Here is a 144,179-nt window from a genome sequence, read left to right on the forward strand (position 1 = left end):
ATGGATATATATACAATTGTGTGTGTGTATTTATGTATTGCGTCTATGGTTTTTGGCTTTGTGGATGGTACAAAGATTTTGCAAAAGATAAAGAGTTGATGCGTGGAAGGGACTTTGTGTGAGTGGATTGGTTCAAAATGTGTTTTTAGAACCAACAAACAAGATTTATTTTTTTATTTTTTAATTGATTAAACAATACATTTATACATAGAAGTATATATATATATATATATATAAACATAATTTCAATAGGCATTGATATTCTCTTCAAAGTTGAAATATAATAAGAAAACTATGTTGAATATAGTAAAATTCAATAAGAGTCAAATATATATATATATGTATAGAGAGAGAGAGAGAGAGAGAGAGAGATGTTGAGGAAGAAATAGATACATTTTTCGTACTAATTCTATCATTAAAAAAATTAATTGTATTTATTTACTTTATTTTAAAAAATCCTCTACATAGCATCTTGAATCAGAGTGAAAACATAACGGAGGTTTGTTTTTTTAGCAAGTTATACAGAAACTAATAGAATTGATTGTGTTGTATCAGGCCTTGATTTATAGATACGTGGTTTAAAGAATATGTTTACAAATTTCATGCGTAGTTCACAAAAGATCAACATACTTTACTGTTTTTCTCTTTTATTAGTATTGCATTTGTATGAATAATTTATACTCATTTGGGAAAGTTTAATGGCATCAACAAGAGTTGCTACAACAGTCTTTGTAATTATTTTTTAAATATTGTGAAAAAAAATACGTAAAGGAATTGCTAATAGAATTTCACAAGGAAAAAAGAAAGAATTATGGTTAAAAACTATACTGATTTTTTAAGAAAACTGATCTATACACTGTACTGAGTACAGATTTTTAGATATAAATCACTAATGAAAATTTCATAAAAGTTATTTAACAAAACAATTTATATTCATTTGGGTTTTCAACAAGAGCCATATATACATATAGTTTTTATTTTTATATATAAACCTCAAAAGCACAGCAACAGTAATGCCCCATATCTGAGATTATATTTATTTTTAAATCTGTTTTTCTAAAGAAAAAATTATCAACACACATATATATTTTCAACAAAATCTCATACATGATTTTTCTCTATATATGATTTCTAGAATTTAGAAGAATACGTTACAAAAACCTCCAAATAACTAAATAATTTAAGACAATGTGCGACAACAGCTCTTAGCATCTTCAAAACAACTCAAAACGTGAGTCCAAATTTCTTTTTCTTTAAAGGCTCATTTTCCTTTACACGCTCTTTTCGTTTCAACACTCGCGAATTTGATGCAGTATGCCCCCTGGCTCTTCCAACCCTGCGCGAGTGTGGCTTGGAGAGTTCCAAGCCTAGCCCTTCCAAGCCTCGAGAATTCCAGACCTAAAAGGGCAGAAACAACAAAACCGAGGCTGCTCAGCCGGAAGAACTCTCTCAAATTTCAGTCGTCCTCGAACCCCTCAGCAAGCGGCCGGCTCTCTGCTGGTGTCTGTCTCGGGCGGTTTTGCGATCAATCTCTCAGGTGCCTACTCGCCTCCTGTTCTTGAATCTTCTTGCAGTACTGTATTAGTTACGTGCTATCTTCTGTAGTTACGAACAAAAGTTTCTATACCTTTTTTTTGGTTAAAGGAGCGCATTACAGGAACAAAATCTCTTGTGAGCACTGAATTGTTGAACACGTTGCTTGTACAAGGGCCGAATATGTCTCGTAGTCGTGGTTTCGCTCACTTCCTGAATGAAATTTGTTTTTGTACAGAATGGCGATGCCAATGAAACCTGGAAAGGTCGGAGTGGAAGAGGCCGTTGAGACCGTCCACCGTATTCGGATCACTCTTTCCTCCAAAAACGTGAAGAACCTCGAGAAGGGTGAGTTTTCTTGTGCTGAAGTAATCTTACGCTACCCCTCGCAGTTGTTGGTGTTATACTATGTACTGGCGCAATTTTGTCTGGGTTATGGTGAGATTGGCAACTTAATTCGATGTTTAGGGTTTATTGAAGGGTACTCTAGGGCGGAGGGCATCGATTTCCTTCAGAAGGTTGTGGGTTTTCTCTTTCTTTTTTCAGACTGTGTTTCTGACGTTGTGTTTGGATATAGTGTGCGCCGACTTAATCAAGGGTGCTAAGGACAAGAGGCTCAAAGTGAAGGGACCAGTGCGTATGCCTACCAAGGTTTTGCACATCACCACCAGGAAGTCTCCTTGTGGAGAAGGTATGTTGATGAATTCAGTAATTGTCCATTCTCGCTGTTTTGAATGGTATGCAGTCGCGTGTCACTCTCTGTGAAGCCGTTCATACTCTAAGATGTGTAACTCTGGGAGACCCATGCCCACATACCAACGGTCTTGTAATATTATTTCTAATTCCTCTGGCGCACCCATATCTTAATTACTTTCCACATCAACCAATCACACTTTTTCCACCGCAGCGCTGGCTATTATCATCGTTCGGAGTAGTATGGCTGGGGTGCTAAGGATTTTGTCAGTTCACTAACCCCTCTAGGATGTTAACATGTGAGTGATATTAGACTAGTATGCCATGTTCTATTACCACCGACCTAATATTTCCATCTGCGTCGTTGATGTGGGAGTAAGACAATAGTCGCTTGGCACACCATCAGAAGTAGGATAAATCAGGAAAAGGTTGCTTTCGTCTGGTCTACGAAGAAATGTAGGTACTTTTGAAGCTGTAATTCAAATCTTGCTGTGTGTCGTACTGAAAGACCCGTTTGTTGAGCAGGTACCAACACCTGGGACAGGTTTGAATTGCGCGTGCACAAGCGTGTGATCGATCTCCACAGCCCTTCGGAAGTGGTTAAGCAGATCACTTCTATCACTATTGAGCCTGGTGTTGAGGTTGAGGTTACCATCGCTGATGTTTAATTCAGCGTCACATTGTACTTCTTCTGGTGCTATGAGCATTATAATATAGCATCCTTCTTCTCACATTGCCTGTTAATTGAGATTAACCTCTGGTAGTATCGTAGGATTTACTCTCTCCCTTGTCCTGAGATTAATGGTGAATGTGTTGATGTATGTTTCTCACTGCTATTTTCTACATAGATTGAAATAGTATTGTCTTTTGTGAGATTGTCATTCTTTCGTTTGACTACTGTGTAAGAACTTTACCCAGACGGTCTGTTTTGTGCTGGGCAGAGCTGCGAGTTTCCACAGGTTGAAAATTGTGCGAGTTAGATTAAGTTTGAATGGGATGGCGTCTCCACTGTCATTATTCACATTTCAGTCTGATTTTGGTAGTGGTAGATTCGTTCAATTAATATTGATGGAGTCGCCTCCTTCGCAGATATAAGTCACCTTCCGACACATTCGTCCAGAATATGCACCTCAATGCATGTCAATAGAATACTTGCAGTGGTCAGAAATACACTTTACTACACTGCTTTTTGTGTAATCAATCTGACGTTTTTTCCTCAGTGAGAAAGTGTAGTGGCAGCTAGCACTCGGCGCTTGTAAAGTCACATGTCCCAGCGCTTCTTCATTCTGTCTTGAAGTTGCATGTTATCATGATGTTGAGAAACGGGACTAATTCTGAATGGTTGTAGTTCCATCATTTTCATGTACGTTAACCATGTATGATATCTGTGGAGAATGATTGACTGAATGTTAAATGGAGAGAGAGCTCTTCTCTCTAACCACAATTGCACAACGTTCAACATTCAAACTTATTGATGTGCGAAGTTCCCCAATACACAGTGCCCGATAAACAGTGCCCGATACACAGAAATGGACCCAATACCCAGGTGCACACGTCGTAGTGCCATGAATTATGTACACACACATGCGTTCCGGAAGGATGTTTCAATTTCATTTCGAAATATTTAGTTTAAATCATTATGATGCGATTGATCACTCAGCATCTGGTTTTTCAATTCCCATCAATCCCTTGCGGAGAAGATCCATGGGAGAAGGCAAATTACCGGAGGAAGCGCAGGATCGCTGAGTCCAGCAATGCGATTGAATAGGTTTGCAACTCCATTTCTAGATGGTTCCATTTCAGTCAGATCTTCAAAGCTTTAAATCCATACGTATTATTCAGTTGGAATTTCGGCATTGAGCTAAGGGGTGGTACAATAGATTTCAAAACATTATCTTGGGAACAAAACAGAAGGTACAGTTAAAAGAATATCCTTGAATACTTAAACATAGTGAATTATTTTGCAAGGTGGCGTAAGACATAGGAAAGTGCCTCATGCGTTATAGGAAAGTTGGAAGCAAGGTACAAACATTGTTGATTATTTGTGGAACAAGATTGGGAAAGGTTGTAAACATTCGACATTTTAAAATTAAACTTATGCCAAAGTTGAGTAAAACTAGGGGATAACTGCAGTTATTCCACGGAAATTTTTGGTAACAGCAACAACAAAATAATCCTCGGATAGATCAGAAGCATCATGGCTTCCACTGCAGAAGCCATCTAATCCCAAGTAGCACCAACAACTGTTTGAAAAACAACAAAATCTCACCTCATTTCTTGCGATTCACGACAGAACAAAATGTATTGCAACAAAGACTACAATCAATAGAAACGAAAACAAATTAGGAGTTCGAGACTTGGTTTATTGCAGTTCCAGATTGAAACAAATAATAGTCCATTCGTATTAGCAAAACATGGTTACTAGCCCACCAGATTGTTGTTTAAAGGACACCAACTCACAGACATGCAGATAAAGACAAATACAGGACGATTTGCTACCTCCAATCTTTCCACCACAATGCATCTGTCTCCTCATTTTTGGTCAGATTCACGATATTGTGTTACACAAGAGGGTTCTTATCATAGACGACCTGAATCCAAGTAGCAGCGATCGGAGATGCACCTGAAGACATGAAGCGGTTCTCATTTCATTTCAACATTGAGAACTGTGCCACATCTCTGTGGGGTTTTGGCTTTGTTCCCTACAGTTCAGGAAGATGAGAAGCTCGATCTTAGACACGGGAATCGCCGAAGTGGATACAGGAAGGAATGTGGAAGAAGTGGGGTTTTAGAAGACGTTCTTCGGCACACCTGTTAGTCTCCAACCTGTTCTACAGTAGAATCTGTTGTTTTCACTTCGCCGTTCATACACTGGAGAAGAGTGTATCTAGTTTGCAACAGCTGTATTGATCCTGGTCTAAGAAGGAACTGAGGACATGCGTCGTTGATTCTCCGAAGAAATTCCCAAACTTGGCGACGTAGAATCTCGGATTGCATCTCCATTACTCCGGTCAAATGGCTCCACTTGATATGACATCATCATTCAATTCCAGTTCCGTAGTGCCGAGCCATATTGCCATGATTTGAACAGTTTCTATCCTGTCATAGTGACTGTTGTCCTCTATGTAATCTTCACTAGGGGAAGTTGATTTTCTTTTCTGAATTATGTGAAAGTGTCCTTACTTTGTCGTGTGAAAAGCCATCAATAAACTGCATCTTTGTGTTGACCTTGTTGTCTTCGTGCAGATCCAATCCCACATCCAATTTTGGTTCCAATTACGACGGATATATTTTAGATGATCAAGCCGAATCTAATTCAGCATTCCTTTTGTCAATACCAGGACTGGTTATAAAAAAAAATAAAAATATGCTTCATGTTCCGGTGTAACGTAAGATAGAAACGAGTAAGATTAGGAAGTCGATATGCTTGATGGGGGTGTAACATTTGGTAAAAGGAGATGACTTTCTGTAGTTGACGCTCAAATCAGGTTCAATTCTCTGCTACATTATTCAGAATCAACTTCACGATTCGAGAGAGGGAACCTGCACATGGTCAATAAATCCTTCTGCTCTACCTGCAAGATTTTAACAAGACTTTTGACTGGTTCATGAATCCGCTGTCAGGTGACTGATGTATTGCATGCAAATTTAGAGCTCTGATTTCGAATGAGCACCAAGCACAGCGACTGACGTCAGGTGTGTGCAATCGTCATGGTGTGACATAGTCAATCCCGAATCCAAGTTCCGGAACAAGGAACATCGAATGCAGGTGCGATGGGTACGGTTCCTTCCTTAAATTGGGTGGAGTTAAAATGAACCCTGCAAGTAACGCCCAACTTGCTCGTATCCACTTGCATTCCAGTATCGAAGGATAAAAAATCTCTGGCAGAAGAATGGTTAACAGATCCCAGGGTGATGCAACGCAGGCGGAATCTTAATTCTATTTCTTTATTTGGAACTCACGATTCTGAATCTACTATGCTTTGCCGAATGAAGGAAAAAAATATGCTCTGTTTCGACACACTGAGCCATCCCGGTTTCATTGTCGAGATAGTTCACCATCTGAGAGGTGAAACGGACCAGATGTAAGAGTATCTCATCCTAGAGACGAATATCGAACTGGTATGTTGCAGAATTGGACACGGAATAATCTTCGATATGGACAATTATGGGAGGGGGCTGTAGTAAAGTGAAGAGGATTTGTTGACTGCTGCTTCGGAGCTTGCGTCTAGAACTGAAATTGGTCAAAGTGGAAGGGGAGCATAAATCTCTTGCCATGTCCCACCTGGTTTACTTGCACAGCGTGGGTGATACTCGTGAGGAGATCAGTTTGTGTGTAATCCGGGGAGGTGGGGGAGAGGGGGAGGGAGAGGATGAGAGAGAGCCCCACAGTCTGGGATGCGGCTCGAATCGGGGCAGAAAGAAAGGGGAAAGTAAGATGCCTGCGCAATTGTTAATTTGCACGGAATGAATGCAATTGGCAAGATAACTCTACGGATGGGCTGCAAGGTTCCCGCCGACTTTCTCGTCTAGGGATATTGCGCGCTGTGCGCGCGAAGATTCCAACTCCGTAACATTGTCACTATTCTTTTTTGCTGCGGCCAACAAGTTGTAGAATGGCATGCAGGCTAGCCACATTCATTTTGTGCTGCAATTCTAAGAAATAGTTCGTTGCCTATGGAGCGCTGAGAAAAGACCTGGTCGTCTGGCATTATGTCGAACGCAGGAAGGGAGGAGATCCGTCGTTTTATGAGCACCTGTGACGAGATTGCTAAAAATATCCCTCGCTGCTAGCTTTCCAATTAAGCGTTCGTCCCGAGAAGATTCAGCTGCACTTGTGTATAAATTAGCGACGCCAACAGTGTTTAAGGAAGTGTGTCTTCTCCATTCCAGCAGGGTTGCTCCAGGCCGCCGGAAAGCACATCCCTGAGCAGGAGGAAGGGGGGAAAGAGGTTTGTGGAGATGGCGTCGACTGGATGTCCAGCGAATTTACCAGGTCTGGAGTACTACACCTTTGCCAACGGTGTGTGTTCCAGACAAGACAGTTATTTCGGAGGGAAGCCCTTGCTCTCCCAGGGGATCGGCTATGCCGTTGTTTTGGGCTTTGGTGCTCTCTTCGCATTGGTCACGTCTTTCCTGGTGAGTCGTCGAATTCCACGTCGAATTCAACGATTATGATGAAGGATGAGAGGAAGAAGAAAAAGTTGTAGTTTTCTCTCTCGATCATATTGTTAGAGAGGTGTTTCTGCATGTAATCTTAGTTCTGTGGATTGTCTTAAATGCAGGTGTGGCTGGAGCAGCGCTACATCTTCTCTCGGCATAATTCCGAGTGGTTCAACACCGCGGGACGAAACATCAAAACTGGGCTGATCGCCAGCGTCATTGTTTCTCAGGTAGGCCAAAGTTTCGCAACATTAGTCGGTATTAACTTCAAAATCGTTGACGAGGATTCAGAAGTTTTAGAAACGTTGGCTGACAGACATGACCCTGGTTGTGGTTGTTTCGCAGTGGACATGGGCTGCAACGATTCTCCAGAGTTCCAATGTGGCCTGGCAGTATGGAGTAAGCGGTCCCTTCTGGTATGCAAGTGGCGCCACCGTGCAGGTGTTGCTGTTCGGCGTCTTGGCTATTGAAATCAAGCGAAAAGCGCCCGGCGCGCATACCATCTGCGAAATTATTCGGGCCAGATGGGGTACGGCCACGCATATAGTTTTCCTCTGCTTCTGCTTCGCCACCAACATCATCGTGACCGCCATGCTTCTTCTGGGAGGGTCGGCTGTGGTTAACGCGTTGACAGGCATGAACTTGTACGCCGCAAGTTTCCTCATCCCCTTGGGAGTGGTCGTGTATACCTTGCACGGAGGTCTCAAGGCCACCTTTCTGGCTAGTTATCTGCACTCAGTTATTGGTAAGGTCACCCGTTCGTCACTAATCCCCCGTTTCTAGCAAAATTGTCTTTCATCCCCGCCCACGTGATCATCAACTTGGGGTTGTAACAGGGTTTTTTGTGGATTGTGGTCGATTGCAGTGCACGCCGTGCTCGTGGTGTTCGTCTTCTTGGTCTACGTTACGAGCGAGAAGCTTGGAAGCCCCAAGGATGTGTACGCGAAGCTTCACAGTGTAGTGGCAATTCAAGACTGCACGGCACCCCTCAATCACAATACCCAAGCATGTGGGCCGGTGAAAGGCAACAACGGAGGCTCGTACCTTACCATGCTCAGCACTGGGGGCCTGGTCTTTGGTATCATCAACATAGTTGGCAACTTCGGCACCGTGTTTGTAGACAATGTAAACGATCTCTCTCAGAAAGGCGTCATTTCTCTATCACATTTTCTACAACGGCGAGAGGCTCCACGTCGTACTTGAGGTTAAACGAGTTTTGGATGGTGTGATGCAGGGCTACTGGATGAGCGCTATCGCTGCAAGACCTTCCTCGACGCACAAGGGCTACTTGCTGGGAGGACTCGTTTGGTTTGCGGTGCCGTTCTCTCTGGCCACATCGTTGGGTCTTGGATCACTTGCGCTAGGTCTTCCCCTTACCGCCGATGAAGCTAACCATGGCCTCGTACCCCCTGCAACAGCCACTGCTCTCTTGGGGAAGAGCGGCGCCATCCTTCTTCTTACCATGCTTTTCATGTAAGTGCAGCTTATGTTGCTCCTCGTCATGGCGCCCCTTCGTGTTAATTTTACGTAAGAAATATTCTGACGTATACAATTTTGTCCGTAAATGCAGGGCGGTGACGTCCGCAGGATCGTCGGAGCTGATCGCATTTTCCTCGCTCTGCACGTATGATATCTACCGCACCTACGTCAACCCCAAGGCCACCGGCAAGCAGATTCTCTGGGTGTCAAGATTGATCGTGTTGTTATTCGGGTGTTTCATGGGCGTGTTGGCCGTAGTGCTGAACAAGGCGGGTGTGTCCTTGGGCTGGATGTACTTGGCCATGGGTGTCTTCATCGGGTCTGCTGTCATCCCCGTGGCCTTCTTGCTCCTGTGGAGAAAAGCGAACGCCAAGGGCGCCATTTGTGGCTCCATCATTGGAATGCTCGCGGGGGTGATCACATGGCTCGTAGTGACCGCAGTCATGTACAAGCGCGTCAACCTGGACACCACGGGTCGAAACGCCCCCATGCTCGCCGGGAACTTGGTGTCCATTCTCATCGGAGGCGCTGTTCACGCCGTTATGAGCTTCGTAGCGCCGCAAAACTACAACTGGGACACCACCAAGCACATCACCATGGTGGAGCTCGACGCGTCGGACGTGCCCGATGAGGAGTACAGCGAGGCTAAGCTGAAGCACGCCCGCGCATGGATCATCAAATGGGGGGTCGGCTTCACCATCCTCATCGTCATCATCTGGCCCATCTTCGCATTGCCAGCGAAGGTCTTCTCCGAGGGCTACTTCACTTTCTGGGCGGCTATCGCCATCATCTGGGGAACTGTGGGCTCAGCCGTGATCATCTTCCTGCCCCTATACGAGAGCTGGGATACCATCTCCTTCATTGTCATGGGGATGTTCACCAGCGATATCATGTACGAGAGGCTAGACGACATCAGCAGCCGCCTCCGCGCGATCATGACCTCCATGCCGGAGGCTGAGCGCCTCTACTTGCTCGAAAAGGAGAAACACAAGATAGAAGAGGCCAACGAATCCATCATGGCCAAGGAAAAGGAGTTGAATGACGGGTAGTCTCCTCTCCCCTCCCTGGTTCCGTCCGTGCCGTATGCTCCAGCTCCTCTCCACCGCAACTGATTGCTCAAGCCTGCAGGAGCTGCCTGAGCTGCACAGATGTTGTCAGTTAGATCCCGAGCTCTTGAAGTCCATGGCCCTTCCATCCTTCAATTACTGATTGAATGTGTGCTTTCACGATGGGACCCAATTCCTCTTTTTCTCGCATTCTCTGCATTGCTTGTTTCTGTGTGAGGCGCCGCGCGCGTCGCGAGTGGAGCGCGCAGGATTACGAGGAAAGCGTTGGCCTAATTCCCACTTGGCTTCTGCTTCTTGCTTGTTTAGCTTGTACATTAGACGTCTAATGGTGACTTTTGTTGCAATTCAAGCTCTCTGCGTGGGTACAATCGCACCAATATTGTGAATGAATTCTTCAAAATGTAGATTCAATAAAGTAAAAACAAAACAAAAAAGTGATTGATGTAGATTTGCCCACTTAATTGCATAGAAGAAGGTGACAATGTGGGAGATTGTTGTAAAGTTTGAACAATTGTGATGTTCTTTGTTGGACAAGGATTGAATATCAAAATCAGACTCGGTTAGAAACAACATGCATTCACAATCAAAAAATTACATAAAAAGAACATTGGTTGTGAATGCATGTTCTTTTTATATATGATGTTTTAGTAATTCTTTTTTTCTTTTAAAAATTATGTTTCCATTTATAAAATAAATAAGTAAATAAAATTTTAATTTTAATATATTTTTAAAAATATATATAAATCTTTTGTCTTTTTAAAGTTTTACTTGTGAATTTTGCTAGTTCAAAAATAAAATTGATGATTTATTGCTTGACAAACTTATACATATTATGGATGAAGACTAAAGCATAAAAATTCTTAAATTGTAAGATTTTCCTTAGGATTCAAAATTACTTTGTTAGTCTGTACAATATATACATATACACTTTAAAAAGATAAAACAACTTCATATTGATTCAAATCTTAAAATACAAGTTAAACATATCTAAAGTTCTCTTCATGCTTATTTGTGTTAAATTAGTAATATATTTTTTTAGTTCATATTTTTCTAACTGAAAATTAAAATATTTTCGTAATGAACATACATTATTTTAAAAGAAAATTTACAATAAATCGTTAAAATTTGAGTAGAAATGATTTTCATTCAAAACTTCAAATCTTTTAGATCAAATATATTCTTTTATCAAAAAATAATATAGTAAAGAAATATATTGAAAATATTTATTTAATTTTATTTAAACAATTTTTATTTATGTTTAAAATAGCTACAAATCAATACTTTTGATGTACTTCTATTTGCCAATGAAGATTCTAAGTTTCTATTATAATAGCCTAGATTTTAGAAATAAGTTCAAAAAATAATAGATTTATTTTTTCTATTTGTTTTTTTTAATATTTTTGTAGCATTATTATTTATAGATGGATAGATATTGGAAATGCTTATTATCATTCTAATTAGACAAAAGTAAAATTTTATTTTTATTGATTATATATATATATATATATATATATATATATATATATATAATGTTGGTTATGTCTAGTTATTAATTACAAATTATAAATTTAATAGTATTTTTCTACACCAATATATTGAATACATAATACATTGTGTTGTTTCAAATCCATATAGATTATGCTTACACTAATCTATTTGTAAAAATGATTATGCATATCCAAAGTGTATGTAGCAATATTGGAAAATGTGCCACAAATTACAAATTAAAACCAAAATAGAGTTGTTGCCTATTATAATTAGAAAGTAGATGGAAAAATTAGACACATATACCACCAAAATAAAAAAAAATTAGAAGTAACTCTAAAAATGATATTAGACAAATTCTAAGCTAATTAGACCTCCTCTCCTTGTTCCATGTGCCATAGTTGAAGCCTCTTTAATGATGGTATATTCAACCAATATCATCTTAATGTAGCATATTGATAGTGTTCATTAAAATTACTTCTAAAAATTTATTAACTTCCCTTGGATTTACTCTTATATTATAGACATAGCTATGTTCTAATAAGATCTTCTCAATGTTGGAAAATACTAAGGTTATTGAATATTATTGGCATAATACATTGAAACAATTTTGCTTTCTTATTACATACTTCTATCTACAATTCAAAATCAACTATTTTGACTATAGATTAGATATCATGTTTAATAGAAGTTTGTAAGACTAGTAGTTGTTTATACAAAAGAAAATAAGAAAAAAAATGTTTCCAAAATAACATACTTATTGAAGTAGTATTCTATAGTCAACAAAAATTATTTGCAAATTTCAATCTCTATGATGTCCTTTTTGCAAACCATGTTTCTTAAAGGTCCTCCTAACATCATATATTATGTGTTTTGTTAATCCATTTTTCCTAGGATTAATGAAACACATTCCTGAAAAAATTCTATTATATACTTAACATCTAAAAATAATATATTGTATATATCTTTCCATATCAAGCGACCAATATTGGCATTACAAAAAACTACAAGTTTTTTTTAATTCCAAAATATTTTAATTCCTCTAGGATGTAAAGTACCAACTTTTTATGTTCTTATGATCTTAGAACTACATAAATAATTCTATCCAACTCTTTTCAAGATAAATGAGTCCCCTTCCATTCAAACCTTATAGTTTTATATTTATAAAAGGTATAGGATCCTATATCTCTTTTAAAAATCACATCAAGTAATAATTTATTTTTTGTTTTTTAAAATAATTTAATACTAATTCATTCTTGAAAATATCTTTGATGCCTCTAATTTCTTTTCTTACTTCAATATTATTAAAAAGCACTTTTTAATGAGTTTCTATTTAATACTAATAAATTAAGATATGTTGATGCATGCCATAGTAACACTTCTTTCTCATACTTTCCATCTTGTTACCTATCTCTTATAGAATCTTTTTGGCTTGAAGAAAAATTTCTATTTAATCCATCAACATTTGTATTTATTAATCTTGTATTATGCACTATCTTAAAGTTATATTTTTAAAGCATCTATGTCCATCTTATAAGTTTTAAGTCAATTTATCATATTCTATAAGCCATTGTAGTAGTTGGTAGTCAATTAATAAGAAAAGTTCTATGCTATATAAATAACATCAAAAGCGTGTAATTACTTAAATGGTAACTATGAATTATTATCTATATAAATTATATTATTTTTTATATTTTTGTTTAATCCACTAGCATAAGCTACTACAAATTCTTTGTCTTTACTATTCATTTGAATAAAAACATATCTAATGCATAAAGTACTTAAATTGGTATATAATAAATATAGCCTCTCTAAAATAGACCTCTATAGAATTAGTACATTTAAGAAATATAGTCTTATGTTCAATAAATGTTGCTTCTTGTTTATTATTTAAGATCCACTTTTTATCATTTATAATAAGTATATTTGAAGATTTAGCTATATGGCTAAAATCTATAATAAAATTTCTATAATAATTAATTAATTCAAGTAAATCCTTAATTGGTTCAAATCCTTAGATTTTTTAATACTTGCCAAAGTCTTTATTTTGATTTTTAGTATATGTAACTTCCTTAGATGAATCATATGTTATATCTATTCTATCTGTGAACTAAAGAAAATATACTTGTTTATATGTAACTTTAGTTTATCATTTATCAAGTACTCTAATACCATAATAAGATGTCTTTGATGCTCCTATCTATTATTATTGAAGAGAAGAATATCATCTATGCAATCTTATAAGCACTTTATTTATTAACTTTTTTAACTCATCAAGCACATTCTTTGGTTTAAATAATTGAAACTTTAATTGATAAAATCTATTCTTTTTAAATTCATCAATTCTTTAAAATATTAACTTATATTTTTGTTTTCTTTTTTTTACTGATAGTTGGTGATATTTAGATCTTAAATCTAAAGCACTAAAGACTTAAATATGTCTAATAGTGTCATTTTTTTTTTTTTTTAAAAGCATGGCATATCTATCTAACTTTGTTATTTTTTTAATAGGCCAATAGTAACCATACATCTACTTCTTTATTCAATTATCAAAGATATTTATTTGAAAAAGGTATCATTATAGTGAATGCATATTTTCCATTAAAATATTCTACCAATTCGACATCTAAATTTTTTTTTATTTGAATTTTTATCAACACTTTTTTTGCTCTATTATACCTATAAGGTTTACAAAAGAAGAACATCATCTACTAAGATAATTTGTATTTCAAATCTCTTAAGAATCTCTAAATTTTTAAATCCAAAAGCAAAGTAATTATCATAGACATACACAACTATCTAACTTAGAAGAATAAAGTAGAAGGTAAATATAGGTAGATTTAATTATACCTTGTAGAGAAGCTTTTCAAAAGCTTCATAGATGCAAATTTGACTTTATATGTGTCTAAAAGTGATTGATAGGTTGGAAACTTAGCAAACAAGTTGGCCATGTATTGCACATGTTGGCGACTTGTGGTACAAGTTGGTAATGTGGTAAGAAAACTTGTCTTACAAGTTAGACATATGTTGGAGGTCCTATAGAATATTGTCACATAGCTTTTAGTTAGATAGTATGTATAGAGGCAAGAATGAAGCCTTCTTCACTCTTATCAATATATTTTTTATTTTTAGTCTTCTTATCTTTAGCAATAGTCATTTTGATTTTAATATTATATTATCTTTGAATAATTTTCTATAGTTTCTTTAATAATATAAGAATGTATTGATCTTTTGATTGATTTTAAATTAATGTCCTTGACATAATTTTTGGATATAATTATGAAATCCTTAAAGAGTATATAGAGACAATCTTTGAATTTCTTTGAGTATTGATGTTCTTCTTACATTTTTGCTCTTCGTTCAAGCCCCACATTTGATTCTCAATTCTTTGGTATGAATGGTGGCTTCTCTTTTTAGAAGCCAATAGCACTCTTTGTGATTTCTATATAATTCTATTAGGCACAAAGCCTTCTTTCTTTGTGCTAAAATATGTCCAAAAACTTCCTTTTCTTCAATAAGAATTTTACATTATTTATTGACCTAGTAATTTTAAAGAAAAATAATATCTCTATATATTTTTTAAGAATTTTATAATTATTTAAAGATGATGCAAAATACCTTTCAAGTAGTTTTTTTATATCCTATAATTTCTAAAGATATAATGGTTATTATTGTTTGCCTCCAATTATCTCAACATTCATCCCAAATTAAAATAGACTTTGCATTATAATCTATATTTTTAAGAATGATAGTATAGATGACTTAATAGTTTGTAAATTTTGTTGCTTACTCAAAGCAACAATAATTATCTATGTTAAATAATTTAAATCTACTAAATCTCTAATCAATCTCATTTTTTTATATAGAAAGATAAAATGATCAAAAAATTATATAAGATTAGTAAAAAATCCTATGGCACACTTCCACTCATCTATATCAGGTACATCAACGATATATTTTGCATCAATTTTGTCTAAAATAGTACAAGGTCTAACTTCTCAAAATACATATAATTTGATAAAACTCACAAATATACAAAATATTGCCTATGGCTCTATAGCTATGCTGACGACAACATAAGGCAGTTAATTATGTGACTTATAATCACAAGGTTGTTTCTAAGGATTTAAAATATTCTACAAAAATAAATAAAATGGTTCTTTTGAATATCTATAAGCAACTTGTAAAACAATTGGATGAACCAAATTAATCCACCATTAGCAAGCTTCATGAGCTTGTGACTTTATTTATACTACATCAATAAGTATTAATATATTCAAAATAAAAAGTATATTTTTGGTATCTATTAAAGTCTCTTTTTAGACTATAAAATAACATACATATTTTTAATTATATAACTTGGCTTGTATTATTTTATAACTTAAAGAATATAAAAAATTCAACAACTTCTTGAAATAAAAGACTTTTCTTATCTTAAGTTTTATTTTTGTTTCTCCTATTAAAGATGACTTAATAAGGCCTCCTAGAAATAATTAAATTTACTAGGCCATGTACTGTAAGTTGAGATTTATCAATCAAAGACGTAGCTTGTATCATTGTAATGAAAGAATTTATAATTGTCTTTTGTAGTAATAAATTTTTAAAAAATCTTTATAAGGTTCATATTATATTTAATAGCCATTTTCTTAGCCATTAGCTCTTTATTAACATATGAATATTTATAAACCTTGATACATGCTTGCAAAATGGCTACTAATTTAGTGTCAATACTACCAAATAAACTCAATAAATAAATATCTTTCTTAGGACATTGCCAAGTAATTGATATTATTGCAATTAAATAAGGTTTAAAAATATTATAATTACCTTCAACCTCTTTGAGTGGTAAAACTTTATTTTTCCATACATTTGCCAATATATCCGCATCTTATTAAAATAATTTTTCTTTTGATTTTTACATTGATATTATCATGTATATTTTAGCATTTTAATTTTTAATTCTTAATTTCTTAATTTTTTTTGTAACCAACTTCTATAGAGGCTATAAAATATGATGGAAGCTCTTTTTGAATAGTCCTTTTATCTAAAAAATCATAAATTAGTTCCATTATAACATATTCAATATAATGTCTACATTCATCATATATAAATTGTGGATGCAAAGCACCTTGTCATTTATCACAATCTTGCTATTCAAGCCTATATAAAGTTATTTCATCCCAAAAATCTATTTTAAATCTATATAATATAAGAATATATCACCTATAAATATTTCATATAATGTGCCATAAATAATAATTGACTGAATTTTAATTATGGTTATATCTATAATATTTTTAGATTGTAATGTAATTAAAAATGGATGGATAATAATACTACTATCTTTTTTTGATCCACTAATAGATGAATTATTAATAAAAGAATAAGGTCTTAATATATTTTTGTATAAATCTTAAATTTTATTAATAATCTTAAATAAAACTAATAGTTCGGCTCTAAAGTTTAATAAAATCCTTCTAGTATAAAAACCTTACTTCCAAATCTTATAATTTATAACAAACTATGAATATTACCCACCACAAAAACTATTGGCTTAAAAAAAGACATCTCACTAGTTGATCTGTATAGTATAGTTTGAATTTGTATTATTATTGCATAAAGATTGATTCCTTTAGATAATTCATTCTTTAGGTCACCTTCTTTAAATTCCCTTATTTTTTATTGCTATTATAGATTAGCTTTATTTAGCCTCATATATTAATAGTATTCTCTAATATTTTAATTACATCAAATTCAAGTATAATTAGTAATTTTTCTAACTTTGTTAAAACTACCAACCTATTAAATCATCTTTATTTATTTTTTTCAAATTCATAAGATTAATTTCATAGATGGCTACCTAATTTATTGATTACAATAGCATTTTCTTAGCCTTGAGATATTTTAGGCATTTTTTTTCTTAATTAAATGACAACCATAGTCAATACAAATCAAGACCGCAAGTATTTGTAATAAATATAAAGACAAAATGAAATTGAACCTGGCAATATCAATATATTCAATTTTCCTTTCAAATATAGTTAATTTTGTATAAAAATCTCACATTTCCTTGTAAGCTTACAAAAAAAGATAAAACAAGAAAAGAATAAATAATCAATAGGTTCTTTTTTATTTGATTTTTTTTCCAAATTCACATTTCATTACATGGATATAGATTTGCCATAGTTTGAACCTACTCATCCACCTTCCAATTACAAACTATAAATAATCAATCTACCTTTAGAATTTAAAATTAAAAAATCTAACTCTAGAATTTAGAAATCTATATAACTCCAACAATAGTCAGATTTGAAATAAAAGCAAGTACAATTTATAGAGATTGAACAAAAGAATGGACATCAATTGATAAAAAAAAACATCTATTACCATTGATAAGTGTAATGTACTAGTGTAGTACTATCATAAATCATGCAATACTTCTATTTGCTAGCTTGCTTGCTCAATTATCTTTTTTTTAATTACAAAATTTTAAAAAAATCCACAAGAAATTCTTTGATTAATTTTTTTTTGACAATTGTTACCAATTATTCCTTTCTTTGATGACTTTGTATCATTTACCGATTGCATCCATATATATACAAAGACTACATAAACCATAGTTATGATGGTCTAATCCTACACTAAAATATAAATTCTAGCAATAAGATTGTAATTTTTTTGTGTATCAAATACATGGCCCTTCAATTACTAATATATTGCTACTTTCTTCTACAACAAAAGCACCAATTTAAGTTTTATTACAATATTCTTAAAGCCTCTACATCAAAAAAAAAGTCTTATATCTATAGAAAAAATCACTATAAAGGCAATAGTTGAATATAACAAAAAATGATGTCTTCTTCTTAGAAATATAAATTATTACAAAGTCCTACTTTGTAGCAAAATTCCAATACCATATTTTGTAGTAATACTTAAATCAATGTTCCACAAATGCAATAGGCTCTTGTCATGATAAATAGTCTATTGTAAAGTATTGATGCAGAATATTCAACTACATACCTTTTAAAGTCCTTATATCATACCTATTGCAGTACCAATTATTATAGAAAATTAGTGTTATCCAGTGTTGTATCAATTCAAATACCTTGTATAATAATATTTAATTATATTACTAATTCATTTATACTTATACATAAAGTGGATCTTTTTTAAATAATTTATTATAGAAAAAATAATAAAAAGAAGATAATAACTCTATAACAAATATACAAATCAAGTCATGTATTAGTACTATAAAAAGATACTACTTTGCAATGAAAGAAACCCAAAATAAACCAAATCTTCTTTTGAAGACTTAGTTTTAAAAAGATGAGTCCTTTTAGAATTATGGAGTATTTAACACAAGAAGATTTAAATGAAAAGTCATGTACTTCAAAGACTCCCTTTTATGACTCTTTATGCGACTTAGAACCTAAATCTAATACTTATAATAGTACTATATTCTATAATATATCTTCATAATAGATGATTACATTCTTGAAAATATTTAAAGTTACCAAAAGTGAATAAAATTCACTACAACACTTTCAAATAAAAAGATAGAAGAGCCATGAATAATACTTTTAGAAAAAATTTAATGACATAAGACAAAAAGCATTTAAATATATATATATATATATATATATATATTGCATCTTCAACATATCAAGATTAAATGTGATCTTTGATTAACCAAACTCATATTATTTGCATATCTTTACTAAGTGACTATTGATCCTAGCAAATAATAAAGAAGATATGTTTTTATTTCAACTTACAAAGCTATTAAGTTGCAACAAGATATCTTATAGTATTTATTAGAAATATTTTTAATAAAACTATATATAATGTTTATGTAACCTTGTTTCTAATATTTATTAATATGATTAAAAAGAAGTGTGTAATAAAAGAACAACAATCTCTTACATTCTTGCAAATCTCTATCTTCTTATACTATATGATTGACTATTTTGTCAAGTAGCAACAAATATTTTTAAAAAAACCACAATCACAAAATACGAATCATAAAACAATCAACATATCAATCTCTTAAGTAAGTTTTTTTTAAATAAATAATCACAAATTAGAAAAAATATGCTTATTAAACCACAAAAAAAAATATAAAATTAAAATTAAAAATATATAATAGAACTAATTTTAACCCAAATAATATTATGGATTTTCTTCCAAACTATGGAAGCAAAAAAAACTAGCACTAAAACAAAATAAGAACCTTGAATCAAGAAAGATTGTCAATAAAAATAATAATTCATGTTGCAATAAATAATTATACGAAATTTAAGTAATTGATATAAAAGATTATGGCTTTGATATAAGATGTGGTCTAAAGTCAGATTATATGTTATGTTGGTTTCAAATGTTCCAACTTGAAAGTATTACAAATTAATGTAAGAATGGCAATTTAAAAATGACAACTATTGTTATAAGAAACAAAATTGTAATGACTAGCATAGATACATGTAAATTAAAATATTTCAAGTTATAGAAATTAATTGCATCTAATTTTGAAATAAAAACTATATTAAGTTATTAAAAGTATTGAATGTTGTGTTGCATATTGAATTTTATAAAAAAATATTGGATAAAATATAAAACGGTGATAAAATTAAATAATATTAATTTTAAATATAATTCTTTTAATAAAGTATGTAGCTCTATAGATCCAAATGCAAAGTGCAAAAATAAATTATTATTATTCCAACCAAAATAAATATAATATGAAACAATATACTTATTGATATATATAAAAATATAAGTAGGCACCATAAACATGTACCTAAACGAGTTAAATGAATATTTGATTAAAACCAAAGCACTAACTTAAGTGAGTGGTTAAACATAACTATGGTATGCTCTATTGTCTGCATTATTTATCTACTTATTTTTAAAAAAAATAAAATTTTTAAGTCTATCTCATCATTTAATTTCAATGACAAAAATCAAAATTAATTAGTGTTTTTATATTTTTAATAGATTAATAAACAATGAAAGAAAATTATAAAATAAAAGTGTAGGTTTTTTGGAAAAATTTCTCAATTTAAGATTCTAAATTATCTAATTTTAAATTTTTTCTGCTATAAAATTAAACTTCATGTTATGTAATATCTAAAAATTTATTAATCTTATTAAAGTTTTATAATCACATGGCTATGTTTAAATAATTAGGCGTAGATAAGGTATTTTATTACTCCAAGAATATAAACAGTGTAAAAAAGAATTTAGAACTTTGAAAAAAACACAACTTTGACTAGTAAACAAATCTTTTATGTTAGACGTATTTTTAAGACATATTCTAGACTAAAATAGAGTAAGACAAAGAGGGTATCTATACTTATTTTTCTACACATAAAACAAATTATAGACAATATAGAAATATTTATGAACAATTTTGCATTATGAATTAATTTTAAGAACGTCTTACACAATCAATTAGAAATAGATAATATTTATGCATCTAAAAAATATGAAAATAATAATTATAAAAAGTTTAACAAGTAGTACATCAAATATAAATGTTTAAGTATTTTTTAAAAGAGCTTCTACAAAGCTTTACCACTTTGGCATTTAAATACAAGAACAACAATTAAGAGCGAATAAGAAAAAGAAAAAAAAAAAATCTCTCTAAAAATTAATCAAAAGAAGACATCTATAAATATATATATATATATATATATATATATTAAATATTTATAGTGTATTCTTTCTAAAATTGATCAAAATAATACGTTTTGGATTTAAGTTAATATTAAATTAAATTAGAGCACCTTATACATTAGTATAAATATGATGTTAATGACCATATCTAAAAGTTATTTAAGAATCTAACAAATGAATTATAATTAGTTTTTTATTTTTTTATCAACAACATGTATCAATACTAAGTGTTAACCTTTTGAAAACAAGATGGTACAACATAAAAATAAAAATAAAAATATATTTTTTTGAAAATTTTTACAACTAGAAATTTTTGAAAAATAAATCAAGATAGATCAATAGATTTTTCTTCAAGAATCTCATATTGAAAATCTTCTAAATAAATGTCAAAGATTGTCTTATAATATTTACATTATTAGAATCAGATTATAGATATCTAAAAATAATATTTTTATTCCTATTTAAATAGATAATAAGATATAATATGTATGGTACTAAGACCTTTGAAGATAGTCTCATTTGCTTGAAAACATTTCTTCATGTTCTGCACACAAGCAATCACTTTTGAGGAAGCTTGTCCAAAGAAAATTGGATCAAGTGGATTCCCTTGCCAAGAATCCACAATCCAATCCCCAAATTTGATGCCCTCTAATAAATTTGTCTACATGTGAAGCAAACACAAATGAAAAAACGAATCCACATGAAAACGCCACGTCATCACTATCCCTCCGCCCACACGTGGACCTTTCGACGCTTTTCCTTTTTCCTTTTTTATCTTGGTTCCCAAGTCATCATCCATGTAATACATTCATCCATATCGTACAGTCCAGGAGTCCACTCGTACACCCCGAAACCCCGTGCTAGGGTTTTGCCTCTACCCGCTCTCTTCCCTCAGGACGCCACGTCGAACCAATCGCAAGTTGCAAGGGACGGGCCGGGATTGCGCACCCTTTTTGTCCTTTCGCCCGGCCCACTCTGCCTGATGCTGGCTCGGACTCCACACAAATCTACCTCTCCCGACTAATCTACAGGGAGGGTGGAGCATCGAGCCTGGGGTTGGGGGAGGGAGCGAGGGAAGGAGGACCCGAGCCTGTGCTACGACATCAGGGATCCTGCTGGTGTGGGATTCTGCCCTTTATTGCCCCCGAAATTAGGATTTGGGTGAGCTAGTTCTTCTGACTTTATCATTTTCCGAAGTGGCAGTACTTGGGAACTTTAGTCACATGAGAGTGGGCCGAACCCTTGCTCTTTCAACACAAGCGGGTGAAACACTCTTCGGTTCTAGGACCTACGTCCCTGTCCCCCTTGTGAGGATTTTGCATAACTACATCCACTTCACATTGGATTTGTGCGGTAGAATTCTTGAGTATTGAAGGGAGCAGCTGTCTGTGTGGAGTCACGAGATGGAGAAACAGTCTATTTTTTTAAAGAGTTTTTGTCGGTTTTGTCAACACATCATGAAACTCATTTCCAAAGGTTGAAAAGTTGAGCTTCACGTGTTTTATATAAATCACGGCGAAGCTAAACATGGCAGTGTCTAAGCATTTAGCGTGTGTATCTCTTGTTCCACGTAGGCTTTGAGGGTCCAGTCTTTCGGTCTATGCACGTGGGATCCTATGACCGAGAAAGCCAAAAGTATCTCCCTCGCACTTTTTGTTTTGTAATTAGGGGGGATCTTTTCCACTGGAGAAAGATCCCTGTCATGGTCTTGGGTCCCCCGTTAGTTAACTGATAGTAGGCATCGGATTATGCGGGTTGTGGTGTCGCCCAGCTATAGGTGGTGGACTTGCGTGGTTTTAGGGTGCCAAGGTTTATCCGTAAGCTGGCACTGCCTTCGCAGGTTGTGTGGGAAGGGGGGGGAGAGTGAAGTTTCTCATTGGTCAATGGTCCAGGTTGTGCTGCCTTTCGACATGATAGGCCACAAACATATTGTGTGTTTACAGGTCCACAGCAGTTAATAGGTGGCTGGCACGAGTTGTGCACCAATCCTGTCAATTCAATCTAATTGTGTGATTTTCTACACTAGAAAAAAGAGGGCAAATGATATAGGAAAAAGTTAGCTTTACATCACACCATTGGTGATTGTCATATTTGTGATAGGCATCTAACTTTTATGGTGGCTCCTTACACAGTGAGTTCTTTCCAAGTAAAAAATCAAACAAATTTGTTTCCATTTGTTGTTTGAATTATATGCTAGTTTTCTCTCACCATAATATACAGATAAAGCCATCCATGATGGAATAAATATGGGATTAAAAACAAAGCTTGATATCAAGTACTTGCCTCAGAGCTTCAAATGAGGTTCTCTGTATCTGCAAAAAATGTGTTCCATGTGTTTGTCCTAATAGAACATTGATATTCCCAAATTGAACAATCAACTTTCAGCCCATTTCATTATAATATTATAATTATAGTGAATCCCAGTAGATTGGGAGCCCTGTTTACACTCATGGAAGATTTTAATCAAGGTCAAAGCCTATATATATATATATATACATATACACATACATACCACATGCAAAAGTGTGTGTGTGTGTGTGTCAAGCAAGTGCCATGCTTTGCATGGACCACACATATCTCCACACAAGCACATCTCAGAATTAATTTTAAAAACAACAAAGAAGAGGCTTTGTGGTTGCATTAGGGGGGAGGGGGGGGGGGTAGAGTTTAAGACAATTTCAACTGCACAAGGATGATAGACTTGCCCAAGTTGATTTTTTACAAACTTAAATGAAGTTGAAGGGTAGCTTGTGGGACATGGCTTTGAGACCCAAACCAATATTAGGGTTTGCCACCCCACTGGAGGAGAATCAGGGGTCTCATGTGTTGGACATAGTCTCAACTTGTTCAGGGGATTGTTCAGTGTTTGGTGATTCCCATGATGTCCCTGAGCAACTTTCACCCATGCACAAAGAAAATCAAAGAATAAGGGAATTTCCACACTTGTTAAAATTGATGGAAAAAAAACAAAAAAGAAAAGAAAAACAAACAAACAAGGCATTTCTCACTAAAGATGCTAAATGCTTGATTCAAAACTGTCTAAAGTCCAAGTGCAAGCAATTGGACTAATAAGTACAACTTGAACTCAACACAGGCAAGAATCATATCAGAAATTCTAAACAAAACTCTCTCTTTACAAATAGACAGCAAGCCATATTGTTGTCATCAAGATGAAGCTTCATCTTCCTTTCTAGAAAGTATGAGCATGTCAATTAGCATGTATGCACACTGGTTACAGAGAAGGAGATAAATGAACCTCACCACATGACAGGAGAAATACGGACCTGAAAGCCCAGCGTGGACGTGCCTAGTATAATAATAGTAATAAGATTGGGGGGTTCGGGGGGCCTGGAGGATGGAAGTGGTTATGGGGCGCCAGGTGGTGGTGGTGGTGAGATTCCGGCCAAGGGAATTCAGAAAGGGGGGGGACTACAGTTTCAGACGCTGTGGCTAATCGTCACGTGCCTGGCGTGGGAGAGGTGAAGGCTTGCCTCGCCTATTGGACAAAAAGTAGGTCGCCCTCAGGAACTGCCTGGGCGTGCTCACCCTCCCCTCTGGGGCCAGACGCATATGCTACTCACCAGGACGAGACGCTCGCCTGGAACAATCCACTCTCTTAGCATAACAGCGTTTTATTTGGAAGCCGTGATCCGGTGGTCGCCGCATCGGAGTCTGTTGTGGTCCCCAGGCAGCTTAGTAATCCCAACCTAATTCCCCTCCCACGTTGGAGTCTTTTCTTTGGCACTCTTAGGGCTCATTCATGCGCTTTCTTCTTTTGCCCAGCTGGGGTCGGAGGACTAACACCTCTGGAAAGGAGAAGAAGGAGGAGGAGGTGGCTTTTGGGAGGTTGGCGTCGAGGATGTGGATGGAGTGCTCGTGGGTGGGTTGGAGATGGCTGGAGCTGGATTGGAAGGAGTGGTGCGTAGCTCGTGATGCTATTCCATGCGCATTTGGGGATGTTTGGTCGTGCTTGCAGGACAAGCTTTAGATGTGTGTTGCATCGATCGTGTGTGAGTGGTCGCGTGGGAGACGGAGAGTTTGTGCTGTGTGATGTGCTGTATGGTGAAAACATCGGAACTAGTAGACTGCGTTGGTGATGGGCCTCACTTTGTTGGGAAGCACGTGTAGTCGAGGCCATCGCCGCTGCGTGGTGTAAAAAGTGATATAGCTGACGAAACAAGCTGTTGTGCAATCGTGAGCAGTCCTGCTGCGCCACAAGAGTCCAACCAGTGCAGGATTTGATGGGTGCGTAGTTTGTAGTCCCGTGTTAGATGCTCATTTGTCTATAGATTGGTGGTGCAAATGTCCTCGCAAATGGAGTTCGCTCGTAGGTTGTCTGTGAATGCTTGTGAATGGCAGAAAGCGGTAGGTCCATTGAGTTTCTTTCTGTGGTGAAAAGTAGATTCCCTCGTCGTGTAAGAAGGGACACAGAGGTGTGCGTATTGGTATTTCAATCTGAAAGAGTCTATGCGGTGTGCTTGCTGGAGTTTTTTTTTTTTTTTTTTTTTTTTTTTTTTTTGATCAGTGTTTATAATTAAGATTCTGTGTTCTTTGAGCCAAGTTAACAACCCCAAGGGCTGCTTTATCCCCTGTGACTTCTATAGAGCGTGTCGAGGTTTCGCTTCCACAACACAGCAATACTGATTCGACAGAACTCGCACTAGCTGACTAAGCTCCGAACTGATGAGCCCTGCCTGGAGATGTCGTTTTGCAGTTAAGAATACATGTTAGTTCGACGACTGTCATCTGTTATTCGTTCTAGATAACAACACGTAGCAATCCTGTAGCAACTCGAGAAAACAGTCTGAAACCCATGCAAAACGATGCAGATGCAAGGAAACATAATGCAAAATAAACATTGTTTACTAGGCTCGAAAAAGTGATTGTGATCGTCAGCCGTCATGCTTAATTTCTTGGGTTTTGCATTCTTCTGGGTAGAAGCAGAGACCCTGCTTGCTCTCTTCGCTTCCCACACAATTGCCCCTGGATTTCGATCCTTCGATTCAACTCGACAGGGCCTGCGGTTCTTTGTGGTTTTGGTGCAGCTTTGATGTTGCGTCTTGAGAACATTCATATCATCCTTCATTCGGGCTGCATCCAAGGCGTAGGCCGTCTGCCAGGCTTTCCATTCGAGCAGTGAAAGTTGTTGGTGGTTGATTGAGGTGCTGGAGCGTGTGTTGGTCCGTTGCATGATGTGCGTGGGCATAATTTCTGACGCTCCGATCCGTGGATTGAATTTGCGTGCAGATGTCATCACCGAAGTGGTGGTCTTGGAGGTGAGCGCTACGGGAGGTCGCGGTCGCTGGGGTTTGGGGAGCGGGGGGTGGAGCAGTCATGGGTGGCAGTGCGGAGGATGGGTACGCATCGGGAAGCAATGAGGCGAAGGCAGGGGGATCATGGGGTGTGGCTCCCCCTATCATGCACAGCTGGTGCCTGCAGCCCGATCAGCCAGGCAGTGCGTCGGAGTGCCCCTGGAACGACATACGCGACAGCGGGTCCCGGCTGGGGAACGACGCGGACGACGACTGTGGGTTTGATCTGAATCTGGGTCTGTCGTTGGGAGGAGGAGGGGGAGGGGGAGGCAGCAAGAGCAGCAAACTGAAGAGCAAGGAGAAGGAGAGGGAGGTTCTTCTGGACAGAGACGCATTCCGGGAGAAGGAGGGGTCGCAGGAGCATGGGCAGCGGAGGGATGACGGGGTGGCGAAGGAGGCGTCGCACGGCTGTGGGATGATGTTCAAGGTGTTGAAGACGGATCAAGACGGAGCGAGCCAGGCATTCTGGCAGGATGCGGATCGATCAGGGAGCGATGCGAAGGAGAAGGGTGTGGGCGGGGGTTTTGCTGGTCGGCAAGGTCCGTCGGGAGCGCAGGCAGGAGAGGCGAATTGGCGGGGTGGAGAGAGTTCGGTGGCGGAGGACTCGAAGATGTTCGAGCAGTACATGTGGCAGGTGCTTCAGGGGACATCGGGGCAGGGGGAGCATCAGCGCGGGGATGGGAGTCCGCAAGATGAACCGAGGTTGATGAAGGAGCTGCAGGGTCTTACCCCTCAGGCGGTGGCGACTGCAGCGGTGTGGGCGCGCATGGTGGCGCAAGGTGGGTTCCCAATGCAGCAGCTGCTGGAGGCAATGAAAGATGGCGTGGATCCGGCGACGCGGGAAGGGGGGTTTCAGCGGTCGCTGTCGATGAAGTCGTATTCGTCCGCTCCACAGTCGGAGGTGGTGGGAGCTCCGTCTCCCACAATGTCGCAGCAGACGGCAGGCGCGAATGGTGATTTGGAGAGGAGCGATTCAGACGTGAGCAAGAACATGCACATGGACCAGCAGCAGCGGCATGTGGCGATGATTCAGCAGCAGGAGCTGGCGGAGCAGCTGCGGAAGAAAGAGCTGCAGACGCAGAAGCGGCAGGAGGCCCGGCGGAAGAGGAAAGCGCTGCTGGAGGAGGCGAAGTCGAGGAAGACGAAGAAGGAGGAGGAGAGGGCGGGAACAGGGACAGGCGGGAGCAATGGAAAGTGTGGGGTGGAGGGTCCTCCCGGCGGGTTGAGGAGGACGAGTTCGCTGCAGCCATCGTGCGCGATGAGCAAGGAGAACTCGGTGTCGTCCCCGGCGGAGAGCCAGGACGCATCGCAGCATGGCGGCGAGGGTGGTGGGTTGACGGCATTCCGGAGACCGGGAAGCAGTTCGTGGATGCATCACAATTGGGAAGGCAGTCCTGGGATGGGAGGCGCGGGCGCGGCGAAGGCCAAGGTAGAGTCGATGCACGGAGTGGGAGGTGGGGACGGGAGGACGGAGTCGGGCGAGCAGGCGTCGGAAAGCCGGCGTGGTGTGGAGAAGGCGAGGGACAGGGGTGCAAAAGAGAGCAGCAGCGGGAGCGGAATGCACATGGAGGCGGTGAACGAGAATCGGAAGGGTGGGTGTGGGTCGCCGGGTGTGGTTCCGATGGAGAAGATGGACGTGGATGCGAGCGGTGAGGGGAGGCATGCAGGAAGCGCGAGCAGGCAGGAGATGGATCCTGCAGCAAGGGCGATGGGCAACGGGCAGATGGATCCGGGATGGATTCAGAGGACGATGGGGGTGCAGATGAGCGGTTATCAGTTGGCAGCGATGATGGAGAGCAAACGGGAGAATGCAGCGAAGATGATGTCGAGCTTTGGGGGGATGGCGAGAAGAGGCGACGGAGGGGCAGACAGGGCGGGTGGGGGTGCGGGTGCGGGTGCGAGTGGGTCGGGAGAGGCGGAGAGGAGTGCGAAGAAGAGCCGGGGATCGAACCAGACGAGCTCCGGTGGGACGGAGAGCTCGGACGGGAAGGACGAGAAGACGAACAATGGGGCGAGGATGGAGCAGGGTGATGCCGAAGCGCTGTCGAGCCCGGCGGGGGCGAACGGGGCCGTGGAGAGTCGAAGCAATCCGGCGAACGGCGTGATGGGGCCGGATCGCAGTGCGATGGCAATGATGAGCATGCCGTTCCCAGCGGGCGGAGGATTTCCAATGATGCCAGGGCCATTTCCGTTTCCGATGCCGGTGGCGAGCGGAGGTGGTGCGGGCGGAGTGCCGTTCAGCATGCCGTTCCCGTTTCCGTACGTGATGCAGTTCGGGGCGGTTCCAGCAAACCCAGGGGACGGGAACCAAGAGCAACGAGCGCACGGTGTGATGGCGAGTCCGTTTCAGGTGGCATTGCCTCCTGGGTATCCAGCGTTTCAGATCCAGACGGCGGAAGGGGGCGCAGGATGGGCGGGTGCGGTGGTGCGGCCGCACGTCAGTCCCCCCGAATCTCCACCTCGGAGCGGAGCAGGGAAGAGTGGGCAGGCGGGATCGGTGCGGGAGGACGAGAGACGCGGCGGTCGAGGTAGGCAAAGGGGGTGGGAGTGGGGCAGCGTTGCGATGGGGTGTGGGTGGTAGCAGCAGCAGCGGGGGATGCGTTGGGATGGGAATGGACGGAAGAGTCGAGAGGTGGTGTCCGCTGTCATTGATTGCGAATGCGTGGATGCGGATGGGGGAGGAGCAGTGAGGGGATGTGGATGGGGGAGGAGCAGTGAGGGGATGTGGATGGGAAGGAGGTCCAGGGGGAGTCGGGATATGCAGTTCCTGGGTGCGGGGGGCTTGGGAGTGAGTGGTGCTTTGGTGGGCGTTGTTGGGATTGGAGGGTAACACGTTGGACGTGGGGGTTGTGCGCGCAGGTGCTGGCAAAGGCAACGAACACGGTCGCAGTCGAAACGCTTCGCCAGGTGGGGAGTGTGATCCACAGGGGTTGGTGAAGGCGAGCTCGATGGGCAGTGGGGCGTTCAACAGGCTGCGCACGAGCGCGGGTGCGAGTTCGTCGCCGCTGGGACCTCAGTCGGCGATGTCTCGGTCAAAGTCGGATGCGGTGGGATTGAGAAGGGAGGGGATGGTGGGGAGTGCATTTGCAAGCCTGGGGGCGGAGTCGCACGCAGGCGGGAGCGGCGGACAGGGCAGCGGGCAGGGCATGCAAAGTGGTGGGTCGAAAGGGAGTTCAGGAGTTGGGACCCCGGGTCGCGGCGAGGGTGGCGGATGTCGGGGAGCGGCGGGCGCAGGGGACGAGGGTGGCGGGTGTGGCGCGGGGTCGGGTAGTGCAGAGCAGGCGGAGGGGGCTGCGGTGGAGAGTGCGTCCGCAGGCGACGAGGATGTGAAGCGACCGCAGTCGAGCGGGGTGTGGAGGCAGGGGTCGTCGGCGAGCTTGGAGGGGGTGGGGGGGCACGAGGCGTCGAGTCTGCGGCCGGGGATCGCCGCGGGGCAACAGTTCGGGGGCACGGGGTCCCCGCCAGACCTGCCGTGGGTGACGTGCAACGGGACGATATCGGGCGTGCTGTACAGAGTGGAGAAGGGGCAAGTGCGGATCGTGTGCGCTTGCCACGGGCGGCACATGACGCCTGCGGAGTTCGTGCAGCATGCGGGATGCGGGGAGATACAGAACCCGGAGAAGGCCATCGTGGTGGCGCCGACGGTGCTGTCACAACAGGCGGCCTCAGCGCAGGCGTAGGGTGTAGGCGGGGGCGGGGGCGGGGGCGGGGGGAGGAGGGGCTGGAGTCGTGGATTTGCGAGGAGGAGGGTGGCAGAGCGGATTTGTCTGTATAGTATCTGACAGGCCTCGGAGGGAGGAGTGGGGAGGTGGAATGAGGACCCTGGAGCGGGGCAGCGGGCTCGCAGGGCACGTCTCCCTGGTTTGTGAGGAGCTGAGCTGAGCTGAGCTGAGCTGAGTGTAGATAGTTGTCTGCCCGGGACGTAGCGAAAGGTAGGAAAGGACGGTTGGCGCAGTGCAGGATGTATAATAGCCGGCAAGTCTGTGAGTTGGGGTGGTGCGGGTCGCGGGGTGGGCATGTGCTGTGCTGGCGTTGTACCCCTTGAAGGGAGGAGCGTGCGCATCGTTTGGTGACAAGCAAGTGCTGGTGCGAAGGATGAGTGGGTGATGGGGCGGTGGTTTGGGGGGACGACAGAGGCAGTAACATTCATGTCCAAGAGCCGGAAGAGGGAGTTTTGCAGCAGAGTGGGGAGGTGGCGAGACAGAGGCGGGGAAGGTGGATGGAGGCGTGCGACGTGGGAGTGGAGGTGATGGTGGAGCGTGGTGGGGATGGATGTGTGTAATGTGGCGTGTCTGTTCCGGCGGTGATCGCTGTGGTCAGGCGATGCATGCATGCATGCACTTATGTTGTCGTGAGTGTGGTGTCGGTGACGGTGTCGGAAGGTTTTCATGCAGGATTGTATGGAGTTGGTCCTCCTCTTTTTTATTTATATATTTTTGGCTTGGAGCACGTCTGGACTAATGTTTTTTGATAAAGTGTGGGATTTGTGGATAGCCGGGTGTTGGAATGAGGAACATGAATGTATGCGAGTGAAATGGGCATGTGTGGGGAGCACGGTTGAGTACATGGAGCTTGTGAATGTGTTGTTAGAGGGAAGTATTGTGGGTGCAGGTGACGAGCAAATGAGATCCTGTGGTGCCGTTTGGGTGGTGGTATCGTTTGTTTTCATTTGGGGTGGTTGTTGGTGAGCATGGTGAGTGTGTTTGAAAAGAGTCGTAAGTGAAATGAATGGAAGGTGGCGAGAGATTCTGAAATGTAGGGGTGGTGGATGAAGTTGGTGTGAATCGCATATATCACAGTCTGTGCTATGTTTGTATTATGAGGAGTTTGGATGGATGGGTGGATGGATCAGACAGTGGCGATTGCAGCCGTGGACTGGGCATGTGGGAGGATTATTGATAGAGGTTATTGCGAATCCAATTGGAGAAACCACGCTAATTTAGAAGTTTTTGGTGTGTGAGTTTTATATTCTTTTTAATTCATTGTTTATAATTTACGGTGTACGAGGTGATGAAGGGAGAAGTGTAGATCAAAGGTTGAGTGGTTGTAGGCAAGATAAAATAGGTAGTTCAGTGAAGAGGATGGTGAAGGGTGAGTTTTAGTGACTTAATCAGTCAAAATAATCTGTTTATGATTTGTTGACTATTAAGGAAGTATAAAGTACCAGTCGGGCTTATCTTGTCACGTGTTCAACTTGGAGAAGTTGTGAAATCTGATTTTATTTATTTATTTATTTATTTATTTTCCCTCCTGCTTTTTAACATAACAGGAGTAAATCTTTAGCAAGTTTAGGCATTTTAGCTATATTAAGTTTGTACAGGAAGGTTTTGCATTGGTACTCCATTTGGAACAATTTTTGAAACTCTTGAATTTATCATATCACTAGCCAATGGCAATGGTTTAGTGTTAGTGCAAAGTATCTAGTTTGATTTTTTATTATCATTGTTCTCTACAAGTGATGAGATTTTGTTGGAATTTAATGTAATTTGATTAAAATAAGAGTTTTGATAAGTTTGTGATAATGGACTAAGAATTGGTTGGTTGAAATCCTTTGTGGATGATGACTTCCTACATGGTATTCTGTTGTGCTTTTGATGTAAGGATATTTTTGCCAAACTTGAATCTTCTATGTGATTTTGGATAAAGTTAAATCTTCCATGTTTCTAAGGTTGTAATGCACTTCAATGGCTTTCTATATGCTCTAGTATCTAACATTGTTTTGGTGTAAGATAAGGTATTTTATTTTGTTTTTAGAAGTTGATAATGTGAGGTTGATTTATAAAGATAGGGTTCTTACATATTAAATTAGAATTGAACAATTTGTAGAGGAGGTTTGGTTAAACTAGTGTTTTGTTATAAATTTCTAAATTTGTTTGATTTTTTTGCCTTGAAATATTGTTGTTCATGAGGTTATTGCTTAGTTTGTAGAGATAACAAGTTTTGAGCATATTTTGGTGGAAAACAATTGCAATCTAAGAGTTTCTATGTGTTGAAACAAACACATTTTCATAGGTGATGGGCATTGATAATGGACACAATTATATTTATGAAGGCCAAGAACATGCTCATACTCTCAATCACACAAAAAACCACTTGTGCATGTTAGATTTGTAACTTAGATTGCATCATGTCATTGTAATCCAAGTGTGAACATAATTTGAGGTAATTCATTTTGGTCCACATCTTTTTCAATCTAACTTGCACTGCTGGAATTGTAATTTGGTAGCTAATGGTAGAGTTACTGTTTTCCTACTCAGTTTTGGCAGTCACTGTAGAAGTGATCGCTTACAAGCTTGCCCACAAACCAAGCCGATGACCTCAAGCCTAATTTCAGTCACTTAGCATCACCTATTGTAAAAATGAATACTGAATAACAAACCACACATTTTAAGATTATGCATGAGATGCACGCTCGCAGACAGAAATCAAGCTCCGTGTCAAGCTACAATGGCAACATGACACTCGCTGACTGAACAAAAACAATAATCGCTATTGCGCATATATTGAATTACCTACATGGACCTCGTGGGTGGAGCATACAGGAATAAGAACACCATGACTGCGCTGCTTTGAGTCATCATGATTGCTACCATGATGGATGCATCTTGTATTCAAGTTTCAAGAAATTCACAACCAGAATACTGGTGAAACCTACACATGTTGGGACACTACACTTCTACATTCCTTACAAGTAGTTTAACTTCCTTCGCCGACCATTTTCAAACTTTATCCGAAACCTGACAGTGAAAAAGCTAACTTAAGGGTAAATGATTCAAGAGCAGTAACAGCAGACTAGCCATATAAGTATGTACATGGCCAGCTCTCCAAGATCATGATCCTGGAACTTAGATCACTTCCATAACTTCTTCAGGGACATGTTCTTATCTGTTTCCTTCTTCATCACCTTAGCCACAGCCATCTCGAAGTCCTCTTGTGTCACATGTACACGCCGTTCACGTAGAGCAAACATGCCAGCCTCTGTGCATACAGCCTGATTGAAGCAATAAAAAATTAGTATAAACGAACAGCCAAAATTTTAAATAACATAATACAAAAGCCTCTAGCAGCTTCCTTCGTATCACTACCAGAAATAAACCCTAGATACTGTAGGTTTGTAGCTACCTTGAGCTCAGCCCCTGATGCACCTCCCATCTTCTCAGCAATTTTCTTCAAATCAATACCTCGCATGAGGTTCATCTTTCTTGAATGAATTTTGAGAATATCCAATCGAGACTGCACACCAGATTAACCATAAAGATAAGCTCACACAATAACAGGGAAAATCAAAAGCAAAAAAACTAAACTAAGATTATACACTTTTGAGTACCTCTTCGGTTGGATTGGGGAACTCAATTTTCCGGTCAATTCGTCCGGGTCGCAAGAGAGCTTGATCTAGAATATCAATTCGATTCGTAGCCATCAACACCTGCATAAGTCCCAAGATAGGTAGTTGATAATCAGTTGAAAGTCAACCAGCAACACGAAGGCAATTTTCAGAACATGTGATTGTTTATTTACTCACCCAAACAAAAACAGTGTCGGTAGGATTCATCCTCACAAAGTACAAACACAACATGACACAGCTCGGTCGAACAAAAGTCGATTACAATGTAATTGATAGAAATAATTTACCTTGATCTTGTTAGATGCTTCAAATCCATCCAGTTGATTCAACAACTCCAACATTGTCCGTTGGACTTCACTATCTCCATTACCATTCCCAGACTCGACACGAGCTGAACCAATGCTATCAATTTCATCCATGAAAATGATGGATGGTGCATGTTCCCTGTAGAAGCAGAGATGTGTATCAGAATCTTCGACACGCCAATCACAGCGGTTCAAAGTACGAAGTATCCAAACCTAGAAAAGAAATCACATGCAGTCCATTCGTCAACAACAATGGCAACCACCATAATGAAGGATTCAGTGTAGCAAGCACCACTGCAAGACTGCTTACCTAGCCATGACAAACAGCTCACGCACCATGCGAGAACCTTCTCCAATGTACTTCTGCACAAGCTCAGATCCTGAAACTCGAATGAAAGTGCAGTCTGTGTGATGTGCTACAGCCCGGGCGAGCAGAGTCTTTCCAGTACCAGGAGGTCCATACAACAGAACACCCTGTAGAACCAATTCGTGTCAGTAATTTTTTCAAATAATTTAACTCAGAGGTGAATTTGCAACACACATGACACCAGAAAGAGCGGTAAACAAATTACGACTATAACTAGAGTCTTCCACATAACTAGAGACTACAACACGTACTTTTGGCTGAGCGATTCCCAAACTCTCAAAAAGCTCCGGATGTTTGATCGGGAGCTCTATGACCTGTCAACAATCCAAGAATGTTCAAAGAGGCGTTTCATTAGAAAGTCATCAATCATGGATCGCCTGCATTCTTAAGTTACTCGCACAAAGCAGCTTCCAGAATATTTGTGCACACGTAAAAGAAATTACGGAACAAATCATTTACACTAGACCCACCTCTTTAATTTCCTTAATCTGCTGATCAAGACCTCCAATCATATCGTAAGTAGAATCCGGAACTTTCTCAACTTTCATGAGATTGACCAAAGGGTCCACCTTGCTGGGGAGAATTAGGTGCAAAACGTAACTGTCATTCCGAAGCGCGACTCTGGTAGATGGAGTAATTTTATTGATATCGATGCTCTTGTCAAGATCTACCACATACTTGCCCTCCGGATGCACCTGCACCGACAGTGAAACACAACCATGCATGCCTCAACTGCTTGAAATGCTGACCCTATTATCACAAATGTGCACATAGCAACAGGAAAACCCTTTCCGGCCCGCTTCGAATCCAAAATAGAGTATAATTCAACAGACAAGAGCTTCGATTTCCCACGCAAACCCTATCAACGCCTCACCAGTATACCAAATAGTACGTAATTGATAACCGCTTCAAACTTATTCCCCAGGAGAAAGATCAACGCTAAAAACGAAGCAAAATCAAAATTAGGGTTTCCAAAGAATGCAAAACCCACCTTCACGAGAACCTTCGTCTTCCCCATGACCTTAACGACTTCTCCGACATAAGAACCGGGCTCTTGCAATAGTTGCAGCTCTTCTCTCAACATCCGCACTGAGTGTGCACAACCAGAACTCAAGTCAATGACAAACAGATGATCCACTAGCCTACCACTGTAAAACGAATGTCGTCTGAAAATAGCAAACGTACCATCTGGCTTTGAAAATTCACACGTTTCTTCCAATCAAGACTACAAAACCCATCACATAAAACAGTCACCCCAACACACAAAGCGATTGAAAACTCTGATGATTGGAGTGAACACGAACCTTTAGAATTGAGATCATTTCGCTGCGCCTCAAGTCGATGAAGATTATGGGTCTTCACTCGCAATTGAAGAAGCAGATCATGTATATGCGAGAGATAGTAGTGTCGCAATCCCTCACCAGACCTAGCAGGCCTGTTTGGTGCCTCCTCTGCTCGCCCCATCGACTTACTGCTTCAATTCACAAATCCTGACAAAACCCAGCTCCCAAAAACTCTGTAGAACCAGATCAATGCCAATCGGAAACAAGCAACAATCACGCCAGGCAAAACGGGAAGAATAGCAATGAAGCAGAGGATGTTGCCCCTAGGGTTTGCAAGGCGATGAGTGACCCTCAACTTTCCTCTGGACCCCCGGTCACTGGTCACCGTGCACATAGATGATTAGCACAAGCGGTGGTCATTTTTCGTTTGAAATCTCTTCTCATCCATCCATTCGTACTAAACAAAATTTGCGAGCTACCCACCGCACTGACGGGCAGCCTAGTGCAGGGTTAGAAATATCTCCTTGCTTCTCTGTTGTGCTTCCATTAGAGTATTTCAATGCTCTACAAAAGTTTTTGACTTTCGGCGTTGGGAAAATAAAAATAATAGTTAAAAATTATTTAAACTACATTTTTGATAACTCCATCAATATCCAAAATGACGTTATTGGTACAACAAAACAAAAAATGTGATCACTTCAATTTTATATTTTATTTTATTTTAGATCATAGTACTTTTGTGTATACAGGTATATACAGTAATTTTATTTACAAGAAAAAATTTCAAAATATAAATTTAATTAAAAATAAAGTTGGAGTGCATAAATAATATAGTCCATACAGAATATTTTATTGCTATGCAATGAAATTCCAATAACTCTCATATCTAGGATTATAACCTTTATCATTAGAATTTGCAAAATGATTGGTCAATTTACTAAGTGTTTAAATAAATTGCAGTCTAATCGGTTTAATACAATAACCAACTTTGAGATAACCTTACCTGCCTGTGCAATAAAAATTGTAGAAATTGACAATAGGATTAAGACCATATATATATATATATATATATATAAACATATATATAATTAAAGCTATAAAAAACCTTTCTAAGTATAACTATAAATAACTTAAATATTTTCCGAGATTAGGGTCTTTCAATATAAGTACTGCATAATAAAGAATACTATTATTTGGAGTCTTTTTAAATGTGAAATAACAACAATAAAATTCTATCTAAATCTTTCCACACAATCAATGATGTCGAAGATAAACACATTGATTTAAATTATTAATAGCAACAAATACAGGACATTATAATGTACTCGTAAAAAGACCTAAAATTACAATGTATAAATTACATTTAAATTAAATTGAGTTAGTACTTAAAAATACATGAATGAAAATATTTATTCACACACAATGTACAATAATTTAATGTCATGTTAGATTTATATCAGAAGAAAATATAGCTATTTGATATCTTTGATATTAGTTGTTTCATGATTATTATTAGTATTTTTGCAAATATCTACACAATATCAAATTTTTTTTGGATTCTTTTAGTTAATATTATCTAAGAAAATCAGTAAAAAGTATTATTTACTATAAAATAAAAGTAGTACCTAACTAACTAACTATATATATATGAAAATTTTGTAAAAAAATAATAAAACTTGTATTCATTTCATTGTTTAATATTATGGATCTCTATCAATCTTGTGAAATTTATATTGTTTGATAGGTTAGTTCAAAAAACAAACTTGCTAAATGAATTCTTTATAAAGAATATAAAAAAGACTAAAATAACAACCCACTGAAGTAGTTTAAGATGCAATTGATCTTATGAGAGAAAACTTTATTGTTTCAATGGAGTTATAATATTCTAAGGCATATATATATATATATATATATATATATATATACTTATGCATATCAATATGTTTATTTGCATTAATACAATAAAAATATTTTAGACAATCAGGCATTATTGTCTTGTACAATAAGAAATTAAAGACAAAATAGTATGTATTATGAAATATTAGAATATGACAAAAAAAAAAAAGAACAAATCATCTTATTATAGAAGTATATTAGCACATAATAAAACACATTATAGAGTCTTTTTAATTCTTAATTACAATAACACATATCTAAGCATAAATTATTTTAAAAAATTATTTATAATAATCAAACAAAGTTAACTAAAATCTCTTTGTCTCTTTTTTCATAATTATTAAAAATAAAAAATTATTGATTAAAAAATAATAAATATTTATGATAAATTTTATATTAATATTGATTGGATTTTTATTATAAATATCTATTTGTGTGAAGAAGGTGAGCCTCTTTATGAGAATATGGAATCCTTGATTATAAGTGGATTGTAAAAATGATAATATTGTTCCAAATGAATTCAAATATAAAAGGGTAGTTCAAAGGCTAAGTATAAATTTTAGATTAATTCCTGTTTTGTGCCAAGATGCATCCAACTCCTAACTCTAATATCAAATCCAAACCTCCTCTCACTAAAATACCTATAAATTACTTATTACTAATGTAATCTAAAAAATATTTAAGTCATTAGGCTTAATTTAAGCTACAAGCTCCAAAATGTCATAGTCGACAAACAAATTTCAAAGAAATTGAGAGCCAAATCAAAGAAAAAGTTGGCTGCTTCTTATAGTTGCAGCCCTCAAAATCTTCATCTACAACTTAGCTTGAATCTTCTTTAATAATGATCTTTTTCTAGCATGCAATAGCTTATTGAGAAGCTAACAATAAGAACTAGATTTTCTCAAAATTTCAATACAAAAAGATAAAAATGTAATAGATGGGATGGAAAAATCCAAACTTGTCTTGAATCATACCGCTCAAAAATTCTAGCAATCTTCTATTCTACAAATTTGTATAGATCTCCTTTGTCTAAGCTCTTCTTTTTATGTACTAATACTTATTAAAAAACTAACAACAAGATCTAACTTCTTTTAAAATCTCATTACAAAAAGATAAAAATGTAATAGATGGCATAGAAAAATCCAAACCATTCATGAATTTCTTTACTTCAAAATTCTAACAATTCCCCTCTCACATGACACTAGTTCAAGGAAAGCCTATTTGATATAAAAAATCTCTATCCTAACTTTCTCCCAATATGTATCTTAAACTACTGTAGAACCGGATATATATCCTAAAAGATAATATCTTTATAGCTTAAATAATCTATTCAAGACAACAATCTCATATTCTAAATTCTATTCAAATTTGTAAATATATTAGCATTATAATCCTTGTTTCTTACAAACAAAACTAATCATCCTCCAAAAATCTTTGATATACTTAAATTTAGTGTATCAAGATATTGGCTCCCTCTAAACCAACATATATTATAATATATTCTAAAGAATTAGACGACAATACCTCCATCATCAAAATAAGAGTCATTATAAGTCTTATCACCTTTGAATTATTAATCAAAATATTAAAGTTTAAAAGTCTTTAAATTTTCTATATAATTCATTCTATCTTACCACTATTGTATTACATGTTGTCTTGTTTAAAAATACATTAGGCACCTAGTTGTAGAAGGTAAAGTTATATTTTATAAATATCTAAGAAATCCTAATAGATTTTACTCATATAAAAAGAATGCAATTCAAATTTCAATTCAAAAGTACTTAAAGCCAATACAAAGTGTTCAAAAATATTCTTCTTAGTAACCTCATTTATACGCAAATTCCAATTATTTTATTACTTTATAATTAGGCTATTTTGATTTTTCTTTATAAGCCCTAAACATAGTAAGTGAGCTTTAACAAGCTATAACTTTTAATTTGACTGTCTACTAGATATAAAATTTTGGAAATAAATACTATTATAAATCTTTTATATGCTTAAAAAAATTTAATCTAATCCAACTTATAGATTGTGAGAAAACGTCCAAAAAACTACATTAATGTTACTCAGCTACCAACTTAAAGCTAATATAGATGTTCCAATAGCAATTTCTCTTTCTTACCTTCCACATAATTGGAGAATTCTTTTGTTACCAAAACTAAATACTTTATGCTCTTAAGCCCCATTGGCATGGAAATCAAATCAATTATCTATTAAAAATGAATGGCAAGTGGATAAGTAGGGCATAAACCATCTCTATATCTTACCTTGGATTACAATTGATATTCTTTACAAGAGCTTATAAATTCTTCAATATTCTTATATAAGTCCTTCCACCAATAGTATTCTTTGATCTTAGTGTAGGTAGTCCAAACTCCTCTATGTCCAACTTATAATGTATCATTGATCTCACTTAATATATTGTGTTTGATTTTCAAATCATCCACCACTCTCAATAATATACTATCTTTTTTTTTAGCATCTACTATAAAAATCTATAAAATAAAAGATATTTGTAATATTAATATCTAATATCTTTAAAGATCTTATCAAATCAATCCTCTTGCTTCTTCATTGTACTCAAATACAAGCCAATGTCTCTGAACCTCCTTTCATATAAACCAATTTTGAAGAATACAACCTCATCATCTTGATTTCTTCTACTTGTGGCAAATACAAAGTCTTAGGCTAAGTCTTCATCTTCTTCTTATGCAAGCATTTCCTTTTCTTTTGATTACCTAATCTTAGACATTATATCTGCCATCAAGTTTTTTTTTTCTATGACGTACACCAAAATAGGATTTAGAGACTTAATAAAAGTAATATATTAAAGCATGGTAATAACCAATGTAGTAAAATTAAAAACCATTCCAAGAAAAGGCAAAAAATTAATCTCTAATATCACATGAGTACCTATTAAGTAATTCTTCTCAACCTTCAATGTAATAAGAGCATCCCAAAGTTCTCTTTTCTCTTGTAAATAAGTTCTTTACATCTCAGTGAAAATCCTTGCTATAAACTTAATTGTAAAATTCTTATCTTTTTTATTATCTTCTCTAATAGTACATCCAATGACTATAGAACTTGTGTCAATTGTTACTATTACCAATCTTCCATAATTATAGTCCTTTTCCCTTAACACTAGTCGTGATTTCAAAACCACCTTTAATCCATCCATGGCCAATTCTTGCTCCTCACCTCATGCATTTTTTTTTTTTTTTTTTTTTTTTTTTTTTTTTAATAATAGATATAAAGATTCTATAATATAAGAATAATAGAGAATTCATATATAATAAAATATACAAGCATGTAAAAATCTTTTCACTTTGGTGGTGCTGCTACATGCTTTCATTTTTGTTATAGTATTTATTTTATCTAAGTTTGATTTTCTTCCATAGCTATTGTATAAATAATAAACCACCATAATTTCTTTAAATCTAAATGTGGACTTTTTAAAGAATAAAGTGAGATTTACCTCCTTAAGTCTCTTCAAAATATGCTCCACATCTTTAATATATTCTTGTATAAATTTATGGCATTCATCATCTTGTAAAGTCAAAGTCTTAGTCTCCTCCTTATAATCCTTGATTGGAACATCATCGAAAAAGGATATTATCTTCTTTTGTATAAATTCCTTCAAAAATTTGGTTCATTCCATTTAAAATTTGAACTACCAAATTAATTGCATCTTGTGACAAAGTACATACATGCATTAGATTTAAAGAAGTCTTTATAATCTTTAGGTTCCTATTTTCTTTGACTAATTAAAATTGAATATAATCTAAGTATAAATTCCTATTAGAATAAATATCATGCTTTGCAAAAGCTTTTGTTACTTCATTGTCATAGATATATATCTATTGTAATTATTATCTAGGTAATATGAATAAGTAGAAGTAGATAAAAGTAGATTAATTTCATAATATCTTCTAAAAAAGCTTTTTAGAAGCTTTTTAGACATTATTTTGACTTTATATGTGTTTATAGTTGATTGATAGGTTAGAAACTTAGTCAACAAGCTAATTACATGCCACATATATTGGTAGCTTATAGAACAAACTAATTATGTGGTGTCTATATAAAAAACTTGTTTTGCAAGTTATGATATATGTCACGTAAAATTAACACGTTTATGGAAGTCCTATAGAATGTTGCCATATAGATCCTAAGTAGATAATATATATATATAGAACAAAGAGTAAAGCCTTATTTACTCTTGTCTATTCCTTTTTTGCTTCTACTCTAGTTTTAAGAGTTTTTAGTTTTTTTTTATCTTTTAGCAATATCCATTCCAATTTTTTTTAATACATATACTTTTTTATGTTTATTTTTTTATATTTCTTTGAGAGAGTCTCACTTGTTTATTTTCTTTTATTGAGATATTGTCTTTGATAAATTGATAAGAATATATGTACATATCAATCTTTGTCTTTTTTTTTATTAAGAGAAGATTACTTCTTTCTCTTGATAAGACTTAAGTATATTAAGAGTTTCAAATTACTCTCTTTTAAATTGATAATTGTTTTAGTATTTTTTCTTTATTTTCAAGTTTTTCTTCTATTTTTTTTGAGCAATATTATACATCTTCCTTTCTTTAAGTGTTATCATAACAAAGCTTCTTGAAATAAAGAGTATAATGATATAAATGTAAGAGCAATTGAGGGAGTCAATGCTTATAATGCATCATTTCAATTTATTGCCATAGGGAGCAATAAGAATGGCAGAGAACAAATATATAGAAATGATTGGAGTTGCTTCAATATCTACACCAAATCATATATCTTTTCCTATGGTAGAATATCCTTCTAATGTTAGAAAACCAAAGATTATATTGTCCAAGAAATTTGATGGCATAAGATCCAAGTTTTGAAGATTTATTAATCAAGTATAATTTGTGATTGAACTTCAATCCTAAAGCTATTCAATTTTAAGATTACAAGCTAGATTTATTGGTACATTCTTTTTAGGTTTAGCATTATTATGGTTTTTATCTTTTTTTGAACAATAAGATCTAATATTACATAATTTGGAGACTTTTTTGGTAGAATTTTATACTTTATATAAAAAATATGATGTAATTTGTATTTCAATTAATAAAATATTATCATAGATATATATATGTAAGCTAGTAATTACATATATAAATAAGTAGAAGTAAATAAAAATAAGTAAAAATAAATTAATTCTATAATATCTTCTATAAAAGCTTCTTAGAAGCTTGATAGATATTGCTTTGACTTTAAAGGTGACTTTAATTGACTTTTTGGATTAGAAACGTGGTCAACAAGTTGGCCATGTACCACACATGTTGTTAACTTAAAGATCAAGCTAACTATGTATTCCACATGTAGAAAAACTTACCTTATAAGTCAAGGCATGTATCCTACAGAGTCAACACATATTGGAGGTCCTATAGAAGATCGCCATGTAGTCCTTAGTTAGATAATATATATAGAGATAATAGTAAAGCCTTCTTCACCCTTATCAACTACTTTCTTACTTCTAGTCTAGTTTCAAGGGTCTTTAGTTTTTCTTGTCTTTTGACAATAGCTATTTCAATTTTTTTCTTAATATATATTTAATCATTTTTATTTTGTCATCTTTCTTTGAAAAAAGTCTCACTTCTTTATTTATTTTTATCAAATTTTTGTCTTTGACAGATTGACAAGAATATACTTACAACATCGGAGCTTTATTTAATCTTGATTAAGAATAGATTACCTCTTTCTCTTGATAAAAAATAAGCGTATTAGAAGTTGCGGATTACCCTCTTCTAAACTGATATTATTTTTAGTATTTTTTTTGTTCTTCAGTCATCTGTTCTATTTATCTTAAGTGATATTAAACATCTTCTCTTTTCTACGTGTTATCATAAGAGAACTTGCTGAAATGAAGAGTGCAATGGTATAAATGCAAGAGCAATTGAGGGAGTTGATACTTGCGATACATCAACTCAATTTATCACTACAAGGAGCAACAAGATTGGTAAGAAAAGAAGATATAGAAATGATTGGAGCTGCTTCAACATCTGCACCAAATCATGTCCCTTCTTCTATAATAGAATACCCTTTCAGTATTAGAGAACCAAGAATTATCCTACACAAGAAGTTTGATGGCACCAAATCAAAGTTTAGAGGTTTTATCAATCAGGTACAACTTATGATTGAACTTCAATTCCAAAGCTATCCAACTCCAGGATTGCAAGTTAGATTCATTGATATGCTTCTTCTAAGTTCAGTATTATCATGATTTTCATCTTTTCTTGAACGACAAGATCAAATATTGGATAATCTAGATACTTTTTTGGTAGAGTTTTGATCCATGTATGGAAAACATGATGCAATTTGTGTTGCAACCAACAAAATTTGTATTTTATGATAAGGCAATCGATCAGTAATGTTGTATGCTTCATAATTTTAACAACTTGCAATTAATATCAAGTGGGATGTTGTTGCACTTATTAGCCAATTTTTCTATTGATTATAATATGAAGTAAAAAAATTAATGCTCAACTTACTGCATCCTCAAACATTGAATTAAGCAATTGACTTTGCTATGAAGTACGACAATCATCTTTTTGAATTTCGATATAAGAACTGTACAAGTAGACCTCAATGTTACTATAATCCAATGGCAACACCAATTTCTCTTCAACACATACATTCGGAAGTAGAGGATATGTAAATTGATGCAGTATGTTTCAAACCTCTTACTAAGCAAGAAAAGACTTGTCGTTGTCAAGAAGGATTGTGCTTATATTATGGAGGACCTAAGCAGAGTGCTCAACATTGTCCAAAGAAATGACGCAACCATAAAATGAGGAATATGGCTATCAAAAAAGATAATATGTCAAAAAACGAGTTTCTCCAGCTACAATAGGGATCGTGCGGTTGGAACCTTATATAACACCTAGTGAAGCTCCTATTTTCTCCTCAAAACCCTCTTTTTGTTTTATAATAAATATTATTTTAGGACCTAAATATGACAAAGCCTCTGTCTTATTAGATTCAGGAGCCTCAGCATGTTTCTTAGATGAAGAATTTGCTGAAAGACATAACATACTTTTAGTGAAGAAAACTAAACGTGTTCATGTAGAACTCATAGATGGTCATCTGTTATCTTCATGACATGTTACTCATGAAACCCTTCCTATAGAAGTAGCAACTAATGGTCATAGTAGCTTTGTAATATTTAATATCATTAGATCTCCCTCTAATCTAGTCATCTTAAGTTTATCATGGCTAGAAAAATATAATTCTAAAATAGATTGAACTTCTCGTAGTCTTGACTTTTTTGAAAGTATAATTAAGATAGTAATTAATCAAGTAAAAAGTCATAAGTCTAGTACAATTAAATCTATATTTATAAGTAGAAGATCTTTTTTGTATGCAATAAAAGAAGGATTACCTTGTGTCATTTATGTTGCACATGTTTTTACTAGTGGAAAGACTTCAAGTCACATTCCAAGCCAATATCAAGATTTTTAAGATGTATTTGAGAAAAAAAATGTAGATACTATTCCGAAACATCGTTCCTATGATTGCTCAATTGACCTTCAAGAATGAGCACAACTGCTATTTGGATCAATCTACAGTTTATCACAAAATGAGTTGATTGAACTCAAGGAGTATATTGAAGAAAATCTGGCCAAGAATTTCATACGCCATTCCAAATCTCCAACATGAGCTTCAATTTTATTTGTAAAGAAAAAAGATAGATCATTGCGGATGTGTGTTGATTATTGAGGATTCAAAAAAATCACCATTAAGAACAAGTATCTGCTACCTTTGATATCTAGACTCCTTGATCAGTTGAATCAAATTAAGATCTATACAAAAATAGATCTACAAAGAGCATACAATCAGGTACGTATCAAAGAAAGAGATGAATGGAAGACTACGTTTCAAACAAGGTATGGATATTTTGAATACAATGTCATGCCTTTTGGACTTACAAATGCACGAACAACATTCCAACATTTAATAAATGATGTCTTTTGGGAGTTTTTAGATGATTTTTTTGTGTATTACATAAACAACATCTTATTCTATTCTAAGAACACAGAAGAACATTAACTTCATCTTTGTCATATGTTACAAAAACTAAGAGATGCGAGATTCTATGCCAAGATAGAAAAGTGTGTATTCTATATTATTCTAGTCGACTTTTTAGGATACATCATTACAAATGATGGATTTATGATGGATTCTAAGAAAGTTCAAACTATTATGGATTAGAAGATTTCAAAAACGGTAAGAGATGTCCAATGCTTTTTGAGATTTATTAACTACTATTGGATCTTCATCAAAGACTTCTCTCAAATTGCAGCTCCATTTATACATTTGACTTGTAAAGACAAACTTCAATGGAATTAAGAAAAAAAAGTAGCATTTGAAGCTTTAAAGACAACCTTTATTTTTGCACCAATCTTATATTGCATCAATTTTTCTAAACCATTTTTTATGGAAAAAATTACATCAGACTTTGCCTTAGATGTCATATTGTCAAAAATGAGAACAGATGATAAACTTCACCGAATAGCTTTTCATTCTAGAAAATTATCAATGGGCAAGTTCAACTACAAGATCCATGACAAAGAACTTCTTACAATCGTGGATTTATTTGAAGAATGGCACCATTATCTAGAAGGTGCTCCTAGCCTAGTTACCATATATATGGATCACAAGAACTTTGAATATTTTATGTCAGCACATGTTTTGAATTGTCGCTAAGCCCGTTGGAGTGTATCTTTATCAAGATTCAAATTCAAGATCACTTATCAATCAAAAAAAAAAAAAGATTTATCAGATGCACTCTCTAGACGATCTTACCTTGCACCAAAGGAAGGAGATGCTCTTTTAGATCAACAATGGATAATTTTCTTGAAGCTAGAGCATCTTCATTTTTGAGCAATGAAATCAACACTAACTGTTGATTCAACTTTCATTAAGCAAGTTCAGTCAAATATATCTTCTAATCCTCTTATTTGTGATATTAAAGGAAATCCTTCAAAGTCTCATGATATTTCCAAGTTTGAATTCAAGAACAATCTATTATATTTTGAAGGACGCTTATATGTTCTAGAAGGTGAAGCTCGATTACGTGTTCTTCAAGCTTATCATGACTTTCTAGCAGCATGACATTTTGGATACAATAAAACTTTGGAACTAATATCCAAGGATTTTTGGTGGCCTCAAATATGGAAAGCTGTCAAAGATTTTGTACAATCTTGTCATATTTGCTCAAGATAAAAAATTCCTGGTCATCGACCTTACAGACTTTTACAGCTATTACTTATTTCAAAATAACCATGGTCTTCTGTTTCTATGGATTTCATTATGGATCTTCCAATCTCAAGTTCTTATGACTCTATATTCATGATAATAGATCGTTTTACCAAGATGGCATATTTTGTACCATGTACAAAATCCATCACAAGTGAAGAAACAACTAAGCTTTTCATTGACAATATCTATTGCTATCATGGATTACCCAAGGATATTCTATCAGATAGGAGAACTTAGTTTGTATCAAGATTTTAGTGGACTCTTTTCAAGATTCTAAAAGTCGATATAAAACTAGCTTCAACATTCCATCTTCAAACTAATGGATAAATAGAGCGTATTAATCAACTTTTAAAGGAGTATTTAAGATGTTTCATCAACTACTAACAAGATGATTGAACAATTCTTTTGCCATTGGTAAAGTTTGCTTACAATAACACGATACATTCTTCTATAAAACAAACACCTTTCTTTATCAATTATGGTTATCATCCATGACTTGATACTTTTGACTTTTCAAAAGTTGATAATCGTACGACAAAAGATTTGGCAATTCATTTGTCAAAGCTACATACAACAATAAATGCACAGTTAAAAGAAGCTCAAGAACAACAAAAGATCAATGTGAATGTCTATTGAAAGGAACAACTACCATTCTACATGGGTGACAAGGTATGGTTACTTCATCACAATATCAAGACCACTCATCCTTGTGACAAGTTGGACTATCGAAGGCTTGAACCATTTTTTATTTCTGCACAAATCAATCTAGTTGCATATCGTTTACACCTACTGGAGTCAATGAAAATCCATCCAGTATTCCACGTGTCTCTTCTTGAACCATACAAGATGGTGGACATACCAAGAAGAAGACAATCTCCACCTCCTCTTATAGAAGTAGATAATAATTAAGAGTTCGAAGTAGAAGAAGTCTTAGATTCAAGGCGATGCCAAAATAAATTAGAATATCTTGTCTATTGACATAGATATGATATTAATAAATATACATGAGAGCAAGTAAAGAATCTTGCAAATGCAATAAAGGCGGTGGAGGCTTTTCATCGATAAAATCTATCAAAATCAAGATGAAAACCTTCCTTATAAAAGAAACAAAATCTAGGCAAGATAATATTCTACTTTTAATCTTTGTTTGTAGCTTCTTTGTAGTTGTGATGCTGAGGAGATGGAGAACCAACAACCAGCGGATTTGACTCAAGAGCCTTCGTTTGCTGACTTGCTAGACGAGACATTATAATTATCATAACCTCTAAGACGACACAATCAAGATGAAGATCCTCAAGAATGACATGTTCTTCCTTGAATAGATGGCAAGATACAATGTATTTGGTATCACGATCTTGGAAGGGACTCCTGATATTTGGTGATTTTATTAGAAGTAGAAACAACTTCTGACAATGTTTTAAATGTTTTATTTGAAGGAAGTTATAAAGGCCTCAACAACGATGAAATAATTAAGTGGTCTTCTTGCACTGATATAGAACTATTAAGGGTTGAGAGCCCCTATCAATTATCTTCAAAGAGAACAAAGATCAGAGTATGTGGCAAATACAATTCGTTGCATCATAGATTTCTTCAACATATGATGACTGCTCCTCGTGGAACTCGTTCCTAGAAGAGAAGGGAGTAATGTCACGGATATATGCATGTAAGCCAGTAATTATATGTATAAATAGATAGAAGTAAGTAAAAGTAGGTAAAATTAAGTTTAAGTTAATTCTATAATATTTGCTATGGAAGCTTCCTAAAAGCTTTATAGACATTTTTTTGACTTTATAGGTGACTTTAATTGACTTTTTGGATTAGAAACATGGTCAACAAGTTGGCCATGTGCCACACATGTTGTTAGCTTGAAGATCAAGCTAACTATGTAGTCTACACGTAGAAAAACTTACCTTGTAAGTCAAGGCATGTGTCCTACAAAGTCAACACATATTGGAGGTCCTATAGAAGATCGCCACATAGCTCCTAGTTAGATAGTATATATAGAGACAAGAGTGAAGCCTTCTTCACTCTTGTCAATTACTTTCTTGCTTCTAGTCTAATTTCAAGGGTCTCTAGTTTTCTTGTCTTTTGGCAATAGCAATTCCAATTTCTTTCTTAATATATATATTTAGTCATTTTTATTTTATCATCTTTTTTAAAAAAAAGTTTTACTAGTTTATTTATTTTTATCAAGTTCTTGTCTTTAACAAATATGTATTTTATGACAAGACAATCAATCAATAACGTTATATGCTTCATAGTTTTGATAACTTGGAATTGATATCAATTGGGATGATTTTGTACTTGTTAGTCAAAATCTCTACAAATTATAATATGATGTATAAAAATTGATACTCAACTTACTTGTTCCTCAAACATTTAGTCAAGAAATTGACTTTGTTGTGAAGTGTGACAATTAACTTTTTAAATTTTGACCTAAGAATCGCACAAGTGCACCTCAATATTACTATAATTCAATGATAATGTCAATGTCTTTTCAACATACACATTTACAAGTAGAGGATATGCAAATTGATGCAGTATATTTCAAATCTCTTATTGAGTAAGAAAAAATGTGTCATCATCAAAAATGATTGTAATTATCTTATGGAGAATCAAAGCAAATTTTTCAATATTGTATCAAAAAATTGATGCAACATAAAATAAAGAGTATGGTTGTCAAAGAAAATAGTATGTCATAATATGAGTTTATATAGCTATAATAGGAACCGTTGTCATGATGTAACACAATTAATAGGTGAAAGAGTGTAGAGATTATTATAATTTAGGAGATTTTAGTTCAAAGTATTAGAAAAAATTATCTTAGAAATATAGTTAATAGTCAAAGGGGTAGAAAAATTAAAGGGTACCAATGTTGCCTTTTAGAAAGGTGACTTCTACTTACTTTGTAGTACCATAAGTAAGGCAAATCAAAGTAGATTGGAAAAATAAATGATGTAGGAATCTTTAGAAGAAAGTTAAGAGTAAATTCTAGAAAAAATTACTTAGAAAAACTAAATATTGATATCCGGAGAGGGCCGATTATGAACCAGGGTCGAAATCAGATCCTAGGGCACAAAACCGAGTCTCGACAACGACTCTGGGGTTCTTTTGGAGATCAAAGAATGAGATTTGATAGCAGACTAAATAAGTTTTCTATGAACATTGATTTTGGGTGATTTGAAGTTGATATGACTTTGTAAGAGCTTTGCAAAGTTGAGGTTTGTTTCGGATGACTTGGGTTTTATGAAATAAAATAGAGTTTACGTTTTGGATGATTTCAAGAGTTTTGTAATAGATCTATGGGTGAAATTTTGTGGATTTTTGGTTATAGTTGTGTTTAATATGTATTGTGAATTTGAGCTTGATCTAACGGTTGAATTGAGGTTTATTGAGGTTTAAGTGGGTCAAGGTCTCAAAAAGTAGAATTTTAGGTCTAGTGGAATTTTTTGAGATTTCTTGCAATCTATTAGTTGGATTGGAGTGAAACTTGTGTAAGAGGATATTAGACTTGTTTTTCTATGCGTATGAGAATTTTGAGATCAATCGAAAGGTGCAAAAGAGAGATATTGGCTCTGGAAGATTGGCATTAAGATTGGAGAAGGAGGCCAGCCAATACCCGAGCATATTTTTGAGGATATCGTCAATTTGGTAACTCCGATCCATATCAAATTTTTTGTGTTTATTTTGAACTTATTTTTTTAGAAGTATGTAAATTTTTAGTTAAGATCAACGGTTTATTCATTAGTTATTGAGATTTAAATCTGTTATAGGAATTATTAGGATTTGGATTAGGGTTTGATTTAGGGTTTGGTTTAGGGTTTGGTTTAGGGTTTAGGGTTTGGGTTAGGGTTTGATTTAGGGTTTAGGATTTGGATAGGGTTTGGTTTAGGGTTTAGGATTTGGATTAGGATTTGGTTTAGGATTTAGGATTTGGTTAGGGATTAAGATTTGATTAGGATTTGGTTTAGGATTTAGGGTTTGAATTAGGGTTTGGTTAGGAGTTAATATTTTATTAGGGTTTGATTTAGAATTTAGGGTTTTATTTAGGGTTTAGGATTTGAATTAGGATTTGATTAGGGATTAAGGTTTGATTAGGGTTTGATTTAGGATTTAGGATTTGTCTAGGGTTTGATTAAGGTTGGATTAGGATTAGGATTTGGTTAGAATTTAAGGTTCTATTAGATTTTTGTTAGGGTTTGACTAAGTTTTCTTTAATATTCTTTTATATTTCTTTAGGATTTTCTTATGTTTCTTTTATAACTTCAATAAAATTTAATTGAGTTTGTTTAATATTTGATTATGATTGTTAACGTTTAATTGTAAATTCTCTATAATCCTATTGGATTATTAGGACCTTTTGTTGCTATTTTCTTTTACCTTCCACAGCCAGGTGCTCGGTGCATTCTCAAGCAAGACTTCACGTAATACAACACCGTGCTAATGGAATCTTGTACAACACCCAGTGAAGGTCTTATTCTCTCCTCAAAACCCTCTTCTTGTTTTATAATAAATATTATTTTAGAACTTAAACATCACAAAGCTTGTACCTTGTTAGATTTAAGAGCTTCAACATGTTTTTGAGATGAAGAATTTACTAAAAGACATAACATATCTTTAGTGAAGAAAATTAAACATGCTCATATAGAAGTCATAGATGGCCATTCATTGTCTTTAAGAAATGTTATTCATGAAACCTTTTCTATAGAAGTAAAAACTAATGTTGATAGTGGCTTTGTAATATTTAATATCATTAGATCTCTCTCTAATCTAATTATTTTAGGTTTATTATAGTTAAAAAAATATAATTCAAAAATAAATTGAATTTCTTATAGTTTTGACTTTTTTAAAAGTATAACTAAGAGTATAATTAATCAAGTAAAAAGTCATAAGCTTAGTACAATTAATCTTATATTTATAGGTATAAGAGTTTTTTTGCATGCTGCAAAAGAAGGATTATCTTGTATTATTTATGCTCTACATATTTCTAATGGTAAAAAGACTTCAAGTAGCATTTCAAGCCAATATCTAGATTTTCAAGATGTATTTGAAAATAAGAATGCAGATACTCTATCAAAACATCATTCCTACGATTACTCAATTGTCCTTCAAGAATGTCCTAATTCGCCATTTGGATTAATTTACAATTCATCAAAAAATAAGTTGGATGAAATCAAGGAGTATATTGAAGAAAATTTGGCCAAAAACTTCATATGGTATTTTAAATCTCTAGCAGCAACTCCAATTTTATTTGTAAAGAAAAAAAGATGGATTATTGTGAATGTGTGTCAATTATCAAGAACTCAATAAAATCACCATCAAGAATAGGTATTCACTACCTTTGATATATAGACTTCTTAATTAGTTAAATCAAGCTAAGATCTATACAAAAAAAGATCTACAAGAAGCATACAATTTGGTATGTATCAAAGAAGGAGATAAATGGAAGATTGCATTTTAAATAAGGTATGGACATTTTGATTACAATGTTATGCTTTTTGGACTTACAAATGTAGAAAGAGCTTTTCAACATCTAATGAATGATTTTTTTTGAGAATTTTTAGATGAATTTGATATCTATTACCTAGATGACATCTTAATCTATTTTAAGAATATAAAAAATATAAAATTTATATTTTTTGAATGTTACAAAAACTAAGAGTTGTGAGATTCTATACCAAGATAGAAAAGTGTGTATTCTATACTACTCAAGTTGATTTTTTAGAATACATCATTTCAAATGATGGACTTATGATGGATTCCAAGAAAGTTCAAATCATTATAGATTGAAAGATTTTAAAAATAATAAGAGATGTCCAATATTTTTTAGAATTTGCCAATTAAAATAAAATCTTTACTAAAATTTTTTCTTAAGTTATACCTCCATTTACTTGCTTCACTTGTAAAGACAAACTTCAATGGAATCAAAAAGCAGAAGTAGGATTTGAAGCTTTAACATCAATCTTTATTTTTGCATCAATCTTATATTGCATTGATTTTTCTAAGCTATTTTTTATAGAAACATATGCATCAAAATTTGCTTTGAGTATTGTATTATTACAAATGAAAACAAATGATAAATTTCACTCAATAGCTTTTCATTTAAGAAATTTTTTAGTAGCCTTGATGAACTACAAGATTTACTATAAAGAACTTTTTGCAATTGTAGATTTGTTTCAAAAATGGTATCATTATCTAAAAGGCCCTTCTAATCTAATTATTATTTATACTGACCATAAGAATCTTGAATATATTTTTATTAAGATTTGATTTTAAGATCATTTATTGATTCTAAAAATAATAAGGTTTTTCAAATGTCCTTTCTAGATGTTTTTATTTTGTACCAAAAGAAAGAAATGCATCTTTTAATCAACAAAGAATGATTTTCTTGAAGCCAAAGCATTTTTATCTTTGAGCAATAAAATCAACATTGATAGTTGATTCAATCCTTGTCAAACAAATTCAATAAAATATGTCTTTTGACCCTCTTGTTCATGATATTAAGAACCCTACTTCTAAGCTTCAGTAGCTTCTAAGTTTGAGTTCAAAAACAATCTATTCTATTTCAAAGGATGCTTATATATTTTAGAAGAAGAAGCACGTTTACATATTCTTCAAGCATGTCATGACTTTCTAATGGCCGGACATTTTTGATACAATAAGACTTTGAAAATTATATCTAAAGATTTTTGGTGGCCACAAATGTAGAAGATAATGAAAGGCTTTGTTCAATCATATGGCATTTGTTCAAAATCAAAAACTCTTCATTATTAATCCTATAGACTTCTTCAAAAATTACCCATTCTAGAATAATTAAGGTCTTCTATTTTTATAGATTTTATCATAAATCCTCCAATCTCAAATTCTTATGATTCTATATTTCTAATAGTAGATTGTTTTATCAAGATGGCATATTTTGTATCATGTACAATAACTATCACAAGTGAAGAAATAGCTAAGCTTTTCCTTGACAATATCTATTGTTATTATAGATTACTTAAAGATATTATATTGGATAGGAGAACTTAATTTGTATCAAGATTTTGGAAAATACTTTTAAGATTCTAAAAGTAGATATAAAATTATCTTTGACTTTTCATCTTCAAATTGATAGACAAATAAAGCGTGTAAAATAATTTTTGGAGCAATATTTGAGGTGTACCATCAATTATCAACAAGATGATTGGATAATACTTTTACTATTGGCAAAGTTTGCTTATAATGACACAACATATTCTTCTACGTAAAAAATATATTTCTTTGCTAATTATGATTATCATCCATAACTTGATGCTTTTGAATTTTCAAAAGTTGATACTTTTGTAGCAAAAGATTTGGCAAATTATTTATTTGAGCTATATACAACAATGAAGGTACGACTAAAAGAAACTTAAGAATAACAAAAGAGTAATGAAAATGCTTATTGCAAGGAACAACTTCATTTCCATATTGGTGATAAGGTATGATTACTTTGTTGTAATATTAGAACTATTTATCTTTGTAATAAGTTGGATTATCATAGACTTAAACTATTTCCTATTTGTGAATAAGTCAATCCAATTTCTTATTGATTACATCTAATGGAGTCTATGAAAATCCATCCTGTATTTCATGTGTCTCTTTTAGAGCCATATAAGATAATGAATATTTCAAAAAAAAATAAAAAATAAAAAATAAAAAATACCACCGCATCTTATAATAGTAGATAATAATCAAAAATTTGAGTTAGAAGAAGTTTTAAACTCAAAGTAATGCCAACATAGGTTGAAATATCTTATTCATTTCTATGGATAGAATATTAGTAAACACACATAGAAGCCAGCTTACAAATACAACAGAGAAGGTCAAAAAATTTTATGAGTGTAAATTTCACTTCTCAATCTCAATTATAAGATGGCCTTAATTAAGAGTTTTTTGTAATTGGTGGTGTGAAGTGAAGTATGCAATTGGCAAAAAACCAAAGAAGAACAACTATAATATAAGTAAAAGAAATGAAATCAAGTAATTACAACATCCAAAACTAAGTCACAGTTTGTTCATTGTATTTTCATCCAATAAAAAGTAAAAGGAAAAAATAAAATATATATATATATATATATATATATATATATAGATAGATAATTTTATTATCTTTCCAATGACATAAGAAACATATAAATCCGAATTACTATAAGTAAGTTATGAAGTTTTAAAGATAAGAAGTAAATAATTCAAAAGTGAAGTGAAAATATTTTACTTCAAGGATAACTCGCTTATAGATCAAGGGTTGGAGCCTCACCAAGGCTCACATGTAATGTATAAGGGTGTCTAAAATTGGCCATGAGACCTTAGTCTTATCATCATAACTACCTTCAAGGTGCAACAATCCATATGGGACTTATGCACCCCCCTTCCTACAAGGACTATACTAGTTGTTGGTCCTCCTATTTTCTACTAGAAGGACCAACATTTTTGCATTTTTGACCTAATCATGGTGTTCAAAAAAATCTAAGTAGCCTATGAATCTTTTGTGGCCTTCAATTCTTGCTCCATTTCTTCATAAAGGCTCCTAAAGTAGTAAAATTTATTTTTACCAAGATCTTGAAAATTACTCTAAAAATTCCTAAAAAATACTATATAAATTCTTAATAAATTTTAAAAAATTCTATATTTTTTCTATAAGGCTACATTTTTTTACCTTGGTGATTTTTGATAATAATAAAAATTAATTTAAATCCACTATAAATCTTGTGTTTTATATCAATAACTAAAATGATATGAGGTTCTTTCTCATGCTTCTTCTAACTACTAACATTTATATTTTTTATAAGTATTACATATAGATAAAAGACCAATATAAATATTTGTTTAAATAAATAATCCTTAATATTCAAAAATCAATTAAAATTCTAAACTAACAAAGATAATTACCTTTAAGACTTACTGAGACTCCATTTCGACCACTAATATTCTAATTTTCTATTTTTTTAAGGATTTCTACACTATTCATTATATATTGTGATTTAAATCATTCTAAATGCATATTTTTATTCTAAAACAATAAGTAAGTGAATTTGATGACTCATACATGGCAACCATCTGAGACGACTTGCAAAGGAGATGAACCTAGAATTGACCTTCTAAAATACTATTGAATAAAAAGAAGAATTTTCTACAAAAGATTTTTAACAACTATCCAAGATAAGAATGAGTGTTTTGCTTCTAATCTAAAGGAGTGAAAATAGGTTTTGTTCTATAGATCTAAACAAAGAAGACAAAAAAAATTAAATCTAACCAAAGATTTAATGATTATATATATATATATATATATATATATATAAAATCAAAGCTAAGAAATAAAAAAAAGTGATATTTTTAGATTCTTCTTTAATATGAGAGGATTTTACTATCAACCTTCTAAAGCCTATATATCTGTTGTGTGTCAAGGTTGGTCATTCCTTGCACTAACACGAGCTCATTGGGATAGCCCATTTTTTCCAACCAGATTTGAATTCAAGACACTCACTTGACAACCTTTCACCTCACCAATCTTTTTATGCCCTTTGAATATTTACTAAGACATATTTTCATAATTCTTAATTATATATATATATATATATATATATATATATATATATATTTTATCAAAGTCTCATCAAATACTCGCCTCCTTTAGTTAAAATATCTCTAATTGTTGGATGAAGGAACTAAATTAAAAGAAGAGAAGACAAATGAATATGACTATAGCTTATCTTGAACTCCAATGTTTTAGCTTCTAAATTCCATCCGGTTTTGATAATTTGCCTCTTAAGGGATTGAATAAGGGTGAATTTGAAGATGAACCATTTGAATTTGTGTATGATAAAAATTACACTCTATATTCTTTATATCTATTTTCAGATGTTCTAATAGGAAAATCTTTCCCATTGAATGTTTGTAGTAAAATTAAATTATTTAAAAAGACTTCTTTAACTAAGTAGAGACCTTACCATATGGCATCAAATTTTCTTGAAAAATCTAATCTCCTAGCATCTTATAAGAGAACTAACATGCTAGGCTTAAGGATTTTAATTTTATATCGCTTATCAAAGGTAATTTTTCTTATTCTTTATATAGCCTTGATTAATTGGAATCTCATTTTAATGGATTTTGAATCTTCATTTTTTGAAGTTATATCTATTAATTTGTAATCAAAGCTAAATACATGAGATTTTTCTATGGATTCTCTATACTAATCGTTTGGTATTTGTGGATAGATAGTTATATTATTTCCAACCATAAGACCACTAGAAGTTTGTTTAAATTGTGCATGGAGATTAAGGTCAAATTCTTCAATTACGTCTTTTAATTCTTAGCTTTCAGTGCCATCAAAGTTTACTCCAAAGATGTCTTCAATTTTTAAGTCATCCACTAAGGTTGCTAAATCAACTTCTACTTAGTTGTTTTATCAAGTGGCAAAATTATCTATGAAGTTAACAATTACGACTCCATCTCTACTTGAAGTAGGATGAATTTTTAACCATTAGATGAATTTTCTATTATCTTTCCAATCATATAGTCCTAGGCCCATACAACTTAATAGAATAGTTTGAACTATATTAAAATAAATCAATTCTTTTTTCTATAAATTAGTAAATTTTATTTTATTTATTTTTTAATTCTTTTTGTGGTTGTGGATTTAGAATCTCATCTTTTGAAGAGTGAAACGAAGTTTCGTCCAACAATAATCCTTGGGATTGAATGAAGATTTTTGTGAGATTTTTTTGCGGACCATAAATAATATGAGATTTTTTATGACTCCAATCAATCTTAGCATTTGCTGCCCTTAACTATGGTCTACCTAAAAGCAATGGATATGAATTTTTGCTAGGATGCATGTATATAATATGGAATGTGAGAGAATACTCTTCATCCCTTGTCATGATTCTACAACCACTAATTTGTCCCAAAGGAGTGTCTTTGCTTTGATTAGCCATGTTGATCATATAATGAGAGGGTTGAGTGATATTAAGTTATAATTTTACCATAGTTCTTATTGGCATAATATTTAATCAACTACCTCCATCTACAATGGTTTAAGGTATGATTTTATCTACTATGGATACTTCTAATTCAATTGCCTTGACCTCTTGTACCACTTGAATCGTTCTAAGGTGGGCTTGAATTTTTTCCTTGGACCATTGGCATTTCTTAATAGGTAAGCTTATTTTAGATACTTTTTTTATTATTAAAAAAACCTCCAATAATTAAGAAATAGTTATGTCAGCCTTGATTTTGTTCAAGTCTTCTCATAAGTCATAAGACTCTCTTTGATCATTTCTTTTTAGAAAAAATAAGATACCACCTTCTGGTTCAAGGATCCTGAGACTTTCTCACTCTTTTGTAGAGAGAAATTCCTCTACAAGGATTTTTTTCTTTTCTTATCTTAGTTTTTTAGTTGATAGTGGATTTTAAATTACAAGATTTTTTTTTTTATTTCCTCACATTATCCATTGCCTCTCTTGTAACTTTGTTTAAATCAAAAAAGTGATGAAAGTCTTCTAAATTATTTTTACTATCTATTGAGGTAGAAAAGGCAGGACTAGTATACCTAGACCTTGTTATAACTGCCAATGCTAGCATATTAGGAAGTCCTTTATCCTTATTAGGTGCTCCTTCATAAGAGATGTAATCTGTGTGAGAAGATGGCAGTTGGTCTCTAAAGATTTGAGAACTTTTCTCCTTAGTTGATATTTCCAAATACCTTATATCTTATAAATTTCTTCCATTATTCTATTGGCCATTTTGAGATTGATCCACGTTTAATGAAATAAATCCTCTTTGTATATTTAAACTTAAGAAAAGGTGTTGGCTTTGTCGATTATTATTATAATTATAAAATATATTAGAAGGCCTTAAAGTATTATCTATATTTGGATTTTTTGCCCCTTTCAAATGATCTTGGGCTTGTTGTTGATAATTTCTTTATAGAAATTTTAAAGAAACGACCTTGTCAAGTTGCCTACATATATTTTTAAGATGGTTCTTCCTACAATTTCCACATACTACTCTATTCTCTATCCAACAACTACCTCGTCAATGTCTTTTTTCATAAAGGTGGAGCACCTTGTGTTGTTTTTGTTGTAGGTTTTTAAAACTTTTGTTGGAATTTTTTAAAGGTTGGAATTAAGAATTAGAACCTATCATACCTTAATTTCTATAAAATAGAGCATATAATTGTAGCCTTCCCTGATTTTGTTGGTGATTTTGCTAGTTTGAGCAAAATTGACTTGGATGCCATTATTGGCCACATTGAATGCACCAAAGCCCTAAGGTGTCATGGACATACATTGGAAGATTCTTCGAATATTCTTCTAGAATATTCTCTAAAGATTCTCTAAAGATTCCTTTAGAAGGTTTTAGAAGATTCTTAGAATATTCCCTAAAGATTCTCTTAAAAGGTTCTAGAATATTCTTAGAAGGTTCTAGAATATTCTGATAGATTCTAGGAAGTTGCTCGAGAAGTTTCCTAATTAGTAGAAGTTGTTGGAGAAGCGTCCTAGTTAGCGGAAGTAGCTCGAGAAGCTTCCTATTCAGTAGTATATATAGGAGTCGAGGCTGAAGGGTTCTTCAATCTCGACAACACATCTCTTGGAGTTCTAGCTCACCCTTCTGGTGTTGTTCTTGTACTCATCTGTTTAATCTAGTTCTGTCACTTCTTCTTGAACTTCTTGTTAGATTTCAAGTCTGTATTTTGTGTCCGTGACAGTTTGTCGAGACTGCATTTTCACTAGTATCAGAGCTAGTTCCTTCTTGTTAGAGAGTGGATTACCCATCTTCTTGAAGGTGTGCTAGTGTTTTAGAGGTTGCGGATTACCCTCTTCTAAACTGATATCTCTTCTTTCTCAATATTGGAGCGTTATTCTTCTTGGAGAGAGTGGATTACCCCTCATCTTGGAGTCTTAAGGCGTTTAAGAGGTTGTGGAGTACTCTCTTCTGAACCAATATTGTCCTCTTGTCAAAACTCTTTTTTCTTCTTTCTGAAGGTTAGCCGAAGGTTAAGACGATAAAATGGCTGAAAGTTTGGAATCCAAACTAGACGCCATCATAAATGCTCTTGCCTCGTTGTCACATAGGACAACAGAGATCGAAGGAGTCATGGTAGGACTCCATAACAATGGAGCATCTGGGATTGCGCCATCTAAAGCATATCAGCCTCAAACTTCTACGCCAGAAGAAGCAGTTCTACCTCCATTTCAACAAGATCGAGTAGTCCTACAACGAAAGGAGCCTCGAGTTAGTCTTTCGGATAAGTTTGATGGAACTCGTTCCAAGTTTCGAGGTTTTGTCAACCAAATCAGGTTGATAACAATTTTACAGCCCGAACGTTATCCGACGGAGGAAGCGCGTGTTGGGCTTGTTGGAACCTTGCTTACAACACAAGCTCTGTCTTGGTTTACTCCCTTGTTTGAGAAGCGATCGCCAATCCTGAGCAACTTTGAAACGTTCTTGGAGGCGTTTGCAGAAGCATTTGGCGAGCATGATAAAGTTCGATGGGCTACAACAAAGATCCGATCGCTACGACAAGGAACACGCTCTGCATCAGTCTATGCCTCGGATTTCAGACAATTGGCAAGTGACATTAATTGGGGTGAAGAGGCGTTGGTGAGTCAGTTTTATTGGGGCTTGAAGGATGATGTGAAGGACTTGCTGTTATCTCTTCCTGATCCTCAAACGCTCAACGAAGTTATTAGCCAAGCTGTAAAGTGTGACAACCGCCTATTCCAGCGTCGCCAAGACCAACGTCCAAGACACCAAATGACTCGTTACGACGTGACTATGTCTGCAAATAGCTTAAACTCACATTCGGAGGCAACAGACATGCAAATCGACACGGCGCGTGTCCGATCTCTTACTCCAACAGAGAAGAAACGGCGTATGGAGGAAGGGTTATGTTTGTACTGTGGAGAAGAAGGTCGCAAGGTTGGAAATTGCCCAAAGAAGCAAAATTGGCACCTTGTCAAGACTAGAAGTGCGATGATTCCAGAAAACGACGACGCCCAGCCACAGTAGGAACCGTGCGGCTGGACAATCTAATATCACGACAACAATCAGGTTCCTCCTTCTCTGTCCAACCTGCCCGTTGTTTTACAATTCCTTTGTTTTTAGGCCCTCAAAAACAAAAAACTTTAGCTTTATTGGATTCGGGGGCATCTACTTGTTTTTTAGATGAAGAGTTTGCTAAACGCCACAAGATCCGTTTAGTACAGAAGTCGAAACCTGTTCACGTAGAGGTGATAGATGGACGACCCTTATTGTCAGGCAACGTTACCCACGAATCAGAACCTATAGAAGTGGTGTTTAAGGACCATAGTAGTCACATTATTTTTAATATTATTAGAACTCCATCAAGCCCTGTTATCCTTGGTCTTTCTTGGTTAGAAGATCATAATCCGTCCATTGATTAGAGGCTACGAAGGATAACATTTCCTGAAAAAAATAATAATAAACCTGTTGGTAGAACCTACATGAAGAAATCCATGTTTATTGGAGCGAGAGCGTTCCTAAGATCGTCCAAGGAAGGCGCACCATTTGTCATTTATGCAGCTCCAACTAGCGGCGAGAATATCTCAACATCGAATATACCAGAGCAATATAGGGATTTTGAAGACGTGTTTCAGAAGAAGAACGCCGATATACTGCCGGAACATCGACCATATGATTGCGCCATAGACTTAGAGGAAGGAGCGCAACCACCTTTTGGTCCAATATACAACCTATCGCAGACGGAGTTGGCAGAATTGCGGAAGTACATCGATGAGAATCTAGCCAAGAATTTTATTCGACATTCAAAGTCGCCAGCTGGAGCACCAATCCTATTCATGAAGAAAAAAGATGGCTCACTGCGGATGTGCGTGGACTACCGAGGACTCAACAAGGTGACCAAGAAAAATCGCTATCCCTTACCTTTGATCTCCGGCCTCTTAGATCAACTTGGACGTGCAAGGATTTTTACAAAGATTGATTTAAGAAGAGCCTACAACCTTGTGCGAATCAAAGAAGGAGATGAATGGAAGACAGCCTTTCGTACAAGGTATGGCCATTTTGAGTACAATGTCATGCCTTTTGGTCTTACCAATGCTCCAGCGGTCTTTCAGCATATGATGAACGACATCTTTCGGGAGTACCTCGATGACTTTGTTGTCATCTATCTGGATGATATTTTGATATTTTCCAAGAATGAAGAAGAACATGAGAAGTACGTTTGTTTGGTTCTTGAAAAACTACGCGAACGAGGACTCTATGCCAAGTTGGAGAAGTGTCAATTTCACCAGAATGAGATGGAATTTTTGGGCTTCATTGCGACTACAGAGGGCTTGAAGATGGATCCAAAAAAGGTAGAAGCAATTATATCTTGGGAAGTTCCGAAGACGGTTAGAGATGTTCAGTGTTTTCTTGGATTTGCTAACTTGTATCGGATCTTCATCAAGAATTATTCTCAAGTTACTGCACCACTCACGCGTCTAACAAGCAAAGACAAGCTCGAATGGGGATCACAAGCAGCAAAAGCATTTCAAGATCTCAAGACGGCATTCACTACGGCTCCAATCTTGGTACACCTTGACTTTGCAAAGGCTTTCTATTTAGAGACCGATGCTTCAGATTTTGCTTTGGGAGTTGTGCTTTCACAGATGGGCATAGACAAGAAGCTTCACCCAGTTGCGTTCTATTCACGAAAGTTCTCTGCTGCTGAGATCAACTACGAGATCCACGACAAAGAGTTGCTTGCTATAGTGGATGCCTTCCAAGAGTGGCGTCACTTCCTCGAAGGAGCTGCACATCTAGTGACTGTTTATACGGACCACAAGAATTTGGAGTACTTCATGACAGCTCGAATTTTGAATCGTCGTCAAGCTTGATGAAATATGTCTCTATCACGATTTGACTTTATTATCACCTACCGCCCTGGAAAACAGCAAGGATTATCTGACGCATTATCGAGGAGATCGTATCTTGCGCCAAAGGCTGGAGAAGCAGTGTTTGATCAACAATGTACAACATTGTTGAAACCAGAAAAATTCAGGATTTTTGCTACTGTTGCAACTATCGATGACGGCTTCCTCAGCAAGGTATGTACTGCCACCATTGAGGATTCTATAGCTCTTGACATCAAACAACGTGTCGGTAATGACAAGTTTAAGGTGGAGGGAGATCTTCTGTATTTTGAGGAGCGGTTGTATATCCCGAAAGGACCAACTCGACTCCGAGTACTTCAATCTCGCCACGACTTTCCAGCTGCGGGACATTTTGGATTCAACAAGACTTTGGAGCTCATTTCACGAGATTTTTGGTGGCCCCAAATGTGGAAGGATGTGAAGGAATTTGTCCTTTCTTGTGATGTTTGTTCAAGATCCAAGATCCCTCGACATCGTCCGTATGGACTTCTCTAGCCATTGCCTATTCCGCACCGACCATGGTCTTCAGTTTCTATGGACTTCATTACGGACCTACCGCCATCGAATTCATTTGACAGCATCTTTGTTGTGGTGGATCGATTTACAAAGATGGCGCATTTCGTGCCTTGCAAGAAAACATCGTCAAGTGAAGACACCGCAAGACTCTTTCTTGATAACATATATTGTTATCATGGCCTACCAGATGATATCGTGTCGGATCGAGGTACTCAGTTTGTATCCAAGTTTTGGAGGTCCCTCTTTGAGATATTGAAGGTGGATATTAAGCTCTCTTCGGCTTTTCATCCTCAAATTGACGGTCAAACGGAGCGGGTGAATCAAGTTTTGGAGCAATATTTACGATACAGCATCAACTATCAACAAGATGATTGGACTGCATATCTACCGCTTGCTGAGTTCGCATACAACAACACTCTTCATGCGTCAACTCAACAAACACCATTCTTCTCCAACTACGGATACCACCCCAAGCTCGATTTATTGAGTTCTTCAGCAAATAACAACCCAGCAGCTGAAGGATTTGTGAAGCAACTATCGGAGCTTCAAGCGACATTGAAGCTTCAATTGCAATCTGCCCAAGAGAGTTACAAGGCATCTGCAGATAAATATCGAAATGAGGCGCCTACTTTTAAAGTTGGAAGTAAAGTATGGCTTCTTCGACGGAATATCAAGACCAAGCGGCCATGTGACAAATTGGACTATCGGAGATTAGGGCCATTTGTTATCGAGAAGCAGATCAATCCAGTGGCATATCGTCTGGAGTTACCAGCTACTATGAAGGTACATCCAGTCTTTCATGTGTCTTTGTTGGAACCTTATCGAGGATCAGCTTTTCCCCAAAGAGTACAAAGTCCGCCACCAAGTATCGAAATTGAAAACCATGAGGAATACGAGGTGGAAAAGGTACTAGATTCACGGCGTAATAGGAGAAAATTGGAGTATTTAGTGCATTGGAGTGGATACGACATCAATGAACGAACGTGGGAGCGTGCCGAAAATCTTGCCAATGTACCAAAAAAGGTACAAGAATTTCATCAACGATATCCTCATAAACCTAAGCCGATTCAACGATAGCTTCTTGCTGAAGCTTGCTCATCAAGTAGCATAAAAAGGGGGGAGGGCACCTCCAAAACCCATAGTTCGATAGTGTAGAACTTTGTTAGCAACTATAGTTTGCTCTCATCATTTTAGCCTTTGGACATGGATAGTCAAGATACTACACTTGTTATGTCATCTCAAGCGACTAACTCACGAAGACGACTGCGAGATGAAGAACCGCCTGCACCACGACGACGTCGGAGGATACCGAGCAACAGATCGCTAGTAATTGTATTTGAGATCGAGCCTGCCCACGACGGTCAGCCAGAAGGTGTGTTTGGAGGACAATTTCACAATGAAGATACAGAAGTCCACGCTTGGTCAGAGGTTGAAGGTGTTGGTCACTACCGTTGGCTCCAAGGGCCGATGAATCATTTGCCTCGCGAACAACAATTGGAATTCATAGCGGATGTGATGCAACAGATTTTCATTTTCTTGCGTTGGTATTGACTGATAACAACATTGCTTCTCGGAGACCTCGAAGTTAGAAGAGGAGGTGATGTCATGGACATACATTAGAAGATTCTTCGAATATTCTTCTAGAATATTCTCTAAAGATTCTCTAAAGATTCCTTTAGAAGGTTTTAGAATATTCTTAGAATATTCCTTAAAGATTCTCTTAGAAGGTTCTAGAATATTCTTAGAAGGTTCTAGAATATTCTTAGAAGGTTCTAGAATATTCTAATAGATTCTAGGAAGTTGCTCGAGAAGTTTCCTAATTAGTAGAAGTTGTTGGAGAAGCGTCCTAGTTAGCGGAAGTAGCTCGAGAAGCTTCCTATTCAGTAGTATATATAGGAGTCGAGGCTGAAGGGTTCTTCAGTCTCGACAACACATCTCTTGGAGTTCTAGCTCACCCTTCTGGTGTTTTTCTTGTACTCATCTGTTTAATCTAGTTCTGCCACTTCTTCTTGAACTTCTTGTTAGATTTCAAGTCTGTATTTTGTGTCCGTGACATAAGGTGTACCTACCAGATTCTATAAGAGATGGGACTTGGTTTGGATTTTGACTCTTAATTAAAAGAATCATTTGTTCTTGCATAGCCTTCATTTGCTAGGCAAGTTCATTTTAGAACCCCTATTGACTTTGAAGGACTTCATTCTTAAAGTCTTCCTTCTATCTATTCCTATCTTCTAGGTATATTAATTTAAGAAGGTAGGAAGACAATCTAACCTCTAAGAATGTTGAATAGTGGTTTGTAGGTTGAAATTAGGTTTCTTCAATCTCATATGAATGTTCTTAGGAATTTCCTATGTTTTGAGTATATATTGAGATAAAGTTGGATATTCTATGATCTTCTTTTTTATACATTTGCTCTTGCTACTTGTCGATATCTTCTATCATCTAAACTATTTTTTTAGCCTCCTCTAAATTATTTGGCCTTCCCTTGAATATCTCTCAAATTGTTCTCTCACTATTAAATCCTTGAATAAAGAAACAAATGAAGATATTATCCGTGAAAAGAGTTCCCACAAATCAGGTTACTACAAGCTCAAATCGCCAAATATATTTTGTGATTTCTTCCGCTTTTCTTTGTTTCAAAGAAAAAAAGGCTGTGAAGGCATTACTTTCCTCCACTATTGGTCTAAACTTTTCTAAAAATGCTCTAATGAGTATATCTCAGTTCTTGAAGGTTTAAGGGAGATGGTTTCTATATCATTTGTAGGCTCCATCTTTTAATGTACTTGAAAACCATACTATGTAATATCCTTAGTTGGTAATTAAGTATGTCGTGAAAAGTTCTATAAATCTTTCTATGTATAAAGATCGGTCATCATCTCTAGTTCTTCTAAAGATTAGAAGATTGTGAGGCATGGAAGTTGCTTGCAATCCCTCTTGAATTACAATGGACTAATTCCTTGACTAAATCAAGAGATTTATAGGTGTAGAATTTGGAGAGGCTTTTCTTTCGCAATTCATCAAAAGAGAACTAGTCTTGACTCTTTTCCTTCTTGATTTACTCCTATGAAAAAATTAAGAGATTCTAAATCCAACCTTTCTTCTCCTACCACTTAATTAGGAATTATTTTCAATGGATTGATTATAAATATGTCTTGTGACATTATAGATAAATCTTGTTTGTCCAACCATTGGACCTCAATTCTTCTAAATTGAGGCGTGGATTTTTTAATAGCCTTCCCTGTGTTTTTAATGGATGGGACTAGTATAAGTTTTCTAGATCTAATGGATTGATGCATCTAACATGATTATAAATATAAAATTTACCTAGATTCATAATTTAAATATACCAATCTCTACAAAATCTAATTAAAATATTTTGATTCTTCTCACAAATGATATTTGGAAGATAATTAGTTTTACTTGTAGGAATGGTCAAATTTATATCAAGAAGATGAGCCTCCTTAAGAAAATCTAGAATCCTTAATTGCAAGCGACTTGTAAGAAGTATATTATTATTCCAAATGAACTCAAATATAAAAGGATAGTTCAAAGGCTAAGTACAAATTTTACATTAATTCTTTTCTTGTGCCAAGATACATCCAACTCCTAATTCTAGTTTCAAACTCAAACCTCCTTTCACTAAAACACTTATGAATTTCTTATTACTAACCCAATCTAGGCAAAGTTTAGCTCATAGAGCTTAATTCAAGCTACAAACTTTAAAATATCAAAGTCAACAAATAAATTTTAAAGAAATTAAGAGCCAAATCAATGAAATATTTAGCTACTTGATATAGCCACATTCCTTAAAATTTCCGTCCACAAATTAGTTTGAATCTCCCTTATCACATCTCTTCTTCTTACGTGTTAAGTCTTATTGGAAAGCTAATAATAAGATTTGGCTTCATTTTAAATCTCAAGACAAAAAGATGAAAATGCAATAGATGGCATAAAAAATTTCAAACTGGTCTTTAATCTCACTCTTCAAAAATTCCAACAATCCTCCACTCTACAAATTTACATAGATCTCGCTCATTATAGCTTCTTTTCTTATGTCCTAAGACTTATTAGAAAGCTAACAAGAAGATTTAGCTTTTTTCAAAATCTCATAACAAAAAGACAATAACATAATAGATGGCATAGAAAAATCCAAACCAATCTTGAATCTTTTCATTCCAAAATTCTAATGACTTCCCTCCCAGATGACACTAGCTCAAGGAAAACCCACTTGATGCAAAAAACCTCATCCTAACCTTTTTCCAATCTCCATCTTGAATCACTATAGAATTGGGTATGTATCCTAAAAGACAATATTATCAAAGTTTAAGCAATTTATTTTAAGCAATAATCCCATATTCTAAATTCCATTCAAATTTGTATATATATTAACATTATATCCCTCTCACTCATTATTCACTTCCCTACAAGTAGAACTAATTACCTTCCAAATATCTTTGATGCACTTAAATTAAGTGCATAAAGACATGAGAAGAAGGATATTAGAGAGGGCGGCAACGTCTCTTTGATAGCTTTGTTGACTGATCAATAGACAAGGCCAAGGTGCAGCATCTCTTATAAAAGTCTTTGAGGAAAGAGCCTTAGAAGAATTTTCCAATATGATCAAATGGACAAACTAAAAACCAACACATGCTTGAACTAATTTTTGATCTAGCTGGGAAATAGCAAAAAATTCAAACCATTCAACACAAAATTTGCAACTCCAAAGAAAATGTCATTAGATGACAAGTACAATTGTTCATCTTTTGCATACGTTTTTTTTTCACAAGATCAAGTGTGTAACATGTAAAGGCTTAGTGAGACAAAATCGCTACAAAGAGTTATAAACTCAAAGAGAAACATGATAAAAACCATATCAAAGGATAAATGGAAAAGAGTAATGGCAGTGAAACTTAAGGTATGCTTGTAGGCCAAGTCTTTCAAAAATTATTCCAAAAAGTTTAGCAATTAAAAACTTGCCTAATGAAAGTTTGCTCAAGATTCAACCATACAATATTAAAAAGATATAGAAAAAGAAAAGAAAAGAAAAAAAAAAACACAATTTTCTCAAGTTCTCTAAGTTGAGCACAATGGACAATGTAAGTCCAATTGAATCTTTATACTTCCTTAATAGTCAACAAATCATTTGCAGATTATTTTGACTAATTATGTCACTGAAACTCACTCTTTACCATCTCCTTCTCTAAAATCCCTACTTCAGCTTATCTATAACCATTCACCTCTTGAACAAGACTTCTCTCTTTAACTTCCCTTACATTGTGAATTCTATACAATAAAGGCATTCAATCTTAAAGTTATTGCATGATATTTCACCTCTGATGATATCCCACAATATTCCATGCTATTTCAAAATAGCACTTGATACTTCACCAAATCACTGGCTAATTATGAAATCCAAATATCAAAATAAGGACAGATAAAGTATCAAAAACCATGTACCATACCACACCACTCTTTGACATTCGCCAAAATATTGACTGATACTTCAAAAACTTGAAGATAGGAATAAAATTTGAATGGTGATATTTTGAATTTGATAATTTGAACGATCCTAAAAATATCACTGTTCAACCCCATGATAGTTGGTTTCCCAAAAACCTTACACTGAATCCCCTTAAAACTAACCCACCAAAAACTTCTGAACTTGCATGCTTTCTCCAATTGGATTAGCAATAATCCTCACCCACACCCAGTCCACGGATCCTAACTCCATTGTCTGATCCATCCATCCAGTAATGATACAAACACAGCACAGACTATGATATATGCGATTCACACCAACTTCATCCACCACCCCTACATTTCAGAATCTCTCGCCACCTTCCATTCATTTCACTTACGACTCTTTTCAAACACACTCACCATGCTCACCAACAACCACCCCAAATGAAAACAAACGATACCACCACCCAAACGGCACCACAGGATCTCATTTGCTCGTCACCTGCACCCACAATACTTCCCTCTAACAACACATTCACAAGCTCCATGTACTCAACCGTGCTCCCCACACATGCCCATTTCACTCGCATACATTCATGTTCCTCATTCCAACACCCGGCTATCCACAAATCCCACACTTTATCAAAAAACATTAGTCCAGACGTGCTCCAAGCCAAAAATATATAAATAAAAAAGAGGAGGACCAGCTCCATACAATCCTGCATGAAAACCTTCCGACACCGTCACCGACACCACACTCACGACAACATAAGTGCATGCATGCATGCATCGCCTGACCACAGCGATCACCGCCGGAACAGACACGCCACATTACACACATCCATCCCCACCACGCTCCACCATCACCTCCACTCCCACGTCGCACGCCTCCATCCACCTTCCCCGCCTCTGTCTCGCCACCTCCCCACTCTGCTGCAAAACTCCCTCTTCCGGCTCTTGGACATGAATGTTACTGCCTCTGTCGTCCCCCCAAACCACCGCCCCATCACCCACTCATCCTTCGCACCAGCACTTGCTTGTCACCAAACGATGCGCACGCTCCTCCCTTCAAGGGGTACAACGCCAGCACAGCACATGCCCACCCCGCGACCCGCACCACCCCAACTCACAGACTTGCCGGCTATTATACATCCTGCACTGCGCCAACCGTCCTTTCCTACCTTTCGCTACGTCCCGGGCAGACAACTATCTACACTCAGCTCAGCTCAGCTCAGCTCAGCTCCTCACAAACCAGGGAGACGTGCCCTGCGAGCCCGCTGCCCCGCTCCAGGGTCCTCATTCCACCTCCCCACTCCTCCCTCCGAGGCCTGTCAGATACTATACAGACAAATCCGCTCTGCCACCCTCCTCCTCGCAAATCCACGACTCCAGCCCCTCCTCCCCCCGCCCCCGCCCCCGCCCCCGCCTACACCCTACGCCTGCGCTGAGGCCGCCTGTTGTGACAGCACCGTCGGCGCCACCACGATGGCCTTCTCCGGGTTCTGTATCTCCCCGCATCCCGCATGCTGCACGAACTCCGCAGGCGTCATGTGCCGCCCGTGGCAAGCGCACACGATCCGCACTTGCCCCTTCTCCACTCTGTACAGCACGCCCGATATCGTCCCGTTGCACGTCACCCACGGCAGGTCTGGCGGGGACCCCGTGCCCCCGAACTGTTGCCCCGCGGCGATCCCCGGCCGCAGACTCGACGCCTCGTGCCCCCCCACCCCCTCCAAGCTCGCCGACGACCCCTGCCTCCACACCCCGCTCGACTGCGGTCGCTTCACATCCTCGTCGCCTGCGGACGCACTCTCCACCGCAGCCCCCTCCGCCTGCTCTGCACTACCCGACCCCGCGCCACACCCGCCACCCTCGTCCCCTGCGCCCGCCGCTCCCCGACATCCGCCACCCTCGCCGCGACCCGGGGTCCCAACTCCTGAACCCCCTTTCGACCCACCACTTTGCATGCCCTGCCCGCTGCCCTGTCCGCCGCTCCCGCCTGCGTGCGACTCCGCCCCCAGGCTTGCAAATGCACTCCCCACCATCCCCTCCCTTCTCAATCCCACCGCATCCGACTTTGACCGAGACATCGCCGACTGAGGTCCCAGCGGCGACGAACTCGCACCCGCGCTCGTGCGCAGCCTGTTGAACGCCCCACTGCCCATCGAGCTCGCCTTCACCAACCCCTGTGGATCACACTCCCCACCTGGCGAAGCGTTTCGACTGCGACCGTGTTCGTTGCCTTTGCCAGCACCTGCGCGCACAACCCCCACGTCCAACGTGTTACCCTCCAATCCCAACAACGCCCACCAAAGCACCACTCACTCCCAAGCCCCCCGCACCCAGGAACTGCATATCCCGACTCCCCCTGGACCTCCTTCCCATCCACATCCCCTCACTGCTCCTCCCCCATCCACATCCCCTCACTGCTCCTCCCCCATCCGCATCCACGCATTCGCAATCAATGACAGCGGACACCACCTCTCGACTCTTCCGTCCATTCCCATCCCAACGCATCCCCCGCTGCTGCTGCTACCACCCACACCCCATCGCAACGCTGCCCCACTCCCACCCCCTTTGCCTACCTCGACCGCCGCGTCTCTCGTCCTCCCGCACCGATCCCGCCTGCCCACTCTTCCCTGCTCCGCTCCGAGGTGGAGATTCGGGGGGACTGACGTGCGGCCGCACCACCGCACCCGCCCATCCTGCGCCCCCTTCCGCCGTCTGGATCTGAAACGCTGGATACCCAGGAGGCAATGCCACCTGAAACGGACTCGCCATCACACCGTGCGCTCGTTGCTCTTGGTTCCCGTCCCCTGGGTTTGCTGGAACCGCCCCGAACTGCATCACGTACGGAAACGGGAACGGCATGCTGAACGGCACTCCGCCCGCACCACCTCCGCTCGCCACCGGCATCGGAAACGGAAATGGCCCTGGCATCATTGGAAATCCTCCGCCCGCTGGGAACGGCATGCTCATCATTGCCATCGCACTGCGATCCGGCCCCATCACGCCGTTCGCCGGATTGCTTCGACTCTCCACGGCCCCGTTCGCCCCCGCCGGGCTCGACAGCGCTTCGGCATCACCCTGCTCCATCCTCGCCCCATTGTTCGTCTTCTCGTCCTTCCCGTCCGAGCTCTCCGTCCCACCGGAGCTCGTCTGGTTCGATCCCCGGCTCTTCTTCGCACTCCTCTCCGCCTCTCCCGACCCACTCGCACCCGCACCCGCACCCCCACCCGCCCTGTCTGCCCCTCCGTCGCCTCTTCTCGCCATCCCCCCAAAGCTCGACATCATCTTCGCTGCATTCTCCCGTTTGCTCTCCATCATCGCTGCCAACTGATAACCGCTCATCTGCACCCCCATCGTCCTCTGAATCCATCCCGGATCCATCTGCCCGTTGCCCATCGCCCTTGCTGCAGGATCCATCTCCTGCCTGCTCGCGCTTCCTGCATGCCTCCCCTCACCGCTCGCATCCACGTCCATCTTCTCCATCGGAACCACACCCGGCGACCCACACCCACCCTTCCGATTCTCGTTCACCGCCTCCATGTGCATTCCGCTCCCGCTGCTGCTCTCTTTTGCACCCCTGTCCCTCGCCTTCTCCACACCACGCCGGCTTTCCGACGCCTGCTCGCCCGACTCCGTCCTCCCGTCCCCACCTCCCACTCCGTGCATCGACTCTACCTTGGCCTTCGCCGCGCCCGCGCCTCCCATCCCAGGACTGCCTTCCCAATTGTGATGCATCCACGAACTGCTTCCCGGTCTCCGGAATGCCGTCAACCCACCACCCTCGCCGCCATGCTGCGATGCGTCCTGGCTCTCCGCCGGGGACGACATCGAGTTCTCCTTGCTCATCGCGCACGATGGCTGCAGCGAACTCGTCCTCCTCAACCCGCCGGGAGGACCCTTCACCCCACACTTCCCATTGCTCCCGCCCCCTCCTGTATCACTTGCGCACACCAAGTTTTTTCGTTACAGTTGGCAAACCAGAGCAATTAAAGTGGCTTGTTACTCGGTTAGATTATTTGACCATGTTATCTGCACATATAGATCTTCAGCAGCAATATATCTGATCAACGTGGGTCGTTGCGAACTCCTAATGTTCATATACAGCTGAGCTCAATCTGCTTCACGAGTTGTACAAGGGCCACAGCTCTAAGTAATTGAGACTGTCGCGTTAGCGACTGCAACAGATCTCACGACACCGCATCCCTCGTTAAAAGTTTACACGATTTGAAACATTACAGACAAGCCGCGCCAGCAGAGAATGGTTGCCACTCACTTTCTAGAGGTGTAGAAGTAACGGAAGCTCACATTTGCGGACTTGCCAGATGTTCAAATCCTGCTGCTGGTATTGCCTTCAACGAATCCTTCAGACCTTCCCTGACCAGAACTCCAGTATTTCTGGCACGGTAACTGAGATAGTTAAGGCACAAATTCCACCCCTGGCTCTCGTTCAAGAGCACACACAGTCAAGTAACAAATCACACCCGCTCAGTGGAGGTATGTGCATCACCAATCTAGCCAAAATGTGCACCCAACAACTAACTACACCTCAATGCATCCAATCCTACACTATCCATCTACACACACGCCACGGAAACTCACCCCACCCCACGCCCCTCAAAACCCCGACACCAGAGCTTCGAGCCTACATATCACCCACTGCAACCAAAACAACTTCACAATCTCCCAGCGGAGCCTGTCCCAACTCATCTCCTCGCGACCACCCCCGATATACAGACCCGAGGCAGACACACACAGACAAGGATAACTTCAGCGAGCGGAGCGGCGACGACACCAGTGGTGATGGGTGCGGGATTGCGAATTAGGTCTGATCAGCTGGGGACCACAGACGGTTGCGATGCCTTGGGCTTTTTGGCGAAGCAGAGACCACAGGATGTGCGGGTGACAAGCGCGGAGGAGCTGGCGAAGGGACAGGACCAGGGGAGATTGCTGGGGTCGCCCGCGGGAGGGGAGTCGGCTGGACACGAAAGAGGCAGTGAAAAGGAGAAGAAGAGAGGAAGCAGAAGGAAATCACAGGAAAGGTGGGGGGGGGGGGGGGAGTAGAGTGTAGACAAGGTAGGACATTGGGAGAATGGAAGGCCCCTGTGGGGGCGCTGTGGGATCGCGTGGGCTGGGGTGAGCCAGGCAGGGATGGAGCGAGCGAGTGGTGGTGTGAACCCAGGAATGGCAATGGGCTGTTCCTCGCCGGGCACGTGATGGATAGTCACGCCTACAGGGCTTCGCCGCGACGTCATCTCCTTTGTCGCGCTCCGCCTGCCTGCTCTCTCCCCCACTGGTCGGCAGCGCCTTGGCTCCCAGCTCACGTCGCCACGCTTCTCTCCCCGCCGCCATTTCTCTACGTGTCCCCTTCACATTCTTTTGCCGTGATCTGTCTTGGTGACATGTCGCAGGAATGTTTATACTTGTGGTGCCATGGATGGTTTTTCACTGGACTAATGCTGTTTTAAAAACAATAACAAAATAATAAAATAAGTTAATTAATTAATAAATGAAATGACTGTACGTGATAGAAAGTGGAATTATCATGTAAGACATTTTCCAAACGAAACTTCCTTCTACTGCTTTCGAATAGTTTTGCTCATCTTCATTTTTTTTCGGAGAATGGTATCGTTTGTGTTTGCTTGGAACTCTAATTCGCGAAGAGGTTTACAATTGGTGTTTTTATCCTCTTCTTGTGTGATATGCCATGTGTAAAAACATAAAGGTCTGCACCAAACTTCTGGCTGTGTGACATGTAGATATCAGAGGTGACAGCTCAGCATCACATGTGGCAACTCATTTGTATCCCACATAGTTGCTTTTGCAGTGCAAATAGCAATTGAAGAGGAGGAGTGCCTCACCTCCAAGTACTGTGAGTCTTTCTTTCTTTCTTTATTTCTTCAAAGGTTGTAATCTCGTTTTCAAATTTTTGTTACAAACAAGCTATTCAACTTTTGGAATAAAGTAATGATACACAAATGTTCTTGTATAAGAAGAAGAAGCAATATATATCTATATATATATATATATATGTTACCCAAATTTTATGTGTTAGCAAGGAAATGGTGAATCTGTATTGGCTACATAAGAGGACGATAATAGATTTGAAAAAGCAGAAGATGTTTAGAGAGTGTTACAAACAAGGTTAACATAACATGTAGAAAAAGAAAAAAAATAGATGTAGAGTACAACTTTCTTCCAGGAGAAGAAAAACAAATAACACATGCAAATTATTTTAAACTGTTTTTTTTAAGGTTTTCTTTTGAAGAAAAAAAAGAAAAAAAGGGAAAAAAGGGGGAAAAATAACAAACAAACAAACAGTTGTTAGAGTTACAAAGTGGCCCCATTTGAATCATGAATTTCAGGAAAATATGAAGTATAAAGTGTCAATGTATATCAATTTATTGGAAGAGGATTGGATCACATGTGTTCTTCAAAGAGTTTTTCCTTGACCTATTTTCCTTCTCCTACATCTACTACTGTGAGAGCAGTGATGGTGATGTTATTGCAGAAAGCAATTGCAAATATATATTTTTGAACAAGTTGCACAAAGTGCAAGTGCTACATCACTTCCGATGCAAATAAGATCCACATTCCATGTTATGCCACATGGTTTGGGGAGAAGACAACTTTCTGGTTATGGAATTCCTAAGATGCATCTTTTGTAGGAGCACTTGTATCTTCTTGCATCTGTACACATTAGACCCCTTTGCCCATTGTTATTTTGTGATGAAAAGAAGAAAAAAGAGGGAATCACAGTTGTTGGACTTCATCTCTACATGTCTTTTTCTTTTTCTTTTTTTAATTCTACTTTGCTTATTTTAACTTCTTTGTGTGCTGGAGAGACATGCATTTTTTTGGCATGAGATCATGCCTATAAGCTCCAGATCCTGACTTGTGAAGGCTTGTCCCCTCATTGGATGGTTTGAGCATGTTGTGCAAAAAACAAATTTAAATCTATTTAAAGAAGTGAATAAGAATAGGTATCCTTCCTTTTCCCTTTGCTTAACTGAATGCCAATCATATATATATATATATATATATATACACACATACACACATGCTTTCTAGTTAATTAATTCAAATTATATCCTGGCCTTTGACATTAGCACAGTTATTATTTGAGCCACCACATGTAACTATGTTGAAAATTGCAAGGAAACAACTTGAGCCCCAATCTCAATACAGCTGATCCAGAGAGAACCATTTCATAATTCCTGACGGTTCCATTAGTCATACTGGTTGGTTTTGATTGAAACTCAGAATTCTGCAAGTCATATTCCCACAATATTGTCAGTATTCAGTTCCATTTTAAACCTATTAAACTTTTGTTTGAAAAGAAGAGAAAATACATACACTGTAACAGGCACATAATAAGAGCTGGGCCTTGGTTTGCAGCAAAGAGAGACCAAAGTTTCCAACAGGATAAGGAAGAGGATGCAACTTTTTTTCTTTTTTTCTTTTTTCTTCCTCAAAGTGAAGATTGGGTGTAGGTCAACAAGCCTTGTGGACCAGCTTTTAGGGTTCCCAATGGAGAAAGACACAACAAAAATACACACACTAACTTTGTACCCCTGATGCTGCTGCTCCAATCCAAGAGCAAGAGAACTAGAGAAGGCTTGTTCCCAATTGATTGCTCTCCATGTCTGTCTCTGGCTCTCTCTTTCTCTTTTATCTCCTATGCAATGCAGGGCTTGAGGGACACAAATGAAGGACTTGCAGGCTGATCCAGTAGCAAAAAACCAAAAGGGCACATGGAATGCTGCCTGTTCTCAGAAGTATTAACCACATTTCACAGACTGACTTGGGCAGGGGGCAAGGGTGGTAAACGGACAGTGCAAGTGTGAATGGGGAAAGGGAGGGACAAATGATAATGTTGTTATGTGGTTTTGTAACAAGCAATTTTCTTTGGCTGAGTCAACTTGTTCTCACCATCTCCACTGTCCTTGTTCCTCCCAATCAACCAACCAACCCATACATACATACTTTCTCCCCCTACCACAGTCTCTCAAAATGAACTCATCCTTATGGGGAATTTCATTTGCCTTTCGTTCATCCAAAGCATAAAAAGAGGAGAAATTAAAATATTAAAAAAAAAAACACAAACATAAATATAAACATAAAAAAGCTGAACAGCATTATGTTGAAAGCTGCTTTTTCCAGCAAATCTGTTGGTCAGGTCCAGGATCCACCAAACAGAGACAATGAAGGACAAGAAAGAAGGAAGAAGTGAAGGAAACAATGGCAACATGGATTTTAACTTACATTTGGGTAGTATAAGACCCATATGCTGCAATATCCATTGTTTTTTTTCCACTGAAATCTACATGTGTACATATTTCTGTATAATACTAGTAAAAAATGGGTTCTGTTCTGAAACTCCTGTAATACAAGTATAAAGCATCTACACATGAATACATTCACTTTTATTCTATTTTATCAATTTCAATCATTAGCAGTTGCTATTATGTTGAGGACTGATTGCCAATATAAATCTAGTCCCTCTATGATTGTCTCATTGTTTTACATTTGAAAATTTGATTTAGATTTAATTATTAGGGTATCATATTCAATCATAGTTGGTGGATTGATCAAGGTTTTGGAATAAATTGTTATGTTTTCAGTGCAGTTGGTGAGATACTCTAGGAACATTATGTGTAATTTGTTTTGTGCATCTTTTAAATGTCTTGTTTCATGTTCACTATTGTACCACAAAAAAAATTAGAAGAATTAATGTATAAATAAATCTATAAAACTATTTATAGCATGAAATTAGAGCTTTCTGTAAATTAACTCTGGAATTCATGTCCATAAGCATATTATGACATTCATACTTTAACTAAAATTTGTACATTAACAGTTTTGGAGGTAGCATAACTGTTTGTTGTTCAATTCCTTTTGAAACTCAATATCATAAACAACCATTAACCATTATTAATGTTTAGTGTACAATATCATTTATCGTCATAAGTATGCACATGTATGTGTGTTGTTGTAATTTAGTAAGGTTGTTTGATCACTTGTAAAAACACTAAAATCTTAGCTAAATACATAGTGTGTTAGCACAAGGAGCAATATTTAATACTATGTATTTGAAGGTTGATCAGAAGTCTTCATATACATTTTTATTTGCATATTTATAACTATGCAAAAGAGATCTGTTAACACAACTTCTCAAAATTCATTATCATTTAGAGAGAACAAGTGGAAAACATGTAATATTTTTAGAAAATTGCTTGCATAGGTACTGAAAGAAAAAATGAGAAGGAAGAAGAGAAACTTTTTATTAAAATTGTCACATAGATATGGTCAATATTGATAAGAATAATATTAAATAAATTTAATGACTTGCATTGGATATCTATGAATTCAATCAATATTGCAACTTGTACTTGTTCCTACCTGCTGCAAAAGTTGTGCCTTAAAATATAGAACTATTATGTATTATACAATGGATTGTAATATTGCATCACTTTGAGCTCCTTTTCACTTCTGAAAATACCCAATAAAATAACATTACTTTGACTTAAAAACAACCTTAATATAAACCCAAAACAGTCCCATCAAATTCCCATTGGTTCTGAACCAAATTGGGTCCAGACTGGGATCTAATCTCGTAGCAACTCTGCATTGTTGCACAATCTTCTGCTGCCAACTCTTGAGAATCACCCCCTGGTGATATTAATCACTTAAAGAGTGACTCTCAACTCTTAATACAAGTCTAAATCATACTTCTTAGACCTTAAAAGAAAAGGGTTGCATGACCTCTTTTTGAGGCATCTAGAACTCATTTCCTAATTCTAATGTCTCTCACTCCACATGGTGCCTTTGCACATTGTAAATCTTGAAGTGAAGAAGGTGGCCTTCTCATCCTTTCCTTTGCCACCTCACTGCATTACATCCATAGGAATTAGAGGTATCTTGGCTCACAATGTTGTTAACTTTTTTTTCTTTTATGAAATATTTAAGCAAGCAAGTGAAAAGATTTGAACTTTTTCGACCCTTGCACCCTCTTCCACTTTAGAGAGTCAATGTCTTCATTGACATACAATTTGACATTTGCTTAAGAAGTTAGTTTTTTTAGAAATATTTTTCTAGGAGATGTCTTGCACTGCATCTTCTTTTTTTTCTCTAGGTAGCTTAAAGGCTCTTTTCTACCTAGTTTCAAATTTATTCCTTCTTTATTTAAAAGTTGAGGTTTTTTTTATTGCTTTTTGAGATAGAATACTATCTCCTTCTTACATTTCTTATACAACTTCTTTTCTTATATTTAACTTTTCTAAATTTTCTCAATTCTTTGATTTGAAAGTTCATATTTTCTTGTGTAAATCATGAGGACTTGCATCTCTACTTAGACTTTGTTATGGTAGTTGAACTCCTAAACTAAGACCCGCTTGGCCTTAGTACCTTTTTTTATCATATAAATGTAAGTTACAATCACTCAATAAAAAATATATTTAAAAAAGACAAACCATTTAGGCTTGATTTCTTAGAATCTTGTATCCACCTCACACAAGCTTCTTAAGGTTTTACTCTACAAAGTTCCATCGGGTTGGAATCCTTTCAAACCTTTTATTTCTTAAAAACTTCATCCATCTTAGTCTTTTAGAAATTTCTTCCTTAGACCTTGTTTTAAGTAGTATCCTCCACCAACATGTCATCCATTTAATATTATTTGAAGATTCTCTATACTTTAGAGTATACATATATACATGTATAAATATATATATATATATATATATATTTCTTTATTATCACATAGGCCTCAAGTTTCTTTCATTTATCTATTAGAATTTATATGATAGATAACCTTTGAAAAAATTAGGTATTGAATTCCTCTCACATTCATACTTTTTTTTGTCAAATATTGCTTCTACTTGATCCAAGGTTTAATCCCACACCTCTTCTTGAAGTAGAATCCTTGCCTTAACTTTGTAAACATCTTTTACATCTTCCACAAACTTTTTAAAGACACTTGCATAGAAAACCAGATACCACTTTAATTTAATTGGCATATCTAAGATATATACATTCTTATATATCACTCTTTTAACTTCATAAGAACCCTGCCTACTTTTGGATTTATTTGAGAGTGAAATGTGTTGAGCAAGTGAGGTTGCTTGTACTCAATCTCACTTTGTTTTTTTTTTTTACATAATATATATTTTTCCTTTCTTTATCAACTTATTTCTTATATCTTCTTTGGCCTATTTCAAGCTTAGCTTTGACAATTTTCATTATGGCTTCTCTTTTGATCATCCACTTTGCTGCTTTTATGAAATAAAAGTTAGAAGTGATTCAATCACTTTGCTTAATTCATATCCAATCAATTGGCTTAAGTACATTGAAACCATGAGCCACTTAAAAATGTGTGCTTCTTAATGTCACACTTTGAGTACTATTATAATTAAACTCTATTATGGGTAACCACTTGATCCAATTCTTGTGGTTACTTCCCACATAGTATCTTAGGTATATTGAAAGAATTACATTGAATTATTAAATTTGGCCATTCTTTTGTAGATTTTAAGCAATCATTAGTATTATTTTAGAACCTAATTTTTTTATAATATATTGCCAAAATTGAGTTTTAAATCTTACATTTTTATTACTCAAAATTGAAGTTGGTACTTTATATAAGAAAATCCAACAATCAAAGAAGAATCTTGCTATCATTTTTGAGGAAATTTTTGTTTCTTTTTTAGAATCCTTTAGAAATATAGTTATATGTATAAATCTAGTAGTTTTACTAAATCTATCAATAATCACTAATATAGAATTAGCTTCACCATATTTTGATAAGTTAGTTATGAAAACTATTCAGACATCTCTATTAGATAGAGATAGGATTGGTAATGGTTTCAAAAGTCCTACTTTCAATTATATAGAGTATTTATTCCTTTGACACACCAAAAAACTTTTTATATATTAGTCTACATGTCTTTTTATAAAATATATATAATAAGATTTTACTACATCTTCTTTTATAGAAGATCTATAGTAAGATTTTGGTACATTCTTAAGTGTAGTCTTTATACTTCTATATTGTCTACATGAAAAGTCATGTACTTCAAACATTACTTTTCTTCTTCACTTGCCTTGTGATACATAGAATCTACTTTGCTTAAACCAAATAAGTCCATCTTTTATAGAAGAGACTCCCATAAGTCTTCTCTATTTACTTTCAAAAGCCATGAATCTTCTTTTTATGCATTAAAACTTCTCTAATTGAAAACTCAATTACATCTCCATGGACTTCAAATTCCATATCAAAATTAGAGTAGAATAAGATATTACTTGACATTAAAATAACTTTAATTTTTTAAAAAGATTTTTCACATTCCAAAACTCACTTTCAAGTCTTATTATCTTTTTTTAAGAAACTTGTCAAATGACTAATAAGCTTTGAAAAGTTCCTTATGAACTTCTTATAATAATTAGTTAGTTTCAAAAAGAATCATACTCCCTTTTGAGTTTTTGGTACCTCCCAACTTTTCATTGCTTCTATCTTCTTTAGATCCAACATTAGTTTCTTTTCATTGATAGCATGTCTTAAGAATTCCAACTCTTCCAAGAAGAAAATACTTTTTTCTATATTGGCATAGAGTTGATTGTCCCTTAGTTTATTCAAGACTACTTTCAAATATAACTTATGTTCTTCATTTTTAAAGTAGATCATGATGTATTAATATAAACCACTAAAAATTCATCACTTTTCTTATAAAATTTTGAGTTTATCAAAGTAGTGAAAGGCAGTACAACAAATTCATGGAAACCTGTTAGGAACATAGTCCTTAGACCTTTCTAGAGACAAGTTTCTAGAACCTTCTAGAAAGAAGTCTCTAGAAACTTCCAGAAGATTCCTTCAATATTCTCTTAGAATATTCTTTAAAGATTCCCTAAAGATTCTTTGAAGATTCTCTAAAGATTCCCTTAGAAGGTTCTAGAAGATTCTTAGAATATTCTAGTAGATTCTAGGAAGTTACTTGAGAAGCTTCCTAGCTCTTGGGTAGTTGCTCGAGAGGCTTCATAGTTCTTGGGAAGCTTCTTGATGCGCTTCCTTAGAATCATAGGCCAGTAGTATATATAGGAGTCGAGGCTGAAGAGTTCTTCAGTCTCGACAACACATCTCTTGAAGCTCTAGCTCAATTCTCTTGGCGTTGCTCTTGTACTCATCTGATAATCTAGTTCTTGTCATTTCTTCTTGAACTTCTTGTTTAGATTTCTTGTTTGTATTTTTGGTCCATGATAGTTTGTCGAGACTACCTTTATCTTAATATTAGAGCTGAATCCTTCTTATTTGAGAGCGGATTACCTCTCTTCTTGAAGGTATTCTAGCGCTTTAGGGGTTGCGGATTACCTTCCTCTAAACTAATATTTTCTCAATCACAATATCAGAGCTTAGTTCTTTGAGGCAGAGAGTGGACTACCCCTTTCCTTGGAGATATTTGAGCATTCTAAGGATTGCTGATTACCCTCTCTTGGACTGATATTAATTCCTTCTTTTTGTTTAGCATAGCTAGTAAAAAAGACTATTAACATCGATTTCAGAGCTTTGCCTTCTTGATAGAGTGCGGATTACCCCTCTTCTCGAAAGCATTGAGGCATTTTTAGAGGTTGCGGATTACCCTCCTCTAAAACTGAAATCGTTTAGTATTTTTTTTCTTTTCTCCGAGTAGGTTTTAGTGATAGGTAGTGCTACAATTTTCTCCAAGAGACTTAGCAATTTCTTCTTCTCTCAAAATTTTAATCCATCTATTCTCTAAATATGGAAGTAGACCAGGTCATAGACAGTGCATCTCCACAAGTAGACAATAGAGTGGCAACTCTTGCAGATCTTCAAGCTCTTATGAATAGTGTACGAAAGGAGATTGCATTTCTTCGCAATCCAAGTAAAGAACCTCAAATTGATCTAGTGACCGAAGAAGCTAGACGCGAAATTCATAGCCTACAACAAGAGATTATTCGACTGAGAGAAGCAAGACATGTGTCACATACGACCCCTATGGATACTTCAAGGATTAGTACGAAAGAACCAAAAGCGAGTATGCCAGACAAGTTTGACGGAACAAGAGCCAACTTCCGAGATTTTCTGCAACAAGTACGGCTTTACCTACGCCTATACCCTTCTCGTTATCCGAATGGATTTACCCAGGTTGCTTTCATAGGTACTCTTCTATCAGGAAATGCTCGCTCTTGGTTTGCTCCACTACTGGAGAAGGATTCTCCAATATTGTACGACCTAGAGGCTTTCATAGAGAGACTTACTGCTGCGTTTGGAGATAGCGATCGAGAAAGAGTGGCTAAAAAAAAGATACAAAATCTGCGACAAGGATCACGTTCTGCTGCAATCTATGCTGCAGAATTTCAACAGCTTACATGTGATCTTGATTGGAATGATAAGGCGTTCATGACACGATTTCGATATGGACTGAGAGATGATGTCAAGAACTTATTGATCACCATGCCTAAGGCGGATACTTTAGAAGAACTTATATCTCAGGCAATTATTTGTGACAACCGCCTCTTTGAATTATGACAAGAAAGACGATCAAGCTGGAGAAATGATGGAGCATTTGCTACATTTTCAAAAGGTCCAGAGAATCACTCCACAGATCCTGAACCCATGCAAATTGATGCGGTACGTTTCAAACCCCTCACAGCTGAGGAAAGGAAGCGACGGTTTGAACAAAACTTGTGTTTATATTGCGGAGAAGCGGGCCATAAAGCTGTAGATTGTCGGAAGAAACAGAAGCCTCAAACAACAAGACTCAGGAGTACAAGCATGCAGAAAAACAAGGACGCCCAGCCACAATAGGGACTGTGCGGCTGGACATCTCAATATCCAAAATTAATCAAGGTCCCTTTTTCTCAGCTCAACCTTCAGATTGTTTTATGGTACCTTTACATCTGGGTATTCAAGAACTACAAGTCGATGCTTTATTAGACTCGGGTGCATCCGCTTACTTTATAGATGAAGAGTTTGCCAAGCTTCACAATATTTCTCTTGTAAAGAAACTTAAGCCTGTCCATGTAGAAGTCATAGACGGACGACCATTGTCTTCGGGCAATGTTATCCATGAAACTAAACTATTGAAGGTACGTCTTGAAAACCATGAGAGCAATATTGTGTTTAATGTTATCAAGATCCCTTCATGTCCTATCATTTTGGGACTATCTTGGCTTGATAGATATAATCCATTGATAGATTGGAAGTTGCGGAAAGTGACATTTCCAACAAACTCCTTGAAAGTGGAATCTACCAAGACAATGTCTAGAAACAAATCCTTGTTTATAGGTGCAAGGGCTTTCATGAAGGAAGCCAAGCAAAATACACCTCTTGTCATCTTCGCAACTTCAACTCAAGAAGATGCAACTCCGACTTTGGTTATTCCAAAGCAGTATGAAGAATTCAAAGATGACTTTGAAAAGAAGAATGTTGATATGCTGCCAGAGCATCGACCCTATGACTGTGCCATTGAATTGCAAGAAGGAGCACAACCACCTTTTGGACTAATCTACAATTTGTCGCAGACGGAGTTGACTGAGTTGCGGAAGTACATTGACGAGAATCTAGCCAAGAACTTCATCCGTCATTCGAAGTCGCCAGCTGGGGCACCAATCTTATTTGTGAAGAAGAAGGATGGCTCACTACGGATGTGCGTGGACTATCGAGGTCTCAACAAGGTGACAAAAAAGAATCGCTACCCACTGCCTTTGATCTCTGGTCTTCTAGAACAACTTGGGCGTGCAAGGATCTTTACAAAGATTGTCCTAAGGGGAGCTTACAACCTTGTGCGAATTAAGGAAGGAGATGAATGGAAGACAGCGTTCCGAACAAGGTATGGCCATTTTGAATACAATGTCATGCCATTTGGTCTTACTAATGCTCCAGCGGTCTTTCAACACATGATGAATGACATCTTTCGAGAGCATCTAGACGATTTTGTTGTCATCTATCTAGATGATAATTTGATATTTTCTAAGAACGAGGAAGAACATGAGAAGCACATTCGTCTGGTACTCAAAAAACTACGGGAGCGAGGACTCTATGCCAAATTGGAGAAGTGCTTATTTCACCAAACTGAGATGGAGTTTTTGGGATTCATCGCGACTACGGAAGGCTTGAAGATGGATCCAAAGAAGGTGGAAGCAATCATGTCTTGGGAAGTTCCGAAGACGGTTAGGGACGTACAATGTTTTCTTGGATTTGCTAACTACTATCGGATCTTCATCAAGAATTATTCTCAAGTTGCTGGCTCCCTCACTCGGTTAACGTGCAAAGACAAGCTCGAATGAGGACCTATCGCAGAAAAAGCATTTCAAGATTTGAAGATGGTATTTACTACAGCTCCAATCTTGGTACATCCGGACTTTACAAAGGCCTTTTATTTGGAGACAGATGCTTCGGATTTTGCTTTGGGAGCTGTACTTTCACAGATGGGCGTAGATGAGAAGCTCCATCCAGTTGCGTTCTATTCTCGAAAATTCTCTGCTGTTGAGATCAACTATGAGATCCACAATAAGGAACTCTTTGCTATAGTAGATTCTTTCCAAGGGTGGCGCCACTTTCTCGAAGGAACTGCACATCCAGTGACCGTATATACGGATCACAAGAATTTGGAGTATTTTATGTTGGCTCAGGTTTTGAATCGGCGTCAAGCTCGATGGAGTATGTCGCTATCCAGGTTTGACTTTGTTATTACTTATCGGCCTGGGAAGCAACAAGGGTTGTCCGATGCATTATCAAGGAGATCATATCTCGCGCCAAAGGCTGGAGATGCAGCATTTGATTAACAGTGCACGACATTGTTGAAGCCAGAGAAATTTTGGCTCAACGCAGCTATTGTACCAATTGATGCTGACTTCCTCGACCAGGTACGGGCTGCAACCATTGAAGATTCTCTAGCCCTTGATATCAAGCAACATGCTAGTGATGATAAATTCAAGATGGAAGGAGATCTAGTATATTTCGAAGAGCGGTTGTATATCCCAAAAGGGCCAATACGACTCCGAGTTCTTCAATCTCGTCATGACTTTCCAGCTGTGGGACATTTTGGATTCAATAAGACCTTGGAACTTATTTCCCGCGATTTCTGGTGGCCTCAAATGTGGAAGGATGTGAAAGATTTTGTTGTATCTTGTGACATTTGTTCAAGATCCAAAAACCCTCGACATCGGCCTTATGGACTTCTACAGCCATTGCCTATTCCGCGCCGACCATGGTCTTCGGTTTCCATGGACTTTATTACGGATCTACCACCATCAAATTCATTTGACAGCATTTTTGTTGTCGTAGACCGGCTTACAAAGATGGCGCATTTTGTCCCTTCCAAGAAGACATCGTCAAGCGAAGACACAGCAAGACTCTTTCTTGATAATGTGTATCGATATCATGGTCTACCAGATGATATCGTATCGGATCGAGGAACCCAATTTGTGTCAAAGTTTTGGAAATCTCTTTTTGAAATATTGAAGGTGGATATCAAGCTTTCTTCGGCATTTCATCCTCAAACGGACGGCCAAACAGAACGGGTGAATCAAGTTTTAGAGCAATATTTACGTTGCACCATCAACTATCAACAAGATGATTGGGTCGCATATCTATCGCTAGCCGAGTTCGCATATAACAACACCCTTCATGCGTCAACTCAACAAACGCCATTCTTTTCCAATTATGGATACCATGCGAAGCTTGACTTATGGAGTTCGTCAACGATTAACAATCCGGCAGCTGAAGGATTGGTGAAGGAGCTTTCGCAGCTTCAAACTACATTGAAGCTTCAATTGCAAACTGCCCAAGAATCTTACAAGGCGTCCGTGGACAAATTTCGGAATCAGGCACCTAAATTCACGATTGGAGACAAAGTTTGGCTGCTTTGACGAAATATTAAGACCAAGCGGCCATGTGACAAATTGGACTATCGGAGATTGGGACCATTTGTTATCCAGAAGCAGATCAATCCTGTAGCGTATCGTCTGGAGTTACCAGCTACTATGAAGGTACATCCTGTCTTTCATGTTTCTTTGTTGGAGCCTTATCGAGAATCGTCTTTTCCTGGAAGAATACAATGTCCACCACCTAGCATAGAAATAGAGAACCACAAAAAATACGAGGTGAAAAAGGTCCTGGATTCACGGCAAAGACGGGGTAAATTAGAATACTTTGTGCATTGGAGCGGTTACGATATTAATGAACGAACATAGGAGCCGGCCGAAAATCTCGCGAATGCGCCGCAAAAGGTACAAGAGTTTCATCGACGATATCTTGAGAAACCCAAGCCGGTTCGATGATAGCTTCTTACTGAAACTTGCTCATCCAGAAAACAGAAAAGAGGAGAGAGCACCACCAAAATCCATAGTTGATGTAGTCATTCTCTCCAAGATAGCGTAGAATTTTGTTAGTAGCCCAAGTTTGTTCTTATTGTTTTAGCCTTTGAATATGGATAGCCAAGATACTACACTTGTCATGTCATCTCAAGCAACTAGCTCACGAAGACGACCGCGAGATGAAGAACCGCTTGCACCATGATGACGTCGAAGGATTCCGAGCAACAGATCGCTGGTGATTGTATTTGAGGTCGAGCTTGCCTACAATGGTCAGCCAGAAGGAGTGTTTGCAGGACAATTTCACAATGAAGACACGGAGGTTCATGCTTGGTCAGAAGTTGAAGGCGTGGGCCACTACCGTTGGCTTCAAAGACCATTGAATCACTTGCCTCGTGAACAACAATTGGAATTCATAGCAGAGGTTATGCGACAGATCTTCATTTTCTTGCATTGGTATTGACTGACGATAACATTGCTTCTCGGAGACCTCGAAGCTAAAGGAGGAGGTGATGTTAGGGACATAGTCCTTAGACCTTTCTAGAGACAAGTTTCTAGAACCTTCTAGAAAGAAGTCTCTAGAAACTTCCAGAAGATTCCTTGAATATTCTCTTAGAATATTCTTCAAAGATTCCCTAAAGATTCTTTGAAGATTCCCTAAAGATTCTCTTAGAAGGCTTTAGAAGATTCTTAGAATATTCTAGTAGATTCTAAGAAGTTACTTGAGAAGCTTCCTAGCTCTTGGGTAGTTGCTCGAGAGGCTTCATAGTTCTTGGGAAGCTTCTTGATGCGCTTCCTTAGAACCATAGGCCAGTAGTATATATAGGAGTCGAGGCTGAAGAGTTCTTCAGTCTCGACAACACATCTCTTGAAGCTCTAGCTCAATTCTCTTGGCGTTGCTCTTGTACTCATCTGATAATCTAGTTCTTGTCATTTCTTCTTGAACTTCTTGTTTAGATTTCTTGTTTGTATTTTTGGTCCATGACAAAACCATACCAAGTTCTATAAGCAATTTTTTTTATGTCTTCTTTACTATTCTTTATTTCATAGTAACCACTTTTAAGATCAATCCTACTAAAATATTTACTATTATTCAACATATCCAACAAGTAATCAATTCTTGAAAGTGGATTATTGTTTTTACTGATAATCTTATTTAAGACTCTATAATCAATGCACGTCCTCATTTTTCCATCTTTTTTGCTTACAAAAAAAACTAGGATATCAAATAGAATTTTGTTTTAACTTAAAATATTCTTTTTCGAATAGCTCATTGAATTGCTTCTTGAGTTCACTCTATTTGATTTAATTTATTAGGTGCCTTATTTGGAAGTTGTGTACTTGAAATCAATTCAATTTTATGATCCACCAATCTATTAAATAGAAGGTTTTTTGGAAGTTTATTAATCAATACATCTTCATATTCAATCATAAGATTTTTGACAAGTTTTGCAAAGTGGAGAGTTGTTTTCAGTAATTTCTTTTTATTGTAAGAAAAATCATTTTCAAAATCAAAGTCAAAATCACTACTTCTCAAGTATATAAAGAATTGCTCTCTTTTTAATTCACTTTGAAAAATTGTAGAGATTCTAAATTGATGTAATATGGAGAGGTTTTTGAATGGTAAGTCTATCACTTTTTAATTCTCTCTAATCATGACTTTTTTTACTTTGTACTTCTATCATAGTTCTATTCTATAGAAGTCTAAGAAAGTATTCTCTACTACTACATCTATTCTACTAAGGTTGGACATTGTGAAGTCTTTTTGGAACCTTATGTTTCCATACTTGAACTTTACATCATTTACAATGAAGTTGATTATCTCTTCACTATGTGCATTAAAAAAAACTTTCATCTTTTTGTTTTGTTCTTGAATCAACTTTAATTTCTTAACACAAGTTGGATTCATAAATAAGTTGGTTGCCCTTTTATCAATCAATATGAAAACTTCAATAATTTCAACCTTAAAACTTAAATAGATGAGTTTCTTATGAAAGTTTTTTAAGGTAAATTATCCTTCAAAACCTCCTTTTCTTTCCAAGATCTTCTTGTTAAGACTCATGGCTTGAAGTTGTTTCACTTCATGAATCTCAATTAACAAAAAAATGTTAAAATTTTTACTTATCTTTCTAGGTACTTCTTCATTCTTGCAATCATTAGCATAGAATCTTTTTTTTTTATATACTTAAAATAAGTTACATTAAGTAAATTCATTTTTTACTTTCTTAATACTATTTCTTTTATTCTCCTTAGTCTTAGGCTTAGAAGATTAAGGATTATTCTCTTCAAATCTTTTCTTTGGAAATATGAGCTTCTTATTGCTATGGAAGGACTTGACTCTTCTTTGGAAATTGTTTTTTTCTTCTTAAGTTTTAAACATAGTGCTTTGATCACTACAACTAATCCCTTTTTCTTCCAACTCCAATTCAAAAGCTATTATAAAAGTATCATTGATATTATTTGAAATAGTTTTTTTATCCAAATATCTTTTTTTTGTTGCCACACTCAATTCAATATAAAAAATAAAATAAGAGACACTTCTCATATTCCAATTGAATATAAAAAAGTTAGTTTTGGAATCTCTAATATATTTGAAGATTGAGATTTTTCCTCTTTCTTGCTTTAATTTGACAAGTTGGAATCTTATTATGAAGTTTTGCTATTTATTCTGAAATCTTTCTATGTGCCGATTATAAATTTCAATCCAAGTGGTTTCTTTAGCATCGTTGGGATTGATTTTGATTTTTTGATCAAACCAATTTAAAGCACTTCCTTCAAGCAATGCCAACAAGTTTTTAATCTTATCCATATTACTTTCAATATCATTGGCCAAATGCTAATGTCAAGGATATGAATCTCAAAGAAAGAAATCCTTAATATACTCTTGTGTCATTCAAAAGAACTAAAAAGTCATTTAAAGATGATATGATATTAAACTAAAATAGCTATTATTTAAGACAAGAAGAATAGAAAGTCTTGAAACAAGACTAAAGATTAGAAAGATATTGACAAGAGTAAAGAAGGCTTCAATCTTGCTTCCATATATATTCTTAATTAGGAGCTACGTGGCAATATCCTACAAGACTTCTAAAATGTGTTGAGTTTATAAAATACATATCTTAACTTGTAAGGCAAATTTTCTATATATATACTATATGGCTAGCTTGTTCCGTAAGGTGTTAATACATGGTTAACTTATTGACCAAGTTTCTATCCTACCAATCAACTACAAATACATATAAAGTCAAAACAACATTTGTAAAGCTTCTAAGAAGCTTCTCTAAAAAATGTTATGAAATAAATCTACTTTTATTTACTTCTACTTAATCATATAGATAAATATTATAATAAATATATATATCTATGATATTACCTCTCCTTTTGGAGATGAGTTCTACAAGGAGCAATCATTATATGTTGAAGAAATTCAAGATGCAGTGAATTATGTTTGTAACATACTTTGATCTTTGTTCCCTTCAAAGATGGTTGATAGGTCTTTTTAGCCATTAATAGTGTCTTATACCAAAGCAAGAAGACCATTGTATTATTTGATTGTTGTTAGGGCCTTTGTAATTTCATTCAAATAAAACATTTAGAATACCATCAAGAATTGTTTCAACTTCTAATAAAATCACCAAACATTGTGAGTCTCTTCCAAGATTGTGATATCAAGTACGTTGTATCTTGCCATCTATTTAAGAAAAGAATTTTTTGTAATACACGTTGTCTTGTTTGGAAATGCACCAGGCACTTGGCTGTAGAAGGTAAAATTATGTTTTATAAGAATTCAAGAAATTTTAATAGTTTTCACTCATGTAAAAAGAATGTAATTTGAATTTTAATTCAAAAGTACTTAAAGCCAATACAAAGTACTCAAAAATACTCTTCTTAGTAATCTTAACTATATATAAATCCCAATTATCTTATTACTTTCATAATTAGGTAATTTTGATTCTTCTTTGTAAGTCCTAACAATAATAAGTAAGCTTTGGTAATTTCTAACTTTTAATTTGATCATCCATACGATGCAAAATTTTGCATACAAGTGCGACTATAAGCATTCTTAATATTTAAAGTAATTCAATCCAATCCAACTTATAGATTGTGAAAAAAAATCCAAAAACTTCATTAATGTGTTTTGGCCACTTACTTGAAAGTTGATGCAAATGTTCTAGTAGCAATTTTTCCTTTATCAATTATTAACTTCAATTCAAAATCAATGCATAGCTTAATATTGAAGTCTTTTGACACTTTATCAAATTTCACCTTGATCCAATAAGTAGATCTTCAAATATCATAAAAATCCTACATGATTCCAAATTATCAACTTTTAATATATTCTTGTATCAAAACCAAGATATCTCTTTGTTGTACAATTAAATTAAGATGAAAATTTACATATACTTAGTACACTTAATCAATGAAGTACTATTAAATTTTGAATCATAGATGTGACACCAATTATAAAAACTAGCTAAGAGTGCTAGCCTTAATTATATTGCATAAATTTCAAGTCACAAATACAAATCCTAATTTTGAATAATAATTTCTAAGTCATTCCAAATTCCAAAAAAACAAGCCTTACACCTTTGAAATAAACTTGAACATAACTCACAAATTCTAATTGCTAATCTTCAAATGCCTCCTTATTTTGACCTAGGTAGTCATTTTAGTGGTTAGAGGTGTGATTTTAACCCTGTTCTACAAATGGTCGACCCCTAAGTATCAATTTAACCTATCTTAGGTATTTTTTGGCTCAATCCTATCCTAAATTTAATCTTAGTATCAACCATATTAATTGTTTATCTCTTCTAATATAATTTTATTAACTTATGGCCTTTCTAATATAATAAAAGAATTTTTATAGCATAAAAGGTAAAATTATTAATCAACCTTTAATCTATTAGTTGTATAATAATTAATCAACCTTTAATCTACTAATTATATTAAAAGACATAAATAAAATAAAAAAAATAAACTAAGAGGCTTTTATATAAGCCATGTCTTATATAATAAGCCTCTTAGTTTGTTTTCTTGGCTTTAATATAAGCCATGTTTAAATATCATGAATTATTATTAAATCAAGATAATTAGATATTAATTAAAATTTTATTTTTGATTATATTTTCACCATATAGTTATATTGTAATATGATAACATATTGTTTTTGAGGGTCTTCATTTTGATTACATCGTGTTGAAGGTTATAACAATTGTAATATTTTTTTCAATAAGTTAGCAAGTGATAGCTCTTAAATTGAATTTTCTAGTTATTGATTTTTCATCTCTTTAGCATCACAAATGCACAAAAGTATCAAACAAAAATAGAAGATTGAATGCTATCTTTTTTGGATCTTGTTTCTCTTATAGCAAAGATTTGCTATTCTTCATCTTGATTTTGATAGATATCATCAATGAAAAGTCTCAACTCTCTTTGATGTATTTGTAAGATTCTTTGTTGGCTCCTATATGTATTCACTTATATCATATCTATACCAATGAATAAGATATCCCAACCTATTTTGGTGCCACCTTGAATCTAAGACTTCTTCTACCTCAAATTCTTTACTATTATCTACTTCTGTAGGAAGAGGTGGTATGTGTCTTCTTGTCAAGGACAAAGACTCGATGAGGGAAAATATATACAAAAAGGCTATCTCGATATAATAAGTCAAAATATAAACAAGTATGTATATTAAAAGGAAACTGGAATGGCTATTGCCACAAGACAAGAAACTAAAGACTCTTGAACCTGGACTAGGAGCAAGAAAGGAGTTGACAAGAGTGAAGAAGCCTTTACTCTTGTCTCTATATATACTATCTAACTAAGGGCTACATGGCGACGTTCTATAGGACCTCCAATATGTGTTGATTTTGTAGGACACATGCCTTGACTTACAAGGCAAGTTTTTCTACGTGTGGGCCACATAGTTAGCTTGATCTTCAAGCTAACAACATGTGTGGCACATGGCCAACTTGTTGACCACGTTTCTAATCCAAAAAGTCAATTAAAGACACCTATGAAGTCAAAGTAGTGTCTAAGAAGTTTCTAGGAAGCTTCCATATTAAATATTATAGAATTAACTTACTTTTATCTACTTTTACTTATTTCTACTTATTTCTATATGTAATTACTTGCTTACATGATTATGGCCGTGACATTACCCCCCCCCTTCTAGAGACGAGTTCCACGAGGAGCGGTCATCATATGTTGAGGAAATCTATGATGCGACAAATTGTATTCGCCACATACTCTGATCTCTGTTCTCTTCGAAGATGATTGATAGGGCCTCTCAACCATCGGTAGTGTCCCATTCCAGGGCGGGAAGACCACCCAGTTATTTGATCATTGTTGAGGCCTTCGTAACTTCCTTCGAATAGAATATTTGGAATACCATCAGGAGTTGTTCCTACCTCTAGCAAAATCACCAAACATCGGGAGTCCCTTCCCAAATCGCGATACCAAACGCGTTGTATCTCACCATCTATTTGAGGAAAAACATGTCGTTCTTGAAGATCTTCATCTCGATTGCGTCGTCTTGAAGGTTGTGACAATCGTAATGTCTCATCCGGCAAGTCAGCAAACGAAGGTTCTTGAGTTGAATCCGCTGGTTGTTGGCTCTCCATCTAATTAGCGTCACAAATGCAAAGAAGTTACAAACAAGGATAGAAAATTGAATGTTATCTTGCCTCAATCTTGTCTCTTTTATAAGAGAGATTTTCATCTTGGTTTTGATGGATGTCGTTGATGAAAAAATTTGACTTTAGCTGATGCATTTGTTAGATTCCTGGATGGCTCCCATGTGCGTTCACTAATATCATATCCGTGCCAATGAACAAGATATTCCAGCTTATTTCGGCGTCGCCTCGAGTCTAATATCTCTTCCACCTCAAATTCTTCATTATTATCTACTTCTGTAGGAGGCGGTGGCATTTGTCTTCTTTCTTGTATATCCACTGTCTTATATGGTTCAAGAAGAGATACGTGAAATACATGATGGATCTTCATTGACTCCGGTAGATGTAACCAATATGCAACTGGGTTGATTTGTTCAGAAACAGAAAAGGGGTCAAGTAGTCTTGATATTGCGACGAAGTAGCCATACCTTATCACCCACGTTGAGTTGTGGTTGCTCCTTACGATATAGATCTGCGTTTATCTTTTGTCGTTCTTGAGCTTCTTTCAATTACGTCTTCATTATTGCATGTAACTCTGACAACCAATTTGTCATATCTTCTACTGCAGGATTATCAACTTTTGAAAAATCGAAAGTATCAAGTCGTGGATGATAGCCATAATTGGCAAAGAAAGGTATTTGTTGCATGGAAGAATGTACCATATTATTATAAGCAAACTCTGCCAATGGCAGAAGCGTTGTCCAATCATCTTGTTGGTAGTTGATAGTACACCTTAAATATTGCTCCAAGACTTGGTTTACGCGCTCTGTTTGTCCATCAGTTTGAGGATGGAAAGCCGAAGATAGCTTTATGTCCACTTTTAAAATCTTGAAAAGTGTCCTCCAGAATCTTGACACAAATTGAGTTCCCCTATCCGATATGATATCTTTAGGTAATCCATGATAGCGATAGATATTATCAATGAAAAGCTTAGCTGTTTCTTCACCTGTGATAGATTTTGTACATGGCACAAAATGTGCCGTCTTGGTGAAACGATCTACTATCTCAAATATAGAATCATAAGATCTTGAGCTTGGAAGAACTGTGATGAAATCCATAGAAACAGAAGACCATGGTTGTTCTGGTATAGGTAATGGCTGAAGAAGTCCGTAAGGTCGATGACGAGGAATTTTTGATCTTGAACAAATATCACATGATTGTATAAAGTCTTTGACTGACTTCCACATTTGTGGCCACCAAAAATCTCTTGATATGAGTTCCAAAGTCTTATTATATCCAAAGTACCCTACTGCTGGAAAGTCATGACGTGCTTGAAGAACACGTAAACGTGCTTCTCCTTCTGGAACATATAGGCGTCCTTCAAAATATAATAGATTATTCTTGAACTCAAACTTAGAAGGATCATGAGACTTGAAAGAATTATTCTCGATATCATGAACAAGAGGGTCTAAGGACATACTGGACTGGATTTACTTGAGAAAAGTTGAATCAACAGTCAATGTTGATTTCATTGCTTGGAGATGAAATTGCTCCGGTTTCAAGAGGACCATTCTTTGTTGCTCAAAAGCTGCATCTCCTTCTTTTGGTGCAAAATAAGAACGTCTAGAGAGGGCATCGGACAAACCTTGTTGTTTTCCTGGCCGATAAGTGATAATGAACTCGAATCTTGACAAAGACATACTCCAATAAGCTTGACGACGATTCAATACGCGTGCTGACATAAAATACTCGAGGTTCTTGTGATCTGTATACACAGTGACTGGATTAGAAGCGCCTTCTAGATAATGATGTCATTCTTGAAAGGAATCCACGATCGCAAGAAGTTCTTTATCGTGGATCTCATAATTGATCTCGGCTGCTGAGAATTTTCTTGAATGAAAAGCTATTGGATGAAGTTTGTTATCTCATCCTATTTGTGATAAAACTACACCCAAGGCAAAATCTGATGCATCTGTTTCCATAAAAAATGCCTTGGAAAAGTCAACACGATATAAGACTGGTGCAGAGACAAACAATGTCTTCAAGGCTTCAAATGTTGCTTCCGCTTCTTGATTCTATTGGAATTTATCTTTACTAGTCAAGCGTGTAAGTGGAGCTGCAACTCGTGAGAAATCTTTGATGAAGATCCGATAGTAATTGGCAAATCCCAAGAAACATTGGACATCTCTTACTGTCTTTGGAATCTTCGAATCCATGATTGTTTGGACTTTCTTAGAATCCATCATGAGACCATCATTTGAAATGATGTATCCTAAAAAGTCAACTTGAGTAGTGTGAAATACATACTTTTCCATCTTGGCGTACAATCCTGCATCTCTGAGTTTTTGTAATACTTGACGAACAAGTATTTCATGTTCTTCGACGTTCTTAGAATAGATCAGGATATCGTCTAGATAGCAGACGACAAAATTATCTAAGAATTCACGAAATACATCATTCATGAGATGTTGAAAAGCAGCTGGTGCATTCGTGAGTCCAAAGGGCATGACATTATATTCAAAATGTCCATACCTAGTTCGAAACTCAGTCTTCCATTCATCTCCTTCTTTGATCCGTACTAGATTATATGCTCCTCTTAGATCTATTTTTGTATAGATCTTAGCTTGATTCAACTGGTTAAGGAGTCCTGATATCAAAGGTAATGGATACATGTTCTTGATTGTGATCTTGTTGAGTCCTCGATAATCAACACACATTCGTAAAGATCCATCTTTTTTCTTTACGAATAGAATTGGAGCTCCTGCTCGAGATTTTGAATGGCGTATGAAATTCTTCACTAAATTCTCGTCAATATATGTCTTGAGTTCAGCTAACTCATCTTACGATAAACTGTAAATTGGTCCATATGGTGGCTGAGTTCTTTCCTTGAGGTCGATTGAACAATCATATGGACGATGCTCAGGAAGAATATCTGCATTCTTTTTCTCAAAAACGTCTTGATACTCCTGATATTGACTTTGAATGCCACTTGAAGTCTTTACGTTTTCAGAAATAGGTGCTGCATAAATAGCAAAAGTTGATTCTTCTTTTGCTGCGTGTATAAATACTTTTGTACCTATCAGTACGGGTTTTACTATATTAGACTTATAATTTTTTACTTGGTTGGTAGAACTATTAATAACGCTCTGGGAAAAGTCAAGTTTACACAAATTCCAATCTATTCGAGGGTTATATTTTTCTAGTCAGGATAAACCTAAAATAATTGGATTGGACGGGGATTTAATTATGTTAAAAGCTATGTAGCTATCATGACCGTCTATTGTTACTTTTATAGGATGAGTTTCATGAGTGACATCTCCAGAAGACAAGGGACGACCATCTATGACTTCTACATGTACTAGTTTAGGTTTCTGTATAAAAGGTATTTTACGACTTTTAATAAATTATTCATCTAAAAAACATGCTGAGGCTTCCGAATCTAATAAAGCAGAGGCTTTGTAATTCTTAGGTCCTAAATATAAGTCTATTATAAAACAAGAAGAGGGTTCTGAGGAGAGGATAGGATCTTCATTAGGAATTGTACAAGGTTCCAGCTGCACGGTCCCTATTATAGCTGGACGAATTCGTTTTCTGACATGTTGTCTTCTTTGACCGCCGTACCCCTCATTTTATAGTGGCGTCGTTTCTTTGGACAATGTTGAGCAGTGTGCTTAGGTTCTCCGCAATATAAACATAATCCTTCTTGACGACGATGAATCTTTTCTTGCTCAGTTAAGGGTTTAAAACGTACCACGTCAATTTGCATGTCTTCTACTTCCGAATATACGTTTGGCAAAGATGTTGATGTTGCCATTGAGTAATAACGTTGAGGTTCTCGTGAATGATTTTCGGATCGAAATTCGAAAAGTCGATTATCACATTTTACCGCAAAATCGATTGCTTGACTCAAAGTTTGAGGATTAGGTAAGTTGAGCATCAATTTCTTTACTTCGTATTGCAATCCATAAAGAAATTGATTGATGAGTGTAGCATCATCCCACTTGATGTCAATTGCTAGTTGTCGAAATTGTGAAGCATACACTGTTATAGAGCGATTTTCTTGTCGCAGAATTTGGATCTTATTTGTTGCAACACGAGTTGCATCATGTTCATCATACATAGATCGAAACTCCACCAAAAAAGCTTCCAAATTATCCAATATTGGATTTCGTTGTTCAAGAAAAGACGAAAACCACGATAATGCAGAACCAGAAAGTAGAGTGCCAATAAACCTGACTTGTGATCCTGGAGTTGGATAACTTTGCGGTTGAAGTTCAATTGCCAATTGTACTTGATTGATGAACCCTCGAAACTTTGATCTCGTACCATCAAATTTCTCGGGTAAGGCAATTCTTGGTTCTCTAGTACTTACAAGGTGTTGTACAATTGGGAAAGGAATGTGATTTGTTGTAGATGTTGAAGCAGCTCCGATCATCTCTATATCTCCACTTTCTGCTATTCTTGTTCTTTCCTGTGTTGGTGAATTGAGTTGATGCATCGTAAGCATTAACTCCTTCATTTGTTCTTGCATTTGTGCCATTGCACTCTTCATTTCAACAAGCTCTGCCATAATGACACTAAGAAGAAAAATTTATTTGATACTGCTCAACACAAAAGAAAAGAAAGACTTGATAACAAAGAAGATACTAAGAACAATATCAGTTTAGAAGTGGATAATCCGCAAACTTCTAATACGCTTATGTCTTGTCAAGAGAAAGGGATAATCCACTCTTACTCAAGAAAAACAAAGCTCTGATATCGTAAGTGTACTCTTGTCAATCTGTCAAGGACAAAGACTCGATGAGGGAAAATATACACAAAAAGGCTATCTCGATATAATAAGTCAAAATATAAACAATTATGTATATTAAAAGGAAACTGGAATGGCTATTGCCACAAGACAAGAAACTAAAGACTCTTGAACCTGGACTAGGAGCAAGAAAGGAGTTGACAAGAGTGAAGAAGCCTTCACTCTTGTCTCTATATATACTATCTAACTAGGGGCTACGTGGCGACGTTCTATAGGACCTCCAATATGTGTTGATTTTGTAGGACACATGCCTTGACTTACAAGGCAAGTTTTTCTACGTGTGGGCCACATAGTTAGCTTGATCTTCAAGCTAACAACATGTGTGGCACATGACCAACTTGTTGACCACGTTTCTAATCCAAAAAGTCAATTAAAGACACCTATGAAGTCAAAGCAGCGTCTAGGAAGTTTCTAGGAAGCTTCCATATTGAATATTATAGAATTAACTTACTTTTATCTACTTTTACTTACTTCTATCTATTTCTATATGTAATTATTAGCTTACATGATTATGGCCATGACACTTCTTCCCAAGATATTCACTGTCTTATATGATTTAAGAAGAAACATGTAAAATATATGATGGATCTTTATAGATTTTTGTAGATTTAATTAATAAGCCATAATATTAATTTATTTACAAATAGAAAAAGGTTCAAGCCTATAATAGTCTAACTTATCACAAGAACAAATAATCTTGATATTATCATGGAGTAATCATATCTTGCTATCCACATTGAATTGTGGTTGTTTCTTGTAATAGACATCTGTAATGATCTTTTGTCATTCTTAAGCTCCCTTTAACTATACCTTCATTTTTGTATATAGCTCTAATAAACAATCTACCAAATCTTATGTCACAAGATTATCAATTTTTGAAAAATCAAAAGTATTTAGTCATGGATGATAATATAATTGACAAAAAAAGATGTTTGTTGAATAGTAAAATGTATTGAATTATTATATGCAAACTTTGCCAATGGCAAAAGAGTTGTCCAATCATCTTGATGAAAATTGATTGTACACTTCAAATATTGTTCTAAAACTTGATTTACTTGTTTTATTTGTCCATCAATTTAAAGATAAAAATTCAAAGAGAGCTTTATATCCACTTTTAAAATCTTGAAAGAATTCTCCAAAATCTTTATATGAATTGAGTCCTCCTATTTTATATAATATTTTTAGGTAAATCACGATAGCAATAGATATTATTAAGAAAAAGCTTGAACATTTTTTTACTTAAGATAGATTTTGTATATAGTGTAAAATATTCCATCTTAATAAAATAATCTACTATCACAAATATAGAATCATACAAATTTGAGACTAGAAGATTTGTGATAAAATCCATAAAAATAGAAGACCATGATTGTTTTGAAACAGATAATGGATGAAGAAGTCCATAAAATTCAATAGTGAGGAGTTTTGGAACTTGAACAAATATCACATGATTGTATAAAATCTTTAACTACCTTCTATATTTGAAGCTACCAAAAATCTCTTAATATTAGTTATAAATTCTTGTAATATCCAAAATATGTGACTGTTGAAATGTCATGATGAGCTTGAAGAAAATGTAATTCTATCTTGCCTTCTAAAATATAAAATTATTCTTTAAAATTAAATAGTTTGTTTTTGAACTCAAACTTAGAACTATCATGAGATTTAGAAGAATTATTCTTGATATCATGGACAAGAAAATCAAAGAATATACTTAATTGAATTTACTTGATACATCTTGAATCAATAGTCAATGTTGATTTTATTGCTTGAAGGTGAAAATGCTCCAACTTTAAGAGAATCATTCTTTATTAATCAAAAGATGCATCTCTTTCTTTTGGTACAAGATAAGAACATCTAAAAAGAGGGTCTAATAAATCTTGTTATTTTTTGGATTGATAAGTATTCTTAAAATCAAATCTTAATAAAGTCATGCTGAAATAAGCTTAGCAACGATTCAAAAAACATGCTGATATGCAATACTTGAGATTCTTGTGATCTATATACACAATAACTGGACAAGAGGTGCCTTCTAAATAATGATGTCATTCTTGAAATGAATCCATGATTGTAAAGAGCTCTTTATTGTGGATCTCATAATTAATCTTAACTATTGAAAAAAAAAATCTGAAATAAAAAGCTACTAGATAGAATTTGTCATTTCTTTCCATTTCTAACAATATTGCACTCAAGGCAAAGTCTGATGCATGTATTTCCATAAAAAATACCTTAGAGATGTCAATACAATATAAAATTGGTACAAAAATAAACTTCTTTTTTAAAGCATCAAATGATGCTTTGGCTTCTTCATTCTACTCAAGTTTGTCTTTACAAGTCAAATATATAAGTGTAGATGCAACTTGAGAAAAATTCTTGATAAAGATCTAATAGTAATTGACAAAAGTCAAAAAGCATTACACATCTTTTACTCTTCTTGAAATCTTCTAATTTATAATAGTCTGGATCTTCTTTGAATCCATTATTAGCCCTTTGTTGGAAATAATATATCCTAAAAAGTCAACTTGAGTAATGTGGAATATATATTTTTTTAACTTCATATATAATCTTATATTTCTAAGTTTTTATAATATATGATGAATATGAACTTCATGCTATTTATATTTTTAGAGTAGATTAAGATGTCATCCAAATAACAAACAAAAAAATCATTAAAAAACTTTCAAAAAATATCATTTATTAGATATTGAAAAGTAGCTAGTGCATTCATGAGTCCAAAAGACATGACATTATATTCAAAATGTCCATATCTGGTTCAAAATACAATTTTCTATTCATCTCTTTTTTTAATGTGTATTAGATTATATACTCTTTGTAATCTATTTTGTATAGATCTTTGCTTAATTGAATTAATGAAGAAGTCCTAAAATCAAAGGTAAAAGATACCTATTTTTGATGGTGATCTTATTGAATCCTCGATAGTACACACACATTTGCGGAGATCTATGTTTTTTCTTCATAAATAAAAAAAAAAAGAGCCCTATTTAGAGGTTTAGGATGGCATATGAAATTTTTAGCCAAATTCTCGTCAATGTATTTCTTAAGAGTAGCCAACTCATTTTATAATAGATTATAGATTGGTCCAAATGGTAGTTGATCTTATTCTTGAAGATTAATAGAACAATCATAAGAACAATACTTTAGAAAAATATTTATATTTTTTTTTCAAAAATGTCTTGAAAATCTTGATACTAGCTAGGAATATTACTTGATATCTTTTTACCATTAGAAATAGGCATAGCATATATAGCAAAAGATGACCTTTCTTTTGCGGCATGCATGAAAGCTTTCACACTTATAAGTAAGAATTTGGATGTATTTGACTTATATATTTTTACTTAACTAATGAGATTTTGGATTAAACTATCAAAAAAAATAAAGTTACAAGAAATCTAATTTATTTGTCGATTATTCTTTTTTAATCAACATAATCCTAAAATAATTGGATTAAATAGAGATCTTACTATATTAAATATTACTATATTATTATGATCTTTAATTATTACATCTAAAGGAACAGTCTCATGTCTAATATCTCTAGAAGTTAATAAATGACCATCTATGACTTCTACATGAATAGATTTAGTTTTCTTGACTAACAATATCTCTTATTTTTTGACAAAATCTTTATGAATAAAACAGGCTGAGGCTCCTAAATCTAACAAAATTAAGACTTTGTGATTTTTTGGTCCTAAATAAACTTCTGTTATAATATAAGGTGAAGGATCTAAAAATAGAATATGACCTTTATTAGGAATAATACAAGATTTTAGTTGCATAGTCCTTACTGTAGCTGGAGAAACTTATTTTTTGAAACATTGTCTTCTTTGGCAAGCATGCTTCTCATTTTGTGGTTGCATTTTTTCTTTGGACAATGTTAAATAATATATTTAGCTTCTTGATAATATAAGCATAAGCCATCTTGATGTCGTCAAGTTTTTTCTTACTCTATGATGAATTTAAAATATATTGTATCAATTTCTATTGATTCTAGCTTTGATGAATAAGTTTCTAAAAACTTGGGAGTTTCCATCATTATTTGACTTATTCATTTTCAACCAAGTCTTTATTCTTGATATCTTTCAAATAATTGATTATTATATGGAATGGCTTGAGCAATAAATTTTTTTAAAGATTTTACTTTTGACATTGTTAATAATAAGTATTTGACATTATCTTTCAACTCATATTGAAATTGATTGATAAAAGCTTTGTCATTCTAGTCCAGGTTGCAAGCAAGGTTTTAGAATTTAGCAGAAAATATGGTATCTAACCATGATCCTTGTCATAAAGATAAAAGTTTCATTTTTGTTACTCTTTCTTGATCTTTTTTTCTAAATATGATCGTAAATACTTCTAAGAATGAATTCAAATCATAAAAGAGTTTCAAATCTTTTTTCATTAAAGGTACAAACTAAGAGAGAGCACTTCTTGATAGATGTATACATATGAAACCAACTTGAGTAAATCCATTAAGATATCAAAAAGGAAGCAATCTTAGATAGAGCTTGACTTATTGCAGAAATCTTCAAAATTTCAATCTTATTCTATCAAACTTCTCAAGCATATTAATCCTTGTCTCCATCATATTTTTAGAAAAAAAAAAACTTTTTGGATTTGATTGTGAAGTCAATCTACTTGCTTCCTTCTACTTTATAATTTTTTGATACAAACTCTGAACTTCTAAAATAGGCATAGAAATAATACCTCTATGATTCACAACAGAAATACATGAGATTTTTACTCTTAGAGTATTTATAAGCTCATAAAGATCTATAATAAATTTAAATCTATTCTCACTTTTACTAAAAGTAATATCTATAAAAAAAAATCTATAGATAACTCAAATAAATTCAAAAAGTTAAATTAGACTAAAATAATCCATAACTTCTAATATCAAATGAAAATTTCTACAAAGAGAGATAATCCACTCTCTTCAAGAAAAAAATTAGTGTTAGAAAATAAGATTATTTATTTAAATGTGGATAGTCTGCAACCTTCAAAAAACAACAATAGAAGTAGAGTAATCTACTCACTTCTAAAATAAGACAAAAATTGTAAGTTAGTATTCTTGTCAAATTTTTTAAGGATATGAATCTTAAAGAAAGAAATTCTTAATACACTCTTGTGTCACTCAAAAGAATTAGAAAGTCACTCTAAGATGATATGGTATTAAACTAAAATGGCTATTGCCAAAGACAAAAAGACTAGAAAGTCTTAAAACAAGACTAAAGACTAGAAAGGCATTGACAAGAGTGAAGAAGGCTTTATTCTTCCCTCCATATATACTCTTAATTAAGAGCTATATGGCAATATCCTATAGAACCTCCAAATTTTTTTGACTTTACAAGATACATATCTTAATTTGCAAGATAAGTTTTTTTATATGTATACCACATATCTAGCTTGTTTGGCAAGCTATCAATACATGATTAACTTATTGACCAAGTTTTTATCCTAATAATCAACTACAAATACATGTAAAGTCAAAATAGCATCTATAAAGCTTCTAAGAAGCTTTTCTAAAAAATATAATGAAATAAATCTATTTTTACTTATTTCTATTTAATCATATAGATAAATATTATTATAAATATGTATGTTTGTGACAACTAATGCACAACTTTCTTGAGAAACCACCTTGTGGTTCTTTTGTGCTCCGTGCCCCTCGACTTCTTAAGTTGATTCATTTTGGTTCTATATAAGCTTGATTTGTCCTTTTGGCCTTCAAATAAATATTCTTTTTAATATTTTCTTTTATGAAAGAATCTATTAGAAATTGGTTAACTTCTATTTTCTTTTCAATTCTTTTGTTTTCTTTTTTCATAAGCCTGTTAATAATTTTTTCAACTTCATAAAAAGAGATAACACTTTGTTTTTTCACTCTTGATCCTTCCATTGAGTTTTTAGAGGTTTTAGAAGTAGTTTTTTTTTTGTGACCTTGGATTTCAACCTTCTCTTTCACTTTTTTTTTTACTTTGAGGATCTAGAGTTTTTTGTAAACTTTCAACTTGTTCTTCTTGCTCTTCTTAAATCCCCTCTTTATTATCTGTTTATTCTTCTTTAAGTAAGGTTTTTTTTATAAAAAAAAAAAACTAAACTCTTTATTAGCTTTGTCATCTCTTGACAGACTTGTTGTCACAAACATATATATTTATTCCAATAATTACTTATATGATTAAGTAGAATTAAATAAATACATATTGATTTCATAATCTTCTAGAGAAGCTTCGTAGGTGTTTCTTTAATTTTATATGTAGACTAAAAATTCATCAATAAATTAGCCACATATCACACTTGTTAGTAGTTTATAGAACAAGCAAATTATGTAGTGCATACATAGATAACTTGCCTTGCAAGTTAAAACATGTATCTAACAAAGTCAATACATGTTGAAGGTTCTATAGAATATCACTACATTGCTCCTAGTTAAAGAATATTTATAGATGGAAGAATAAAGCCTTTTTCACTCTTTTCAATGCATTTCTAATCCTTAGTCTTATTTCAAGACTTTTTACTCTTCTTATCTTTGACAATAGCCATTTTAATTTAATATTATATTATCTTAGAGTAATTATCTAGTCTTTTTGAGTGATATAAGAGTATATTAACTTTTTAATTCTTTGAGATTCATGTCCTTGACACTTGCACCTCTTGTGCACTTGTTTGAAGAATCTCTTCTTTACATCATTGAGAAGTTGGTCTTGTAGTTTTGTTCACTATCTTGACTTATTTCTTTTGCCTAAGCTAAAATTTCTTATAAAAATTTCACTTCAATTCTTCACTTCCAAATCCAATCTTAAAAGCTTTGATACTACATATAATGTTGCCTCACTTTGAGCTCTTTTTTCACTTCTAAAAACACCCAATAAAACAACTTTATTTTGACTTTAAAACAATCTTAATATAAATCCAAAATTGTCCCATCAAGTCCCTCTTGGTTTTGAATCAAAGTGAGTCCTTACTAGGATCCAATCGTGTCACAACTCTGTGACACATTGCAACTCATTGCAACTCTGCGTTGCATTTCGACCTTTAGTCGTCAACCCTTGAGGATTACTTCCCATTGCAACTCTGCGTTGCATTTCGACCTTTAGTCGTCAACCCTTGAGGATTACTTCCCATTGCAACTCTGCGTTGCATTTCGACCTTTTGTCGTCAACGCTTGAGGATTACATCCCAGTGATATCAGTCATTTAAAGGGTGACTCTCGATTCTAAACATAAGTCGAAATTGCACTTCTTAGATCCTGAAGGAGAGGAATTGTAGAACCTTATTTTGATGCACTTGAGTCTCATCTCTTAATTCTATTATCCCTCACTCCACATGCCTCAGCACAATGTGAACCTCGAAGTGAGAAAGGTGACCCTTTCAATTTTTCTATTGCCACCTTGCAGTGGCACTTCCATGGGCATCGGGGGTGTCTTAGCTCACAATGTTGTTATCCTCTTTTTCCTTTAAAGCAAGTGAGAAGGTTCGAACTTTTTCGACCCTCACATGGATGCCCAATACAATCGCCACATCCATCCAATACACGTCCAAAAGGATAAACGAATCATTGGTGGAAGGCTGAAGGTGCTGTGGCTTTACGAGCAGATGTTGCTTTATTTTCCCACTCCGAACTCAGCCTAAAAGACAGGAATTTGCTCACTTTTCCCACAAAAAAATCGAAAAGACTTTGTGGATATTTCAACTGGATGAGCTGTCCGTAATGGGTGTGTCGCGATTGTAGTTATTATCCAGGAGCTCCCGAACCCACCCACTGCACAGATGTCTCCGAGCGCAAGGAGACGGGACCAGTCATCGCCGAACTGAAATATCAGGCGATGCGAACCAGCGCGAGATTCCAGAATCTAGCGCGGTGCCTACCACGTAGCATGAGATGGTTCCGGTCGGGAAGGACATAGAGCTCGCGGACGAGAGGGGGGAATGATCCATACCACGAAGACGACGCAAAGCCTTCTGGATGGGGAGAGTGAAACTTGGGATGAGGAACAGAATTGAGCCACGTTCTAATCCGGCAGCAGGACCAGGGCGCTAGGTCAACTGAAGGCATTCTTTGACTGCCGGAGGGGCTATGGCGGGCCCCTGTCGACATGAGTCAGTAGTCCCTAACAGAAATCCTAGCGCGATTGCAAAGTCACGGACAAGCGTCCTTCTCTTGAGGAAGGTGGAAAGCTCTCTCCCTCCCTCTCTCATCTGATCATTGCACCCCTAATTGTCCGCCAGAGCGCCGTGTTGTCAGACCAGTGGAAGAATTCACCTTTTATTTTGGATGGGAGCAGATAAAGGATGCCCACGTGCATGCACTCTGCGTCGCTGTGCTGGATGGACCACCCACTTTCGTGCCATTTGCACCGAATTCCTGCAACGTATCTATATTTTCCGAAAACATCTGAGCGCTTCTCCATCCGCTCGCAAGTTGCACATTGCAAGTGGCCCTGTTCTGAGGGTGGGAGCATAGCCTATAGTTTGCTGTTCAGAAAAGGGCCTGCTCTTCGGGGGAGTGTTACAACACGACGTGTGGTGAACTCAGGATATGGTTAATTTTGGGGCCTTCATGCTTTCTCCTACGAAACTGGGATTAGTTCCAATAGCACTTTTAATAGAAACAAACATGAAAATAAGGTTCAAAATCCAACTTACACCATGCAGTTTTCGGACATGAGCATGAATAGAGGTTAAGGTAATAACCAAATATAGAAAAGAGAAGTAGTTGTGGTGATATTCACAGTGGACGTATTCTCTTCGTTCAGTGTGACTTAAGGACATGCCCAAAATGATCAATTGAACAAAACCCAGTTTCGCTAGAAGGGACAAGTGATTCAATGCAAGCAGCTTTAAGTGTTTCCGTTTTTTTTTCCCCTCTCATTTGATCCTCAAAAGTTTCTGGTTCCATGGTTCTATAGCCATTGCATGCATTCCATGTGATTGCATTTTCCACACCCAAACCAATCGTCTATAGAATCCACTAAACATAGTGGTAGACTCTCTTGTCCCAGACAAAAGGGGGTCCCGTGTGAACGGGGTTCGAGAGTTGAGATGAACATGGATGAAAGTGGATGAAAGCGTTGCAGGTCGCTGGTCATTTTCTAAGAAAGTACCGCCAAGAGTGCGAGATGTCTGGACACCATGCCAATGGAATGATAGGCTCCACCAACTAAATGAGTTGACCAATTTGAGTAACCCATGCAACCTTAAGAAAATGCATGCAGTCTAGTTTAATTGGAGGAACTTGTTTTTTTACTTTTCCCACCGATGTGAAAAAGCAAACCCCACCGTTTTACGAGTGCTGGTGTCATCGGTTCTCGTCATCACGTTCCCAGTCATAGGGAACGGACGAATCTTCGAGGGCTTTGCCTCTGCACACCAGTGAGAAAGGAGCCTTTTCCTAGTTAGCTTTATACGCCCATGCACACATTGTCCTTGAGGGTTGTGGGGTGGGAGCATCGGGAACAAGGACATGGGAACGTGCCTGCGAGCGTGTATGTACTACGATGGTGAGGATTCCACACTAATTTAAGTAAGAATCGATATTCGCGTATTGGTTTCCACACTGATGCAAAGTGTGTATAGCCTCAAAGTATCCGAACTGAACTCCAAACGCATGATGTGACAGGTATCTATTCAAAAAGTGTATTATTTTATTGTATGTTAGTAATAGCATGTTCTGCATACCACGTCTCGAAAGTGCAACCTCCAAAGTCGTCAGAATCGTGAACGATTACACAACGTGCTTTCATGGAGAACTGGGTTCAGGGCTGGAGTTTCGAAAGAAACATGTTTTACCTGTTTGGAATATAAAAGTCTGTTTTATGCTCGACCAGAGCCTGAAAAGTTTGGAGGGGAAATTCTATTCAATTCTATTTATTTGTTTTTGTTTTTTGTTTGTTTGTTATTATTCATACATAAGTTTCCCCATCTCCAACACCTAATTTAAGGTGCAAATGCTTCTCACGTTTATGAAATTCAGTGGTCCCTTTTCCACTACCTGTGACGCCTACCTTTCCCTTAGGATCATCAGGAGATTTGAAAATACTCTCCCTTTTGCGCCCTGTGAAGAATCCTCCTTGCTGCAAGTAAACCAACACAATAAGCTACATTAGAACAGTGGGCCGAAACAACAACCAAGCCCGCACACTTGCTGCCATCATGCTGGATGAGAATAAGGTTGTAAGTAATATAAAACACATTACCACTTACTTTTTTGCTTTTCCCCTTGGTAGTTTGAAATTGCTGCCAAGCATTTTGACGCTTGTTCTGTGTGAGCTCCATCTGTTCAAGTCTTGCTTTTGACTTGAAAGCGTGGATCTTTTTCTTCTTTGCTGCTATCTGCAAATAACGCACACCCTTCAGATGTTTGAGTATCCATACAAACACAAAAGATAAGAACAATACAAACGTCAATACAATCTGAATCCATAAGGTACACCCACCACATCCTCAGAATCATCGGGTTTGATTCGCAACTTGGGGGGCACGCCCCTAGAGATGACATTTATGTCAGCAGCATCTTCAATCGTTTTCTTCAAAGCAAGCCTGGTGAGATTAGCTTCTTGCTCGGCGTCCAACCATGAATTTGTATTCACATTGTCGACTACCTCGGCTCCACCAAGCATTTGATCTAAAACCTCAACCTCGTCATCTGGGATATTCAATTCCCTTACATTTGAAGCATCTACCTGCGGAGGGCAATCATAATTTTTAAACACAAAACCGTAGGTACACATATATCCGTAAATTGGAAGAAAAAAAAATTGAAGAAAGAGGAAATACACACTTCTTCTTTATTGCCCCATTCATCATAGAGGACAAAATAACCCCCAGGAGTAACTGCTTCCACTGTAGCTTTATACCTGCGTTCAACAAACAAGAAAGACCGCGGGTCAGTTGGTAGTGCAGTCAAGTCAACAACTTAGAATAACTAAGGTCAACATCCAAAATGAAAATCAGCGAAAATGCTCAATGCTTTCTGATGGCATACCCTACCTTTCATGCAGGTATGCATGTGAGTGATTCTGTTTCGAATATACAGCTTTTTCAAAAGATTGTCCAAATAAAGACCAAAATCAGTTAGTCCAAACATCCATAAACGCAAGGAAGGCAATACTTCAGCAACAAAATCAATTACCATTCTCCATCTTCACTCCAAATGGCTTGAACCTTGGTCCCAACAGAAAGTCTTCCAGGAATGTGTACGAAGTTCTCATTCTGCATGAAGGAACACGGCAATCCATACCCAGAGGACTTATTTAATAATCAACCTTAATCGGAAGAGAAAGGTGAGCCCTAACCAGCGACAGCTTGTACAGTAGAATGAAATTGGGCGGTGGTATGCAAACATTTGACATTCTTTTCAACAGAATTACGGCCAAGAATTCCTTTGAAAGGAACCCTACAGTCATCAAACTATCTTTGTAACCGTATTTCCTATCATTTCCAATCGAAGTCCGGATGTTCTCATTTTCAACTCCTTGTCCACATGAACTGGGATAGCAAGACGTCAAATGTACCACCTGTTGCGGTTTGTATGTAGCTGAAGGATGACGCGGAGGACTATGCGTGTTTGCTGCCGCAGCTTCTTGCTGCTCCAGCTCCAAAGCAGCATCTTCTTTGGCTTGTTGCGCTTCATTAAGTAAATCGTAAGTCAGCTCTAGGACCTGCGAGAAGCCAGATTAACTGGCAGATCAATTGTTGAATACCTGCACAGAGCATGAACACCAAGACCTAAACTTGAACCTCACATACAGATATAGTGTGATTGAAATTGGCTGGTTCAATTGCTGTATACGAGCAGGAAGTTGACGAAACGCTAATGTCCATCTCAGCAAAGTGTAAGAGTGAGCGAAGAAGCAAAATCCCGACCACTGTTGGAAACCATTACGAGTCAATAGAGCAAACCACGTCACCTTGCCAAGAAACTCCGAAAAAGGTCCTCTCTCGCATGCAGCGGAGTCGTGCTGCCCTGCTTGAACAACATTGATGATCCTTAGGACAGTTCCAAGCCCTAGCTAACACTCCCTACACTATCTTGATCCTCATAATGTGCCCGTCCGTTTAGCTACTTGACACTACGATCGCCTGACGCTACATGAAATCCTCACCTGAAATACACAAATCCTACACAAACCACCTCCCCCCTTTACTTCATACTCTACAAGCACCGACACACCATGAGACTCTTTCGCAATTACTTACTTCCGTCAGACCTATTGCCATCTCTTGATACTCCGTATTTCCCGAGTCCACCACCAGCAACTCCTTCACCTACACTCGCAACGTCAAATCCAACATATCGACCCTCACAAAGACACCAACCACCACACAAACAGAAAAGCACACAATTGTTCAAAACCACGTAATGCATTCAAACTTCGAGTCGAGTATCGTTACATGATTCGACTTACTTGCTTGAGCTGCTCTTTATAAGTGAAGAGATTGGCCTTCAACTCCTCCGTATCTTGTAGGCTCATCTTGTTTTTGCTTGCACCACCACACAAATAGACTTCACAAAGCGAAAGAAACAAGAAATGAGACCGAAATTAAGAAATCAGAACCCGACGCACACAACCTTAACCCTGAAATTACAACACAAAAAAGCCACGTTCCTAAAGAGGAGGCGCAACATTCATCATCAAGCGATCGACGGATCGAAGTTTAGTGCTTCCAGTTGGTTCCATTGCCGAGGTTTGAAGCTCCGAAGGGAAGGAAGAAAGATGGATTTTGTGGGAGAGGAGAACAATTCTGCGTGTAATCTGCCTGACCATTTTTTCTCGCTGGAGGTCAGATTCCACTCAGAACGTGGGTGTGAGCTTGCCTCCATGCCCAACATAATTTCTTCTTAGATCTTCTGCGGATCACCCTAAATATCATTTTATTTTCAGAATTTGTAATAGATTTTATGAGATATTCTAATGCATCGGAATTCTTAGCAAATAAATAAATTTAAAAAAAAAAAAAAAAAAAAAACGGATTGCTGAGGAAAGCCACAAAGTTGGTTGGACTTGGTTGCTTTAATTCATACTTATTGCACCACAAAGCACCATCTTGTTAAAAGAGGGTGTGCAAAAATTGAAGAAAAATGAAAGTTGGTATCATAGAATATTTTGTAACTGGTACTTGGCAATGAAAGTTATCATATCACGCCACACGAAATGAAAAAAGAAAAAGCAAAACTTAAATTACTCCCATGATTTTCATTCTAATCATTCATACTAAATTAAGGATTTTTTTTAATATATTAATTTATAACATGAGCAACCCCTGAAAGAGAATATCCTCTGCTACATTACTACAAAAGAAAGGAAAATAAACTAATGAAAATGTAACATACTCAATAATCTTTTCTTATGAATAATATGAAGTAGTTAGAATTCTATGATTAAAATTCAACAGAATAAAAATCAACTCTTACTGATTTATTGTAGGAATTAAAATTTTCATCTAAACTACAACATTTAGCTTTAATTTTGCAAATTTATTATGAAATAAAATTAGAAAATGTATGTATGTACTTATGTATATACAAATGTATCCCTCTTAATTTGTAAACTTGATGGATGGAAAATTTATAAATTTTGTGAGAAATACTAGTTAAGGGATATATGTTTACAACCTAGGGGCAACTTCCATTCCAGTAAATAATGTCAAGTAATTTGGTCATATGTATATTTTATATACACACACATATACATATGAATAATCTGAAAAATATTTGCAGAGCATAAGTGCACTTTAAGTTATTTAAAAATATCAAAAGTGAAGAAAATTTAATTTAATTTAAAGCATAATTCATATTAAAATGTCAATAAAATAATTATATATATATATATATATATATATATATCTAATTTAAATATTAGATTTTTATATAGTTAAGTTGTGAAGAATATTTTTAAAAAAAAATCAAAATACTACTTTATGCATTTGTGCATTTAGTTGGAAGGTCTTAAAAAATAATGTAACGGTTTAAGACCGATTTCAATCACATGGTTGTTAAATTAATGAACCAAAATTATTATGTTGTTATCCAATTTTTTCTAGGTAAATTCCTCTATTACTTTAAATATTCTACTAGTTTTTTTTTTAAATATCTTTTAATTTGAAAATTTTACACAATGCATCCTCAAAGAAGAGTATAGATTGTACCAAAATAATTAAATCTAAAATGATATATCTATACAAAAATAACTTTTTGCTAAATAAGTTTTTTTTAAAGACTTAAATGCATCATACTTGAGGATAATTTGATTATCAATAATATAGTCTAATTCCACATAATTTTGACTTGAGTATATTTCTTAAATTAATATGATTTTTTTCAATTATTTAAGGCATGAAAAAATAATAATTTGAGACAGTGTCAGGATTGTATTACAATAATTTTAGAATATTTTTTCATAAGTTTAAAATCATGTGTATTGCAATCTTGACTAGCATTTTCTAAGAACTTTGCCAGCATTTAATTTTGTAAAGCATCCTAAATAATATTCATACTTTATGTATTTTTATTATTAATGGTTTAGGAATATTGTAACAAAAGAGTTCTTAAATTTCCCTTTAAATTGTTTGGAATTAAAACACTACTGCTAAAATATGATTCTCTACATATTTAAATAGTCCTATCTAATCCTTAGCTTGTAGAACAAGGATTTCAATTATAAGAAGACCTTGCCAATACATGAGATATTTAGAGATTTTATTAGTATATATACAATAATCTTCTAAAGTAAGATTAAATTCGATTTTGGCTTTTGTCCAATCTTTAAGGCCAAGGTTTAATACATAAAATATATCCCAAATTCTGTATACAGTCTATTTTTATAGAATTTTATTGCTTATGTACATGCAATGTGCAAATTTGTAAGAGAAGAACAATGTGTCTACTATAATAACATATTTTATAATTTATAATATAAATGAAAAGATTTTAGTTAATTTACATTTTAACCAAATCAATATAATTTTTTTTAATTCTATTTTATTTATTAGATTCTACATCTAACTTTTATGCTTATTTTTTATTCTATTAATACAAATTGAATTTCAATTATATGTATAACATTGTTTTAAAATAGCTAAATCATTTAAATTCATTGGTCTTAAATAAAAAAAGCTTAATTGGAAATAAGCTGACATACTTTCTTGACTTAAGTGAATTGTAGTTTGTATAACATTCTACTGCTATATATAAAATATTAATTTCTTTTGTTTAACACACACATAATAGTAGCATCTTTGTGAATAAGCCTTACACTATTATTGTACATGTGCAACTTGAGCCAAAAAAAATATTTTTCATCTATCAAAAATACATTATTACTTGCTTTCTCACTCCAATACATTGACTATCAAAGTCACTATTATTATTTTTCCTTCTAATGAGAAACAAAAAAGTAATAAATCCATGTTATTTTCTTTCTATTAAATTTAAAAATAGTATTGTGTAAATATCTATTTAAAAAGTCTCAAAAATTATTTGTAAACTTTATAAGATATTTTGACCAATCTTAAGTACATAAGTATTAAATCTATAATATATATATATATATATATATATATATAAAGTTCTAGGAATAAACTACATTTTTTTATATTTTCTTGAAAGCTTGGTATATTTTGAATTGTCTCTAGAAATATCAAAGCTTTATTTTATTTTATTTTTATTTATTTTTACATTTATTATATACCACAAAAATAAATTTTTTAACAATACATGTTTTATTTTTAATGCCAAGATTATTTTTTAAAAAAAACCAAGTATTATTAAAATTATTATTATTATTACTACTATTATTATTATTATTTATCTATTTCTATGCAATTTGGTTTTTTAACTTGCTTCAAGGAATTGAAATAAGTCTTAGTTAATTTCTCATTGTTTTGTTTGTCTATGTTTTTTGTAAGGAAGTAATATAACTTTGTTAGGCTTGAAGGCAAAACTAAGTTAGAGATCTACCTGTTGAGAAAAGAACTCTTTAAGTAGTTGCTAATGGTCAATAGAGTACAAGTGTTGTTAGGGATATCCCATAAGGTTAGGTGCTGGTCTATAGTGCATTAGAGTACAAGGGGAGGGCTGGTCCTAGGAGATATCCCATATCGATTGTAGCACTTGGTACCTTGGTACTAATATATAAGGAAAGGGTTGGCATGGGAAGAATTATCTCATACCACACTCTATTTGTTAAAGTACAACCTTGTTGGTCCTAACTTACTTGTGTGGAGTATGCTTTCTATGTTTCAACAGGTTATGGGCCCACATTCTCTTACCAAGTAAGTTGTTCTTGCATTATTTCTTTGTTGCTTGTTTTTGGTGGTTGAGATCTTATGGTAGAGTGTTGCTAGTGAATTGTTGAAGTCATTGCTCCTGGATTTGTGAGTGTATGAACTTAGTGCAAGACCTTGATAGTGTCTTTGCTGAAAGAGCACTAGTATTTGAGAGTTTTATGAGAAAGTGAGTCATTTTGAGTGAAGTGACGTTAGAGAGACGTTTGAAAGTCACAAAATCACATTACAAACCATTCTCCACCATTTAGACGTAATTTGGACTCAAAATATGCAAAAAGTTACAAAACAGCGAATTCTGGGTTTGTAGTTCAGCAATCTTTAAGTAGTCATATCTTTTGCATTACAACTCCAAATCAAGAGTTTTTTGGACCTACTTGTAGCTTGAGATGGCGTCTTTTGAGGGTGATAGCTTAAGAGTTGTTGAAAAGTTTAGAGGTGACAACTTTCACCACTGGAAGGCCAAAATGGAGCTACTTTTGGCGTCATTGGATCTTTGGGAGGTAGTAGATGAGGAGGAACTTGCACCTGGGATAGAGGCAAGCATCAAAGAGCAAAAAGACTTCAAAAGACGAGAGAAGAAGGCTTTTGGCATAATTGCCACCAATTTAGATGAAAGTAACTTTGCTCATGTCATTTCTTATAAAAGGGCAGCAGATGCATGGAAGACTCTTTGCAATGTCTATGAAAGTAGGAATCTCTCCAATGTGATATCGTCAAGGCAAAAATTCTTCACCGTGAAGATGGAAGAAGGTGAAGATCTCATGGCTCATATGAATAAGGTAAAAGCACTTGCAAACCAACTTGCTGTTGTTGACAAGCCTTTACTTGAAGAAGATGTTGTGATGACATTGCTCTCAAGCCTTCCGGACTTCTATTCCTCCCTCATTGTGGCATTGGAGTCCATTTCAAGGAAAGACCTCATTTTGGACTATGTAACGGCAAGACTAGCCCATGAAGTGACCAAAAAAAAGCAAAAGGAGTCTATTGGGGAGCAATCAGCACTATTTACAAGACCAAGTAAGGCAAGTGCCCCTTTTCAACGTTATCCTCCTAAAACTTGTTACATTTGTAGAAAACCAGGCCATTTTGCTAGAAATTATTTCAAGGCAAAGAGAGGAGAAAGAGAGAATACCAACAATGCTTTTCATGACCATGGAGGTGAAGACTTTGCATTCATGGCAAAACAAACTCCTTCCATGCTTGATATGAGCAAATGGATTGTGGATTCTAGATGTACTAAACACATGACTCCATACAAGTGTTCATTTAACAGTTATCAACCAATTCAAGTAACCAAGGTTTGGTTAGGTGATAATTGTATGGTACAAGCCATTGGAATAGGCACCATTGTAGTGGAGGTGGTGGTGAAGGGCATAAGTAAGAGAATCACTCTTAAAGATGTGTTGCATGTGCCAAAGATGAAGAAGAACCTCCTTTCGGTGAGTAAACTTGTAACTAATGGATACAAAGTACAATTTAATATGAATGGATGTTTTGTGAGAACCATGGAAGGCAAAGAAGTAGCAAAAGGGACTAGAAATGGCAATCTCTATATTATCAATTGTAAGAGGATCAATGGAGTGGAGGTTGCTACCTTTGCTGAATTTCCATCAAATGAAGAGAAGATGGGCATTTGGCATCAAAAACTTGGGCATTTGAATGCCAAAGGCATGAAGGGGCTTCAATCCAAGGTAAATGGCATAGACCTTGGCCATTCTACTATGAATCTTGCTTGTGAGGGATGCATTCAAGGCAAACAACATAGGACACCATTTCCTAGTGGAGTTGCTGAAAGAACAAACCAATTGCTGGAGCTTGTCCATTCCGATGTTTGTGGACCCATGAGGATACCATCTTTGAGTGGTAGTGAAAAGTGGGAGATGTGTCCAAGTGGAAGTAGTGGTGTGTTTGTGGACACATCTTCAATTCCAGCAAACAAACAATGAGATGAAGAAGAGCATTCTCAAAGTGAAGAAGAAGAAGAAGGTGCCATGATAGAAGAGCCCAATACTATGAAGACTTCAATTCCAGCAAGATACAACAAAGACCATGAAGAGAATGAAGATGAAGAATATCAACCAATGAGTAAGAGAAAGCACTCCATGAGCCATACAAGGTAGCAAGAGGTACAAGAAGGCTCATCTCCTTTGCATGAAAGAAGATATCCAACACGTGAGAGAAGACCACAAGGTGAATAATGGAAGAACCACATATTTCCACAACAATTGGATGTAAGTGGGTGCTTAGAACCAAGAGAGATACAAATGATTGAAGGTCAAGAATAGGCTATGTATTCTTTGTTTGAGTGGGAGCCATATCTTCGAATTGCAAGACACAACGAAACATTGCAAGGTCCACAATAGGGGCGGAGTATTTGGCAGCAAGTCATAAAGCAATGGAGGCAATTTGGTATAGGTTGTTATTGGAAGATATTGGACTTGTGCAATTGGAGGCTACTCGATTGAGGTGTGACAATCAAGGATGTCTTGCTTTTACAAAGAATCCAAAGCATCATGCAAGAACTAAGTACATTGATATTCAGCATCATTTCATAAGAGAGAAGATAGAGATGGAGGTTATTGATATGATGTATTGTGAAACCAAAGACATGTTGGCTGATTTGTTGACAAAAGCCTTAGTTAGAGAAAGACACAAGAAGTTGAGTCAGGCATTAGGATTGATAGCTAATTGACCAATAGCAAAGTGGAAGTGTTGAGAAAAGAACTCTTTAAGTAGTTGCTAATGGTCAATAGAGTACAAGTGTTGTTAGAGATATCCCATAAGGTTAGGTGTTAGTCTATAGTGCATTAGAGTACAAGGGGAGGGCTGGTCCTAGGAGATATCCCATATCGATTGTAGCACTTGGTACCTTGATACTAATATATAAGAAAAGGGTTGGCATGGGAAGAATTATCTCATACCACACTCTATTTGTTAAAGTGCAACCTTGCTGGTCCTAACTTACTTGTGTGGAGTATGCTTTCTATGTTTCAACACCACTTCCTATTACAATCCAATTTTATATATATATATATATATATATATATATTTTCTAGATAGAAAGAACTTCTAATGCAATGTTGATAAAGGCTATATCTACTAATTGGTTGATTTCAAATACATTATGGGATCCTTATGTAATTATTTTATTACAAAGAAAATAGGTAATTAATTACCTATTTGCTAGTACTTGTTTTATTTTGTGTTGATCCACCTATGATTTGAGTACTAAACAGTCTTTTTATATTTGGATCTAGTGGTTTCCATGTATTAGTTTTTATGATTTGTTCTCATGACATTGACATTGTAGACTCTTTATACTCTATGCATCTCTGTGCTTATTTTGTAGATTTTTCTCTATTTGATTTTCATTATAATCTTAAATTGGAAATAGCTTTATTAATTGTTTTACAAGATTATATTTTATTTAAAGAAAAAATGTTAAAAATGTATTATAAGCCTCAAACTTAGAAATGCTCTTAAATTTCTATTTATTTGTGTAGTATTTGAAATTATTTAATGATTATGTATTATTTCTTCAAAACTTTTTTGGATTGTCAATATGAAAAAAGAAATTCCATAGAAAAAAATTGAGGTGTAATTTTTGATTTTGTGACTTGTTGCCAAGTAGAAATGTTAATACATTGGCAAATTTCTTATTCATTATTTTGATTCTTATAATTATGTCTTTGATGTTGTATCTCTTTTTATATTTCTTCTATATTTTTGTTTATATTATGTTACTTATGATTCTCTTGGCATTACCATGATTATATTAATATTGGTACTCTTAATATAAATAGTAAAAACAATATACTTAAGATGTCTTATATTTTTTCTTGAATGCTTTGTTCATATTGCTCATGATATTATTTGTTTCTTATACCAAATATTGATTTTATTAAATCTTTTTTGGATAGCTCTTATATAATACTTTATTGTATTTTTTGCCACACAAACTTGTTGCCATACATAAAATATCTCCTTTCATCTTCAATTCACAAATATATTAAAAATTATCTAATATTTATACATTTTTAATTTTTAACTGCATACAAGAAAATCTACTTTGATACATAGACAACACATCACATTACATGAAGAAAAAAATATAAGACATCTTAAGTATATTTTTTTTCTTGTGTTTAAATTCAATTTAGATAGTCAACTTCAAAATTTAAAATAAAATTGGTATCCTAAACAAGGATACTTAGGCATATATAATATTAATTTTTAATATATTTGATGTTGATTTTTTTAAAATCCTTCTAAATTGCAACTTTCAAGTTAGTTTTTTTAAAAAAAAAAAAAACATATATATATATATATATATATATATATATATATATATATATATAGTTTTATAATAGAAAATCATTCTTTTACAATCAATTTAAATTGTTAAAAACTCTTAAAATAATATTTAACTTTTCAAAATTAATAATACTTATAAGTTTAATCTATGCATTATTTCCTTATTTATTTATATAAATAGCAGCCACAATCTCATTTACAACCAATTCAATTTTTTCTAAAAAATAACAGATTAATTATTCATTATTTCCATTCGTGCATTGAAACCGTAACTTTTTTAATGCTACTATTTTTGTAGAATTATTCCTATTATTTTCTTCTTCTAATGAATTAAAAAATAAATTATCTTATTTTATTTATTTTTATTATCTAAATTGAATTTTATTCTTATTTAAAAACTGAAATTTCTATGATTTTTTTATAATAATATTTGCAATACTAATAGCTACCTTTTCTATTAATATAAGTATATTTATATATGTCAAGATTACAATGTAAGATATATTGATTAAATTTTATTACATTCTTTAAAGCTTATTAGTAAAAAAAAGTTGAATTTAAAGTTATTAATACCTTTTATTTTTGCTAAAAAATAAAGTATTAAATATTTATTAATATAAATCTTGTATTGATGTTTTTTCAATGAATTGATAGACTAAGTCATTAATTGCCTTTATTTCTAAAAATAGTAAATATTTAATATTTAGTTTATTCCACTTACAATTGTAACAACATTAAGATTGATTTTATTATCTTTATGAATCTAATCAGTATACAAAAAATATATATTTAAGCTTTGTTAATATCAAACATTGTGTTATTTTTATATTCTTTGTATGTATAAATTTTTAATAATAATAGTCCATTCTACCATATTATGTATATTCTTTATTAGACTCTTAATCTCTATTATTTTACACAAAGACAAATATCTTTGATTTATTAATGAATATTCTTTAATAGAGCTTTGGTTTCTTTATTCTCTTTCTTTTTGTTGATTTTTTTTAATAAAAATACAAAACAAAACATATTTCTCTATATACATAACTATTAATGTATATATTTCATTTTTTGACATTTAAAATGTTAAGATTCTTTGTCTTCTTTATTCTCCACAACTTTGATGTAGATGAATACAATTTGGATATTAATGTTGTAGCACATATTTGATCACATTATTAAGTAAATTTCTTGTCTTTAAGTTTTATTTTCGTATTCCAATTTTCTTAGTTTTTCCATGTCTAAGGCTAAAAAATGCACAATAGCACAATACAAATTCTTTGCTACACATATATTTGTATCATCATAATCATGTAAACATAATCAAACTTGTTTATATCTCTATTTCTAGATTCATCTTTTATAGCACAATTTTTATATAACTAATCTTAAATGGTTGTTGTCAAATCCATTATCTTGTTTGTTTTAAACAAAAATAACTAAATTAGAATTCTATATCTGTATATCTATCCATGCATTAAATTCCAAAAGTATTATATATTTGTACGGCTGTTCATGTTGAACAAAAAATAAAAATAAAAATAAAAAAAACTTAAATGAATATTTAACTATTCATTGATTTCGTTGTTTGGAAAAAGCTCAATACTTGCATGCATATATTCACAAGATGTCATGAAAATGATTGATAGGGTTTAACAATCGCAGCAAATAAATGAACTTAAATAGTTCCCAATAACAAGAACATCAATTAAATGAGTCCTAAAGTCACTGTGTGTTAAAGCAATAAATCTCAGAGACGTCATCTTCCCTGGCTGTAGTTATTATACAACTTCCCATTCATGAATATCCATTGCACAGTCGACGCCGCATAAAAAGCTCTTCAATCAGGGGAAAGCCGATGTGGACTTTGGAGGCAACGAGGAGCAGCTTCAGATGGGAAGAAGGTTTAGCAGAAGCTGGAGATGATGGAGCTAGCGGAGGGCACTACTAGGAACAGAGCGAAGAGGAACCAGCTTTCTCATAGACTTCGAAACTTTAGTAAGAATACAGGTGTATTACCTTAGACATGGCTGTTGTAAAGGAAAGTAGCGTCTGCGAGGTTGATATTGCAAACCTGGTTGTTTTGTCACTGTACACGTAGGCATTATTTGCAAGGTCAACGTTGCAGGTCAGTTATTCAAGAACCCATTATCTCTAGCCTCTTTGACTTGCTAGATTTACATCAGAACAATGATGAGTATGTGAAAAGAACAATGGCAGAATCCCATGAAGTAGCACAACCTAAACTGAAGACAACTCGAGTTTGTCATTAAAATACACATTTCGCTTTGAGTAGGAGTCAGCCACTTACGGTATTCTTTCCTTCCCAGAGGTGACAGTCTTCAGGAAAGTCTGGAAAGGTAACATTAAGAGTTTGTTCTCACCTTTGCTACCTTTCCGTACCAAAGACCCTACCTGTTTTGCGTCCATCTGCTCCCAATGCTTCAGTGAGTTGTAGGTCGCATTCTGGGTGCTTGCTTGATTTAATCCATACCCCCGCAACCCATTCAATTTTGATGCTTGAGATGCGCAGATAGTGTCGAAATTCATCGACGTGACTTTCAGCGGAACCTTTATTTGGCCACACACCGTCATTGAGTTTGGCGGGCTCTCATATAACACGTTTGGATCCACAACAATGGCGCTCGGCTCCTTTCCGGTACTGTAAGCTTCAGCTTCTTGCCTCTCTTCCTGAGGATATTTTGGAATACGAAAAAAGTTCAGTGTAAAGGTCTGGGAGGATATGACAGAATCGAGAATATGGTAGAAGATTTACTGAACTTCCTTGAAAGCTCAGAAGTTCGTGGGCTTCTGTTGGAACATCGTGGGGGATTTCTGAAGGAATAAAATGTCTATAGAATCAAGCAAGGCGAGGGTTCAACAAGATTGTCTTTGAACAATTACGTGACGAACCTGAGATACCGGACGTCCATCCAGTTGTTCAAGGTGATCCAGCCTGCTTATAACGGAAATTCGGTAATAGTTCTGCCTACTCATCTGTAAGAATCCAATGTTAAGATGCTTGTCAGGTGAGTCTTCTCAATAGCTATGAGTTGAACTGTTGTAAATCGATAGCACAGTGTAGGACTGTAAAAGCATCTTAGCTGTAAAGAATTATTTACATTATTTCTGCTCTCAATTAAGCAACTAAATTCACATACGTGATGTCTTTACCGGGTTGTTGTTCAACCAGAGCTTAGTAAGCTTGGGTAATGGTGACAAGTAATCAATGCTGGCGAAACCTCCGAGTCGATTGGGAGTGAGAAGGTTTGATGTTAAGTCCAAACTCTCAAGGGCATTTAGTCCCCCAAGGTGCACCAGGGTCTTCAGGGAGTTGTCGCCCAGGTGCAAAATTCGTAAATTCTGCAGGTTTGCGAATGATCCTGGATCCAACTCTTTTATGCTATTGTGATTTAAGTACAGATACTCCAGATGTCTTAAATTTTCCAATCCATCAACCTGCATAATAAAAAATAAAAAAAATACCATGTTGCTAAAATGAACAGAATAAAATGCAATTAGTCAGCAGTATTCATGATCCACCGCCAACTTCTGAACTGGGGTGTTTGTTTACCGAGGATGCTTCCGTTTAATCCATAAAGCGGCATATATGATTTATTTGTTTCAGAAATGCAGTTTGTCAGATTTTGGTTAACGACATCATATTAAATCAAAAGTGTACTGTTTTCTGCGTATATGAGGAAGGTATGTTAATTTAAGAAATCACTGTAAAAATGCTCATTAGTAATCTTTAGAATTTAAGTTCATACCTTAGTAATTTTATTGTCTTGAAGAGAGAGATGCTTGAGCGTTGAAAATTTAGACAGCCGTAATGACATAATATTGCTTATGCTATTACCACTTAACTCCAAAACCTGCAATATCGTCAACAATCCATTGCTGACAGTTTATAACGAGAGCACGGAATATCCTGACGATCTCTTAAGAATTGTGTTGTACACACGGAACACGAGATTGTTGATCACACATCATGTCAATAAAAGTTCTACACCTTTGCATCCTGACTTTGCATTCAGTTTCAAGAGAGTGTTCCTTTCAGGTTTGAATTACTTGTTGGAGGGTTATGTGAGCCTAACTTAGGTGAAGTCAATGGACCTCACAGTCCAGTTAACAGGCTGTAGCCATAGACCAAGGCGATTCATGTAAAATTCAGATGCATCTAGGAAGCAAAATGTGGCAGACGGTTGCACTACCGTTCCATCTTTGAGTACTTTTCATACTAAAACATTGAAAAATGTTTGAGTACATTTTACAACAAATCCTGCCTGCTAAGAGCTAATGTATGACAAACCTCAAGTGATTCCAATGAAAGCCTAGACGTGCTCGCAACTGAGTTAACTGTTTTTCCTTGCCTTTCGCCCTCGCTTCCGGTTTCTGGGCTGGTGGAGACGCTTGGCGGCTGTAACAATGGCCCGTTTTCAATATTGTTGTTTTCTAACCTCAAAATTATCAAACTTGACAAGTACCTGCATCGTGAAAGCACACGCTTGTATCAATTGGTGTTTTATGTAAAAGAGGAACATAGTATGGAATAATTTAAATCTCTAACTACGAACCTCAACAGAGCTGATTTATTTTTTTTGAAACAAATAACAAGACATGGAAGCCTCTTACTTACGCAGTAAAATTACAAGACTATTCAACAACTCTAAGTTGGGATTTTCCTTCACGGAAGCAGCTGCTCGTCATGCTAGTGATAAACCTCGATTTGAAGCTCAAGTGTGACTGCTAAGAAGCAAACTTGAAACGAAAAGAGCTAATAGAGCAGTAAACATCACCTGAGGGGATGCAACGACGAGATCATATTATTATTTAGATTGAGCTCTCTCAAGTACTGAAACTCCGGTGATTCAAATACATCTCCACAGTGTCGAATTTTCTGTTCAGCTAAATCCAATACCTGGGCCAAGACGCGCAGTTTTTCGTGAGGTGCTAAGCACAAGCAAGCCATCATTGTAAAACCATATTCAAATACTTCTCGAAATCATTTAAAAAACGGTCTATCAAACTAGTGATTTAAGTCTATAATGTGTTCATGACGAGGCTGGTTTGAATTATGACGTCTATATTTCTTGTGAAACATATGTAAAGAGTGTTACTATGAGCTATGACCAGCCATTTTAAATTTACTAAACGACATACTGTAGACAGTTTCTTCGTCATTTGGAAATTGTTCACAAAAATTTCACCTGCACGGTTTCGTAGTGTTTGTGACCCACAATCTCTTCAACAGTCTCCTTTTGAAGGCGCCCGGTATACTTGTTACGTGCTTCTGTCAATTCCTGGCTGTTTACATTTACACTATCCAGAACCTGTAGAGCGATAATCATCAATAAGGTATGTGATAAAATTTGAACATATTTGCACGTCTTTGAGTCCCACGGCATGGCGTCTTGTACAGAAAGAATAAATAGGCTCAGAGATATTGCGCACTCTTATAAAGTGTACAAGTTGTACGAAACACTCGTGAAGTTGCTTACAAAAAGGTCAATTCGAGATCTTCAAGAAGTGCCTTACTTTTAATTTACGAATAGAGTAGACTGTGTACAGTCGATAGTCTCGATCTTCACAAAAAGCATTGCCACAAAAATTCACAACCATCAGCTTGGGTAAATCCCGGACAAACTGGATTTCCGTCATTTTGGTAAGTTGGTTGTTCTGAGCATATAACTCCAGTAACGATATCAAACCTTCTATTCCCTGAAAAGAAATTCACGCAATTTCTCAGCATGTTGTCTTGAGCCTTGCGTTTTAGAATTATTCCAACACCTCTTATCCAATGCGGACGTAACGGGACTTCTCGAGACAAAACAATGCACCATGACATAACAAGGTCTTCCCCTCGTCAACTGTTAAGTTCTTACAAATGCCGTTATGCGTTAATGTCGTTGAATTGACGAGAATAGCAGTTGACCTTAAGGGATGTTATTTGGTTGTTATCGATTGAGAGCTGCTCAATACTGGTGAAAGCGCCGACATCGATGCATGAGGTCAGCTGATTGCAGCCGAGGTCCAGTCTCCACAATGATTGAAGTTTACTAATTCCAGAAATCTGAAAGACATGCGCCAGACTATTTGGGAAAGCAACTAATAGAATAAACCAACTGTTATTTTTTAAATAATAATAACAACGATCCAGAAATTGTTCAAATCCCTAAGCACGAACTTTGCAGGGTTTCATGAATAATGATATTCCCCTCACGCTATCCAAGAGACGTTTGAGGAGTTCCTGCTGGAAAATTCCATGCAGAGCAACATAAATTCTAAAGGATGACATTGTCTTAAATAGCAGTTGTATAGACGAGTTGGCAGGAATCAAATATTACCTGCTTGATAACGTTGTCGTCCAAAATCAGCTCTTCCAGCATGGTACAACTATCAAGACCTGCAATCACGGATATTTCATTTCCTGACAGGAACAGACGTCGCAGATTTGGCAACCTGTCAAAGCAATACATGGTCCTGAGCTTCCTGTTCTCCAAATGAACCTCCTCAACCCCTTCATACGTTGCTGGACCTTCCTTCGCTGAGTGCAAGGACTTCTTCTTCGATGCTGTCTCTATCCTGTAGAATTTTGTGAACTGATTTAGCCTGTAAGGACTAAGTCTGAACGGGTCTCCAAGCTTTTGACCACCACTCTTCAGTGTTGCCGAACGGGCGAGGACCTTTTCAATTCGTTCAACTGGTTTTGGTTCCGGCTTTCCATCCGCACTTTCAGGAACTGGTTTAGACCTAAGAATATTGATATAGTTGTCCTGGTCTTGCTCATTTAAGGATGGTGAAACACCTATTGCTGCTGGCTGTTTGTCACATTCTGCTATTGTGGTTGGGAACAGAGGGGGCTGAGGACAGTATTTATTCACGGCTGCCACGCGGTCATCTGTAGACTCAATTACGCAGCACAATTTCTTTTTAAATCTTGGCAGTCTTGTCAGGTAGAGCACAAGACATCGAAAGTATCATATAACCCGTTTCATGTAGGTGTTCAACGTGGTTACAAAACTTTACTGTTTCACAAATGCACTTTTAAAGTTTCTCCATTTAAAAGCATTATTCGTCCGAGATGTACCACGCTAACTACAGGATATCACTGGGGGCAAGCACGCACCGGTAGTGATAGTCTTACAGTCAAGCTCTGCGAGCAAGGGCAGAGCTTGTAGAACTAGATCCTGGTAACTCGGCTCATCGACAACAGGATTGCTTCGCAAGTTCAAGTTCAGGAGGCCTGGTACCTACATCGGATTTATCACAACTTGGAATTTTACGGCACAGTTCGAAATTCAACTAATCAAAATTTGGAAGGGTCAGACCCATTAGAAAAATCAAGCTAGGCAACCATAAACACATATGCGAGAAAGGAACGGTCAGATAACTTGCAACTGCAGAAGACCGAGATTATCCGAACACCAAATTTCATTTCCAGCCAAGTCAAGTGTGAGCAAGTTACTAAGACCACTTAGACCTTCAATTTTTTTCAACAAATAATAGCTCATGTCCAATCTTTCTAGCACACACAAATTTTGCAGGCCGATTATTTGAGTTATCTTGTTGAATGATAATACGAAAACCTTGAGACTTGGTAAACCGTAAAGGAAGTCAACCTTCGAGATATTACAGTCAGGAAGGTTGAGATAAGACGAGTGAAAAAAACTGCCCTCCAACCCGTTCAATTTCAGGAGATACTCAATGGATAAAGCTACATCCTTTCCTGTATGTAGTCTTGGTGTGGAACAAACCAGATCATAGGAATAAGGACATTCAGTTTCCGTTCTTGTAAACTGACATTTCCCATTAGCTTCATGTTCACCAACAGATACCGCATCTTCAATACGTCCATTGGTCAGCCTTGAATTCTTGCTCGTCTTCAGACTAACAACGACCGGGTCCAGCTTGCTACTATCAGATTCCTTGAAGCTATATTCAAATTCTACTAGATATTCAGGGACCACTGTAGTTGCGTTAAACACTGACCAAGAGCGTTGCGAAGAATCTTGAGGGTGAGTTCTGAACACTGAGTCGGCATGTGGATACGACGCCTTTGTCGCAGGAGGAAAGTCTGCTCTCTCTGCACGAAAACAACCGCTCCCATGTCACCACTAAAGACATTGGAATTTTCCACCAACAGAACGAATTTTAGCACATAAAGGCATATTAGCTATAATGCACGCAAAACTTCACCAAACTAAAGTGGAAGTGTACCTCTTTGGAGAACTCCATTGACTATGATGGCAGTTCGTGGGTTTCTAGTGTGAGCGTGAGTAACGTCTCGAACTGAGGCACCCAAACATGTCTTCACGACCAATAACCAACCTGTTGTTTTGCCTCTGCAGCTTATATTGGATGACTGCTCTGCAATAGCCTGCTAAGTGCCATTCACACAACGCGCAACTCATGATTTGAAATACGAAAGATGCTTCTCTCGTAGAGTAAGAATGGCAACGCAATTCAAAAACCGTACAGTAACCATTACAAATCGACAATCATGGAGTTCATGCAACAGGCTAATTAGATACTGATGCCAATGTACTACAAAGCGTCCGATTCCCATGATACAAACTTGTCCTACAGAAAATTTGGCAGTGATATTCTCCTATGCTCTATTCCACCTGTTCTTCAATCAGTAACAAATTGCACCAGACTACTAAGCTGATTATACAAGAAATTGAAGCCATATTACCTGTAAGCGACACATGTCAGCCAGTCCAATTGAATTCGAAAGTAAAACAGGCCCTGAGGAATTATTTGGAGAATTCTCAACCACTGAAAATGGAAATCCTTCTTCAATAATACACTGCAGCTCATCCGGTGCTTGCAATGTCTCTCCATAAAGCAGATACTCTACATGCATTTTGCTGTTTATTCTTGTCTGCAGAGAAGAGTATTCATCTGCACAGGTTTAGACCTTGAAATTTCTTCCTACTTTAGGGTACTAAAGATCGAAGTAGCAATTATGTCCTATACACCAATAGAATGCCTCACACAAATATCATTTCCAAAATAGAATCAACTTAGAAAGAGCTTGTTGAAGGGCAATTAGTGACTTACATGCCCATCGAGAGTCCGCTGAAATCGGTCTTCAAGAAATCGGTTGTGTATGCGTGTGACCTTAAGCACCTGCATCCCTGTGATAGAAAAAGGAACGAAGTCTGCAAGGAAGAATCGCGACACAACTAATTCCACGCAGCTCTTAAACCAGGCATCTTTTGAATTTCCAACCTCCATTCGAATGTTGCCACCTGCACAGTCACAAACTTGCTGTCAGCATCACTACATATATATATATATATATATATATATTTATGATATCTACGAATATTCTCAAAAATGTTGGACTTATGCAATATTCAAGGTCGGAAATTCCAAATGTAAAGTGAATATGGAGAGCACAGCACAGGATGAAGTTGCTAGTAAAATACAGTGGTTACCAGTATCAAGCTCGACCATAAGCCAGTGAATATTCAAATCTACAGCAGCTTGGTCCTTGGCCTTTCCTAAGATAAGTTGAGTGCGTAGATTATCAAGGTGCTTCATTACACTCATGATCTGCTCATCAACCGTCGCAACTTTCACCTTTGTTTGCATCCACCCCTCGTTGCTTTTTCTAAAAGCACTCTTATCATCCCCCGTCCTTGCAGTACCTTCATCTAGTTCTTGACACATCTCCTTTTCCAGGATTTTGCGAATCTTCATAAGCTTTAAGAGATTCCTGTGGTCTCCCCCCGCATTAAATTACAGATTCAATAAGGACTCAAAAACATTTTCAATCAATAAAAATTTCTCCCAAATGTTTGAACGTCACAGGATGATGCCATTCCAGATTGAAAATTAGACAATCTTTCTAGGACTGCTATAGAAGGTGCTGAATTCCAAGGTCAAGAGGGAATGGAAGGGGAAAAAACAACAAAAACTAGTTACTTTTGCATAGATTTCATTCTTTGTATTTCAGCCTTAAAACAGGGGTTAGTGCTATTGTTGCGGTTTTCTTGGAGTGTTTTAATGCACATGTTATAGTAAACCCGCTTCCTTGTATACATGGCTCTTGCAGCTTGTTTGGCCTCCTCTGTCAAGTCAACTGTGTCCACTGACAGTAACTGGCGAAGACGGAACAAGATGTATGTCTGCACACCCTTTCTACTTTGTTCAAGGTTTGGCACACAATTGGATTGCTATCATCTCCATGAACTCAAGTAACAATTGGCAGTTTTCTAGATCACAATCATGATCTGTCACACACTTCACTGAAGTTGAATGATTGGTACTGGAGCATGTCTTAATCAATACTACTACCGCACACCTACATTATAGGCAGATGATTTAGTGGTTGACCAAATCTTGACAATTTGAGGATCTGATGAGCGTCAAATAATCAATTTGCAAAACACACCACAGATCATACCTGGTAATTGTGAAGAAGTGCAAGAGGACTATCGCCCCACTGTGGATCTGAGAACCGGAGGTCTTTTAGGTTCTTTAACCTTGTCAAGTTGCCTATTTCCTGGAATCCATCGACGATGAGTTAAATCGTACTGCCTAAGCACTGGCTACTTCTTGCTGTATAAAGCATTCTTAGAAATCAGTGACGAGATTTCACATGTGCATGCAACATGATACACTTAAAAAATTGTTAACACGCAATCGAGCTTCAGCTGTGTAAAATAGAATGTGCCATTGAGAACCTCCAACACGACTAAGAGTACAAGTACTCAGAGGTGCAGACTTCCCACTAAACCTGGTGATGAAAACATGTGTGCAATAATCTGACGTCATTGGGCACTAAAGCTTGACGTCATTAGGCACTAAAGCTTGACGTCATTAGGCATTAAAGCTTGACGTCTTCATGTCAGATGAAGATCAGTGAAACACGCATTATGGATGAGAGGTGTGTTAAGAGACAAGCATCTCAAGGTAAGGAAATTCTAGCTCGATGTGAGGAAAGTGAGATTTGATAAATTGAAGCACGGAACCACCTTGAAAGAGCCTATGTTGGTAGCAGCGACATTCAGGAACTCCAGTTCTTTCATGTTCAGGACCTCACCCAATTGGCTGATTGGATTTTTAGCTAGACTGAGTTCTTTCAGAGGTATGTTGCCAAGACCTTCTACGTTTAGTATTTCATTATTTGACAACCATAGCACCTCGAGGTTTGTGAGGTGCGCTATTCCGGATATGCGGTTAATTCGGTTACTGTGGAGAAAGAGCTCCTTCAACTTCAGGCAATTTCCTAGACCTTCCATCCTGCACTTTGGTGTGAACCAAGCATAACAAGAAGCAAACATCAGATATTAGAGAAGGAAGTTTTTAGCCATTCTGAAGCTCCTATCATGCAAATTGAATCGAACATTACTTTAAATGTATGTACTGCAGCAAGTTTCTTTTCGAATCGTTTGAAAAGCTCCTTGGTCTGGTAGAAAGGTGGCTCATCTGCTGATGTTAGGTATTTGCACAATTTGCGATGCAGAAGCAAATTACCTTTGAATGCTATTTTCGCTGAGGCGAAGGAGTTCAAGATGTGGGCAATGGTGGAGCCCTTCGATGGAGAGAAGGTTCTGCTGGACCAGAGAAAGAGACACCAGATTGGGGAAGAAAGACATGCAGCAAATATGTGGGAAATTGTACAAAAACATCTCTATGGAGGTGATAGTTTCAGGTGCCGAGACCAGCTGCTCCTCACTAATATCATTGTATTCGCAGATATCCTGCAAGGCTGTTTCCCATGCAAATCTTTCATTCCATGCACTTAAATCAACGACTCATTGCACATATGTGACTGTCTAAGTTTAAACTGATAAAGCTCTAGACTAGTGATTGGATAGCTTAAAGGATGCCTGGAATTAATATGCGTTCAGCTGCAGGGAATTATACCTTGCCGCTTCCTGTCTAAAAGACTCGATAATGACCACATCCTTGACTCTCTAAAATTTATTGCTTTAGAGACAGTTACCTTGAATATTAATGCCACAAGCAATGGGAGGATACATGGATTAGACCTATCGTGCACAAGATTGTAAACCTGATTCCATGTAGCGTCTGCTGATGGGCCATTTTCGAGTCTTGAAAGTGGGATCTTCGCTTGGGTCAATAGTTTCTCCTGATTGGCACATAGATACTCTTTCAAGACTCTGCGGTGTAGTGGTTTTTGACAGAAATCATCTAAGATTCTGCAGGGACTGATGTGATTTATTTGCTTACAATGTGGAGTGTGGTGTCCATGTAGAGAACGTTGAAGTTTACATTCTTACGCACGTTGCAATTCCAGCAGAGGGTACTCAAGGCAGGCAACCAACGCAAATGGACAAGAAACATGTACCTTCATTTTCTTCAGGTGGCACATACCGAAGTATGTCTTTCAAGTTCTTCAACATTGCGATGACACAAAATCATAACAATCTTCACAACCTATCTCCCAGGTTCGCCCTAACGAGGGGATTCTCACCAACGGACGACTTCATGATGTACTACAGTGCTGGGCAATCAACCACAGGTTCAAACTATGAACCTCTAGCGAATGACTGAAACAAAAACTCGTATGTCCCTCAAATTTTGGCACTGCTGAAAGAAACTCTCCACATTCGGTTTCACAATAAGCAGACTCCATTCAAGTTTCTCACTCAATTTACTCAGAAGCTAACCTTCACTTCCATGAAAAATATGAAGGTGTTTAAATTAGGACACCTTTTTGCGGAGAAAATATCACAGTGTAAACACTACACACATAGGAATTGTCAAGCGTTGATTTTTGCATGTCTCGTACACATCAAATCCATACATATTATGCTCTTTGACAGTCGAGGCTCCAGCTCTTTCCCACGATCTAGAACTTCACCAATTTTGACCTGCACCTCAACCCTCTGATTTGTGCCCTAAGAGCTTTGGGGTTAGGTTTACCAACTCCCATCCTCTGAAAATAAAAGCCCCCACACGGTCTAGGTTTAGTGTATCTTGACGACAATCATGATCTAAATTTCATTCCCAAAATAAAATCCACGCCATGACTAGGATTCTGTCCAAGTTGAACGTATTACCCAAACAACTTACACAGTCCAATTTCTTAATTAAAGAGTATGATTCCTGACACTCCTCGTGTAATTGGTTCAAATAATCTGAACCCGCTTGTGAAGGATATGAACTTGCTTGTGAGGCGGGATAATGCAGTTCAACAAAGACCCAACCCAGTGGCGCAATGAGAGACCTAATTGGACTTGAGTTGCTTCGAGCAGACAACATACATCCTCGAATATCAGGGTTATCAATTGCCACCAGCAATGGACATTCCCTGTTAGCTACTCAGCCAAACAGCCTATAGCTGTCCACAATTTTGCCGTCCCCAAGGCAATCCTCAATCCAGGACCTGGAGCTCCATGAAGCATGCCAACTTCCACAAAGAGAGATTGTGAGCAATTCGCGAATCTGCAACACAGAGTTGTTTCTCCTTCAATTGAATGCTATTGTTCCTGCCAGTGCAGGAATATGCAGCCACCAAAGACGTATCCGCTCGATCACGGCGACATGCCTCTCCATGTCTACGCACAAAAACAGCCCTGCAAATACAAATGTGAACCAAAAATAGTCACGTCCCCCAGTCAAGCAAAATCCTAATTTCCTGAAACCTCTTCCGATTGTGCGAATAGTAACTTCTTCGACAGGACAACGAACTAACCAACGACTAGATGTGCGAATGGATGAATGATCGCGATCTGCATCCAACGGTGGAGCATTTTATGAGTATATAAAACTATTTACTCGAATTTGTTCTCATAAAACAGGTTACAATTTGGTTGCCATGTCAGCGCTATTTTATATTTTTTATAGTCGATGTATGGAAAAAAGCACGTTGCGTTCCAAAGATTTGAAATGACATCGAAAACATTCAAAGTGCATTTCACTTTTCATCTTTCGATGGCATCTTGAGGAAATACCAAACTAATGCACAAAGGATCATCAAAGTATTTATTTTGAAACAAAAGAGTAACATGTCCATGTTTAGTATGTTCTTCTTACCGTTAAACTTTTTGGTGACTTTTTCAGTAAAGAACCATGTATTCTTCTCAGTCTACAAATACGTTTTTTCTTTTTTCTCTCTTGATTGATTGATTGATTGATATGTATATATATATATATATATATATATATGGTTGTGTTATTGTTTTGAATAGCAAGCACCATATTGGAATAATCCTCTTAGTTTTCTATCATCAATACAGTTAACTTTGATAAGAAGATTTTGATTTCCACGTGTCAATTTTTAGTTTTTAAAACACTCTGTCTTGTTTTTTAATTTAAAAAACTGTAAACGTGGATTATCCCCTTAAAACAATTTTAAAATCATATAGAATGAGAATTTGAATATTATACTAGCTCTCACAAATGCAATCTTTGAGGAACTTTTTCTTAGGAAAGTATTGTGCAAAAACGTTGGTCAATAATAGCCATTCAAATCAAGACAATTGAGATTTTGAATTGCCTTATATTCATAAGAGAATTTCAATCTGATTGAAGAATAAATATATTTATAATGGAATCATCTCTTCAAAACCCATGAGAACCTTTTTTGAATGGCTGGTAGTAGATCATAACAAATGATTGAAACAAAAACAACACAAAAGTTTCTAGCTACAGTTAACCAAATGCAAATTGAGCACTGTTTGCCAAGGTTGGCATTAGTCACACATTATGAGTGAAGCTAAACAGTTCCACAACACATGTACAACTGATTGATTTATTATTTTCATCCATTATTACATCACACAAATAAAATCAAATATTCTGGTACACATGGAAAGTGAGAGGCACATATTGGTATATTTGTATAATAAGGAAGCTTAGATATCAAGACAAAGAGACTAAGAAGCCTTCTCATTGGTCAAAATCAAAGAAATCATTTAATCAACATAATTCTCTGCATAGCCTATAGATAGACATGTAGATTAGTTTATGTAAACAGCATTTTTGTGCCCAACAACACACATTTCTGCTAGCATACAATATTTTGGTGTGTGCATGTATATATAAGTATATATATATATATATATATATATATGCACGTTTGCCTCTCCCTACTCATCCAATAATGTGGAATGGATAGAAAGGAAAAATACAACATAAATAAATAAATAAGAAAATATTTTTTTCCATATGAATAAATAAATAAATATAAATATATGGTCAGGAAAGTCCATCATGAATGGGACTACCCACCGAAGAGCATGATTTTCTAGAGAGGGTGGGGGGTTTCAAACGGGGCCTATTCATTGCAAAGCAAGTTCAGGAGGAGGAGGAGACGGGAACGAAGGGCCATGGATTCCAGGGAACGCACGAAATTTCCTCCCCCCTTTCTCGGAACCTTACTCACTCATTGGGGGGTCGACGTCGCATCTCCTCCTCCTCACGAGAAAGATAAAGACAGACATAGATAGATATAAAGAAAAAGAAATACGAGAGCTGAGCTGGAAAGATGGAAGAGGCGGGGGGTTGTTTTAGCGGGGACTTTGTGTGTTTGGTTCTCTGCATGCTGCTGGTGATGTGCTCGGATGCGAAGAAGAAGAGCAATCGCCACGAATAAATGCGGGCGATAGATGGAAGAGAGAGAGAGTGAGAGAGTTAGAGCGCTGCATTGCCTCCTCGCCTTGAGAAGACGACGCACAGAGAAGGGAGGGAGGGGTTGCCGACCGAATCTTTGGAACCTCCACGCAACGATAATCCCGGCCGACGAGGATACCGGGGCCGGGTAAGCGAGGAGGACTGTAGCAGCGCAGCCCAGGGGGGGATGGGATGGCAATGCTAGATTTTTCAGCACGGGGGGGGGGGGGGGGGGGGGGGGAGGTCCAGGCTAAGCGTAGATGTATCGTAGAGGGTGGGGCTAGCTCTTTTCTTCCTTTCTGACGTTGAGTGGAATCGTCGCCGAGTCTTCGTGGAAGCAACCCTTTAGGTGCATGCGAATTTGCCCCGTGGTCATGGTGCTGCTGGTGGTGCTGCTGGTGTCTGTTCAATCCGAGGCTGCACTACTGCTGCGGTGACTCACTCTTGGAATTGCCGCACATGCTGCTGCTACTCAGTGTCGGGAATTGGTTTATTAGCCATCTCGGCTGCGCAACGAGCTGTGCGGGTCGGGGATCCGTCGGGGATCCGTCGCGATCTGGTGGTATGATAGGCTACTGGAATCGTGGCTCTCACCATGACCCCCACGTGAACGCGCTGCCCGTAAATTTTATTGGCTGACGTTGCGCAGATGGATGTTGCAGATTCTGTGTCCGAGTGGTGTCTCAGTTGCGGATGCAGTGACGGTATGTGAGCAGCTGGCGGTGGGGATTTGGATGGGGGTGCGCGTTTGGCACGCCTGTCGGTGGGCTTGACTGAGCATTGGGGCCGCATTTGAGCTGCCGCGAGGAGCGTATAGGGGAGACCAAATTGATTGAGCGAAGACGAGGGCGAATTATTTTTCTTTTTTCGGGTACGGTGAGCGTATTCTGGTTTAGGATGTATCGCCTTTGGGCGTTGTTGGGTGACCGCTAATTTCTCGCCCGTGGAAAACCATGTCCGGGGGCCGTGCCTTCATGTCTTCTGTGTGTCTTGTCGCATCATTCCGTGTGTCTTGCAGATGTTTCGGCAGGACACAGTTTACTTGGTTCGACTTAAGTGAATGAAACAATTGGACATGTGAAAGGTTTTAGTAGTCTCGATCTTATTTAGTCGTACTCTGGATGCTGTGCAATACTGCGTGATGGAAACCCAGCATGGAGAAAGTCAATTGGATCTTGCTTCCCGTGAGAGAGGCAGTGTTAACGAACTTTGTCACTTGAGTTGATTATATATATTGTCCTGGGATTCCGAATGCGATATTCGTCAAATTAGATATCAGTATTCTGAGATTCATGATTTGGACGACGCTTACATCTTAGAACATGTGGCTTTCTGTTTGTTACTTCTAAAATTTTTGATGGACCCTTCAAATTAAAGCAAATGGATTGTCCGTGTCTTCTTAATTTTCTTCTTGGGGTTTGAAGAATAGCCACTTGTAATCTTCTGGTTGTTGTTTAGTGGAATTTTGTTGGGGATAGTTCCCAATGGCGATGCAAATATTTGAGCACGTCTGGTTGGGTGGAAAGAATGTGCATACAAATCACGATTAGGAGCAACACTTATTTTTGGTTGGAATTAGCGATTGAGCCGTGAGCAATCAGATGTCTGTCTTGTTTGTTATTGTGGAGTTGAAGCTTCATTTTGTTTGTGAACTGAGAATGGGCAATTCGGACGTTACGATTCCGAGGGTTCTCTACACATCGACGGGCAACTAAAAATTGAACCTTTCATGCTCTCATATACCATTATCCGCTAACCACGACGTAGAGGTTTAATTTGGCAGATGATGTTTGCGCCGCTGATTCTTATGGTAAGATGAATCAACCCTTTTCAGGCTATACTCTGGATCCTGCCATTCTCATCGGGATCTTAGATATGTTCATTCTCAGGGAACCATAAGATCCAGTCGAGGTGAGGTTCGAGCCTGAAGGCGCTGACAGTGCAAGTAATGTGAAGCTGACGATATTTAATAATCTTTAATCAAACTTGCGATGGAAAGTAGGATAATGACAATTTTCAATGTGCTTCTCCATTTTTGTTTTTCAATGTGGAATGTTGCCATGCCACTGCTGTATATCGAGCGGTAGTCGTGTTAGATTGGTTAACATATCCTACCTGTGTACCTCCGCTTTGGAAAAAAAATGTGGATTGGTCATATTTTCCTTAAGGCCTCGCCTCTCAACAGCTTGTTTCCCAGTTTATAAGAACTGGTTTTGAATATTAAACACGGATTCTGTGCATCGTCATGATCACTGTCCCTTCTTCTTCCTTACCTTGTTCACAATTTCTATTAACGCTGTTTATTTGGTTTTCGTCACTGCATCAGGACAAGTAGTGGTGAGACTGGATCTTGAGGACCTTCGTTGGCACATTTCCTATATGGCAGGCCGTGGAGAGCGTGCTACCGGTGTTGGACTTATGGCTCGTGCCACTCGATTTATCTCAAGGTTGAATTACCAAGTGACTGGCAATAACGACAGAGAGGGTACCAGAAGGGACGCTCTTTCATCTCGCCCTGGAATAGTTAGCAGTGATAGTGATGAAGCATGTACGGGAGAAGTCGATGATGAAGGTGAGTATCAGGATGAGGAGTCGGAGCTGTATGCTGCAGAAGTAAGTTACAATGAGAGGCCCAGAGAAACCAGGGTGGTGTCTGGTGGAAGCGATGGTTGTGAAACTCCTCCATTGAACCATGTTTTAGCTCAGTCTACATTAATGCAACATTGTTCTAGTGAAAGATCCGCAAGGTTGGGGAGGGTTAAGCGTGGGGCCATGGTAAATGCAGCGACTATGCTGTTCGGCAGGGAATTCAATGTCTCTGGTAATGGGAGATTTTCAAGGGCCGAGTGTTGTCACATGGCTGCACGATACCTTCCGACCGATGGTCCGACCGTCGTCGATCATTTGAACAGTCGAGCTTATATTGGACAATTTTCAGCAAATGGGACATCATTTGTGGCAGGCTTCCAGGTGATACTCCGGAGTGGTGAAATTTGCTGTGCTTTTTGGATAAGAAACGCATAATTCTCTGTTATTTGCGATTTGTACAAGTGAACGCATAATTGTCGAAGAAGAATTCAACGTGTTAATTGGTCACTTTGTTTGATTACGTCATTTGGGATTTGTTAAAAAAATTAAGTCAAATTGTGAAGTTAGTGCAATCAGAATAAGGTATGCTGCCAAGAGTTACATATTATTTAACATTTTTTTTAATTAATTAATAATCCTTGGAACGCAAGATTCATGAACATTTAGTTTTTGATTCTCCTGTGAGAATGAAACATATTCTACGTTCAATCTTAATTTTCAGCACAAACAATCTATGAACTATGTGGTGTCATGTATGATTTTTGTAAATTCTCTGGCAAACAGGACCGACGAATAATAATCTACAACGTCGAGAACGATTGGGCAATTCAGAAGGACATTCAAGCTCGCAATCTTCGCTGGACTATTACAGATACGGCTTTGTCACCAGATCAGCGATTCCTCGTAAGTAGCTTTATATTTACAACAGCATCTCTCTCTCTCTCACTCTCTCTCTCTCTCATTCTCTCTCTCTCTATATATATATGTGTGTGTGTGTGTGTGTTTGTTTGTTTTACTTTATTAGTAACTGTGAAGAAGGGATTGATCATTGAGTTCGTTGAGTTCGTAGATCTTCAATTCTTATAGCATGCTTGGAAAGTGCATACTTGAGGTTGGATACCTTTTTTCTTTTGAATCATATTCAATTGAAGTTTGTTTCGTTTCCTTTCACTTTGGATCACCTATGTTCAGATGATATGTCTTACTGTGCGCAAATGACTCTTCGGGTGGTGGCAGTGCTTTGAAAGTTCAAGGATGTGCCCTTGAACAGAGCTGTCTGCTGTCTGATTGCAGGTCTATGCAACTATAACACCAGTGGTGCACTTGGTTAATGTCGGTAGCGAGAGTGGTGGTGTTTCATCTCTCGCAAATGTCACGGTAAGACTTTCCGATGGAAACCAGTTGTGAAAGCGGGAGTTAATACATGTCTCAATTTTCTCTGGGGGCTTGCGCGTTAGTGTGGACGGTGTGTTCTCCACTTTGTGAATTGACAGAGAGTGCCCACTGATATGATGCCAGCAGAAACTAGAATCCTTTTTTACATCTGCTTATATTTTACATCAAGGAATGTTTATGTTCATGTTTTATTCTAATCTGTAGCTTAGTTGAGGGATGCAGGATATTCACGAAGGCCTGAATTTTGCGTCAGATGCTCAAGGGGATGTATTTGGACTGTGGTCACTTCAGTTTTCTGAGGATGGTCGTGAGCTTGTGGCTGGCAGCAACGACAAGTGCATTTATGTCTATGATTTGGAGGCCAACAAACCAGTTTTACGGATCAATGCTCATAAGGTCTGGTCTCAGTTCAACTCTGATATAGTTGCCGGTCATATTGGAGACTAAGTTTCGTGCTGTATCTTGGCTTTGTTAGTTCGCCTTGACATGCTTTTTGTTTTGGTCGTTGGGGTTTGGACTGCTGAATGCTTTTTATGAATGCTGATCAGATATTCTGACGGTTGTAGTCGTATATCGTGGGTGTTGTGGTTACAGGATGATGTTAACGCTGTGGTCTTTGCCGACGAGCCATGTCATCTGATCTACTCTGGAAGTGACGACAATATCTGCAAGGTATCTTGTAAAAATTGATTTCAACATGTGAAATTTATATCTTACCAATATCATCGAGTGGTATTGCTAGGTTCTTCGTGCGAAGTGAGTTATTTTGTGCTCCTGAACGTGCTTTTTCCTGATTGCTTAGGTATGGGATCGCCGTTGCTTTGCTCAAAGGGGGAGACCCGCTGGACAGCTCGTCGGGCATTTAGAGGGGATCACATTCATAGACAGCAGAAAAGATGGTCGCTGTTTTATCTCCAACGGCAAGGATCAGACCATCAAGCTATGGGATATTAGAAAGATGACATCGGGCCCTGCATCTTGCAAGTTAGTCTCTTGTTTATTTTTTTAAAAGACGAGCCTTTAGGTGAAATTAAAGCCTTCGTCCAGAGAACATTATAGGTTCAGTTTAAATGAAGCAACAATTTGGTTCTAATTTAGTGCTTTCATCAAAGAAAATAGTGCTAACCATTGCAGAAATTTTCAACAAAACTTTACTACTCTGTTGCTAGTGCCCACGTTGAAATTTGGAAGCACTGATAACGATGAATGGATGTTGTGCCTCAGGAAAGGTAGAAAGATCCCTTCTTTTGCATGGGATTACCGATGGATGGATTACCCTGGCATGGGTCGTGATGTGCGCCATCCATATGATCAGTCCCTGATGACTTACAAGGGGCATTTGGTGCTGCGCACTCTTATTCGCTGCTACTTCTCTCCTTTGGCCAGGTTCGTTGAAGAAATGTTGAGATCTCAATGGCTTGTTCTGATTTTTCTTCAATGTAGGGAATTTTGGCAGTGCTAAGCTGAAAAATGATTGTGTAAAGCACCATAATTTTGCAGACTTGTTTGTTTTGGTCAGTTCCTCTCACCATCTCTTTGGGCATGTGGTAGATGATTGCTCCTGTGGTTGCTCCTTCTCAATCTTATCAAGAAGTCTTTTGCAATTAAACGGGATCGCAAAGCATCGCTAAGATTGTAACGATTAAGAAGTTTTCGTCCCAACTGACTCTTACTTTTTTTGATGGCATGGGTGCAGCACTGGGCAAAAGTATATCTACACAGGTTCACACGATGGCTGTGTTTACATTTATGAACTGGTAATTTTTAGTTTCTAATGTCCATCTCTCTCCTCTTTATGTTATTATCAAATTTAGACCTCGTAGATAATCCCGGAGGTTTGGGTCGATGAAGGTAGTTTTTGACGGTTTCAACTCTCATTTTCGCGATTTGTTTCCCCTCTTGACGACTTATGACTCGCTAATGATCAGGCAACTGGAAAGCAAGTGTCAAGATTGAGTTATCACCGAGGCACAGTACGTGACTGCAGCTGGCATCCCACAGAACCGATGCTAGTGAGCAGCTCTTGGGATGGCAATCTTGCTAAGTGGGAGCATCTTCACGGGGAAAAACCCAGAGTTGAAGTGCCTCAAATCAGCTACGATGACTTGTTTGACGACTAGATTTGGGTTGTATTTTGGCATCCTATCAGAGACCATTTTTTATTTATTTATTCTTTTCTTTTCTTTTCTTTTCCAATTACTGCGCCCTTCTAGATCACGTTAAGATTATGTCACCTAAGATTAAGTGCTTGATCTTGTGAGGGGCGCGAACCAGTGTAGCTAAGGTCAATTACTGCGAGAGCCAGTGCGCACCCTTTTGTATGACGCTCGAGTGAGCTTCTCGACAACAATGGTCTTGACTTGGGTTGCTGACGGCTTCTGTGAGCATGTTTAATGCTACCGATGTATAGTTGTATGTGTACTAGGAAGAACCGTAGAGTGTCTGGAGTTAAAATCCAGTTTTTGAGGCTGCCAGCAAGGGCGTTGTTCCTCTATATTACTGAAACCATCATTCTTAAATAGAATTGACTTGCCGCTGTTGTTTGCGGAACGTCAAGTTTTGGATCACAGGCATACTCGAACTTAGAATGCCCGCATTGCACGATATTTTTTTTCTGTTGGAAACAGTTTTTTGAAGATTCGAAGAATTTTGGTCCTGAAACCTTAACATGCATCAAAATGGACCTTTGTTCATTCACAGGTATGCAACGGAACTGTTCTGCACTAAAGCACGGATACCAACAAAAGATTGCTTCTTGTTCTTTGCGATCTCGTGTCATGAAAATTCAAACGGCAACACCATTCCTGATTTCTACAGTGAATGGAAAGCTACAACCTTGTCACACACCCATGAGTTGAAACCACAGCTAGGTGAAGCAAAGTGGGCTCCACTTCGGTGATCATAACGGTCTTTTTTTTAAAAAGAAGGACTTAGAGACGACAACCATATTTGACTCCATGCTGTCAAATGACTAAAAACCCCTTCCTGTTTTGAAAGCATCATATACTGGACAGTTTAACTTTTGGCTGGCTTTCCAAGCTCTCTCCCCCTCCCTCGTTCCCTTCCTTTCTCTCTCTCTCTCTCTCTCACCCTCTCAGAATGGTCTTTGGCTTGGCATTGTGTGATCCATTGCCGAAGCTCGAAAGCTCAGCCATCATTTGATTGATAACCCTACATTTGAGGTCAATGAAGGTTCAAGGTAGAAGAAATGATCTGACCCTCTCCTATTATCCCTATTATTCCTATTCTTAGTTATCTTTAGTAGTACATAGACAGAGGATCATGATCATTTGGGTTTTAGAATGATATGCCCGCCAGTTGTATTGACTAATTTCTACAACATGACATGTCCATGGCTCTGTAGATCCTTTGTTTGCAACCTGGTTGAAATGACCCTTCTCATCCTGTCAGTATAAGTTCATTCCCATCTTTTAGTTTTATTAACTTCTTAACAAACCAATGAGTGCTGGAGAAAGATGCTACACAGTTCAAGGAATTGTACAGTTCCTTGTAGTAGAATATCCTACTCATCTGAGATGGGTGCTTGGATTGGCCTCAGTTATGTCTATTTTTTTCCCTCCGTCGTTTTGTTTTAATTTTACCTCTATTTTATTCTAGTGTGGTGTACCCTTGAAAAGAGATTCGGAAATCTGTAGTGATTAAAATACATTAGTTAAACTATTCATTCGACAGCTGTGACATCACAAGTTGGTGCATGAACAAGTTAGAAAATAATGGTAACAATAACAATGTTTTATAGAAATAATTCTAATTCGGTACTTTATTTGAGGTATAGATTTAATTACTAAATTTTTTTCCTGAATGTTTATTTTATTTTATTTTTAGAGAGAGAGAGAGTGAGGGGAAAAAAAAAAAAAAAAAAAAAAAAAATCTTATAATTTGAAAGTCGATTATATCATATTAAGATAATAGAATTGTAAATCTATAAATAAAAATACTAATGTATCAAACATTAATATTTATATTTATGAAAAATTATTATATGTTCTTCATATAATTAATAATATTAATTGCCAACAAAATCAATATAGTTTTATTCAAAATTTTGATAAAATATCAGTATTCCTAAATCAAGTAAGTGAAGAATAAACTTAAGAAATTTGATTTTATAGCTCTTAATAGTAATTGTTAGTGCAACTCCTCAGTCTTTTCGTTTTTAATTATTGTCTAAGTTTGATTAGCTTTGTAGAAATCCTTTGACATTTTGTTTACAACATATTTCATTATATAATAAAAAAAAAGGGGGGGGGAGAAGCCAAACTTCAAAAATTGCAAGTGCTTTTGGCATTCCACATAGTATTTATTTCTACATATTTAACTAATTTATACATACTTCATAAATATTTTTAGAACTTCAAAAAAGTTCAACTATACATGGATATTTTTTATGCTAATTTTTAGTTGAAAATAAGACTTTAAGTCTAAAAATATTTTATTTATTTATTTATTAGTAAACATAAACCATAAAACTAAATTTATCATTATGAAGATTCTTAATAAATACTTTCGTTGAAGTAACCAAATCTAATTTAATCTCAAAGTTTGAAGAAATACTTATAAATTTTAAAGCTATTAACAAGTTAACATGTAGTATATATCAATGGTACTTTAAGTCTCTTTCTCTCTCTCTCTCTCTCTCTATATATATATATATATATGTAATTTTTATGATATTAATAAAATAAATAAATAAATTCTTAGAAGTAATATTTTTAGTTAAATAAGTAATAGACGATTTTTGCATAATTTGAAAATTTTAATATTGTGTTATTATATATATATATATATATATACAATTTAATTTAATATGCTTCAAAAAATATTTAGAACAATATGTTTGTACTTATTTATTTTATTTATTTACTTATTTATATGTCAATATCAAATTAAAATTATAGCAAAGCTGGTCTTTCTTCAATATTTTAAATTCTTAAAATATGAATTAAAAGGATTAAGGTTTTAAAAATTAGAATGTCAACTAGATCATAAGTATTTTAAATACAGTTATATATTTTTTTAAATAACAATGAAAAGAAATAATTTTGAGTTTTTAAATAAAATAAAGTCTTAAAATATAAAATAAACAACTATAACATATGTAAAAGTAACCAAAGAGGATCAATGAAATGGTCACAAGTTTTTATATAACAGAATAAAACAATTTGAAAAAAAGTATAATACACGTTATTTAAATTTCTTTGTGAATGAGTGTGTATATGTATTCTTTACTAAGGGAGAAAATAATTTATTTAAATTTATACCTCATATAATCAACTTGAAATACACAAAATTATGTCATGACAGTTTTTTTTATTGTATATTTTATTTTCAAAGAATACTCTTTCAGTATGGAGCAACATGTGCTTAATTAATTTGTAAAGTGTCCAAGGTTGGTGATTATATTGCAAGCTAAAATTA

At 36.4% G+C, this 144,179-nt stretch overlaps 8 protein-coding genes and 1 long non-coding RNA gene across 19 annotated transcripts; 5 read left to right on the forward strand and 4 right to left on the reverse strand.

Annotated features, from left to right (window-relative positions):
* Nucleotides 1-1,458: 1,458 nt before the first annotated feature.
* LOC112278743 (small ribosomal subunit protein uS10z/uS10x) lies at nucleotides 1,459-2,957 on the forward strand. Its single transcript, XM_024512458.3, has 4 exons — nucleotides 1,459-1,537; nucleotides 1,772-1,881; nucleotides 2,111-2,224; nucleotides 2,752-2,957. Exons 2-4 carry the CDS (start codon nucleotides 1,773-1,775, stop codon nucleotides 2,892-2,894), a joined length of 366 nt encoding a protein of 121 aa, XP_024368226.3. The 5' UTR covers nucleotides 1,459-1,537; nucleotide 1,772; the 3' UTR covers nucleotides 2,895-2,957.
* Nucleotides 2,958-6,531: 3,574 nt separating this feature from the next.
* On the forward strand, nucleotides 6,532-10,391 carry LOC112278880 (urea-proton symporter DUR3). Its single transcript, XM_024512789.3, has 6 exons — nucleotides 6,532-7,365; nucleotides 7,512-7,619; nucleotides 7,735-8,134; nucleotides 8,255-8,514; nucleotides 8,624-8,862; nucleotides 8,960-10,391. The coding sequence occupies exons 1-6, from the start codon at nucleotides 7,189-7,191 to the stop codon at nucleotides 9,915-9,917; spliced, it is 2,142 nt and encodes a 713-aa protein (XP_024368557.1). The 5' UTR covers nucleotides 6,532-7,188; the 3' UTR covers nucleotides 9,918-10,391.
* A 14,244-nt stretch (nucleotides 10,392-24,635) lies between these two features.
* LOC112287871 (uncharacterized) lies at nucleotides 24,636-30,856 on the forward strand. Its single transcript, XM_073535036.2, has 3 exons — nucleotides 24,636-25,013; nucleotides 26,343-28,935; nucleotides 29,267-30,856. The coding sequence occupies exons 2-3, from the start codon at nucleotides 26,430-26,432 to the stop codon at nucleotides 30,085-30,087; spliced, it is 3,327 nt and encodes a 1,108-aa protein (XP_073391137.1). The 5' UTR covers nucleotides 24,636-25,013; nucleotides 26,343-26,429; the 3' UTR covers nucleotides 30,088-30,856.
* A 2,119-nt stretch (nucleotides 30,857-32,975) lies between these two features.
* LOC112290099 (26S proteasome regulatory subunit 8 homolog A) lies at nucleotides 32,976-35,999 on the reverse strand. Its single transcript, XM_024536046.3, has 9 exons — nucleotides 35,729-35,999; nucleotides 35,416-35,513; nucleotides 34,895-35,119; nucleotides 34,676-34,738; nucleotides 34,368-34,531; nucleotides 34,040-34,196; nucleotides 33,735-33,833; nucleotides 33,530-33,640; nucleotides 32,976-33,398 (listed from the first exon to the last, which is right to left on the reverse strand). The coding sequence occupies exons 1-9, from the start codon at nucleotides 35,886-35,888 to the stop codon at nucleotides 33,258-33,260; spliced, it is 1,218 nt and encodes a 405-aa protein (XP_024391814.1). The 5' UTR covers nucleotides 35,889-35,999; the 3' UTR covers nucleotides 32,976-33,257.
* Nucleotides 36,000-69,444: 33,445 nt separating this feature from the next.
* LOC112289286 (uncharacterized) lies at nucleotides 69,445-73,452 on the reverse strand. 3 transcript variants are annotated; one of them, XM_024534403.3, is made up of 3 exons: nucleotides 73,095-73,452; nucleotides 71,366-72,721; nucleotides 69,445-71,034 (listed from the first exon to the last, which is right to left on the reverse strand). In XM_024534403.3, exons 2-3 carry the CDS (start codon nucleotides 72,633-72,635, stop codon nucleotides 70,214-70,216), a joined length of 2,091 nt encoding a protein of 696 aa, XP_024390171.1. In that variant the 5' UTR covers nucleotides 72,636-72,721; nucleotides 73,095-73,452; the 3' UTR covers nucleotides 69,445-70,213. The 3 variants fall into 3 exon arrangements, with proteins under 3 accessions (XP_024390171.1, XP_024390180.1, XP_024390153.1); XM_024534412.3 differs by having other exon boundaries at nucleotides 71,366-72,729; XM_024534385.3 differs by having other exon boundaries at nucleotides 73,063-73,452.
* A 34,860-nt stretch (nucleotides 73,453-108,312) lies between these two features.
* On the reverse strand, nucleotides 108,313-111,278 carry LOC112279316 (uncharacterized). 2 transcript variants are annotated; one of them, XM_024513649.3, is made up of 8 exons: nucleotides 110,966-111,278; nucleotides 110,757-110,825; nucleotides 110,075-110,218; nucleotides 109,690-109,769; nucleotides 109,339-109,414; nucleotides 108,995-109,240; nucleotides 108,762-108,890; nucleotides 108,313-108,631 (listed from the first exon to the last, which is right to left on the reverse strand). In XM_024513649.3, exons 1-8 carry the CDS (start codon nucleotides 111,029-111,031, stop codon nucleotides 108,461-108,463), a joined length of 981 nt encoding a protein of 326 aa, XP_024369417.1. In that variant the 5' UTR covers nucleotides 111,032-111,278; the 3' UTR covers nucleotides 108,313-108,460. The 2 variants fall into 2 exon arrangements, with proteins under 2 accessions (XP_024369417.1, XP_073391155.1); XM_073535054.2 differs by lacking the exon at nucleotides 110,757-110,825.
* Nucleotides 111,279-121,152: 9,874 nt separating this feature from the next.
* Nucleotides 121,153-121,819, forward strand: LOC112277441 (uncharacterized). 2 transcript variants are annotated; one of them, XR_002968401.2, is made up of 2 exons: nucleotides 121,153-121,287; nucleotides 121,693-121,819. It is a non-coding gene; the product is annotated as an uncharacterized LOC112277441 (long non-coding RNA). The 2 variants fall into 2 exon arrangements; XR_002968396.2 differs by lacking the exon at nucleotides 121,153-121,287 and adding an exon at nucleotides 121,403-121,519.
* On the reverse strand, nucleotides 121,467-132,805 carry LOC112277310 (uncharacterized). 6 transcript variants are annotated; one of them, XM_073535066.2, is made up of 23 exons: nucleotides 131,893-132,805; nucleotides 131,488-131,643; nucleotides 131,191-131,268; nucleotides 130,650-130,884; nucleotides 130,148-130,415; nucleotides 129,577-129,675; nucleotides 129,096-129,298; nucleotides 128,606-128,886; nucleotides 128,226-128,416; nucleotides 127,858-128,046; nucleotides 127,380-127,539; nucleotides 126,917-127,245; nucleotides 126,289-126,412; nucleotides 125,507-126,060; nucleotides 125,095-125,232; nucleotides 124,698-124,880; nucleotides 124,370-124,492; nucleotides 123,959-124,080; nucleotides 123,472-123,646; nucleotides 122,930-123,034; nucleotides 122,334-122,618; nucleotides 122,073-122,156; nucleotides 121,467-121,850 (listed from the first exon to the last, which is right to left on the reverse strand). In XM_073535066.2, the coding sequence occupies exons 2-23, from the start codon at nucleotides 131,540-131,542 to the stop codon at nucleotides 121,467-121,469; spliced, it is 4,365 nt and encodes a 1,454-aa protein (XP_073391167.1). In that variant the 5' UTR covers nucleotides 131,543-131,643; nucleotides 131,893-132,805. The 6 variants fall into 6 exon arrangements, with proteins under 6 accessions (XP_073391167.1, XP_024365262.1, XP_073391174.1 ...); XM_024509494.3 differs by having other exon boundaries at nucleotides 131,853-132,805; XM_073535073.2 differs by having other exon boundaries at nucleotides 130,316-130,415; nucleotides 131,488-132,805.
* Nucleotides 132,806-135,080: 2,275 nt separating this feature from the next.
* On the forward strand, nucleotides 135,081-141,307 carry LOC112285027 (LEC14B protein). Of its 2 annotated transcripts, none has more exons than XM_024525485.3 (10): nucleotides 135,081-135,627; nucleotides 137,083-137,726; nucleotides 138,129-138,248; nucleotides 138,639-138,722; nucleotides 138,963-139,136; nucleotides 139,335-139,412; nucleotides 139,543-139,724; nucleotides 139,965-140,126; nucleotides 140,437-140,497; nucleotides 140,669-141,307. In XM_024525485.3, exons 2-10 carry the CDS (start codon nucleotides 137,136-137,138, stop codon nucleotides 140,858-140,860), a joined length of 1,644 nt encoding a protein of 547 aa, XP_024381253.1. In that variant the 5' UTR covers nucleotides 135,081-135,627; nucleotides 137,083-137,135; the 3' UTR covers nucleotides 140,861-141,307. The 2 variants fall into 2 exon arrangements, with proteins under 2 accessions (XP_024381253.1, XP_024381261.1); XM_024525493.3 differs by lacking the exon at nucleotides 135,081-135,627 and adding an exon at nucleotides 136,414-136,566.
* Nucleotides 141,308-144,179: the final 2,872 nt, after the last annotated feature.

The sequence above is a fragment of the Physcomitrium patens genome, chromosome 1, assembly GCF_059467195.1.
Source record: "Physcomitrium patens ecotype Gransden chromosome 1, ASM5946719v1, whole genome shotgun sequence".
Taxonomy (NCBI): domain Eukaryota; kingdom Viridiplantae; phylum Streptophyta; class Bryopsida; order Funariales; family Funariaceae; genus Physcomitrium; species Physcomitrium patens.

Bases quoted from the DNA above. Each gene is read 5' to 3' on its own strand.
- LOC112278743 (XM_024512458.3), top strand. From the start codon at position 1,773: ATGGCGATGCCAATGAAACCTGGAAAGGTCGGAGTGGAAGAGGCCGTT. The intron at 1,882-2,110 runs GTGAGTTTTCTT...GTTTGGATATAG, and splicing joins CGTGAAGAACCTCGAGAAGG to TGTGCGCCGACTTAATCAAG. The intron at 2,225-2,751 runs GTATGTTGATGA...TTTGTTGAGCAG, and splicing joins GAAGTCTCCTTGTGGAGAAG to GTACCAACACCTGGGACAGG.
- LOC112278880 (XM_024512789.3), top strand. From the start codon at position 7,189: ATGGCGTCGACTGGATGTCCAGCGAATTTACCAGGTCTGGAGTACTAC. The intron at 8,515-8,623 runs GTAAACGATCTC...GGTGTGATGCAG, and splicing joins GCACCGTGTTTGTAGACAAT to GGCTACTGGATGAGCGCTAT. The intron at 8,863-8,959 runs GTAAGTGCAGCT...CCGTAAATGCAG, and splicing joins CTTCTTACCATGCTTTTCAT to GGCGGTGACGTCCGCAGGAT.
- LOC112287871 (XM_073535036.2), top strand. From the start codon at position 26,430: ATGGGTGGCAGTGCGGAGGATGGGTACGCATCGGGAAGCAATGAGGCG. The intron at 28,936-29,266 runs GTAGGCAAAGGG...TTGTGCGCGCAG, and splicing joins CGAGAGACGCGGCGGTCGAG to GTGCTGGCAAAGGCAACGAA.
- LOC112290099 (XM_024536046.3), bottom strand. From the start codon at position 35,888: ATGGGGCGAGCAGAGGAGGCACCAAACAGGCCTGCTAGGTCTGGTGAG. The intron at 33,834-34,039 runs GTAAATTATTTC...GGACTTATGCAG, and splicing joins AAGCATCTAACAAGATCAAG to GTGTTGATGGCTACGAATCG. The intron at 33,641-33,734 runs GTACTCAAAAGT...TCTGGTGTGCAG, and splicing joins TCCCCAATCCAACCGAAGAG to TCTCGATTGGATATTCTCAA.
- LOC112289286 (XM_024534403.3), bottom strand. From the start codon at position 72,635: ATGAGCAAGGAGAACTCGATGTCGTCCCCGGCGGAGAGCCAGGACGCA. The intron at 71,035-71,365 runs GTAGGCAAAGGG...TTGTGCGCGCAG, and splicing joins CGAGAGACGCGGCGGTCGAG to GTGCTGGCAAAGGCAACGAA.
- LOC112279316 (XM_024513649.3), bottom strand. From the start codon at position 111,031: ATGAGCCTACAAGATACGGAGGAGTTGAAGGCCAATCTCTTCACTTAT. The intron at 110,826-110,965 runs GTAAGTCGAATC...TTGCGAGTGTAG, and splicing joins ATAAAGAGCAGCTCAAGCAA to GTGAAGGAGTTGCTGGTGGT. The intron at 109,770-110,074 runs GTGGTACATTTG...TCCTTCATGCAG, and splicing joins CTACATACAAACCGCAACAG to AATGAGAACTTCGTACACAT.
- LOC112277310 (XM_073535066.2), bottom strand. From the start codon at position 131,542: ATGTTGAAGAACTTGAAAGACATACTTCGGTATGTGCCACCTGAAGAA. The intron at 126,413-126,916 runs GTTTGTTCCACA...AATCCGATGTAG, and splicing joins GTCCTTATTCCTATGATCTG to GTACCAGGCCTCCTGAACTT. The intron at 121,851-122,072 runs GTTCGTCACGTA...AAATATCCTCAG, and splicing joins ATGGACGTCCGGTATCTCAG to GAAGAGAGGCAAGAAGCTGA.
- LOC112285027 (XM_024525485.3), top strand. From the start codon at position 137,136: ATGGCAGGCCGTGGAGAGCGTGCTACCGGTGTTGGACTTATGGCTCGT. The intron at 138,723-138,962 runs GTAAGACTTTCC...TGAGGGATGCAG, and splicing joins CATCTCTCGCAAATGTCACG to GATATTCACGAAGGCCTGAA. The intron at 140,498-140,668 runs GTAATTTTTAGT...GCTAATGATCAG, and splicing joins GTGTTTACATTTATGAACTG to GCAACTGGAAAGCAAGTGTC.